Below are 144,179 nucleotides of genomic sequence, written 5' to 3'. Positions count from 1 at the left end.
TCCTGGTGTCTCTGTGTGGCAGGAGCCACATGGAGTGTCATCGGCGAACAAGCTCAACCGAGCTTCGCTGTCCAGAGATTGGAAGCTTCATTCAGTAGGCGTGGCTGATTGAACACGACCCACACTATGGCCCACATGATTTGCAGCCCTCTCCCCTCCTGGGAGGTAGGATAGGTACTATGTGGCTCAGTCTTTATGGTATGGTCAGTGCTCACTTTAAAACTATTGGTGTAGGCAGGGCCCCCACATGAAGTTAGCTCTTTGCGTCACCTGTCAGGTGCCCATCTATGAGCATCCAGCTAATTAGCCCAAAATATTAGGTGTGGTCTGAGGACCCACTGTGAATAATAACACATGTTTATTGGAGTTCTCCAGGAAATTCCAAGGGTGCAAAGATTGACTCCCAAGAGCGGGGACAAAGGCCACATCTCTCATTGAGTATAAAGTTAATTCATCACTACACAGCATTTTGGAACTGGCAGCTTGGTGCCCAGGACAGATAATCTGGGTCCTGTCCCTAACCGTATATACAAGGCCAAAGACCACAAAAACCAAAAAACAAAACAAAACAAAACAAAAACAAAAAAACCAAAAAAAACGAGGTGAGTCTTGGGGAGGTTTTTGTCTTCAAATACCATTAGCACACTTTTATTTGGTTACTCTTATCGTTGGTGACTTAAGCTTCATTGTATAATTTCCTCCCAACAATGTGAAAGGCATATTGACCAGGAAAAATTATATTACCACTTGTACAACTGAGAGAAGACATTTCCAACCACGACCACTAGAGTAGGGCTTAGTCTCCGTATATTACCTGAGCTTTCCCTGGCAATTTATAGTTTGCAAGCAGCTTTACGTACCTTATCCCTTTGATTGTTAGTCATAGTGTAAAAAGAACATAAATAAATAATTCAAAAATTGAGTGACAATTAAGAGAACAAAAAGATTATTCGACTTAATTTAAGAATTAAAGTGTGCTACTCATAGGCAACCAATGGAATGGGAAAAGATAGTTGCAAATGACATATCAGATAAAGGGTTAGTATCCAAAATCTATAAGGAACACACCAAACTCCACACCCAAACAACAAACAATCCAGTGAAGAAATGGGCAGAAGATATGAACAGACACTTCTCCAGAGAGGACATCCAGATGGCCAACAGACTCATGAAACGATGCTCAACATCCCTCCTCATCAGGGAAATACACACCAAAACCACACTGAGATACCACCTCACACCAGTCAGAGTGGGTAAAATGAGCAAATCAGAGGACTCTAGATGCTGGTGAGGATGTGGAGAAACGGGCACCCTCCTACACTATTGGTGGGAATGTAAACGGGTGCAGCCCCTCTGGAAAATAGTGTGGAGGTTCCCTAAAAATTAACACTAGAACTCCCCTAGGACCCAGCAATAGCACTGCTAGGAATTTACCCAAGGGATACAGAAATGCTGAAGCATAGGATCACATGTACCCCAATGTTCATAGCAGCACCCTCAACAATAGCCAAAACATGGAAAGAGCCTAAGTGTCCATCAACGGACGAATGGATCAAGAAGATGTGGTTTATCTATACCATGGAATACTCCATGGCAATGAGAAACAATGAAATCTGGCCATGTGTAGCAACATGGATGGACCTTGAGGGTGTTATGCTGAGCGAAATAAGTCAGGCAGAGAAGGACAAATATCATATGTTTGCACTTATAGGAGGATTAGGATGTACTTAACTGAGGACTGTGGGGGAGAAGAAGGGGGGAAATGGTGGGGGAAAGGGAGAGAGGCAAACCATGAGAGACTTGAATGCTGAGAAACAAACTGAGGACTGATGGATGTGGAGGGGAGGGGGGAAGATGGGCATGGAGGAGGGCAATTTTGGGGATTAGCACTGGGTGTTATATGGAAACCAACTTGACAATAAACTACTAAAAAAAATAAAACAGTGTAATTCCCCTACAAAAAAAAAAAAAGAATTAAAGTGTGCTACAATTCGTTTTTCTAGTGCCCAGAAGCATCATTTACATAAGAACTGATATGCTAATTGAGATGCACTTAGGAACTCTGTGAGGTGACAGTGTTTTGTTAATGTAGTTAACGTTTTACGAATTTGAAAGTTCAAATTTTGATACACAATAGTTTTTTAAGAGGTTTTTTTTTTTTCTGAAACCAAGCTTATGTTAGTGTGACATGAAAAAATTAAGATAAAGCCAATAATTACTTTTCTTCCCAGAAAGGAGGTGTTTGCCGTTTAAGTAGGATATTTGTTCCCTTTCCCCCTAAATAGGTAGAAATCCTATGATGTGGCTTTTTGAGAACATGTGAAAGTTCTTTACACTCAACATTATACCGGTCTACCTGCCAGTGATTTTCAGATGCGGAAAGTTATGTCTTCACCATTTGTACTTTAAAATTTCTATATTTAAACCTTTCACAAATTCATACTGTCCAAACTGAGAAAGCTTAGCTACAATGATGACATTTTTCTAAGCCTTTTAAAGAATGGTTCCAGATACTTTATTAAAAACAACAACCACAACTAACTGGGGTGTTTGGCTGGCTCTGTCGGTAGAGCATGCGACTCTTGATTTACAGGGTCATGAGTTGGAGCCTCATTTTGGATATGGAGATTACTTAAAACAAAACAAAACAATCTCTCCCCCACCCTTGCCATACTAAAGAATTCTGGTGCATGATAACAGATTGGGCTCAGGCCAAACCTTATTCCATACCTTCCAAACCCTAGAAATAAGAGAAAATAAATAAGCTGGTAAGTCCTGTTTTTTTTTTTTGAGGGGGGGGTGGTGGCAGTTGGAAACCAAAAAAAAAAAAAACATGGGATGCTTCTAAAAGATGGAAAGCAGAGAAGTTTAGATTTTAATTTTTTTTTAAGTTTATTTGAGAGACAGCGTGCACAACCGGGGGAGGGGCGGGGGGGGAGCAGGCTCAGCGCTGTCAGCACAGAGCCCTATGCAGGGCTCTCTCTCACAACCGTGAGATTATGATCTGAGCTGAAATCAAGAGTTGGATGCTTAACCCACTGAGCCACCCAGGCATCCCAAGAAGTTCAAATTTTAAGTCCTAGCTGGAAATGTAAGAGTAGTTGCTATAAAAGAACTTTTATAAATTAATAGCTATATTCCATTGTATCATTTAGGGAAGTAGAAAACCAGAACCAGTAAGGTGTGTGTATATGCATATATCTATATACATATATATAATATATATATATAGCATAAGTAAGTACGTACATATGTATTCATATCGTGTAAGTGGATATATATTCCCATATATATATATGGGAAGTGAGAAAACCAATTCCCTAAACAAATCTTTTTGTACACAGAAATATATATAGGAATATGTTTATAATACATATTGTGGAATGTGTATATCATATATATTGTGTGCATAATATAGGGATATTATATATAAGAATTGTATAAGGATATATAAATATTATATAAGGATATATATTGTATAGGTATATAGTACATATAAAGTTATATATAATATATCAAATATATGTATAAATAATTGTGGGAGCTAGGGATTATATAGGGATATATATAGGGATATACATGTATATTCTTATATAATTGTGAGAGCTTGTTAAGCAGTTTCTGTGAAGCTATTGTCTCTGCATTTTCTTACTTTTAATTTTTTTAAATTTTAAGTAGGCTCCATGCCCAGTGTGAGGCTTGAACTCACCACCCCAAGATCAGGAGTCACATGCTCTACTGACTGAGCCAGCCAAGTGTCCTTGGGTCTATTTTTATTAACAAATTTCTTTTCCTGGATATGAGTTACCATATTCTGCTTTTTTTTTTTTTTTTTTGGCATATCTAGTAGTTTTTATTGGATGACGGAAATGATGAATATTATGTTGTTGGGTGTCTGGATTTTTATAAAAACTTCTTTTAAAGAGTGTTGAATTTTGTTATGACTGGAAGACAGGTTATTTATGGATCAGTTTATCCTTTTGATGCTTTCTTTTAAACATTTGTTTATTTGATTTTGAGAGAGCATGAGTGCACAAGCAGGGGAGGGGGAGAGAGAGAGAGAGAGAGAGAGAGAGCGAGCAAGCTGTTGGTTAAGTGTCTGACACAGGGCTTGAACTCACGAACAATGAGATCATGACCTGAGCCGAAGTCAGACACTTAACCAACTGAGCCACCCAGATGCCCCTTGATGCTTTTGCATAAGTGCTGTTAAGGTGGGTCTGCAGTAGCCTTGGCTTTAGCAGTCTGTGGTAACACTTCTGTGGTCTCCACTGAATGCTCCGTGTTTTCAGTATGGTCTCTCCATTCTGGTCTTCTAGTTAGAAAATGAAACATCTCCAGCCTCCTGTGAACTCTGGGCATTTTTCAGCTTACAGCTCCTTTGCAAGGACCTCATAGGGTTTCACACTGCACATGTGCTATGTAGTATTCCACCCCAAAACTAAACAGACTCTTATGCAGGTTTGCACGTCCCTTGAACGTGAACTCCAATCTCAGTGTCTTCAGTTCTGGGAGAACATGGCGGTCTGCCTCGTTCCCCTTATCGTACTGCATGCAGTTTGCAAAACTCCTGGAGTCAGAAGCCAATAGCGATCATCAGTCTTGCCTTATTTGTTTCATTTCTCTCAAGTATCACAGTCAGGACTGTCTAATGATGTCTAAAACTGTTGTTTCAGATATTTTATCCAGCTTCCTAGTCGTTTCCAGTTATTCTGTTATGGTTCCAAGAAGAAATCTTCTACGTTGTCTCGGGATTGTATCATTGAGCCAATGAATCACATGAACAATAAACCGCCTCTGGGCTTTTTAGATGTATGAGCCAATATGTTTCCATTTTATTTTAAAACAGTGTGAGTTGGGTTTTTTTTTGTTGTTGTTGTTACCCACAACCAAAAATTGCATATTAAGTGATATACTACATAAAGACTTAGATTCACTTCCCAAAGTTAAAATATTTTTTAAAGATTCTATTATTTCTCCTACGTGTTTTCCTGAAATTGGTCTTCAGCAATGCGAGCATTGTTCTTATGCGGTTAAGTAGCCTTCTATACACATTTATTGAGATGCATCTATATACATTTCCCTAAAATATAATTCAGCTGCTATGTTACCCACTAAGAGTTTAAAGGCAAAGTTCCTGCTCTCAGGAAGCTAACAGGTCACTAAGGGAAATTTACATGTAAGTAAATAAGGGTAATGCAGTTTGTTGTATATTGAATTATGTCCTCCAACAAGGTACACAGAAGTCCTAATTTCTGATACTCGTGATGTCATTTTGTTTGGGAATAGGATCTTTGCAGAGGTAGTCAAGTTAAAGTAAGGTCATTCTAGATCAGAGTGGGCCCTAATCCATTGCCTGGTATCCTAATAAAAAGGAGGAAATTTGGACACGGATACACAGAAGGGAGAAAGCCTCATGAAGACAGAAGCACAGAGATACACAGGGGAGAAGTCCATGTGAAAATGGAGGTAGAGACTGGAATGAAGCATCTATAAACCAAGAGATGTGAAGGATTACCAGCAATCCCCAGAAGCTAGGAAGGTGCAAAGAAAAGATTTTTCTCCAGAGCTTTCCAGAGAGACCATGGCCTTGCCTACATCTTGCTTTTGGACTTGTGGCCTCCAGAACTGTGAACTAATAAATGTCTCTGTTTCAAGCCGCCCAGTTTGTGATACTTTGTTACAGTAGTCCTAGGAAATTAACACTCCAGTGGAAGTGCCTGGCACTCCCAGAGGGAGGAATGAAACTTCTCCAGAACTCATACCCCTGTGCTCTCACCTCAGTGAGTTGAAGGACCTGTTATGAGGCACTGATCCAGATACTTTGTATCAGTCGGAAGCCAGAGGGGGAAGGAGGGGCAGAAAAATATTTGAAGAAATAACGGCCAACAATTTTCCAGAATAGATGAAAACTATGAATCCACATATTCAAGAATCTCATGTGTCAGTAGCAGAAAACAAAGATTTCTCATGCTCACGAAATTCCTTGTGTTTCTGGGAGACTCTGCAGAGTATCTTTCATCCAGGTGAGGGCTTAGCAGGATCATGCTTGGCTTTGAGTCAATATCACATCATTCTCAGGATCAGAGGCTTAATCATTTCTGCCCAATGCGGGATTTCTCTGAAGTGGAATCTGTGATTCAGAGTCTTGCATTTTTGTGGTAGATTCTACCCTGTTTGCACTGTGATCTCCCGGCTTCCCCCACCCAGTCCTGCTTCCTTCCCTTTTCCTTTGTAACTTTTACTCCACAAGAAAATGTCCACACCCTTAACTCTTGTTACCACAACTGTTTTCCTTTTTTTTAACATTTCTTTTTTTCTTTCTACTTTTAATTTTAGAGAGAGAGGGTATGAGTGGGGGAGAGGGAGAGAGATAGAGATGGAGAGAGAGAACGAGCGAGAGAACCTTACGCAGATTCCACGCTCAGCATCAGGCTCTATGCTAACAGCCCTGGGATCATGACCTGAGCCGAAATTAAGAGTTGGATGCTCAACTGACGGAGCCACCCAGGTGCCCAAGAACGATGCTTTCTGGAGGATGCAACCTGTGATCTTCTCCCTCCCACCTACCAGCATGGGAGGAATTTGGGAATCAGAGTAAAACAAATTGGGAGAGGTAATTTTCCCCCTTGGGCTCACAAACCAATATGACCAGTAAAATGGAGAGCGCATTTTAGTGCAGACAGACCCAGGTAGGAGGCGAATGATCTTTTAGCATAATGAGAGGCATTCTTGCAGATTTCGCAAGCCCAGAAAGAAGCCCAGGATGAGGCTCTTTACCTTGTGGGATCACCAGTACTCCCCCAAACTGGTGCTATGAAGGGATCTTGGTCCGTGAAATCCCAACGGGCTGCTTAATTAAGGATGCTTTCCTGGGACACTTGAGTAACGCTCTTTTGATTTTAAATTTTTGCAAAGGCTGCTTTTACTTCTAGCCCAGTTCGATGTGATTTTAATCTGGGAAAAGAGACACAGCAGTGTTTGAGGGGGGTGTGCTTTTGATCACTTGGTCACTGTCTGAGTTTTTATACTGTCAGGAAGGACAATTCACCAGCCTCGATTTTGCTTCAAGTGAGTTTTGTCTCCCCCTCATCCTCCTGAGATGCAAAGGGAAAAACAGGAAAGATTTTTGTTGACTTGAGAGTTTGGCGTTAGGGGTGCTTACCATTTCAGATAGGGAGAGCCCCCTCTGATGGGTGAGAGATGGGGACAGGTTGGGTTTTGAAATGCATAGGTTTCCAAGGAGCAAAATTGTTCTTCCACTGGTTGGAGCAGAAAAACACTGGCCTTGGTGGTCTCAGTGGCAGTGGTCACCTCAGACTGTCCCATAGTTAGGGAACCTGAACTCTGGCTTAAGGAGCCTGGCTTAAGACTTGTACTTTTGTAAGCTTGGTAGGACATTCCCGGTATGGGCTGCCCAGCTTCCAGTGTGGTAGGAACCACTCCCTAAGGAGAGAGCAAAAAAAATGAAGAAGAGAGGAGGGAAGACTTCAAGGTCACCTAGATATGTGCCCAAATGCCTACATCCCCCACGTTCTCGTAAATTGAGACAACTTAATCAGACTGCATGTTTATGTGTGTTACCATATATGGGAGACAAAGAAATAGAAAATGTATTCTAAAAACTATGCCATGTGATGTGGGCCGCTCAGTTCTTTGGATACGAACCCAACTGAGTGGTAACGGCACGAATAAAGTTGCTTCCTGGAAAGAAAAGCCTTGGTGTCATGAGTCTCTGTGCGAGAATCCTGCAACACAAGTTTCTTCTTCTTCTTCTTCCTCTTCCTTCTCCTCCTCTCTTTCTTCTTTTGGCTTTAATTTTTATTTTATTTTTTTAAAATGTTTATTTATGGGGCGCCTGGGTGGTTCAGTCGGTTGAGCGTCCGACTTCGGCTCAGGTCACGATCTCATGGTTGGTGGGTTCAAGCCCTGTGTGGGGCTCTGTGCTGACAGCTCAGAGCCTGGAGCCTGCTTCGGATTCTGTGTCTCCCTCTCTCTCTGACCCTCCCCTGGCTCGTGCTGTCTCTCTCTCAGAAATAAATTTTTAAAATTTTTTTAAAAATTAAAAGAACTGTTTATTTTTGAGGGACAATGGAGAGAACATGAATAGAGGAAGCACAGAGAGAGTGAAGGACAGAGGATCCAAAGCAGGCTCTACACTCAAAGCAACAAACCCTGCGTGGGGCTTAAAAATCACAAACCGTGAGATTATGACCTGAGCCGAAGAAAGACTCTCAACTGACTGAGCCACCCAGGCGTCCCTATGAGTTTGACTTTAAAAATGACTCCACATGTAAAGGACACCATGCAGTATTTGTTTTCCACCCGTGTGGCTTATTTCACTTAGCATAATACCCTGTAGGTTCATTCGTGATATAGCAAATGGCAGGATTGTTGTCTTTTTTTAAAGGCTGAATAATTTTCCAGCATATGTGCATGTGAGCGTGTGTGTGTGTGTGTGTGTGTCTGTGAGTGTGAGTGTGTGCGTATCACATTTTCTTTATCCTTTCATCTGTCACCAAACATGTAGGTTGTTTCTATACCTTGGCTATTGTGAATAATGCCGCAATAGACATGGGAGCACAAATATCTCTTTGAGATAATGATCTCATTTCCTTTGGATAAAAAACCAGAAGTTTGATTGCAGGATCATATGGTAGTTATATATTTTTAATTTTTTGAGGAACATGCATACTGTTTGTCATAGTAGCTATACCAGTATACATTCTGCCAAATGTACAAGCGTTTCCATTTCTCCGGGTCCTCGCCAGCATATATTATCTTTTGTTTTATTGATAATAGACATCCTAACAGGTGTGAGATGATATCTCATTGTGGTTTTGACTTGCATTTCCCGGATGATTAATGATGTTGAGCACCTTTTTATGTACCTGTTGGTCATTTGTATATCTTCTTTGGAAAAGTGTCTATTTAGGTATTTCGTCAATTTAAAAATTTTTTTATTGAGGTGTATGAATTCCTTGTGTATTTTGGGTATGAGCCCCCCCCTTTTCTTAACGTTTTATTTATTTCTGAGAGAGAGCTTGAGAAGGGGAGGGTCAAAGAGAGAAGGAGACACAGAATCTGAAGCAGGCTCCAGGCTCCGAGCTGTCAGCACAGAGCTCCATGCGGGGCTCGACCCCACGAACTGTGAGATCATGACTTGAGCTGAAGTCAGCCGCCTAGCTGACTGAGCCATCAGGCACCCCTGGATATGAACCCCTTAATGGATATGTGATTTGCGAATATTCACTCCCATTCTGTAGGTTGCTTTTTCAGTTTGTGGATAGTTTCTGTTGCTCTGCAGAAGCTTTTTAATTTGATATAGTTCCACTTCTTTATTTTTGCTTTTGTTACCTTTGCTTTTGTTGTCAAATCCAAAAAAAAAAAAATCATTGCCGAGACTAACATCAAGGAGCTTACTCCCTGTTTTCTTCTGAGAGCTTTAAGTTATGTGTTCAAGTCTTAACTCATTTTGAGTTGATTTTTGCATGTAGTGTAAGGTATATGTAGTTTTCACAAAACTATTTATGAAAGAGATTGTCCTTACCTCATTGTATATTCTGGCAACTTTGTAAAAAACTAATTGACCATATATATGCGTAGGTTTATTTCTGGGCTCTCTATTCTGTTTCATTGATCAATTTGTTTTCATGCTAATACCATACTGTTTTGATTGCTGTAACCTTATAATATCATTTCAAATCAGGAATTGTGATGCCTCCAGCTTTGTTCTTCTTTTCCAAGATTGCTTTGACTATGAGCAGTTCTTTGTAGTTCTGTAAGAATTTTAGGATTTGTTATTCTATTTATGTGAAAAATGCCTTTGGGATTTAAATAAGGATTACATTGAATCTGTGGACTGTGTTGGGCAGTATGGATACTATAACAGTATTGATTTTTCCAGTTCATGGACATGGAACATCTTTCCATTTATTTGTGACTTCTTCAATTTCTTTCACTGATGTTTCATGGGTCTCAGGCAAATGATTATGGAAACGGAATCCAGTAACCTTGCTTTTCAGGCCAAAGTAACAAATGACAACTGATTATCTTAGCAGATATAGATCATTTTCTTGATTTTGGCTTTTAAGATGAGTTTTATCTTGATTGAAGCTACACGAAGGACCACCTTAGAATCTTTGAATCATAACTTGTAGTATTCAGAACTAGTGAGTGATAGAATGTCTGGTGTGATCTGCTATTTTTTATTCTGGTGAACCAATTAGTTAAAATTTTTATAGTCAGGAAACAGAAATTGTAAATATTTCCCATTACAAAAACTGTAATATTCTTTAACAACATTCTTTTGAAAAAGTATAAAGTGTAGCAACTTTTCTAATCACATTAATTAATTCCCAGTTAGTAATGTCAAGCTTAGAATGATAGCTTTGAAATTGGGTTTTATTTATTAAGATGCTCAAAAATGTGAACAGAATCCGAAAGTTCTGCATGAAGTATAGTCTATGGGGTCAACATTAATGGATTTTTAAAAAGCCACTACTGTTTAACTACTGTTACAATTTGAATGCTTAGAGTAACATTGGTTTATGCCTACTTTCTCAAGTGTAAGTACCAGGTAGTATGCTATGACTTCAATGAAAACAAATTGTGTGATAAGTGGATTATATATGGAAATACATTTTCTTTTCTGCAAAGATAGGCATATGTTTACAAGAAATAAGACTAAATTTGAAGTGAAGAATTTACCCTATTTGGAATGGAAGAAAACTAAATCTCTTTATTTTGATGTCATTTTCTTTTTGGAGATTTTCCTTATTTTAATAGATCAGCTCCATAGTGAAAAATTAAATTAGATTAATGTGATAGAGAAAATTGTTGTATTTATGAGTTTGTTTTGTTACTTAATCATTGTGTGAGTTTGGTCTCTGTCTTACATTAAATAAAGACTTCAGAATATATTCCCCCTCTTTAATTTTTTTATTCTTACAGAGGAACCATATTTAAAAGAATCCCTACACCCTTGAAGTCAACTGTTAAAAAAATCATTAGCTCCTTCAAATGCCCTGAAGTTTGAGGTGTAGACAAAATTAAAAATACACTTTAGGTAATGCTGATGGTTTGTAATTACATTTTTTTTTGAATTTACAAAATTTCACTTCTAATGTCATAGATTATACTCTGATTTAAACTAAAAGTTATTTTTTTAATATTTAGTAATTAAGACATTCACTGTAGATATATCTATCCATTATAATTTTTAAAAATACAAACAATGAAGATCTTTCCCCTCTGTTTATTTAAAAACATACTGTAGTTGATTATTACCATCTTCTTTTGCTTATTTTTTTCTGTTGTTTAAGTACTTAGATCAAACTTTAATCTTTTTTTAATGTTTATTTATTTACTTTGAGAGAGAGAGAGAGAGAGAAAGAGTGTGTGTATGTGTGTGTGTGTGTGAGAGAGAGAGAGAGAGAGAGAGAGTAGGGGAGGGGCAGAGAGAGAGGGAGAGAGAGAATCCCAAGCAGGCTCTGCACTGGTAGTGCAGAGCCCGATGTGGGGCTCAAACTCACACACCGAGAATCAAGAGTCAGATGCTTAACCAACTGAGCCACCCATGCACTGCTAACTCTGGTTAAATTGAAGTAAGAATTTTCATTTTTTTAAACCTTGTTTTACTTGTCATTTTTTGAAATAAGTGATGGAAAATAAGATAATCTGGAAATGAGAGACCGATAACTGTCTCCCAAATTAGACACAATTCCCCAATAATGTTTAAAAACTAAACTACCTCTAGAATGATGCTGCCTTGGAACCAGATCCATGTAGGGTGGTCCCGCCCTTCAAATAAGGAGCACCCAGAAGACCCTCCAAGGTCAGGGTGATAGTCACCACCTGCCATTTGAAAAGCTTGATCTCAGACTCTTTTTCTAGCAGTAATCATTTATCACTCATGATCCAACCAAAATGTTTGGCTCATTTTGGTTAAGAAAGCCAAGGCCAGATCCGACCCAGGATCCTGGCCTCCATAATACCATGTGCTATTGGATTACCTTTCCACTCACCAGAACAGGCAAAAAAGAAGAGATCAGAGAACCATTCTTTGTACCACCCACAGTCCCATTTTATTCAGCACAGTTTATTTTGGTTTTTCCCATCTGAGTTGTATTTTAGATTGACCCACTTATTCTCATTTCAAGGATACTTCAACTGCGATCGTTAAACCAGACACAATTGTTTAGCTGTTGCTGCTGCTGCTGCTGCTGCTGCTGCTGCTGCTGCTGCTTCTTCTTCTTCTTCTTCTTCTTCTTCTTCTTCTTCTTCTTCTTCAATAAGCTGAATGTCAGAAGCCAAACCAGGGGAATCTTCATGTCAATCTTCATTTCAAGGGGTTGCTTAGATTACAGTTCCTACTGTTTATCCACAAACATAGGTTCCATATATCATGTACTGAGCTGGCTCATGGTGAAGAGGTCATTCTACAGCATCTTTCACAGAATCAGATGTCATCTCAAAAGGATACATTGTCTCAGACACCTTTAAGCAATCTTTTTCTTCAAGTGGAATGCATCCTATTTCCATTTAAACCTCACAACCTCTAGTAAACAAGCTGGTATCTCCATTGTGCAAATTACAGATACGGAGTTCGGAGTCAAAGGAATACCAAATCAAGACTAAGCGCTAAGTGACTACTACTTCTGGACCCCGTCCGCTAAGTGAGGCTGATTTAAAAGGTCTGGATTCAAGGACACAATGGGTATTGTTTACTTTGAAACTCTGTCAGGCTTTTAAATGATCTTTTTAACAGTGTGGCTGCCTTTCCTGTGAGGGGGGTCTCACTTTCTCAGCGGATGCTCAGCAGTATTACCCTTTTGAATAGCCAACAAGGCTCCCCACTGATTCATGACCATTTGCAGAGCAGTGTCAGTCTCTGGGGTCCTTAATTTTTTTTTTCTCTCCTGGTACAAGAAGGCAAATGCACTGAAACTGTGCCAAGTTTTACTTCAACCATAGCATGAGATAAAGAGGATTTACAGGCAAAGAACTCCATTGAACAGCAGCCAAAAACGCAGATAACTTTGAAATAACACAATGTGGTAGAAGAAACTGCCTTGTGGCAATCTACTTTCGAGAAAAATAGCAACTATTTACAGTACATGTTGGCAAACTGTGTCCGCTTTGGCTCTAGAAAAGGTAGAAGGTTACCATACTGCCTGCGGGGTTTCTTTCATTGCTGGCACTGAGTTGAATGTTACAGACAGAAGTTACATTTTTATTATTTATCTTCAACTGAGTTCAATTGATTTACAAGCATCAGCCATATGACTAATTCCATTTGAATGGAAATGAATTCAAAGAATACATCAGAATAAACATACAATGAAAAATTATCTAAATTATATAAACGTACCCCCTCACTTGAAATAAACTCAGATAAATTTATCTACTTCTAAAGTGGATAAGTAATAGATCACTGCTTTCTTTTACTCAAGGGTTCTTTTCTTCTTCAGTGTAATGTGACTCATCTTCAGATTTCTCTAAATAGTGAACTCTCTTAATGTTCTTAAAGTGTAATTTTCAAAAATCCTTTCCAAAGACACGTTTTGTGGAACGTATCTACTGAATCAAATGAAGTTTCTTGTGCTAGGGCCCTCAGGTTGTTAAAATGGGAGAGTTGACAGTGCTTAATTTTAATTAGCATCTAACACCATAGTACTTACGGTAGTGCATGATGGTAATAGCACCTAAGGAAACTGACTTTTTTTAAGTTCATCCGTTCTTGTGGGGGAGGACAGAGTGGGAAAGGGTCAGAAAGAGAGGGAGAGAGAGACTCCCAAGCAGGCTCTGCACTGTCAGCACGGAGCCCAATGAGGGGCTTGAACCCACAAACCGTGAGGTCATGACCTGAGCCAAAACCGAGAGCGGGTTGTTCAACCTGCACATGTGCCACTCAAGTGCCCCAGGAAACTGATTTTTGAACATATACACTATGAAGGGACAAATGTTTCCTACCCATAGAAATAACGACATAGACTATAACAGGATCCAGGGAAGAAGGATGGTAGGTTGGAGGGGAAGAATAATCCAGATGCAAAAGAAGTGGTGTCTATGATAAGGTAGGACAATCCAGTAGATTTCTCATCTCCTCTAGCCCTAGTTCACGTTCACCCACAATATTCTGAGCAGCTAATCTGCCGCTCAAGTGCCTTAAGACCATGAAGGGAAGACCACTGGTTTAGACGGAGTGGTTATGACTTTCATTATAAACTGTCTAGTAGACACATTTGGTGATCTCTGCATGTGTGAACAATGGCAAATTATTGGACCGGGACTGTTGAACACAAATTCCTATAAATTGAACCCAGAACTTCTGTTGGCCAGCAAGTCTTTACATGAGTGGTTCTCAAGCTTTTCCACATCATGGCACATGAAGAAACGATAATATTTGTAAGTCCCACCGAGATGAACTTGAGTGAATTTGAGGAGTCACTATGGGGCTTTGTGAAGAAATGATTACATTTCCTTTATATTATATACTGATGTAAAGAAAATAAAATTAAAAAGTTGAAATATATTGAATATTGCGTTTGTAAAAAATTTGCAGGTAAAATGGCTTCACACTTTTAAATGAAAAGTTGAGTTTGGTTCTGAGAATGTTTTACACACACACACACACACACACACACACACACACACACCCTGATTTGCAGCTGAAAACTGCTCCATGTAATTTCTGATCCGAACCTTTCATATGCTTCATAGTCACCTTAGTCAGAAATTCTGTTTACAGAAGCAGAGGTGACAAATAGCAGATTATCACTTTTTCTTCAGTGAATGAAAACTGTTTTCTTGCCCTTTATCAGATAAGTTGATCTTTGCTCTTTTATTTTTTTAATGTTTATTTATTTAATTTGAGAGAGAGAGAGGGAGGGAGAGCATGAGCAGGGGAGGGGCAGAGAGAGGGAAAGAGAGAATCCCTGCCCTGTCAGTGCAGAGCCCCATGCAGGGCTCCATCTCATGAACCGTGAGATCATGACCTGAGCAGAAACCAAGAGTTGGCCACTTGACTGGCTGACTGAGCCACCCAGGTGTCCCTGATCTTTGATCTTTTAACATCTTACTTTGAGGGCGCCTGGATTGCTCAGTCAGTTGGGCGTCTGGTTCTTGATTTTGGCTCAGGTCACGAGCTCACGCTTTTGTGGATTCGAGCTCTGTGCTGATGGTACAGAGCCTACTTGGGATTTTCTCTCTCTCCGTCTCCCTCTGTCCCGCCCTTGCTTGCACTGTCTCTGTCTTTCTCAAAATAAATAAACCTTCACAGGTCTAAGAAAGCTACTATTTGTAGCTTTATGACAATATTTCTCTGTATTTGTACAAATCTTCCTTTGTAGGTTTATCATTTTTTAAGAATAAAAGCTTCCTTCTATTTGACACACTCAACACTGAAATGTTTTGCAATAATGAGTGGATTTTGAATATTTTAGAATATTCTAATACTATGTATTTCAAAGTTTTCATGAAGGTTTTCTTCCAGCAAAAAGATAATTGCTCTACTTGTCTTACTACTAATTTTGTGTTCAAATTCTAACAGTTACTAAACATCAGTCATGATTTTTTTTCTTTGAAATCCATCAATATTGACACTGCACATTCATTTATGTCATGGGGTCCTCCCAATCTTGGGTCAAGTTCTTTAAGAAGTTCAAAATATTAGTTAAAACATTAAGAAAAAAATTTTTAATGTTTATTTGTTTTTGAGAGAGAGACAGACAGTTCATGAGCAGGGGAGGGGCAGAGAGAGAAGGAGACACAGAATCTGAAGCAGGCTCCAGGCTCTGAGCTGTCTGCACAGAGCCCGACGTGGGGCTCGAACTCACAGACCGCAGATCATGATCTGAGCTGAAGTCAAACACTTGACTGACTGAGTCACCCAGGCGCCCCTACTTAACACATTTTTAAGCTAACAGACCAACCCTCAAATCTGCAAGGAATCATTTACACCCACAAGGACGCTCACAATTTCAATTCCTCTTTTTAACTCAGAGACTAGAAATTTTGCATTGGTCATCCTCTTGGGTATGAACTGGTAGTATGTTTCTGACCTCAGTTTTTTGCATAAAGCTCTAAACAATTATGACTACAGTGGCTTGAATTCACTATTTTGGGAATTTCATTTAATGTGGAATATAGAACCATGGAAAATCTTTATGCCAATATTTCTCTGTATTTGAAATTGAAACATGAATCCTTTCATTGATGGGGTTTGGGGGACCAACTATTGATGTCCATCCATTAACTTACAATGAAAGCCTCGATACACACATCTAAGTGTTGTACCTAATATATATCATTTGTTTTGATACATAGCACTTTAAATAGCTTATCTCAAGCACTTTGTTTTGGTACCTCTTTGCAGTTTAAATTGTGTTATGCTGAAGCATTTCTCTTTAGGTAGTCTAACTGCATCTATTAACTGGACACACTTTGTAATGCCTGTAGATTCATTGATCATTCTTGATTTCTAGATTAGGGTTGGCTCCATGGCGACTCCTACGTCATAAATGCCTCTATCTGTGGCACTACTCAAAAGTGACATGTTTTCCGTGCCTTTCCCTTGCTTGTCCCAAACACAGACAATTTTAATGAGGCTATTACATTGAATGATTCTATAATTATGTATGTGAGCTGGCTTTGGCTATGAAACTGGGTTAACTCTAACACAAGTGTAACCAATGTCATAAAGCATGTCTTCTTTTTAATAATTCAAGCTTGCAGATGCTTTAAGAAGTTCAAATCGTTTTCTCTTTTAAGATACAAGCTTTGTGGAAGGGAAGTGGCCTGATTTTATTAGACATTGTTGCTTCCCTTGGTAACTTTTCCATGACCAAAAAATAAATAAATAAATAAATAAAAAGAGGCTGAGGATTAAAAGAATTAATGAAGAGCATAAATGTGAAATTGAGATAATCCTCATTAGTCTGCATGAAAGTGATTTAAGCTTCCGATTCTTTGGCTTTCTTGGATGGCCACTTCTGCAGTGTTTTGCCCCCCAATTTGTTGAGATATAATTGACATACAGCATTGCATTAAGTTTAAGGTATACAATGTGTTGTTTTGATACATATACATATTGTAAAATGAATACCACCACAGGGTTGGTTAACATATCCTTCCCTTCACATAATTGCTATTTTATTGTGGTGGTGGTGAGAATATTAAACCTTTACCCTCATAGCAACTTTCAAGTGTACAATACAGTCATTGTTAATGACAGTCACCACGCTTTATCTTAGATCTCTGGAGTTTGTTCATCTTATTGCTGAAGGTCTGTACCCTTTGACCAACATCTCTCCACTTTTCCTGACCCCTCAACCCCACCAACCACCATTCTACTCTGTTTCTATGAGTTCAGTGTTTTTAGATTCCAAATATTAAGTGAGATCATACGGTATTTGTTTCCCTCTGTCTGACTTATTTCACTTAGCATAATGCCCTCGGGGTCCATCCATGTTGTCATAAATGGCAGGATTTCCTTCTTCTTTACAGCCGAATAGTATTCCATTGTATACTGATACACACTTTATCCATTCATCTGTCGATGGACATTTAGTTTGGTTCCACGTCTTGGCTGCTGTGACTAAAGCTTCATGGCACTGTTTTGAAAGTCATTTCATGGGTGAAATCCTTTTGATTATATTTAATAGTTCTGAGGCAGAAAATGACAGGCTTAGAGTTTTAAGTTTTAAGCCATTGGCTGGAGAACCAGAGAGTTCCAATGACTGCCATACAATATCTTATCTTTTGTAACCACAGTCTGGATCAGTAGATTTCTGATTTATATGGGTGCTGAATTCATGGCTTCACCAGGTTTCTAAAAAGATCCAGAAGCAATGACCAATTCAGTAGCAATGAGCAACCCTAGAGCAACTTATAGGCTCTACATTTAATTTTCCACTATGATGAACCTGGGCAGAAAATATTTCCAAGTTACATACATGGATAAATGACTTGTATCCAGAAATATAGAGAACAATGATGAGTCAATAGTGATAAGACAAAAACCCATTAAAAGTAGGACAAATGTTTGAACAGATACTTCACCAAAGAAGTTGTAGAAATGGTTAACAAAAACACAGAATGAACTCATCATTAGTCATGAAGGAAATGCAAATTAAAGCCAGAAGGACGTATCACTATACACCTCATAGAATGGCTAAAATTTATAAATTTTTAAATGTTTATTTATTTTGGAGAGAGAGATAGTATGAGGGTTAGGAGGGGCAGAGAGAGGGAGACACAGAATCCGAAGCAGGCTTCAGGCTCCGAGCAGTCAGCACAGAGCCCAACGCGGGGCTCGAAGTCATGAATTGTGAGATCATGACCTGAGCCGAAGTCGGACAATCAACCGATTGAGACACCTAGGTGCCCAGAATGGCTAAAATGTAAAGGCTTGACAATATCAAGTGTTGTTGACCATAGGAAGCAATTTTATCTCTCACTCATTGGTGGTGAGTATGCAAATACAGTATAGATCCTTTGGAAAAACAGTTTGGCACGTTCTCATAACATCAAGCACACACATGGCATAAGACCCAGAAATTCCACTCTTGGGTATTTTCCCAAGGAAGGAGAAACATATGTTCACACAAAAACCTGTGTATAAATGTTTAGAGCAGATTTATTTATAATAGTCCAAAACTGGAAAGAACCCAAATGTCCATCAACCAGTGACTGGATGTTGCATATCCGTGTAGTGCAATAGTACTCAGCGACGGAAAGAGACAAGCTACCGATACATGTAACACCATGAACAAATCTTAAAAGCTAAATTAAAGAAGCCAGACACGAGAGGTAGCATATTGCATGGTGCAATTGATAAGACATTTTAAAAATACAAAAGTATAGGGAGAGGAAAACAGATCAGGTTTTCCCGGAGAAGAGGGTTAGAGGGAAAGGGCTGACTTCAAAGGGGCCTGGAGGAAATCAGGGATGATGGAAACGCTCTACATCTTCATTGTGGTAACAGTTACACAGCCTTAAACAGTTGCCAAAACTCATCCAGGCATATACGTTAAAGTAAAAAGGATCAAGGCTGGGGGACGGACTGGGCAGGCAAGAGATGGAGTTTGAAAAGTGTGAGGGGAATTCAGGACAAAGAGAGATTTATTTATTTATTTATTTATTATTATTATTATTTTTATTTTTTTACTAAAGTCAATCAAAGAGTATGGCACGAAGATGACATTTGATCTGGGCTTAGTTAAGTGGCAGGGAAAGAATATTCCAGGAGTTACACGAGTTGCACATGACCTGGCAAATAGTAGATGCTTAATAAATATTTGTTGACTAGATGAAATGAGGACGGGACAGTGAGCAAAATCCGGAGGAGAAACATATGGAAAACTTGGGGGTCACAGTACGTTTCGCTGGGGCTTGTGTTGCGGGGGGTGATGGGCTGCACAAATAGGGAATGACCTGACAATTTTGCATACCAAGCGAATGAGTTCAGACTTTATTTTTAGGAAGTGAGCTGAAGTTTGAAGTTTGAAGTTGAAGTTTGAAGGAGAGTGACACATCTAGAGCCAGAATTTCTGGAAGGTTGATCTGCCTCTGGTATGGTCCCTGGTATGGCCCATGAGTAGGAGGGAGAGAGAAACCGAAGTCACCAGAAGCTCAAAATGATGACCTGGACTGGGGTGACCGTAAGGATTAAAGAGAAGGAACAGATTAGGATACAAAATGAAGAGGGTCAGTTGACTTAACTGCCGATCGGGGTGGATGGAGGACGGTGGCGGACAAAGAAGGGAAACTGAGGTCTTAGGCCATTGGGAAGAAAGGCATAAAGAGCAAAGATCGGTGGAAGAGATTTCGAAGGGCCGAGACGAGTTCCGTGAGGACAGACTGGACACCCTTGTGCCTGGAAAGCGGGCCGTGCAGGTCTGCGGCTTAGGGGAGTCTGGGCAGGAAGTGGTGACGTGGAAGTCACCAGCTGAAGCCCGTGTTTGGGAGAAAGCACTAGCATCTCGGAGTCAGCCCGCGGGCTAGAAGCTGAGGCTGTGCCGCCTGCGGATTTACAGTGTCACCTGGCCCGGCCCGCGACAACTAGGAGGAGGAGGATTCCCCTGTCCAGCCCGCCCCAGGGCGCTGGACTCGGGGAGCGGAGGACAATCAAGGCTCGCTCCCGGCGGACGCCTTCTCCGAGGCGGGACGATGAGCCTCCGGGGCAGCGGCGCGGGAGCTTCCGAGCCGAGGCGCGCGCTCCCCGGCGTGCGCAGGCGCGGCCCGGCGTCGCCTAGCAACCAAGAACAACAGCGGCCTTGGAGGCGCGCGCAGGCGGCGGCGGGTGCAGTTCCCCAGGTGTGAGGAGCCGCGGCCCCGCGGGACCCCAGGCAGGTAAAGGCAGGTGTGCGGCTGCGCAGCTACTCCCACGGTTTGGAGAGGCCCAGGGCAGAGGTCCCCGCAGAATTTGGGCGAGGAGAAGGTGCCCAGCGCGTGGGGACATCTGGGCCAACGGACGGAACCAATACCTTCTTAGGGTTTGTCGGTCCCTGCCTTATGCCCGCAGTATCAGCGGGGCGGAGGGGGGGTGGGGAGGGTCAGGGTGGGTTTCATTAGCATCCTGGCCTCCTTCCATTTAACAGGTGACAAAACAGGCCCCTAGAGGGCCGTTACTTGACTCTCAGCAATTCAGGGAGAGAGTCCCCACTTTGTCTAGCCTTCCCCTTTCCTTCAAATTTTTCTAAAATAAGTCTCCTCCTTAGAAACCACTGAAGATCGCACAGGCTGAAAGTTCACAAAGAGGTACAAAGGATCGAAAAGTTTGTGAGGGGAAAAGTGTAGCTCCTTTCTAATAATCGAGGAGATGCACGTTTAAAGCAGATTTGTTTTTGTACTCAATGCCGTGAAGTTCATGCCTTTGCATCCAGTTATTTTACTTTATCTTAAAGAAGCAGCTGAGGATGTGGATGAACATTTTATGTCTAAGGATGTCCATTGCAGCTTTATGCACATTTTCAGGAAATTAGAAACAAATGCTCAACAATAGGGCACTGTCTAGATAAATAGTGGATTTTACAATATTATTTTAAATGACATGATATGCCAATTCATTGGAGATGATTGGAGCAATGAATGGAGACTCAGAGATTTCACGAACTTGTCCATTAGTTTAAGAATATAGGAGGAAAGGAGGGCACTTGTTGGGATGAGCACTGGGTGTGGTATGTAAGCAATGAATCACGGGAATCTACCCCAAAACCAAGAGCACACTGTACATGCGGTACGTTAGTCAATTGAGAATAAATTATATTAAAAAACAAAAGAATATAGTAGGAAAATGGTTCCATGAAAGGGAGTTGAGAAAAGGAGACAGAAATCCTTATAGCATGGTAAAATCATACACACACACACACACACATACTGAAAAAAAGAACTATACTGAAACAGTGCCAATCTCCCTGACTTCATTCCAGAGCGATTTTTTTTATTCCACGTGCCCTTCCTTGTTTTCCACATTTCCTGTAACGAAATGTCTCACCTCTATAAGTGGACAGTAGACACAGACCTATACATTTAAATATGGTTAAAGTGGTAAATTTTATGTTACGTATGTTTTAGCACAATAAGAAACATCTATGGGAAGGGTGGTAAAATAGTCAAAGCAGGTTTGCTTCAAAAAGTCAAAGGGATTTGTTTTCTTTAAAATTTTTTTAAGTATTTATTTATTTTTGAGGGAAAGAGAGACAGAGCCTCGAGCAGGAGAGGGTTCAAAAGAGTGGGAGACACAAAATCCGAAGCAGGCTCCAGGCTCTGAGCTGGCAGCACTATTAACTCACTGAGCCACCCTGGTGCCCCAGGATTTGTTTTCTTAATGTGACATCTCTGGAGTTTTAGAGGCAAACAAATCTTTAAAGGATGAAATGATATAAGATGATGTGGTTGTATCATGTTGATTTTAAGTGAAATGTTTAATTTACAAAGTTAGAAAAAACACCTTACGGTTATCTTTGAGGCTCATTGCCCCTGATCTATGTCAGTTATATATACTGTCTTCCCTGTTAACTACTATACTCAATATGGTAATAAAAACACAAACTAAATGCTTCCTACTTCACGGTATTGCCTGGAGATCAGCTCCATTGCTATTGTCCTGTGTTAAGGCAATTCTAACCTCTGTACTCTTCAATATGCAATTGCTCAAAGCCACTATCCTGAAATGGGGAAAAAATAAGTTCCTGAGTGAAAAGCAGCTGACAGGTATAATTCAGTTCCTTCTTAAACATTATTCATAAGGAGTTCTTTTGTAAATCAAAGGCTGCTCTGTCTTGGATTTCGTTACAAAGCACTATGAAGTTTCTTTTTCCTAGAGATTAATCGTAAGATAGATTTTCATTTGTCCAGAATAGTTTCTGTGCATCTACCTGGAATATCATAAACACCAAATCTAGGGTCTGTGTGCTTTTCCAACACCTATAAAAGAGGTTTGAGTTCTGGAAAAAATATTGCATCTAAAGTCTGAAAAGAAAATTGAAAAAGCAATGTAAATGTTTTTTAATATTAAATTATATTTGAAAACAGTTTTCTCATTTTGCAAGAATTTTGAGGTATACAAACTGATGACTAATTTCAAACGCTTGATTTCAAAACTTTATGTGAGGAAAATCATATTTAATGGAGGATGTGGGTACATTTTAATGTTTTAATATATTGGATATGCTGTGAGGTAGTGCATCAGATGCTCAAAGCTTGCCCAGATGCTCAAAGATATTGAAATTTATGTGACCTGAATTGAGAGATCTGGATGTCTTTCAGAAGCCCCTGGGAGCTTCTATGAACAGGTGTCTTTTTAAAATATGTGATAAATTCTGGTGAGGGTCTCTATTGCCAAGAGTTGCTTTTGTCCCTTGATAGACCATCTGAACTAATCCTCACATTGTAGATTCTTTCCAAAGATTTTTGACTTCTTGGAATTTTCTGGAAACTATACTAATTTCTTTGAGACCTGTTTATACCATCTGAGATTGCCCAAATGCCAAACATAACCTCTCATTGGAGAAAACTCAAGAGATTTCTAGAGTTATTTATTCTAACAGTCATCAACATCTTGGAAAGTCCTCTGTACCCACGTGGAGTTATTGCTCTGTGGTGTATTAACTATCAGTACCAATCCTCTGAATTGTTGTCTGCACAGTTAATGGATATACAAGGGCAGGTGGAAAAAAGTCTTTTAAGCAATAACCCCAGCTTCTCCAGAACACAGCTCTTCAGATTCCCAATTACTTTTTTTTATTGCGCTATGGACTGTGTTAGAGAAAACTTTGGCTGGGAAAATGCCACAAACATTAATTTGAAGTTGGTACATCTCAGGTGTCATTCACAAAGTCATACTCCCAGGCAAAACAGAGTTAATGATTTTTATAAACATTGAACGCCTACTAGGTACCAGATACTGTTGGGATAGATCCGTGCGAGAAAGCAGACAAAAACCCACCCCTTTGTGGCAGAACGTTTTTGCAGATCTCAAAAGTGAGTTGGGTTTTGTCTCCTAAGCCCTCCAGAAGTGAGCTATATGCATGGTAAACTGTTTTGCTGTTATGTAAGTAAAAGTTAGGTCACTGATGTGTTCCCTTCCTTGCAAGCCGGAAGCCAGAACTGATGCCCAACAATCTTAACAATAACTTCCTTAAAAACTGTGAGGTTTGGGGTGCCTGGGTGGCTCAGTCGGTTAGGCGTCTGACTTCAGCTCAGGTCGCGATCTCTCGGTTCGTGGGTTCGAGCCCTGTGTCGGGCTCTGTGCTGACAGCTCAGAGCCTGGAGCCTGCTTCAGATTCTGTGTCTCCCTCTCTCTCTGCCCCTCCCCTGCTCGCTCGCTCACTCTCTCTCTCTCTCTCTCTCTCAGAAATAAATAAAACATTTTTAAAAAATTTAAAAAACCTCAAAACTGTGGAGTTTAACACAGGAATGCAGGTAACGTATTTGTACAATCATTTCTACCTGTATTGCGTCGTCTCCTTTTTAGGTAAAATTTAAACGGGGAAATAAATCGCCTTCTGAGGGCATAGGTAACAGAGATTTGTGCATATAAAATGTACAAATGACACTTTGACTAATTACTGCATCTTTTTCCAGGATGGGAAAAAAGATAAAGAAGGAAGCAGAACCCCCCCCTAAGGATGTGGTAAGTTGCAGATTTGAAGACTAGTAGCACGTGACCAACCAGTTTTAAACGTAAAATGCTCCAACAGTCTGGCACGTTCCAATATATACATGAGTACACAGTGGCAGAAGTCCAAAGTCTGACTAATGATAAGATTAGTTAGAGAAATCTAACATTATATAAACAAACATTTACAACGTTGTCATTACATAATTAGCACAATTAGAGAGTAATTATTAGCTTTTCCAGTATGTGGATGGCATGTTTAGAAGCCTAGTTAATGACCAAATAGTTTTGGTTTGTTCTTTTAAATATTTTAAATTGATATTTGCTGGTCTCTTGTTAATGTTAATCATCCCAAGTGACTTTTTCAAAAATAACTAGGAGTTTATGCTATAGCTGTTAGACACGTATAGAAGGTTGTCTGAAGATGTGGACATCAGAAGGTTCATATTTTCCAGTTCTATAGAGATAAAAGTCTAAGTTCATCATCTTTTCCTGTTCCAAATGTTTGAGTAATACACTGCCTAAAACACAAAAGCCCTCTCTTTTAAAAGAGTTTTTATCTTATTTCTTTAAGGTTTATGAATTGCCAAAAGATTGTGTTAAAAATAAAAAATGAACTTGGACCATTTTCAGTTTAGAAACTTATTTTGAGGGGCACCTGCCTAGCTCAGTCAGTTGAGTGTGTGACTCTGGATCTCGGGGTTGTGAATTCGAGCCCCACGTTGGGTATAGAGATTACTCGAAAATAAAGTCTTAGGGGCGCCTGGGGTGGCTTAGTTGGCTGAGCGTCTGACTTCAGCTCAGGTCATGATTTCACAGTTTGTGGGTTAAAGCCCCACTTTGGGCTCTGTGCTGACAGCCTAGAGCCTGGAGCCTGCTTTGGATTCTGTCTCTCTCTCTCTCTGACCCTCAAAAATAAATAAACACTAAAATAAATATAAATGACTAAATAAAAAGCTTTTAAGAAAAAAAAGAAACTAATTTTGAAACAGACATTTGGTGTAATTTTCTTCAAATAAAATGTGAATGAAGAGAAGTGTTTATCGTCTGTCAATAGACTCACAGGATTTTATAGTTTGAAGGAAGCGGGGCAAGATCTTCCCAACAGCACTGGCGCTTTGTGGTTACAGATGTGAGCCGCGTCCCAGCTCTGCCTCTCATCACCTGGGTTATTTGGCACAGTTGCTAAATATGGCCATGTTATTTCCATTCTTATTTGGAGTTTCTTCATTGTGAATTGTAATGCCCAGCTCATTTTGGTTGGTGTATGAATTCAAATGAACTAGAGCTCATCAAGTTCTTGGTGCCTGGCACATAGTTCACGCTAGTAAGTAAGACCTATTATTGTGGGACTCCTTGAGGCTCTGATACACAGACACATACAGACACACACAGACACACAGACACACACACATTCCTACGTAACTTCTTAATTATGATCCTTCAATATGGCTGGGAACAAAGATTTCAGAAGTACCTGTCTGGGGGCGCCTGGATGGCTCAGTCAGTTAACTGACTCTTGATTTCGGCTCAGGTCATGGTCTCACGGTTCCTGAGATCCAGCCCTGCGTCTGGCTTTACTCTGACAGTGTGGAGCTTGCTTGGGATTCTCCATCTCCCTTTTCCTCTCCACTGCTTGCGTGCATACTCTCTCTCTCTCAACATAAATAAATAAACTTAAGAAGAAGAAGCATAAGCACCTGCCTGCTCAGGTCTAGGAAAATTTTGCAGAGATAGATGGTCATTGTGGTTCATGACACATTTTCATCATTCTGGTTGCTCTCAACGGACATACTTCTTTTTTTTAATGTTCTTTTAAAACTTATTTCTGAGAGAGAGAGAGAGAGAGATCGTGAGAAGGGGAGGGTCAGAGAGAGAGGGAGACACAGAATCTGAAGCAGGCTCCAGGCTCTGAGCTGGCTGTCAGCACAGAGCCTGACGTGGGGCTTGAACCCATGAACCATAAGATCATGACCTGAGCTGAAGTCAGACACTTAACCAACTGAGACACCCAGGCGCCCCTCTATGGATATACTTCTAAGACATCCCAAATTCTTTTATTTTTTTCATTGCATCTCAAGTTTGCATTATCCCTTTTTGCTGTAAAATAGCATTAAAAAAAAGATTTTATTTTTAAGTAATCTCTACACCTGGCATGGGACTTGAACTCACAACCCTGAGATCAGGAGTCACGTGCTCCACTGACTGAGACAGCTGTTTTCCCCAGTCAATAGCATTAGTGACATCTTATTATACTGGAAAGTGGACTAATGAACACAGGACTTGATGACAAACTTTTTCTGATTAAAATAGGAATTAAGGGACTATTAAACAATAGATATATTTGTCTAATACACTCTCTATAATTTTGTAATGTTTTGTTGGCATTGTCCTCTGTATGCCAGTGTTTGGGGGTACAATCAAGGATTTGAGAAACACTTTTAAACCTAGCATTAACAGGGATGCCTGGGTGACTCAGTTGGTTAAGTGTCTGACTTGCGCTCAGATCATGATCTTGCGATTTGTGGGTTCAAGCCCCGCGTCAGGCTCTGTGCAGACAGCTCAGAGCCTGGAGCCTGCTTCACATTCTTTATCTCCTTCTCTCTCTCCTCTTCTCCTGCTCCTGCTGTCTCTCTCTCTCTCTCTCTCTCTCTCTCTCTCAAAAATAAATAAACATTTAAACCTAGCATTAACAGAAAACTAGCTCTTGTTTCCTTAGTTCACAATAGCTTTAGGAACAGCCAAAGTATGTGTAGATCTTTCATCCATTTTGGGATTATTTTTGTGTATGGTGTATTAAAGGGGTCCAGTTTCATGGTTTGCGTGACCATATATGCATGGGTTTATTTCTGGGCACTCTGTTGTGTTCCGTTAATCTCTGTGTCTTATTTCTGTGTTAGTATCACACTGTTTTGATGACTACAGCTTTGTAGTACATCTTGAAATTTGGGATTGTAATTCCTCCAGCTTTGTTCTACTTTCTCAAGACTGCTTTGGCTATTTGGGATATTTTGTGGTTCCATACAAATTTTAGTATTATTCGTTCTAGCTCTGTGACAAATGTTGGTATTTTGATAGAGACTGCAAGTATCCATCCATACATGAATAGTTAGAGAAGATGTGGTATATATACATATATACCAATGAAATATATACATATATATCAATGAGATATACCAATATATACAATGAAATATTACTCAGACATAAAGATAATGTGATCTTGCTGTTTGCAACAATATGGATGGGGGTAGAGGGTATAATGCTATATGAAGTAAGTCAGAGAAAAAGAAATACCCTATGATTTCAGTTAAATGTGAAATTTAAGAGGAAAACCAAATGAACAAATAAAACAAGACATAAGCAACAACAACAACCAGACTTTAAATACAGGGAACAAACTAGTGGTTGCCAGAGGGGAGATAGGTGGGGAAAGAGTGTACTTATAGTGGGGCACCAGGGTGGTCCAGTTGGTTAAGTGTCTGACTTTGCCTTAGGTCATGATCTCACAGTTCATGAGTTCGAGCCCCGCATCAGGGTCTGTGCTGACAGCTCAGAGCCTGGAGCCTGCTTCTGATTCTGTGTCTCCCTCTCTCTCTGCCCCTCCTCCACTCTTTCTCTCTCTCTCAAAAATAAACATTTAAAAAAAGCATGTACTTCATGGATAGGAAGAATAAATATAGTTAAGATGTCATTACTACCTAAAGCACTCTACACATTCAATGCAATTCCAATCAAAATTGCACCAGCATACTTCTCAAAACTAGAACAAACTATCCAAAAATTTGTATGGAACCACAAAAGACCCCGAATAGCCAAAGTAATACTGAAAAATAAAACCAAAACGGGAGGTATCACCATCCCAGACTTTAGCCTCTACTACAAAGCTGTCATCATCAAGACAGTATGGTATTGGCATAAAAACAGACACACGGACCAATGGAACAGAATTGAGAACTCAGAAGTGGACCCAAAAGTATACAGCCAACTGATCTTTGACAAAGCAGGAAAGAATATCCAATGGAAAAAAGACAGCCTTTTTAACAGATGGTGTTGGGAGAACTGGACAGCAACATGCAGAAGAATGAAACTAGATCATTTTCTCACACCATGCACAAAAATAAACTCCAAATGGATAAAGGACCTGAACGTGAGACAGGAAACTATCAACACCCTAGAGGAGAAAGCAGGAAACAACCTCCTTGACCTCCACCGCAGCAACTTCTTACTTGGCACATCCCCAAAAGCAACGGAATCAAGAGCAAAAATAAATGATTGGGACCTCATCAAGATTAAAAGCTTCTGCACAGCCAAGGAAACAACCCAGAAAATTAATAGGCAACCAACGGAATGGGAAAAGATAGTTGCAAATGACATATCAGATAAAGGGTTAATATCCAGAATCTATAAGGAACTCACCAAACTCCACGCCTGAAAAACAAACAACCCAGTGAAGAAATGGGCAGAAGATATGAACAGACACTTCTCCAGAGAGGACATCCAGATGACCAACAGACACATGAAATGATGCTCAGCATCCCTCCTCATCAGGGAAATACAAATCAAAACCACACTGAGATACCACCTCACGCCAGTCAGAGTGGGTAAAATGAGCAAATCAGAGGACTCTAGATGCTGGCGAGGATGTGGAGAAACGGGCACCCTCCTACACTGCTGGTGGGAATGTAAACTGGTACAGCCCCTCTGGAAAACAGTGTGGAGGTTCCTCAGGAAACTAACAGTAGAACTCCCCTATGACCCAGCAACAGCACTGCTAGGAATTTTCCCAAGGGATACAGAAATGCTGAGGCATAGGAGCACATGTACCCCAATGTTCATAGCAGCACTCTCCACAATAGCTAAAACATGGAAAGAGCCTAAGTGTCCATCTTCAGATGAATGGATCAAGAAGATGTGGTTTATCTATACCATGGAATACTACATGGCAATGAGAAAGAATGAAATCTGGCCATGTGCAGCACCATGGATGGACCTTGAGGGTATTATGCTGAGCGAAATAAGTCAGGCAGAGAAGGACAAATATCATATGTTTGCACGTATAGGAGGATTAGGAGGAACTTAACGGAGGAACAAGGGGGAGAAGAAGGGCGGAAATGGTGGGGGAAAGGGAGAGAGGCAAACCATGAGAGACTCTTGAATGCTGACAAAAACTGAGGACTGATGGATGTGGGGGGGAGGGGGGGTGGGCATGGAGGAGGACACTTGTAGGGATGAGCACTGAGTGTTATGTGGAAACTAATTTGACAATAAACTATTTGTAAAAAATAAATAAATAAATAAATAAATAAATAAATCATGTACTTACTTGATGAGTACTGAGAAATGTATAGAATTGTTGAATCATTACATTGTATACCTTAAGCTAGTATAACACCATATGGTTTTTATGCTTTTTAAAAAAGGAGAGTGAGACCAAACAAACAAGAAAGAGGGCGTATATAACAATTACTAATGGTCCTTGACTATTGCCTTTCTTTTTTTTTTTTTTTTAATGTTTTATTTATTTCTAGGAGAGAGAGAGAGAGAGACAGCGTGAGCAGGGGAGGGTCAGAGAGAGAGGGAGTCACAGACTGAAACAGGCTCCAGGCTCTGAGCTGGCAGTCAGCACAGAGCCCCACGCGGGGCTCAAACCCATGAACTGCGAGATCATGACCTAAGCGAAAGTCGGACACTTAACTGACTAAGCCACCCAGGCGCCCCGACTATTGCCTTTCCTCTTACTCCTCCATCTTTTCCTGACTCTAACTGCATGTTAATAAAGCTGATAGATTAGTGTTAAAGTATGTAATCACATTCTATCTTGTGAATTCAAATACTTCAGAACAGTATACCACAGTTTAAACTGTCTGACTTTGATTTGTATCAAGATATACCTCTTCAAAGTCTGTGAAAGGGTTATTGTACAGGTTATAAAAGAAATCCAACTTTAAAAGATGGATATATAACTGCTTATGAAAATTAACTTTCCTGTGTCAGCTAATAACAACCAGCTTCTTATTTCCAACGATTTGTGTTATTAGTCTTTTGCACACTCGTTAAAATGGACAGAAAGAAGAATGTTCAGTTAGATGGTTAAAACAAAAAACTCCCTTTTCTTTTCTTAATCTTCTAATCATCAAAACATACATTTAATATATGCATGTATGGTTGGTTGACCTCCAGTCCTTCTCATGAAGTCGACTACTAGCTAAGAAGATGCTTAGCTGTGGGGAAGATATAGCAATTGAACAACCAATGCAACTATCATCTACTTCCCTGTCCCCCAACATTTCCATGTCTGGCTGAAAGGTTGTTTGTGATGCTTTAACAGAAGGAAAACCTTCCATGGAATGATGTCATAAGACAATTACTGATAGAAGCAACGTTAGTAGGCAATATTTAATAAAAGGCAAGATATTTAGTGACTAAGAATATAGGCTCTGGAGTCATATTGCCAGTGATGGAATCCTCCGTCATCCACCGTTTATGATTGAGGGCAAAGTTTCCAACCTCTGTATACTCCATTGAGAAAGTCATGATATCCACTTCATATCTACTCATAGTGGGGAGGCAAGGTCAGGTAAATATGAGATGCGTACAACAGTGTTTAGTACTAAATAAGAACTTGGTAAAAGTTGTTATTCTTAATGACGTAATGGAGGGTACTGTTTATCATTCTACGAAACTTTAGAAGTTTTACGAATTGTCAAAGGAGACAAATGTCAGCTGTGGAAGACCAGCTGGCCGCTAAAGTCCCTGGTGGCCTGTGGCCCTCATGCTTCTTGGTGAGGTTTTTGACTTTATGAGCATAGAACTTGGATTTCCTTAATATTTCAGAGCCAACTGAGTTTCAGTGGATAAATCCACAGTATCTAAACTCAAAAGGAACTATGACCTGGTTCTGGAATCTCAATAAATATCAAGTTAACTGAACATTTATGTCAATGGCTCAGCACATTTTCTCCGTAGTCAGGTGAAAATGGGGAGCTAAGCTCGGTGAGCATTGAGTCAGAGCATCAGGTGACACATAGCAGGATCTGCTCCCTCACCTGGGTGACCAAACCCAGTTCCTTGGAAGAGTAGGATGTCTCCAGTGACTTGTTTTTTCCAGACGCTCTCATCAGCCTTAGAATGCAGCCCTTAACACTTTGTCACTGACTGCCAAAGCTGCCTGGGCTTGTTTCAGAAAGGAAGCTTCATGGGAATTAATTTTCCTACGTTTCTCCTTCATCACAGATTTTAAAAAGTCATGATTTAATAAGAGTTAGTATAAGTTAATAAACATACAAACCACGTTAAGAGAAAAATCTTGCTTACCTAGAGGCCATTTTAGCTGTATTCATTTTACCCTTTATACTTTTTAGTGGATTTTAACTGATGCCTACATGTTCTCCACTAAAAGTCATGCTAGAGTGACACAGTCTACTTCCGTTTATCGGTCTCTCTTCTCCTGTGTAACTGCCCCCTCCCCCCCAATCTGAGCCCAATGATGTAGTGAATACGTTCCAATAGACACCAAAAAGGCCTTTTATCGGCCCTTCATGGTACCAGGAAAATCACGAAACTATCATGATTTATCTATTTCCACGGCGTCCAACTTTATAACTTTGTATTCTTTTAGGCCAGTGCTAATGTAGTAGTCACGAGTCCCATGTGGTTATTTGAACTTAAATTAATAATGACGAACGTTATAGTACTTGAACTTAACAACTAAAAATCAAACAAATCATTCAGCTTCTCAGACACGTTACACTTCAGGTGCTCAAAGGCCGCGTGTGGCTTGTGACTGCCATGCTGGGCAAATTGTGCTGGAAGATCTTGTGTCCTTAACAGAGATATAAAAGTATCTCTGTAAGTCTATGGCCACTCTAATTGACTGAACTTAAAATTCAAAGTTTAGCCAAAATGCTTCCCCTTTATCTCACCCTTTCTGTAAATCACTTTGGTTCATCATTTATTTTGTGTACAGCGTGAAATTATAATTTCACAACCAGCTTGTTGGTAAGTGGCTGTGAGTTCCTCACAGGAAAGCAGATGGGATATGTAATTACAGCACAGGATTATTTATTTAGTTGTGTGGCATTCTGTTAGAGCTATCATTTTATTCTCAGCACCTTTTTTAATAAAAAATTACTCTAATGCTGTAGGCTCTGTAGGAGACATAGACACCATGCCAAGTTTTCTCCACTCTCTGCCAAATATTGGTCTTTCTCCTCCTTTAACAGCTCTTCCGATTGTAACTCTCACAGTCTGAATCTTCCCTTTAAGCTTCTTGTACTCCATTTTACCTTTGTCTTAATGATGATCGGAAGACAGGTCAAAATTCTGAAGTGTTTTCTCCACCATCGAGGAAAGGTTACAAATATTTACAATAGGTTTGGTTTAAGCATATTTTCATGTACTCCTTTGACAATGGCAGTCATTGTGTGGAGATCGTGACATCAGTATGCTTTAACACGGCATATTTATTCACAGGCTTATAAAATGAGCTTTAAAAATATTGAAATAGCAGAGGACTCTAAAGTGCAAGTTCTAAAGTGGAAGGGAACTTCGTCCTGAGTGGGGGTGGATAGAGAAGACAGCCAGCAGAATGCTAAGGAACTGTTGTGGGCAGTAAAGACCATTTTAGGCTGTGATTCTCAAGGGTGTTGGTGGGGGGGTTTGGTCAGGGAGCCCTATGAGATGGTCACTGTGGACCCTCTCCCCGCAAAAATGCACACCAAAAGTTTTACATACAATTTTAGTGGAAAGATTGATCCCTGAAGCCCATCGATGGCTCCATGAACCTCAGGTTTTAGAATCTTCTTTGCTGACACCAAGAGACAGTACACAGTTAAAGCCCTTTAAGACCCTAAGCATAAAACAGAAGTTTCCAGAGGCACTTTCATGCATTTTTTTAATAAACATTTATTGAGTATTTCCACATCTCAGGTTTATTCTAAGTAATGGAGATAGAGAAATTACACAGTCCTTTGCCTGAAGAAGTTCATTTATTAGACAATATTGAGTGAATGCCATATGCAAGTATCCTTCTACCCCCTGGGCATATACATGCAAACAAAACAAAGTTCAGGCTTCAAGGCCGCTTATATTCTAGTTGAGGGAAAGAGTCAACTAACAAATAATAATATAATTGAGGTAGTAATAAGATCAATGGGGAAAAATAAAGTAGGATATAAAGATGGGGGAGTGACATGGCTACTTTAAATAGAATCCAGGTCAGAGCAAGCTTTCCCAGTGGGGTCATATTTAAGAAAGACCAATGGAATGAGGAAGTATGCTATGCAAATACCTGGGAGAGAGCAAGCTAGCCAGAGAAGAACAACTAAGGCCTTGCTTAGTATGCTTGCGGAATGCCAGGGTTGATGTGACTGGAGATTAGAAAGCACGGAGTAAGAGACAGGTATTACAGGTGGTGGGATGGTAGTGACCGTGGGGGGCCTTTTCCACTCTATTAAGGAAGTTGGATTTTTTCCCTAATGTGCAAAAAGGGGAATCCATGGACAGGTTACAAGTAGAAGATTAGTGACATCTCATTGATTTTTAAAACAAAAAGCATTAAGATCATTTTAGCTACAATGTGAAAGTGGAAACAGGAAGACCAATTTGGAGGCTATTACTGAGGAGCATAAGCTATGCAGCCAGGCCCTGGCAGTAACTATGGAGAAGGCGAGGAGTGGCCTGAGCAGGGAGCCATGTTGAAGGCAGAAATGACAGGATTTGCTGATGGATTGCATGGGGGGTGTGAGAGGGAGAGGAAGTGGGAGATGGTTCCAGGCTTTTGGCTTGAGCAACCGAGTAAATGATGGTAAACATACTGAAGAAGGCCCATAAACCAAAGAAACAATGCAATGTACTAAGTGCCATTATAGAGAAGTTCAGAGGAAAATAGTTGTGAACGAAAACAAAACAGAACAAAACAAAACCCTCAAAGCGACAACCACAACCACAACACGTATTTTTAAGTGAGATTAAAATTACAATCACATTAAAATTTTTAAGTGAGATTGTCAAACCGAATTAAAAAATAAAATAAATAAATAAATAAACTGTAAGCTGTTTATAAGAATTCTTTAAATATGAAGATATAGATAGGTGAAAGGTAAAAATACAGAAAGTATACTGCAAACAATAGTTATAAGAAAGCTGGAGTGCCTATATTAATACTAGATGAATTATATAACAGGGCAAATAATAATATCAGAGAGAAAGAGATCCATATCATCATAATGAAAAGGCTCATTTGTAAGAGGGAAAATGGTCCTAAATGTTATTCACCTAATACCACTTGTTTAAAATAGATGAAGAAAAAAGATATCATTTGCCACAGCATCAGAAACAATGAAATATTCAGAGATAAGTTTAACAAAATAAATGCAGTGCCTATATGCTGAAAACTATAAAACCTTGCCTAGACAAAGTAAGGAAGACCGTAATACATGAAGAGATATACTATGTTGGATACAGATATATTCCTTTTTTTTTTTTTAATGTTTTTATTTATTTCTAGGAGAGAGAGAGAGAGACAGCGTGAGCAGGGGAGGGTCAGAGAGAGTGTGATTCATATTCTGAAATAGTCTCCAGGCTTTGAGCTGGCAGTCAGCACAGAGCCCGACGCGGGGCTCGAACCCACGAACCGTGAGATCATGACCCAAGCGAAAGTCGGATGCTCAACTGACTAAGCCACCCAGGCGCCCCGGATACAGATATATTCCTGGTGGGGACCCAAGGTAGTAAAACTTTGGGAAAAAATTTATATTTTTATAAAGTTAAACTTGCACTACCAGACAAGTCAGAAATTCTACTTCTAGGTATTTACTCAAGAGAAATGAAAACATATGTCTACAAGAAGACTACTATGAAAAAGCCCATTGCAGCTTTAATTCATAATGGTCCCAAATTGAAATAACCCAAAGGTCCATCACTAATTGAATGGATAAACAAATTGTTATACTCATTCGGTGAGATACTACTCATCAGTAAAAAGGAATGAACCAGTGAAATGTGGAACAGTGCAGATGAATCTCATAATCACTCTGCCATGTGAAAGAAACCATACAGAAGGGGTACATATGTAATAATTTCATATTTAAACAGTTGAAGTTAATCTATGGTAAAAGGATGCAGACCAGTAGTTGCCTAGAATAGATATGGGAAAGGGAATCAGCATCAGAGAGGCAGGAGAGAATATTTTGGGGTAATGGAAAGTTCCACATATTGTTTGGAGTGGTTAGTTATAGGTATATATACATTTACTCAAACTCATCAGACTTAAACTCAGGTGCATTTTATTAAATCCAAATTGGCTTTCTGCAAAGTAGACTCAGAAGAAGTAATGGGAATAATCCAATTGTTAGGAAGAAGTTGACTACTCGAGAAAAAAGGGATGATTAATGGTATGATGTAACTGGAAATGTGTAAGTTCTATGAGAATAGGGCACTTGATTATCTTGTTTAGAGTGCTGTTCTGAGTGAATGGCGTTATTAGGTTTGAGTGTTCATTGAATGAGAGAATTAAAAGTGAATGGGATAAAAGTCCAAAGCACACATTAGATACTGGGCTTAGATGGTAGGAGAAATACATTCTCTAAAGTAATAGAAGAATGTATGCAGATATAGGTAGGTTTGAGGCTCTTGTGAAATTATTGATCTTGAGTTTACTGCAATACTAATTTCCCCTATAGTTTAACACTCTCCACGTATGCTTGGATGCTTGGGCACAAATGCAAAGAAAGAAATTTCTAGTGTTTGTTCATATTCTAGAATTGATTTGATGAAAAGACATGAGGATGAAAAAGGTTTATTTAGGGTGTGGCAAGAGTGTTATTAAAACAATAGAGCATATAAGCAGGATAAGAAGTAAAGTGAAAAACTGAGGAAGTGAATGGGCTGGGACCCCAGTGAAGGTGAAGAATAGCTCAGTAGTGGGAGTAGCTGAACAGTGAAGCTGCTATCTTCCACCATTTGCTTGTTGGCTACCAAGAAACCCTCAAAGACTGAACAGTGTGGGCGCTATAGGAATCCTGTCTGTGAGTAAGAAAGAAAAGTTGATGGAGTATCAAGCATCATAGCAGAAGACAAAGCTGAGAGATAGATGAATGTATTGAGTCAGAGTCAGTAGAAGGGACATAAGAGAATTTTAAAAGTAACGACAATCCCTACTATGGCAGCCTGCTCCTGGCCAGGATAAAAGCTAAGAGCCGTGGAAAAGCAAATAAAAAGAATACCACGGATTGGTGAGGAGGGAGAGCAACTGGAACTCTTTATAACTGTGAGAGTGAAAATTGATAAAAGTACTTTAGAAAAGTGTTCAACAGTGTCTATGAAAGGTAAACGTGTGTCTACCCTCTGCCTCATCAAATCCATTCCTGGGTACATGCCCAAGGGAAATAAGGGCATAGATCCATCAAAAGACATGTGCAAGAATATTCATTGCAGCTCTGTTCATGATAGTCTCCAGCTGAAAGATAAGAGCCTAAACTGGTATATTCATAAAATGGAATAATATATAGATATAGGAAGTATGACTTAGTAATATAAAAATGTGACTGAATCTCAGAGACATTGGCTGAGCTAAAAAAGGTGGACACGAAAGAATACATGTTATATGACTGTATTTATACAAAGTTGAAGAGCAGGAAGAACTCATGGATGACTATTTTTTATTTTATTATTAGTAGTAGTATTTACTTATGGATGATTTTGAAAGTCATAGAATGGTTATCCTTCTGGAGGTATTTTTGGAGGGGAAAGGAATGTAAAGGAAATACTCAGAAGTGATAAGAATGTTCTATACCTTAGATCTGAATTAGTATTCTGTATGTATCGCTACACCAAAAAACAGATTTTGACAATCTGACAATCTTAGTTAATGAGATCTATTTGCCCTACTGATGTTTACTTTGACCACTGATGATTTGTTTTTATTGCTGTCATTTTAAGTTTTTGGTTTTTCTTTGCTATATTTTCATGTTGTGTTTCTTTTGTTTTTTCTTCCCTTTTTCTGTATTGAGCAACTTTCTTTTGTAACCTGTTCCTTTTGGTAATTTGGAACTTTTACTATTTATCTGTAGCCTATTGAACACACATATTTAAACCAGTTTTTTATATCAATGAAAAAATAAATAATAACTAGGCAACAACCTAGTTCTCTTTACCAAAATAATCTGGTTTCTGTTACCTGAGCTTTATTGAAAAAAATCTGGAATTTTAATTCCAAATCATTTTTTTCTCATCATGTGTTATCATTGCCTGAGAAATCCTTAAGAATTACATTATGTTTTAAAAAAAATAAAATAAAAAAATTAAAAAAAAGAATTACATTATGTTTCATAACATCATTATCATTCAGTTGAACTATATATTTCATTGTATTTATTGATATACTACTATTGTTTTTATATTTTGTCTTCCCCAATGTTGGCTGCAGCGTTTACAAGGTATTTTCTTTTTTCTTTTTTTTTTAATAGTTCATTGTCAAGTTGGTTTCCATACAACACCCAGTGCTCATCCCCACAAGTGCTCTCCTCCATGCCCATCACCCCCCTTCCCCTCTCCCCCATACCCATCAGTCCTCAGTTTGTTCTCAACATTCAAGAGTCTCTCATGGTAATTTCTTAAATATATAGTTAATATACTTGCTGAGTTTGTGAGTGCCTGATGATTTTCATGCCTCAATCCCCAAATGCTTTCAGAAGTCCTCCCTTAAAATTGCTATGGGTTTCCAGGTCGCTGTGCTCTTCTGATCAGTGTTGGAGCCAGTGTCTTCTCCATTGCCCTCTGCTCTGCTGGAGGCCATCTTGTCTCACTGGCTCACGTCCCTGGAAACCCACAATTACCACAAGCTTGGTGCTTGTGGCAGACTTTTAAGAAGATTTGTCTCCCCGGAAAGGGCCTAAGAGGCTTGAGAACAAACACCGCTGACTTTCGTAACTGTCACAGTTTCTAGTATAGAGTGAGACATACACAAACAGCAGCTTTAATTTGGATGTTAGATAATGCTGTCCCAAAATCCAATAGCCATTTCCCCTGCAAGGGAATTTTTATCCCAGCTGTGCCCTTTTAGGTCACAGCTTACTGCTTCCTTCTCTGTCTTCTTTACCCTTCCAGCCTCACACAATTATACCTCCTTACTCAGAGTTATATGTCTCTCCATTCTCTGCCTAAAACTGAACACCAATTTTTGTTATATCCCCAGACACAATGGGATGTCCATTTAGAAAGGGGCCAACACGAAGAGCCAGCTAAAGCTTTGAAATTCAATTTTTTTGTCTTTGACATAAGCAGAACACCCTCCGTCACTGGTCTCTGGAAATGGAAGAAAAATAGTGTAATAATTTGCTTTCTCCTTGACCAAAGAAAACCCATAGGAGTCATGAATTTGTTATCGTGCATTTTGGCTACCCATGAATTCTCAAGATCTCATACCGGGATCTCTGTCTTCCTAGAGTTCTATACTTTTTCTTTTTATCATTCGACCATTTGCCCTGTTTCAGATTTTATCCAATTTTACACTGTGTTATGTGCAGTTTTCGACTACTTATTAGTTATTTCACATGTGTAATTTCTGCTTTCTCAGAAACAGTAGTGATTAGAAGTCGGTACTGATTCTTGAGACTCAGGGTGTCTAATATATACAGGTACTCAAGGAGTCTTGTGTATTGACTAAGAATTATGCCAATATATGCTATTTAATGACCTTCTAGTATGTGCCAGACAATGTGTTAAGGGCTTTACGCATATGATCTCCAATCCTCTCCTTGATCCATTGAGGAGATAAGCATCATTAGGCCCATTATACAGAAAAGGAAACTGTAATTTTAGCAGCTTAAGTAACTTGTTTGATTCCACATGGCTAAATTGAGAGACTGGATCTGTCAGATTCCAAAATACTTTGCTCTTTCTGCCATTACCCCGGGAATTCCAAAGCCACCAATATCTGCAACCGTATCTCCATCAGTGATGTTGTTTTAAATAAAAACTTTACAATCACTTAGCGGGCGGTGACCACATCGTCTCTGTATGATTATGTTCTCTTTGAGTTTCTAGACACCATTCATTTTTTATGTGATTTTTAAAGCTCATATGTGAACCTGTTATCTTTCTCTCTGCATTTCAGTTTGATCCATTAACGATTGAAAGCAAAAAAGCAGCAACTGTGGTGTTAATGCTTAATTCTCCAGAAGAAGAAATTTTGGCTAAAGCTTGTGAAGCCATTTATAGATTTGCTTTAAAAGGTTTGGCTTTTTCAGTTTATTTTTCTATTTCATTAGTTTCTTAAAATATTTACTACACAATGGGCACTCTCTCCTTAGTCTTTAATTCCTTTCTTGTCAGATGAATTCTTTTAGGCAACCAGAATATCATTTAATGCGTTACCTGAAAGTAATGTGTCTCCTTAAGTGCCTAACTTAATCTCAAAGAGTAATTTAGTCACTGTATAGAATAGTCACATTGAAGGTTTTATTGTAGTTTAAAAGATTGTAAGTCACAGGAGCTGAAAGAGCTCCCAGTGGTCAAAGCTGGAATGATTTGAGCAGCAAAATAAAGTAGTATTGGATTATAACCCAAAGTATAAATAAATATTTATGATCCTATATTAATAAACATAAATAATTGAATAAATAAATAAATGGAAAAGACAAATCTCCCATGCAGAATTCCAAATAATTTATGTACTCAGCCCTCAAAGAGGCAGAATATAACTTTTCACTCTTTAGGTATGAGCTTGGCATAGTGACTTCTTTCCAAACACTACAATATGGGGGTGCCTGGGTGGCCCAGTCAGTTAAGCATCTGGCTTCGACTCAGGTCATTACCTCGCAGCTTGTGGGTTCAAGCCCTACGTCGGGCTCTGTGCTGATAGCTAGCTCAGAGCCTGGAGCTGTCTTCGGATTCTGTGTCTCCCTCTCTTTCTGTCCCTCTTCTGCTCATGCTGTCTCTCTCTCTCTCTCTCTCAAAACTAAATAAAACATAAAAAAAAAATTAAAGACAAACAAACAAACATTACACTATGGAAACAGGAAGAAGGAGAAATTTGACAAACACTCTCTCAGCCAGGTGATCAAAATCAGAATCAACAGTGATAAATCATATTGATAATATGTGACCTTGATATCATGTAATGAAAATGGCACTTCTGTTATTTTTCCCCCAAAACTTATAACCCTCAAATCAGAAAAGTTCCAAGTCAAGGACATTCTTTTTTTTTTTTTTTTAATGTTTATTTTTGAGAGAGAGAGAGACAGAGCACTAGTGGGGGAGGAGCAGAGAAAGGGGGACGCTCAACTGACTGAGCCACCCAGAAGCCTCAGGGACATTCTATAAATATCTACCTAGTATTCCTGAAAATGGTCACAGCTATCAAAAACAAGAAAAGTCTGAGAAACTCTCATAGCCAAGAGGAGATAGGGATATATGATGACTAAATGTCACAGGAGACCTTGGGTAGGATCCTAGAACTGAGAAGGCATATTAAGCTAAAAGTAAGGAGATCTGAATAAACATAGACTTTAATTAATAGTAATGGATTAATGTTAGTTCCTTAATTGTGACAACTGTACCTACTAATGTAAAATGTTAATAGTGGGAAAATGGGTATGGGTTAGGTGGTAACTGTACTATCCTTGCAATTTTTCCATAAAACTAAAACTGTTGTAAAATCAAAAGTTTTTTAAAACACTGTACAAGTTAGATTCTATTGCACAGTTTATTCATAGAGGATTTACAAACACATATGATAATTATACTTTAGTTCATTCCAAGTGGTGATAAAATGTGACTTTTATTATACTTTATAATTTTTTTTTACGTTTATTTACTTATTTTGGGAGGGAGGGTATGTGAGCAAGGGGGAGGGGCAGAGGGAGAAGAGAGAGAATCCCAAGCAGGCTCTGTGCTGTCAGCACAGAACCCAACAGGGAGCTTGATCCCATGAACCATGAGATCATGACCTGAGCCAAAATCATGAGTCTGACACTTAACTGACTGGTATTGAGGATACTTGAAGAGTTTACTGTAACTTTGTCATTAAAAAAAAAAAGAAAGAAAGAAAACATTTTAAACTAAGAAGGGAGGAATTTGATTTTTAAGGAAGTGTTGATTTTTACACATTACTTTTGTCACTTGTATGAGAGAACAACAAATCATTCAATCAGCAAATAGTGAAATACTCTCCTTACTATAATACTCAGTCATTGTGGGGAATCCAGCAAAAAAACCAGAATCATTGCTTCTGGCAAGAATGGTTCGTGAGTAATTGTGTAGAATTCTGGGCCAGATTTCAGGGACCCATTGGATCACAGCTATGGCAGCATGAGTCTCACTCAGCCATATAGAGTCATCAAATGCCATTTCTTTTTATATGACATGAGGTGAAGAAACAGGTAGGGGTGTATTTTGTGCGAAATCAATACAGAAATTATTGTAAGTCTGGTGTTAGATACTAGCAGTATATTCTGTTTTTGTTTTTTAAGAGAAATGATGGGAATTTTCCTCTGGCCATGAAGGAATAAGAGGTCAAATTTACTTTCCTAATTGAAACAAGTAAGAAAACAAAAATAAGTGAAATAACAGTTGGCAAAACACTGAGTATTAGGCAGTGAACGACAGTGACTATTGAGAGACAGGAAATGAAGGAAATAAACTCTCTGATTACCCCAGCTTATTGATTTCAAAGACTATCCAGACCACATCACAGGAAGGGTTAACCTATAGAGAGGCCTGTAGACCCTGAGTTGAGAAGACAGATCTGAAAGTTAAGAAAGACAAAGGAAGCAAGAGTTTTCAGGATGGTGACAGACAGGAAAGAGTTGCATAGAAAGAGGAAGTGGAGGTTGGTAAAGGGTCCAGCTCAAGTGTTCAGCTGACTATTGATCACAATGTACACATATGGGAACTATTTGTAGTCAGACAAAGCACCTAACAGGATCAGAGCTAACAGTGCCTGGTGCTCACACAGAGCCACAAGCAGTGCCTATTCCTATCAGCCAGGCTGGAAAACCACAAGATTCGTGGACAATTGTATGGAATATACAGAAGTCTCTTGCTTTAGTAGTTAGAAATAATTTGTGCTAGATCGAGCTCTGGTCTAGTATTACCTAATAAATATTTAAAAAGCAAGACCCGAAGGGATCAGATTATTTCCAGATCATTGTGTCCTGAAACAAATTTGAAGAATACAAAAATCACCATTGACCAACTAGGTAAAATCCATAGTGCCTGGCATTCAATAAAAAAATTACCAGGTGTGAAAAGAAGCAGGAAAATCCAACCCGTAATGGGAATATAAATCATCAGTATATCAAAACCGACACAATATATGTGTAAATAGAATCTTTGGAAAAGTGCGAGAGGGACAGAAAATGTATTAGAATAAATAATAGCTCCCAATTCCCCCAATTTGATGAAAACTCTAAGCTTCTAGATCCAAGAAGCTCATAAAAGCCCAAGCACAATGAATATGGAGAAAATTACACTAAGACACAACAAAACAAAATTGCTTAAAAAGAGTAATAAAGAGAAAAATCTTAAAAACAACGAGAGGAAAGAACACATTACATTCAGGGAAACAAAAATAAAGATGACAGTAGATTTCTCATCCAAATTAGGGAAGCAAGAAGTCAGTGAAGGAACATCTTTAAAGCACTGAAAGAAAAAGAAAAACTTTAAACCTCGAATTCTATTCCCAGCAAAAATATCCTCCAAAAACATAAGTGAAATAAAGTCTTTTTCAGACATTCAAAAGCTGAAGTAGTTTATTGCAAGCAGGCGCACACTGCTAATTATGGGAAAGTAGGTCCTTCAGGAAGAATAAAGAGGACACCAGGTGGAAATGTGGATAGACACAAAGTAATAAAAATAATAAAGATGGAACACTAGAAATGTTAACAAAGAAAGCTTTTTCTTCTTATTTAAGTCACTTAAAAATCAAATTGGTTATTAAAAAATTTTTAGTAAAACATTTAATAAAATGTTTATTTTATATTTGAGAGAGAGAGAAGGAAACACAGAATCCAAAGCAGGTTCCAGGCTCCAAGCTGTCAGTAGAGCCTGACACAGGACTCAAACTCATCAACCTTGAGATCATGACCTGAGCTGAAGTCAGATGCTTACAGACCGAGCCACCCAGGAGGCTCTCAAATTGGTTATTTTAAACAGAAATAATAATCATACTGTGCAGCCTGAAGCATTTGTATAAATAAGGTATATGACTACAACAGAGCCAAGGTAAAAAGGGGGAAAATGGGAGTGTACTATTGTAAGGTTCCGTACTACATGTGAAGTGGTATATCACCACTTAAAAGTAGACTGTGATAAAGATTTATGCTACAGACCCTAACACAACACTAAAATAACAAAACTCAGAGTAATATCAAATAAGCCAACAAAGGAAATGAAATGGAATCATAAAAATAATATTCAATTCATACAAAGAAGGCAGAAATGAAAAGGAAAACAAAGGATGAGACACAAAAAACAAGTAAGATGGTAGACTTAAACCTAATGCTATCAATGATCAAACTAAATATAAATGTCTGAGTACCTCAGTCAACAGGGTGGCAGTGTTACATTCGATAAAAAGTAGGAGTAGTTAGATACAGACTTCCTCCACCTGGTAAAGGGTATCTATGAAATATCTATGGCCAACTAACACTTAATAGTGAAGGCTAAATGCTTTTCCCCAAGATCAAGAACAAAAGAATGTCTGCTCTTGCCTGTATGGGAAGTTCTTTTTCTTGCAACCAGGCAAGAAAAAGAAACAAAAGGCATCTGGAATGGAAAAAATGAAGCAAAACTATCTTTGATTTATAGAAGATTATGCCATCTTTTATATAGGAAAGTCTATTGAGTCTACAAAGAAGCTACTAGAACTAATAAATTAGCAAAGTTCCAGTATACAAAATGAGTATATAAAACTCAATTGCATTTGTATGTGCTAGCAATGAACAATTGGAAATCAACATGAAATTTAATACTATTTACAATAGCACCAAAAAGTATGAGATCATAGGGTGAATCTGACAAAAGTTGTGAAAAATCTGTACACTGAAAATACAGAGCCTGATGCAGGGCTCAAATTCATGAGCAGTGAGATCATGACCTAAGCCGAAGTCGGACACTTAACCGACTGGGCCACCCAGGTGCCCTGAAAGTCAAAACAATCTTGAAAAAGTAGAGTCTTGAGAACATACACTCCCTGATTTAAGACTATTATAAAGCTACAACAAGTAAGACAGTGTCATTGGCATAAAGATAAACAAATAGATCAAGGAAGCAGGATAAAGAAACCATAAATGGGCCCACATATATATGGACACTTTTTTCAACCACGGTACAAAAGCAATCCAGTAAAAAAAGTCAGTCTTTTTAACAAGTGGTTTTAGAATGAGGTCTCCATACAAAACTTAAAGCTATAAAACTTCTAGAACACAGAGGAGAAAACCTTTCTGACCTTGGGTTAGCCAACAATTTCCTAGATATGACACTAAAACATAGTCCATAAGAGGACAGTTGACTGGATTTTGTCACACCCTGAGCTCACTCACACACCTAACCAAAAAAGACACACAAACAGCAAATAAGTGTGTGAAAAGATGTCATATGTTATCAGGAAATTGTAAATTAAAGCAATAGTGAAATATCCCTACACACCTGTTAGAAGAAGGGCTAAAATTCTAAACACTGGCAGTATTAAGTGCTGGGGAAGATGTGGTGAAGAATGCACTTTCATTCATTGCTGGTGGAAATCCAAAGTAGTACAAGGCACTTTGGAAGACAATTTGCTAATTTCTTAGAAAGCTCAACATAATCTATGCATTTGTCAAAACCATAGAGTTTTGACACCTAGAGTGGTACAACACATACAGTGACTTGTAAGGTAGATTACCACTCTAAGCAAGAGTAACGTATCAATATTGGTTCATCAGTTGTCACAAACGTACCACACTAATAAAACAAACCAAATTTAAAAATACATATGAGCAAGAGATTTAAATAGACACTTGATCAAAGAGATATATGAATGGCAAAAAAGTACCTTTTGCTCAACATCATTAGTCATGATGGAAATACAGATTAAGACCATGATGAGATACTACTTCACACCCACTAGGATTACTCTAGTCAGAAAGGTGGACAAATATTGGCTAGGAGGATGTGGAGAAATTGGAACCCTCATACACGGCTTATGAGGCTGTAAAATGGTACAATCGCTTTGGAAAACAGTTTGGCAGTTTCGCAAAAAGTTAAATGTACATCTACCATATGATCCAGCCAAACTATGGCATATCCATATAATGGAATAGTATTCAGCAATTAAAAGGATGAACTATGGTACAGGCTACAACATGGATTAATCTCAATAAGACTGAGCAAAACCAGACGCCAATAACAAATTCATACTCTATGATTATATGAGCAGAACCAGACAATAACAAATTCATACTCTATGATTATAGACACTTCTGGGAAATGCAACATAATATATAGTAACAGGAAGAAGAGGTCACAAAGTATCAAGAGGAAACTTTTGAGGCTGTTAGATATGTTCTTTCTCTTAATGGTGGTATTTGGTTTCATGGGTGTTCAACACGTGTCAGAATTTATCAAATTGTTCTCTTTAAATATGAACAGTCTATTGTATGTCAATGATTCCTCATAAAGCTACTTAAAAAGAATAAAAATAGATGCAAAGATTGCACAAGCTATTAATTTTGAAAATCCTCTTCTTCTGGCCATAAAATTATAATACATAGCATTGTTGGTAAACTGAGAAGAAATGTATTTTAATGAAGAAAGAATTCAAGTTATATAATAACATTCTCAGAATCAAAGTGTAAAGACAAACTTTTAATTTTTATGGCAACATGACATAAAAAATGTATTTTTATTTAAGCATAAGTATCTTAGAATTTCTATTACAGGTTCACTTGACAAAATGTTTTCATCTAAGAGATTCGTTTCAGAATGTCCTTAAAATGCAAATATGGGAAGATGTGAAGAGAAGTTTGTAATTGTCAACAATGCATATTTCAACATGTTCTTATCAGGCGACAGATGTGACCATTCAGATACAGGGCAATTTCATGAGCTATAGGAAGATAAAGTTTGTGTATTATCAGAATATGGACCTATAACTTAAAATACAAAATACTCTAATTTAATGAGAAAACTGAGGCAAGACAAGGTAAAGTGATTTTATTACAGTCTCAAATTAATTTTGAAAGTGAAATCTGTATTTCCATAGTCCACGGAATTAAAAAGCTGAAGTTAATCAGGACCTAAACAGTGTTCCTGACTTTGTAGAATGATATCCCACTCGTCAAGACATAGATAAACTGCTTCTACAGTTAAGCAAGACCCCGGCATTACGTGGCCTTCTGGGGTTTCTTGCCACAGCTAAGGGGTCCCCGGTCACCCTGGCGGCTCTCCTCTGTGCGTGAACCTCTGTGCCAGCGGCAGACACATCTTGTATGACAGAATAGGTGCCGTGACCCCCTGAACTCACTCCAGCGTCCCGCTTTAACTTGAAGTGGGGTCCGTGTATGTTAATTAAGTCTTGTGATTAATTACGCCAGTCATGACTGGCACCATGCTAGGCACTGAGGATAGGAGAAAATAGAACAGAAAGGGAATCTGTCCTCATGGACAATTAAGTTCTAGGGGAACAGGCAAACACGGTAAGGAGATGGCTAAACGGTATGAAGAAAATAGACCGGGGGAAGAGGAAGAAGGGCTTGGATGTAGTGGTAACATTAGCGAGGGTGGGCAGGGGAGACCCGTCTGAGCAGGTGCAGTGTGAGCTAAGAACTGAATGACAAGAGGAAGCCAGCTCTTCAGATAAACAGCAGAGCAGATGTCCAGGAAACCTGCGCTCCAAAGTTTATTCCAAGACAAATATATGTGGAAGCGAAGAGGAATGTGAAAGGCAAACAGCAAATAAGAAATTAAAATGGCACAAGGGAGGGGCGCCTGGGTGGCTCAGTCGGTTGAGCATCCGACTTCGGCTTGGGTCACGATCTCACGGTTTGTGAGTTCGAGCCCCGCGTCGGGCTCTGTGCCGACAGCTCAGAGCCTGGAGCCTGCTTCGGATTTTGTGTCTCATTCTCTTTCTGCTCTTCCCTCACTTGTGCTCTGTCTCTCTTGGTCTCTCAAAAATAAATAAGCGTAAAAAAAAATGTAAATGGCACGAGGCAGAGTTTTGATGAGATTGATGATATCTATGCATATATTTATTTTACGTGTGATATCAGGGGAAGAAAACAAAGCTACACTCCTTGAACTTGGAGCTGTGGAACCTTTAACCAAACTGCTCACCCATGAAGACAAAACTGTAAGAAGAAATGCCACCATGATATTTGGAATCCTGGCTTCTAATAGTAAGTATCAACTCTCAGAAATAATTTCATAACCTCACGTAATGTGTTATCCTTTTTTAACAATTTCATTTTAAGGGGTTTGTTTTTCATTTTATTTGAACTGACTTTAATGTTAACAAAAAGTTAAATAAATATAATACAACAGATTATGAGTTCATATTTTAACAACATACTTTTGTTATTTATTTATTTTAATGTTTATTTATTTTTGAGTGGGGGGAGGGGCAGAGAGCAGGAGACAAAGGATCTGAAGCAGGATTTTCACTGAAAGCATAGACTCTGGTGCAGGGCTCACACTCATGAACTGCAAGGTCATGAGCTGAGCCAAAGTCGTATGTTTAACCGATGGAGCCACTGAGGAGCCCCAAGATATTTTTAAAATATAAAAATATGTGCAAATATATCCATGCAAACCAGAGTTGGTGATGTGGTAGGTTGGAGTCTAACAAGTTGAAGGGCACTCATTGTTTCTTAAAATTAAAATCGTTTTTTTTCTTGAGTTAGTATAATTATATTTGTCTGCCTATATGTAAGCTACACTTCATATGTATTTCATGGTGAAAGTAACCCAGGGTGAAGAGGTTTGATACATTTATTTTTTTGAAACTGCAAAATGTATTTTGCCAAAAATAATTTTAGACATGGAATTATTTCTTAAATCAAACCTGTTAGTTGCTTGAATATTTTCATATGTTTAATATGGTGGAATAATAGTAGTAGTTAAAATATGCTATTATGTCTGTTAGAGTATCAGATTGACCAAAACTATGTCAATAAACGCAGTCCCCGACTAATGAGCCGAATGCAGTTTTCATTTGAAAGTCATTTTCATGTTACAATGGTAGGTTTCTGAGTCAGCCGGTGAAGGCCTTGTAACTTTATAATAAAACAGGACATCCTTGGTGGAGACTGAACGAACTCTAACCAGAAACCCAGGCAGCTAGCGATAAACATGTCTGTCTCTCTCATAGCCCGCGGCTAAAATGATCATACTTCCCCCCCCCAAAACACAAGCTCAGTTTCCTCCATCAACTTCCTGACTCCCCCCTCACTTTCCTGAACCCTGTGTGAGGCAGGGCGGGGGAGGGGGATGGGGGGGGGCCTCCTTATTCCACGGTGGTGTCCAGCAGGGACTGTGGCAATAGCATCAGAGACAGGAAGACGGGAAGCGACGGGGAGGGAGAGTTCTAGGTGGTACCTCTGCCCTTACAGACAACGCGCCGAGGCTGCATGGACAGCACCCGGGTGTCGGGCAGCCGACGCGACTCCACCTGGGCTGTTAGTGGAAGGGGACCTGGCGGCAGCTGCAGGAGCTCCAACGGTGGCTCCTCCCTAGGACAGGGGCTCTGGGAGTATTTCTTAATTTTTTTTTAAATGTTTTATTTATTTCTAGGCGAGAGAGAGAGACGGCGTGAGCAGGGGAGGGTCAGAGAGAGAGGGAGACACAGACTCTGAAACAGGCTCCAGGCTCTGAGCTGGCAGTCAGCACAGAGCCCGACGCGGGGCTCGAACCCACGAACCGCGAGATCATGACCTAAGCGAAAGTCGGACCCTCAACCGACTAAGCCACCCAGGCGCCCCTCTGGGAGTATTTCTGACCGTTGTGGGGAGTCGATGCTCCACCACCCCAAATTTTGATAACATCAGTCAACACTCACACAGCATTTAACAACGTGCTGGGAGCTGTTCTCTTTCCTCAATGCTGTTTGCGTGTTCAGTCATTTAATGTGCTTGGTACTACTGTCGTTCCCTTTACATACGAGGCCACTGAGGTACAGAGAGAAGTAAACCAAGGCAGTAGTCGTTTGTATTGTGGGGCCTTCGCGAATTTATCTCAGGGGCTCTCTGTATACTAATTCCGCCATGTTGAACGAGCCGCGTTGAATAGTATTTATAACCAAAACAGGGAACACTCAAATGTTTCTGATGTTTTATTCTGTTTACACACGACAGAATTTGAGAGCCGCTGGTGCTTTGTAATACCTCTTATGCAACTCCTCGCTTTAAAAATAGAAAAGAGCTTGGAAAGGATTAGGTTCCTTGTGCCGTCATGCGGGTGGTTAATAGAAGAAATCAGATCAGTGCTAGAATTAGAACTTTACCCTCTGGCTCATGGCTGTAGTGGACTTCTGTTCATCCCATATTCTCTCATCTTAACATCAGTGCACATGCTAACTCGGCTTCTCCTTCTACGGGATTTTTGGGGAGAAAGCGTGTCCTTTGGAAAGGAAAGTTATAATTTTCTGCTTAGACTTCTGCTTTCTGACTTATTATCTAGGTTCCTAGGACTTTTGTTCTTCATTTCTATTATCCATTTTATTTAGCATTTCCATCTTCCAATACATGAGGAGCTTATACTCTGCGAAGCCCTCCAAATTGTTTGCAACATTTTCCTGAGCAGGGTTTGTGTATTGAATTTCATGCATTTCCAAAAAAAGAGTCTGTGACCCTAAAATATTGGGAATTGCGGTTGCATTTAAGTGCGAAGCATGGCAGCTCTCAGACCTGCTGAGCCCCCCTCCGCGAGCCGGCTGGCTGGGGGGCGGCCAGTGCGGGGGTGCCGTCTGCCACCATGAAACCTAACAATGGAAAGTTTTGCTGTTCTGGCTGTTTCTAGCGAGCACTTGGCCCTTAGGTATGACGAAGGAACTCCCAAGAGCTTTCTTTTCATTCCATGAATTGGGTAAAAAAAAAAATCAAGCCATTATTGGAATTAACTCATTTTGTATCTGAACTATCTGATGACATGGATAAAACGCTTGGTGTCCCCAACGGCTTGCGGAGCTCCTTCCTGTCTTCTCAGCGCGGCCAATACATTAATAGCTACTGCTTCACGTTGCAGACACGTCCAAGGTAACTGCACTAGTCTTTTACTCTAAATGAAAAGGCGTGTTTCCAGACTCATGTGCAAACAAACGCACCTCTGGTGCCCCCATGGCTAAATCATCTTTAGACTGTTTTAAAATAACTGCTTTTTCTTCAGAGATTTGTATCTTCACAAGGCTTTCATGTCCTCAGTGCTTTCACTCTGTTCAGAGTGGGTGAACCCATACGATGTTCCAACAGATTGCCTGGTGCTGAAAGGATTGCAATGGGAGCGAACCAATTCTTGACTTTTCTTCTTTTTCATTTTTCTAAAGTGATTGAGTTATGAGGCTATGCTAATCCTGGGTCATTCAAAACAAGCACTTTTTTTTAAATTTTAAATTTATTTTTGAGAGAGAGATAGAGACAGTGTGAACAGGGGAGGGTCGGGAGAGAGGGAGACACAGAATCTGAAGGAGGCTCCAGGCTCTGAACTCACTATCAGCACAGAGCCTGACACGGGACTTGAACCCATGAAGCTGAGATCATGACCTGAGCCGAAGCCGGAAGCTTAACCGACTGAGGCACCCATGCGCTCCTCAAAACAAGCATTTAAGGGGCGCCTGGGTGGCTTAGTCGGTTAAGCGTCCAACTTTCGCTTAGGTCATGATCTCGTGGTTCGTGGGTTCGAGCCCCTCGTTTGGCTCTGTGCTGACTGCCAGCTCAGAGCCTGGAGCCTATTTCAGAGTCTGTGACTCCCTCTCTCTCTCTGACCCTCCCCTGCTCACGCTGTCTCTTCTCTCTCTCTCCTAGAAATAAATAAAAATATTAAAAAAAAAACCAAGCATTTAAATGACTTTGTTAAACCTTTTCATCAAAATGGAGCTGCTGTCTCCTTTCGCGCAACCCCCACACCCCCACTTTTGTTTGATGAGTCTGACGAGGCCACTTAACAGAGACTCATTTAATCAAGTCCACTAAAGAGAGAGTTCATCGTGATCCTTGAAGCCCAAATTTTACATTACTTATGGCAGTCTGAAGAGCTTGCCGTCTTACGACAATGTTCACGTAAAAGAATATGTAAGGTCAAAAATAAATTGGGTGGTTAATATTATGCAACCAAAAAGTGTAAATAAGAATGGAATTACAACAGATTGCATGGGGGCACCTGGGTGGCTCAGTTGGTTAAACCGCTGACTTCGGATCAGGTCATGATCTCACAGTTTGTCAGTTTGAGCCCTGCATCAGGTTCTGTGCTGACAGCTTGGAGCCTGGAGCCTGCTTCAGACTCTGTGTCTCCCTCTCTCTCTGCCCCTCCCCTGCTCTTTCTCTCTCAAAAATAAATAAAAACATTATAAAAAATGTTTTGAAAAAAAAAACCAGATTGTATGAAGGTACTCCAGGAAGTGAAGGTGTTGGCAGTTCTGAAAAACCTAAAGTTGTATGTGTCATAATGTGTAGCTAAAACATATTTAAAATGAATTTTTAAAATTTACTTATTTAGTTTAAGAGAGAGAGAGGGCAAAAGTGGGGAAGGAGCAGAGAGGAGAGACAGAATCCCAAGCAGGCTCGATGCCATTAGCACAGAGCCTGATGCGGGGCTTGAACTCACAAACCGTGAGATCATGACCTGAGCCAAGATCAGGAGTCAGATGCCTAAATGGACTGTGCCACCCGGGCACCCCCAGCTCGTACATATTTATATGGACCAACCACAAGGTAGAATTTCTATTCAGTTGCCATATATGAGAGTGTTCTCCATTGAGAAAGAAGGGGACAGAGATCTATATTGTTTTTAAAGTGTTGAAAATAGCCACTTATCCATTATTTTTGCCGATTTAACCTCAAGAATAGAAAGATTTTTTAGGGACAATTTGGTATCTAATGGCTAAACTCATATCTAGAAAGGACCTTCATGGCACAGCATTTTCTGATGAAAAATGTTGAGTTGTTAGGGCAGAAAAATAGGGACAGCAAGGTGGCCCCCGCCTGTGGGAGCAGGTCTTTCCTGCAGAGAAACAAGAGAAGCAGAGAGTTGCTCCTGCAGAGAAGCAAGAGGGGCCAGTGTTGACTGTAAAATAATGTCCTCTTTGGGATGCTACACTTTCCAGAAGCTCTACTATTCTTTTGTACTTCAAGCGTATTCACGTACGCATAGCTGACTGTAAGTTTGCTGGCCCTCTTTAACCATTTTGAACAGAGACCGAGCAGAACTTTTGACAGGTTAAAGAGCAGCCGCTTCCCTGAATCCCACAGGAAAAGGTGTTCAATAAAAGTCAAGTATACCCAGCGGTTAACGAGGAAAAATCCATCCAGCAACCATCTGCCGCAAAGTGAAATTTTCCAAAATCCTAGTAATGCACATTTTGGCTTGCAGACAAAGATAACTGACCAAGAAGAACCGTTACAAAAGCTAAATTAGTACCTTATTTCTTATGCCTTAGAAAATGGGGGTTAAGTTTGGCAGGGCAGAAGTAGGGGCATGCCTGCCCGGCCCTAATTAGGCTCCCATGATTAATACAAAGATGAACTTAAAAAAAAACAATATACTTATCCTTAATCATTTTTGGCATCTCTGATAATCAAATGGAATGCACACGAGATATATTAATCGAAAAGGCTGAGGATAATTCTTACTTGCATTCTGCACAAGGGTTATTACAATCAAAATTTAAAAATGCTGTTCCCAACAAACAACACAAAAAAGAATTTCTACTATATAGTAAACAAATGTAGGGCACAGTAACTCGGCTTTACTGATTAGTGTTCTAGGTACACTTTACACTTTTCTGGTTATCTTTCCTAGTGTTTTTGGAAGGTATATAGTTCAGTGATCAAGGAGAGAGGCTAGAATTTGTCTAGGTCAGACAGACAAGGACTAAGGATTACCTAGTCTCACTGACTTGCTGATTTTGAGCCTCAGGTTCTTTATTTGTAAATTTAGGTAATAATAAAGCCTATATCATAAGGGGCTATTTAAACAACATCGCCATTATTGTTATTATTATTACTACTACTTTAATGTTTATTTTTTAGAGAGAGAGAGAGCATGAGTGGGGGAGGAGCAGAGAGAGGGAGACAGAATCTGAAGCAGGCTCCAGGCTCTGAGCTGTCAGCACAAAGCCTCACACGGAGCTCGAACTCACAAACCGTGAGGTCACGACCCGAGCCCAAGTCGGACACGTACTCGACTGAGCCACCCAGGCACCCCAGCATTGCCATTATTGTTAATAATGATAAACATTAATATTCTGTTTCTTCTTTTGTAGATGATGTTAAAAAACTGTTAAGGGAGCTAGATGTCATGAATTCCATCATCGCTCAGCTTGCTCCAGAAGGTAATTTTGCATCCCACATCTGTTTCAAAAATGGGACTGGGTTTATTTTTCACATTTGATGAGACTACTCATCGGAATAGCTTATGTAATATCAATTACGAATTGTCATTAATCTCTCTCAAACCAAGATGTGCTCTAACCAAAGTTCAGATTTGCGAAGCTTTGCTTTTTAAAACGCGTTTTAAAGTAATGGTTGAAATAGCCAAATCATGGAAAGAGCCTAAATGTCCATCAACTGATGAATGGATCAAGAAGATGTGATTTATCTATACAATGGAATACTACATGGCAATGAGAAAGAATGAAATCTGGCCATGTGTAGCAACATGGATGGATCTTGAGGGTGTTATGCTGAGTGAAATAAGTCAGGCAGAGAAGGACAGATACCACGTGTTTTCACTCTTATGTGGACCAGGAGAAACTTAACAGAGGACCATGAAGGAGAAGAAGGGGAAAAATAGTTGGGGAGAGGGAGGGAGGCAAACCACAAGAGACTCTTGAATGCTTGGAACAAACTGAGGGCCGATGGGGGTGGGAGAGAGGGCAAGAGGGGAGATGGGCATGGAGGAGGGCACTTGTTGGGATGAGCTCTGGGTGTTATATGGAAACCAACTTGACAATAAAGTATAAAAGAAAAAAAATGAAAAATAAAATAAGGTAAAGGTTGAGTATGCCTTTCGCATACTTGTGTTGTTTATCTTTGATGTGCAGAAGAAGTAGTCATTCATGAGTTCGCCAGTCTTTGCCTGGCAAACATGTCTGCAGAGTACACCAGCAAAGTGCAAATATTTGAGAATGGCGGGTTAGAGCCACTCATCAGACTGCTGGCCAGCCCAGACCCTGACGTGAAGAAGAACTCTATTGAGTGCATTTACAACTTGGTCCAGGTAAGGGTGATTTCTAAAAGTGTGTTTTGACCAAAGCTATTTATAGAATTTATTTGCCCATTAAAACGGGCAAGGTTTTAAAACGAAAAGGTTTTAAAAACTCATGTTTTGAGTCACTTTTTTTTTTTTTTTTTTGGTACTACTTAGGAATTATCATTTGGGGAAAAAAGAATGGAAGTTGTGCGTAGATACCTTTCAATTTTCATATTTTATAAGTAATTGTCTTCCATGAAAGGGCATTTTATTTTTTAAGTTTTAAATTTTAATTCCAGTACAGTTAACATACATATTATACCAGTTTCAGGTGTACGATATAGTGATTGAACAATTGTACACCTTATTCAGTGCTCATGGTGAAAAATGTACTCTTTAATATCCAGCAGCTTTTTCCCCCATCCCCCACCTACCTCCCTTCTGGTTACCATCTTTGTTCTCTATAGTTAAAGAGTCTGTTTCTTGGTTTCTCTCTCTCTCTCTTTTTCCTTTGTTCATTTGTTTTGTTTCTTAAATTCTACATATATATGAATGATATCATATGGTATTTGTATTTGAGTGACTTGCTTAGCGTTATGCTCTAGTTCTATCCACGTTGTTGTTGCAAATGGCAAGATTTCATTCTTTTTTTTACTGAATAATATTTCATTATATGTATCTCCACATCTTTATCCACTCACCTGTTGATGGATTCTTAGACTGCCTCCATAATTTGGTTATTATAAATAATGCTGCAATTAACATATGAATGCATGTATCCCTTTGAATTACTGTTTTTGTATTTTGGGGGTAAATACCCAGTAGTATGATTACTAGATCAGAGAGTAATTCTATTTTTAACTTTTTGAAGAGCCACTGTACTCTCTTCCACAGTGGCTGCACCAGTTTGCATTCCCACCAGTAGTGCACGAAGGTTCTTTTTTCTCCACATCTTTGCTGACACCTGTGTGTTGTGTGTGAGGTGATATCTCATTATAGTTTTGATTTGCATTTCCTTGATGGTGAGTGACGTTGAGCATCTTTTCACGTGTCTGTCGGCCATCCAGATGTCTTCTTTGGAGAAGTGTCTGTTTATATCTTCTACTCATGTTTAATTGGATTATTTACTTTTTGAGTGTTGAGTTGTATAAGTTCTTTATATACTGAATTTTGGATACTAACCCTTTACTGGATATGTCATTTGCAAATATCCTCTCCTATTCCAAAGTTTACCTTTTAGTTTTGTTCACTGTTTCCTTCGCTGTGTATAAGCTTTTTATTTGGATGTGTGGTCTCAATAGTTTATTTTTGCTTTTGTTTCCTTTGCCTCGGGAGCCATATCTAGAAAGGTGTTGCTATGGCCAATGCCAGAGAACTAAATTGCCTGTGCTCTCTTCAAAGAGTTTCATGGCTTCATGTCTCACAGTTAGGTCCTTAACCCATTTTTAGTTTATTTTCATGTATGGTGTAAGAAAGTGGTCCAGTTTCATTCTTTTGCATGTTACTGTCGAGTTTTTCCAACATCATTTATTGAAGGGAATGTCTCTCCCATTGCATGTTTTTGCATCCTTCACCAAAGATGAATTGTCTATATAATTGTGGGTTTATTTCTGGGTTTTCTGTTCTGTTCCATTGATCTGTGTGTCTATTGCTGTGTCAGCCACCATCCTATTTTATCACTACAGCTTTTTATATAACTTGAAGCCTGGAATTGTGGTGCCTCCAATTTTGTTTCTCTTTAACAAGATTGCTTTGGCTATTTGGGGTCTTATGTGGTTCCATACAAATTGTAGGATTGTTTGCTCCAGAATGTTGTTGGCATTTTGATAAGGATTACATTAAACGTATAGATTGCTTTGGGTCGTATAGGTATTTTAATGATATTTGTTCTTCTGGTACATGAGCATGGGATATCTTTCCATTTCTTTGTGTTGCCTTCGATTTCTTTCATCAATGTTTTATAGTTTTCAGAGTACAGGTCTATGAAAGGTCATTTTAGAAGTGTATTTAAATCTTGAAAGAATAAAATGGATTGCAAATTAAGGCAGGATGATACTAGATAAATGTATTTTTTCTTGAAACAGGAAATCTAATGCATTGAACTAGGTTTGACCCACACAGTTACCTATTGACCTAACCTTCATGATCTAAGCACATTAGATGCAATATATGCCCTAATCAGTATACCAAGATTTTGGATTAGCCTTATTTATTGGTGAGGACCTAGTGAGTTGAGTATGCTGAACAGAACTCATTGTTCATCATTGCAAGATGCTTGGCCACTGGACCTTTTTCCTTTGTTATGGAAAGAAACGGGCTCTTCTGCCTGTGCTGGCCTGTGTCCCCGCTCCTCCCGCAGCCCCCAAGGCACTCCCACACACCCACAGCCAGGTCAGCTGACACTTTGAACAGCCTTCTCTGCTTCATTTCCTGCTCAGGTTCCTGAACAATTCCCATACACATTTGATAAACTGTAAATCAACTGAAAATACAAAAATCCCATTTGAAATAGCTAGCAGTAGAGTATAAGAGAGTGAAGTGAAGATCAAGGAGGGTTCATTGAGAGGTGGAGTATCTAGACGAATTATGTAGAAAAAGAGAGACAAATGGGCTCATGCCTGAAAGCAGTAAGCGCATACCTACATTTCTGGCTTTAGAAGTCATGGCCCCTGGGCTGGGCACTCCCTGGCCTCTACGCTGGCTCCTCCCTGCTCCACTATTCCCCTTCTCTCATCCCACAGGCCTAAATAACCCCGTCAGTGTGTTACTGTCTTTCATCCCAAGACTCCTCATAGCTCTTATTTCCCTATATTTTTTTTAATCAAAGAGAAATGAAAAGACTTGCCTTCACTATTCTTCACAACAGAAGTACTGGTTAATAGCAGTGTTTAATTTCCTCTGACCGCCATAACAAAGTACCCCAGACTGGGCGGCTTAAAACAACAGGAGCTTCTCACAGTGCTGGAGGCTGGAGGTCCAACCTCGAGGTGTCAGCGGGGCCCTGCCCCGATGGCCACTCTGAGAAGCATCCTCCCTGACCTCTTCCTAGCTTCTGGTGGTGGCCGTCGATCCCTGGTGGTCCCTGGCGTGCAGCTGCTTATCATTGCAATCCCTCCCTCTGTTGTGCCTCCTCTTCTTTTAAAGACCCCAGTCCTATAAGGACACCATGAAGCACCTAACCTGCTCTACTATGACATTATCTTAATTGATGACATCTGTAATGACACTGTTTCCAAATAAGGTCCCGTTTTGAGATACCGAGGGTTAGGACTTCAACATATATTTTTGGGGAGAAGAGGAAACAATTCAACCCATAGCAAACAGCTTTCCACAGTTTTTATGTCGCTAGGAAGCATCCATTGAAGGGTAGATAGAGAAAAGCTCTCTGTTAATGGGACCTTTCCACCTTAATACTATGTGACATTTATGATGTTTTGATTTTAAGTGTCATGATTAGCAGTCAGAGTTTGGGGGCTTTTCGTGACCTTTTGCTTGTTTTTCTCCATTGCTCACCCCACCCTGCCCTCTCCCCACCACTCACATACACAGAATAACACACAACGTAGAGCAACTCATCCAGACTCTAATGACCCCTTGATAGTATAAATGTCTTAAATAAAGACTATGTGTCCGAACTAAACCTGATAGAAATTTGCGTGCACGGGGCCGGCCAGCAGCACTGTGTGCGTGTAAGCCTTTCATAAATGATCCATTTGGATGAAGATAATAAGGAATAGATGCCATTGTTTCATTTTATCAAGTACTATTTGAAACAGAGTATAGTCAAGAGCATTTGATCACGCACAGATTTATTATTGTAGTGCTGTTTGTAATGAAAGGCCTTTGCTGGATAATCAAGAAACAATAGATACTGCAAAAGTCATAGATGACCTCTACTTGCTGTTATTCACAGTGTTTGCTTAGTTAAAATGAATATTGAGGTGTTGTCACCTGAGGGTTTTTCTTACTTTTTGTGTGAGTTACTTTGAAAGGGAATCTGGAATAAAAGATGGCAAATTGAGAACTTATAATGTCCTTTGTTAGAACGTAGTTTCTCCATGACTATTTTTGCTTTACAATTTTCTTATTTGATCATTTGTTTCTCATGGCAGGATTTTCAGTGTCGAACTACACTTCAGGAACTAAATGTGGTCCCCCCCATATTAGATCTCTTAAAGTCAGAATATCCAATCATTCAGTTGTTGGCTCTCAAAACCTTAGGTGTTATTACGAATGACAAGGGGGCTCGAGCGATGCTGAGAGACAATCAAGGAGTGGACCACCTTATTAAAATCCTAGAAACGAAGGTATTTGAAACTTCCATTCAACTTTCTATGAGGAAATGTATCTCTCTTACATGTTGCTCTAAAATATGAATCTAGAATGTTTTCAAAAATGAAATTTTATTATATTTAAGCATAGTTTTAAGTAAAACGGACTAATTTGTTTATTGCTACACCGTTTATCAGCACGATTAAATCAGATGAATGATAGAGGCCATTATGAAAGACTTCTTTTGAGGGGCACCTGGGTGGCCCATCGGTTAAGCGTCTGACTCCTGACTTTGCCTCAGGTCATGATCTCATGGTTTGTGAGTTCAAGCCCCGCATCGGGCTCCGTGCTGACAGTGTGGAGCCTGCTTGGGATCTGTCTCCCTCTCTCTCTGCCCCTCCCCTCCTTGCTCTCTCTTTCTCTCTCTCTCTCTCAAAATAAATAAAAATTGAAAAAATAAAATAATTTTATTCTTCTGGTTTAGAAATTTAAGATTTTTAAATTCTTGTTTAGGATCTTCTTCATGATTTCTGGAAATACCTAGAAGTAGTCTTTAGGCTTTATTAGACATAGTTTTCTCCAGGATAAAGCAAGAAGAGTTATTTACTCTCCATGTGGAGAGTCACCTGCTTTACTCAGCCTACTGATTTAAATATTCTTTTCATTTGAAGAAATACCTTCATGGAAACATCTAGAATAATTTTTGACCAAATATCTAGATACCGTGGCCTAGCCATGAAAACTTAATCATCACAACTCAACTTGGTACCCATACATATCTCCTTAAATCATACTTAATCTCAAAATCAAGGCAATAGCAAGGTCCTTGCATGCCTAGCATGATGTAACTATCCTGTGTTCAACCAAAATATACTAACCGTTTCCCCCGAAGAGGATGCAGTGTCCTCAGGTGATATTTACTCCTCCCCTTGACATCCTGTAACTTAAATACTATGATTTAAAATTAATAATAAATACTAATTTATAAAGTCAGTGCATCTTGTGTTACCTGAGGGGATAAGAGAGGGAAAAAACCCAAAGATATTTCATACATACACACACGCACACTTATTTTATAACAAAATAAGGAAGAAAGACTCATGGCGGTTACAACCCTCTTGTCTATAAGTGGCCACCTGGTGGTAGTTGGTATTTCTAACTGTCTTCCTCCAATACCCACACCACATTCCCTTTGCCTTCAGCAAGCACTTCAGCTGGATGTGGTTCTTTATCTGGTAGGGCGATCCATATCTTCATGCCTGAGGCTCTGGACCATTTGGTAGTCCTGCCTGCTGCCTGCGTGGGTTCTTGTAGTTTTCCATTGACCTTATTCCCAGAGCGTGGTAATACAAAGAGATACCCTAAGGACTTCCTGTATTCCAGATATTCTCTTCTTTACCTCTATGGTGTGGAGTACAGTCCCATTTCCCACCGGTGATTGGGATCAGTCACCCCAGCAGCGCAGGAACTTCCTTCATTGCCTGCTTATTTAGAGGCATGGGGAGGCCAAAGTGGCTGGGTGGTGGCTTTAATTTCTAGTTCAGTGGAATCATTGCTGTCCCTCTTGGTGGAATCATTCTCCCCTTTGGAACTAAGAGCTCTAGGCCAACAGAGCATAAGTCCTGAGAGACAGCAAGCAAAAATATGGCTAGTGGGCCACTAGCGGTAACGATGACTGCTACCACGCACATTTCCACCCCTTGACTCCTGGGCCCACCATCACTGGCTAGGGGAGATACAGCACCGTATATTGGACGCTGATTCAGAATGTATATAAAGTGGAGAACCTTGCCCAGGCCCTGCAAAGTATTGCCACTTCGCTGGCACTGTAACTAGGTCTTCAAAAGCCCATTCTGTCAAGCTAGCTGCTTCAGGATGGTGGGACATGAGCATGGGCCCACTGTCACCCTTCATTTGCTGTGAAGAGACCTCCTTGACCAGAAGCATTGCTGTGTTGGATCCCATGATGGTGGAGGCCAGAGGGTCACAAATGTACAACACTTCCCTCTACCAGGTGGAGATTTTAAGGAATATACTTCCCTTCAGCTCCTGTCTGCTTTTTCAAAGAATATTTTCTTCAGGTTTTAAAATTGTTGTCAGTAGGAGGTTGTATGAGCAACTTCACTTGGCTACTATTACTGCAAGTGTCTTATATCTGTGAAAAAATTATCTTTTATCTGTGAGACATTTTGGAGTAGGGGAAGCAAGAAAAGATGGGGCAAATTGTGAGGGGGAGTGATGTTATGATAATATACAGAACTGTTTCTTCGGGCACCTGTCACAACAATGTTAACAACCTTATGTTCTGACTGACCTTTGTCTTGTAGCAAAATTTGGGATTTGATTTTACTTTCAGTACAATTTTCTGATGTTGTATTTGCTTTTATTATTAGGAATTGAATGACCTTCATATAGAAGCACTTTCCGTGATAGCCAATTGCCTTGAAGATATGGATACTTTGATACTGATTCAGCAGACGGGGGGTCTTAAGAAGCTCCTGTCCTTTGCAGAAAATTCTACAATTCCTGATATTCAGAAGAATGCAGCAAAAGCAATTACTAAAGCAGCTTATGATCGTATGTCTCATTTTATATAAACTAAGCACACATGCTTTCTCTTGTATTCTTGATTTTGATTAGTACTAACAATCATTAGAATATTTGTCTTATTTTTAGAGGGTTTTTTTTTTTTTTTTTTTTTTTTTTGAGAGAGACAGGGTAAGCAGGGGAGGGTCAGAGAGAGAAGGAGACACAGAATCTGAAACAGTCTCCAGGCTCTGAGCTAGCTGTCAGCACAGAGCCCGACGCAAGGCTTGAACCCATGAACCGTGAGATCATGACTTGAGCCAAAGTTGGACACCCAACGTACTGAGCCACCCAGGTGCCTCTGTCTGCTTTTAATTAATTTTTAAAGCTTATTTCTTTTGAGAGAGAGAGAGCGCGTGCATGTGTGCTTGTGTGGATGCATGCGTGTGGAGAAGCAGAGAGAGAGGGAGAGAAAGAATCTCAAGGAGGCTCTGCGCTGTCAGCACAGAACCCGACACAGGGCTTAATCTCATGGACTAGATCATGACCTGAGCCGAAATCAAGAGTCGGACACTTAACCAGCTGAGTCAACCAGGCGCCCCAGCATTTGTCTGCTTTTAAATGAACATTTGAGAATAGTGCCATAGCTACTAGTTAAGGTCAAAATTCCTCTCAATGACAATTAATAAGTAGAGATTGCTCTGTCAGGGATATAATTAACTCAATATGGTTTAATTATGGATCTATCTTTTTTTTTTAAGCAATTCGTTCCTAAATTAAGCCTTTCTTTCCCTTGATTTTGAAACTTTGCAGAATCCATGCATTGTGATACTGAAAAATGTTGTTTCAACATATCCTCATTTGGAATGAGATCTGTACAGTAATTTCAACTTCAGCTGGAGATAGGCAGTACCATGTGATATAGCTGGGAAGAATAATATGCTCGTACTATATACAAAATACCATTTTCATTTCAGTGGCAAGCTATGTTGACATAAATCTGTAAAATATGAGAGATTAATTACATCACAAGCCCTGACGATGAAATTATAGTTTTAATTTATGTATATTTGGAGTATTTTATTTAATAAAAGATGTGATTTTATTTCCCTCCTTCCACACCACTCCTCTTGTAAATGATGACAGTTTTGACTAGTTTAAGTGATTTATTTCTAAACATATACACTCGCATCTGTATATTTGTGTCTATGTGTATATTACGGGGAATACTTCCTTTTCAATCCATACCGAGTTCTTCAAGGCAGAGTTTTACAGCAGTAAGCTGAATGTCACCGTCTGGTACATAGTTAACATAGAGAGGACTTGTGAGTTACATTGTAAATGCCAAATCTAGACAGGCTGTAAAATTAAGGCTTTTAATATTGGCAAAAGTTGCTGACTCAGTATTCTGTCAAATGGAATTTAGACCTTCTCGGGTCTGGTCAGTTCTGTTTCCACCTATCCCAGGCCTTGTTATCTGCTTCAGACCAAGAGAGAGTGCAATGGCAAGAGACGGACAATATCGAAGCTAAAACTTTTGCACCTTCTCTTTTGCGTGGCTGGACCATTTACAGATGGTCACAGCCCCTCTTGGGATAGTGAGTTTCATGAATTTATTACTCATCATGTGACGTAGCCGTGGGAAGAGCACTGGATGGAGAGTCCCTGGTGGTCCAGCTCGACCACTCATCCCACTACCGGCAAGGCAATGATTAGGTTGTGCCGATGAGTGAACCACAGCCTCTCTGGACTTATTTATTAGTTCATTTACTAATAATTTATTGAGCCCCCCACTTTGTGTCAATAAATCCAGAAGAGGCAAGGAAACAGGTGATCACACTGTGCTTGATGGCGGAGGGACAGGATCACCCGGGAGGGCCACTGAAAGTCAGGTCGGGTCAGATAGGTCTTCCTGACATAGGTAATTTACAAGCTAGGACCTAAAGTAAATAATAGATGTCGGCTGGGCGAAGATGGCCCCAGTGGGATGGGGAAGGGTCACCAGTGCTCTAAGGGGAAGGAACAGTGTATAAAGGCCAGAGGAGGGACAGAGCATGGTAAATTCTAGAACTGAAAGTTTTCAGAATGGCTAGTGAATAGAAATGCAGCAGGAAAGTGAAGGCTGTAGAAGTAATGAGGAGCCAGATGCTAATGGGCTCTCTAAGCCAAGTTAAGGACTTTGGACCATATTTTGATGGCAACAGAGAACCATCAAAGTGGCTTAAAGAGGTGAGGGGCCACTGCAGATGTTCACTTGGAAAAGAAAGAGCACTCTTGCTGCAAAGTGGAGGTGAGATTAAAAGTGGGCTGGATCAGACCCAGAAAGGCCAGGAAGGGGACCGCTGCGGGAATCTAGGTGGAAGGTGAAAGTATCCTGAAACAGACATTTGCCAGGAAAACCCCCAGAACAGTGCTAGGCACATTGGGAGGGTCCATAAGTGTTTGTTGAATGACTACATGGGTTAAAGAAGGAAGACCGTGGTGTCAAAGATAAGGCCAGGTTTCTGGCTAGGACAGCTGGGAGTAGAATGTACCCTTCACAGAAATGGGGAACTCAAGAAGAGGAGCTGTTTTTCATTAAAGGAAAGGAAATGAGTTCTATTCTTAAAAAAAAAAAAAAAAAAACTGTAGTAAGATACACATAATGTTAAATGTAGCATCTTAACCATTTTTAAGCTCAGTGGTACTAAGTACATTCACACTGTTGTACTGTCATCACCACCATCCATCTCCAGAGCTCTTTCCGTCTTGCAGAACAGACCCCCTGCACCTATGAAACAAGAACTCCCCATTTCTCCCTCTCTGCCCTCCCCGACAGCCACCAGCCTTTCTCTCTATGATTTTGACTATTCAAAGTACTGATATAAGTGGGACCGAGAAATATTTGTCCTTTGTGACTGGCTTCTTTCACTTTGCATGATTTATCCTCAGTTCACCCGTGTTGTGGCATGCATCAGACCTTCCTTCCCTCTTAAGGCTCCATAGCATTCCGTTGTATGTATATATCACGTTTTGTTGATCTGTTCATCTGTTAATGGACACTTGGGTTGCTTCTAATTTTTGGCTATTGTGAATGGTGCTAGGAACATACATATACAAATAGCTCTTCAAGTCCCGGCTTTCAGTTCTTTTGGGTATATACTCGTGACTGGAATTGCTGGATCATATGGTAATTGTGTGTTAAATATACCGAGGAACTGCGTACTGTTTTCCACAGCAGCTGCACCATTTTACATGCCCATCAACAGGGCACAAGGGTTCCAATTCTCCACATCCTCACCTATAATTGCTATTTTATTTATTTACTTACTTATTTAGTTAGTTAGTTATTTAGTTAGTTAGTTAGTAGCCATACCAATGTGTGTGAGCTGTGTCTCATTGTGTTTTGATTTGTATTTCTCTAATGATTAGTAATATTGAGCTTTTTATCCATGTGCTTATTGGCTCTTTGTTTATCCTCTTTGGAGAAAGGTCTATTTAAATCCTTTACCCAGTTTTTTTTTTTTTTTTTTTAAATCAGGTTGTTATTGAGTCATAGGAGTTCTTTATATATTCTGGATACTAACTCCTTATCAGATGTGTGATTTGCAAATACTCTCTCCCATTCCGTGGGTTGCCTTTTCATACTATTGATTGTGTCCTTTGATGCACCGTTTTTAATTCTGATGGAGTTCAATTTATCTAGTTTTCCTTTTGTTTCCTGTGCTGTTGATGTTATATCCAAAAAATCATTAACAAATCCAATGTCATGAAAAGTTACCCCTATATGTTTTCTTCTAAGAATTTTATAGTTTTATCTCTTACATTTAGGTCTGTGATCCATTTTTGAGTTGTTTTTGTATATGGTGTAAGGGAGGGTCCAGCTTCATTCTTTTGCATGTGGAAATCCAGTTTTCCTAACACCATTTGTTGAAATCCATTCTTTATTTGTAATACAAAGAAACTCAACCAGACAGTCTTCAAATCCCATCTGGCACTTGATGTTTTATGAATCTACTTCCTTATGTTCATTCTAAAATGACTCCATCCCAGTTCCAAATTGTGTCTCCTCACTATTTTAGAATCAAATGACTAAATCTGTATTTATTTCATCTATGACATTTGTGATTTTTTTTATGTTTCCTTTAACCATTATTTTTCCAGCCTGAAGGATCTTTATTTAGTCTTTTCCCATTCATCATGTCCTTATGCTATCTTGTAATCATTCTCTTACTTTTCCTGGACTTTCTCTCATTCATGATCCCCTCTTTCATGCGGGGTGATGTATATTATGAGCAGCATTTTAAAAACATGCACCATCATTTTATGTAATATACAGATTTGGTTATCTTATGATTATTTTCAACTTCAGTTTTATGAAGCAAGTATTTTAATCAGCATTTTGACCATATCGGCACACTGGGCCAACACTTGAGTGAAAGACCTTCAGTGAACCCCAGATCCCATTTCTCCAGCAGGACCCAGAGTTCAACGTCTTCCATTTTAAATTTAACATTTTTCAATTTGTGGTTAAAAAATGCAAATTTTGCTGTGAAAATAATATTGCCTTGTCACTGAGGCTAAGTATATGATCAACATGTGCGAGTCTTCTTTGAAATCTTGAAAAGGTATGCTCCTTGCTTACTACTTAGCAAATATTTATTGTATGCATGCTATATGCAAGGCACCAATCTAGAAGAGAAAGGTAAACAATGAATAAAATAAGCGAATAAATATTTGTTGAATAGACAAAAAGGTGTATTTCCAGGGGAATGTCGAGTTTGATATTTACCTTTTAGTTCAGCTTTATAAATTGTATCATACAATTTTTGTCATCTTTATTTTTTTTATCTATTCTTTCATCTATCACAGAAGAAGAGCAGCATGTTAGAAATTTCTCACTATTTCTGTTGCTTTTTTTCTTGTAATTTTATTTTAACTAACTTCACTTTGTTTAACATTGTTTCATATCCAGTCTTGATGTTTTAAAAAATCCCACTTACTGATTTTTAGCTTTAGGTTCTAATTTGATATCAAGATTGACATTTATCATCAAATATGGTCTTGGCAGAAACTAGCTCTTTAAACTCCACATGGTTTAAATAAAAAGACAAATGAAGGGACTACTTTCAGAAGTACATTTAGGGTTAAGGGAACAGACAAGGGATAGTGAGGTCCCCACAGATCCTAATATTGTAAAACCATCACTCATTAGATCCAAAGGCAAAGGATGAACCATTGTTAGATTTCTTTTTGCAACTATTGTATTTGTTTGATCTTCTTTCTGATACTGTGTTTTCTGCTGTTCATTTTCTATGTTGTCTCCTTTGTTTTCTTCTTTTTTTTGTTATATAGATTAAAGAAAATTTTAAATGACTTTTTTAAAGATCGAGTTGCTATAGTTATTTAAGATATTTAAATTTTTTGCTTTCCTAACTCTTCCCTCTCCTGATGTTTGTAAATTTCATAGGGGGTTATAGATTCTCCTCTCTAAACGTCTACATCATGTGGGGACACCTGGGTGGCTCGGTCAGTTGAGCATCTGACTCTTAATTTCAGCTCAGGTCATGATCCCAGGGTTGTGAGATCGAGTTCCGCATCAGGCTGAGTGTGGAGCCTGCTTAAGATTCTCTCTCTCTCTCTCTCTCTCTCTCTCTCTCTGCCTCTCTCTCCCGTGCATTCTCTCTTTCTCTAAAAACAACAAAAATAAATAAATAAATAAATAAAATTCTCTTTTTTATGAATCACTTTGCCATTACACTCAATTTTATCACATTTACCATTATTTACATATGGAATCCACTTCAACGTACATTGTAAATTTCTCATAAGAAAACATACCCATTCTTAAGATTTTATTTTGGATTCATTTCTCAACCCGAATATATTTTTTCAGTTAAAAAATGTATTCAGGAACAGTCAAGAGTGGTGTATTTTTTGGGACCTTCACTGTAACTGTTTGTTGCCTTCAAACACGTAGGACAGTTTGGCTGGGTTCAGAACTCTTACATCATAGCATTTTCTCTAATTTTCTACAAACCTTGTTTTTGTAACATGTGAATCTAAGGGCAGTCTGATTTCCATTCTCCTTTATATGCAATGTTTTCTTCTTGCATTTGTGTAAAATCCTTTATCCTATAAGTTAAAAAAAATTGTCAAAATGTGTCTGACACACATATCCACACTCACTCTCTCTCTGCCTGAAACGTAAGAAAGTCTGGTGATCTACTGTATCATGTTTTGGGGGTTTTGTTTGTTTGTTTGTTTTCTAACTTAGGAAACTTTTTTTTCTATTATACTTTTGGTTATTGCCTTTGTTTTATTTAATATTTTCCCCAGGGACATTTATTATTTTAGCACGGCTCTGTTCTCTTTCTTCCATACCTATTATACACTCATAATTTTGGTTTTTCATGTTTTGATGTTTTCTTCACCATAGAACGAGGAGACCTCATTATAATAAACAGACGAGACTGGCAGGATGCCCTTTGCCTATCTACCCCACCTGTTGAGATGGCGGTAGAATCGAATCCTTTAGCTGAGTTTTGGATGATGAGGAGGCTTACCCCCTAATGTGGCATTCCAATGCTGATGTGCTGTTTTCTCCTGGTCCCACTGGTTACGTAGGAGAAACCTGATACAAATTTAGAACATTCTGAGGAGACCTTAATTGTTCATTGACCAGCAGTAGTTTATAGAAATGTATTTCTTCCTGACTTGTCCCTGACCAAGCACCTCCCCCACCCTTTTTTCCCTTTTCTTCTCAATCAACTTCCTGGAAAGACTAGTTAATTTTAAGTAACGCCACCTCTTCATCTCATCTCCACCCCTCGACCAAGCACATGTGACTTCAACTTCTCCCATTCTGCCAAAACAGTCCTCATAGGAGTTGACATCGACTTCCCAACTCCTAAATGTTATAGCCACACCATTTACCTGATTATCTCTTCTGTTTGTTATTTGTTTACCTCCTTATGCTGTTTACTTAGCCAGATCGACAATAACCACCCCCTCTTCCCTGCCTCACTTCTATACTGTGCCTTCTTTTCAAACCCTACCTGTGTTTCTTGTCTACCCCTTCTTGTGCCAAATGTTGCCTGCCTTGACTTCTCTCTACCAGACCCAGACAGATCTAGGGTGCTTTATTTTACATTAATCAGTGACAATGAGAAACTCTAAAAACTTAATACAGATTAACAAATTTCTCTCTTAATATTTCCAGATTGGAAGTAAACAATCACGAAGTCTCAAAATAATTTTCCACAGTTAGAAAAATCCCAGAAGAGAGCACAGGCAATAATTTCTCTGACATCAGCCCTAGCCACATGTTTCTAGATATGTCTCCTGAGGCAAGGGAAACAAAAGCAAAAATAAGCTATTGGGACTACATCAAAATGAAAAGCTTCTGCACAGCAAAGGGAACAATCAACACGACTAAAAGATAACCTACTGAATGAGAGAAGATATTTGCACAGTTCAAAAACTCCACTTATTTATAAGTAGGTTTTAACAAATATTGTTCCTTATCCTATTATTAAGAATAACGTAACCTTCAGATTCATGTATGACTCTCTTACATTTTTTCTTTAAAAAATTTTTTTAATGTTTTTATTTATTTCTGAGAGAGAGAGAGAGACAGCGTGAGCAGGAGAGAGCCAGAGAGAGAGGGAGACACAGAATCTGAAACAGACTCCAGGCTCTGAGCTAGCCGTCAGTACAGAGCCTGACGCGGGGCTCGAACCCACAAACCACGAGATTGTGACCTGAGCCGAAGTCAGATGCTTTAACCGACTGAGCCACCCAGGCACCCCTCTTACTTTTCATCATCAAAAATTTTTTGCAGGTTAGGGAATGCATTGTCATTGCATGTCAAAAACACAGTTGAAACACACAAACACATAATGCATCTTCTTTAAAAAAATTTTTTAAGGTTTATTTATTTTTGAGAGAGAGAGAGAGAGAGTGGGAGCAGGGGAGGGGCAGAGAAAGGAAGACACAGAATCCAAAGCAGGCTCCAGGATCTGAGCTGTCAGCACAGAGCCAGACACGGGGCTCAAACCCACAAACCGTGAGCCTAAATCCAATGTGCCTATACTACACATTCTTCAAGTTTTGTTTGTTGAGTACTTTTTACCATGTGTCCCCGTCCCCTGTCCCCACCATAGAAAGCCCAGATGCGTCTGTTTTTGACCTCAGACCAGGAGTAGGAAGGTGTTAATTACCACGTTGCCATGAGGTTTATGAACTGGCATTAACATCTCAGCAGGAGCAAAGGTGGTGCAATAGAAACTTCCGAGAGCGGGCGAAGAAAAGCATCATTACGTGCAGATTTATTTCCAGTTACAAAGCCTCACGCTTTTTATTTTAGTGATACTGCACGGACGTTATTTTTAAAGGACGTTACTCTATTTGTAGCATAATCACCTTGCCATCTTTATTATCTGTGTAATTAAAACATAAATACTTTACTTCTTGGTGTAGCAGTTCAATGAAGGTACTTGGTTAATATGTTAATTCATCTTTTAAATCTATTATAGCCACACCGCAGTCAGCACTTTTGAGGTTTGGTGAACACAGCTGGATTTTGAGAACACTCCCAGCAGGGTTGAGAAACTAATTGCCCAGGGTGTTTAGATTATTTTTTTTTAAAAAAAATCTTTCCAATAATCGCATATATACTGCTTTTTGAATGCAACAACCACACACTCCAAAGTTAATCTTTACAAATTAATTCTTCTGGCCGACTTTCCTGGTAGAATTTACGCTCAGAGTGTTCTGTTTAGTAAAGTTGATTTAGAGCTATCGGGGAAATCTTAATTATAAATCGAAGCATTTTAGGTCAAAGACTCTACAAGAGTTTCAGATCTATTTTATTCAGGGGATACTCATCAGGACTCCATATATTTGAAAACCTTTCAGAAGCCACAAACTTGAGATTTAAGTATTAATCTCACCATTTAAAAAAAATAAAACAGTCTCGACCTGCCTGAATTCCCATTTTAAATGAAAGGAGCAAGGGATTAAAATGATAGGATTACAGGACATGGTGCATAATTGGTTTAAGACGAATGAAGAGTGTTAGTGATGTAGCCAGCGCGGTTATGACCAGGTTGCAGTGTATGGAATGAACAAAGGCCAAAATGATTGCAAAGATGGCGACATCTGAGTGTGTTTCCTCTTTTGCGAGAAGGGGGGCGATTTGAAAAAAACTCACGATTAAAAGAAGAGAGAAATCCTATATTAGCTTTAAAGTGGAAAAGCAGGTACGATAATTTCTGAGAATAGTCCTAGAAACACAAGTGGATTATAATATATGTAAATGATGAATCAGTTCCACATCCTAAGAACATATCTCACATGTTCTTCTATTTTAATCATATACATTGACTTCAAAGGGTAATAGAAAGTCAAACCTATGATGAAGCTGTTTGAAGGACTGTAAACAAATTAGCAAAGAATGGTTTATAAACTGGTTCTTTTCAAACTAGTCTCTGGTACCTCTTATAGCATTAAAATTGAGTTTGGTTTACTGTATCTTTTCTTCTAGTACATGCCTTTAATAAAGAGTGGGGTGCCTGGGTGGCTCAGTCGGTTGAGCGTGTGACTCTTGATTTCGGCTCGGGTCCCAGTCTCACGGTTTGTGAGATCAAGCCCTGCATCGGGCTCTGCCCTGATAGCACTGAGATTCTCTCTTAAGATTCTCTCTCTCTCTCTCCCTCTGCCCTTCTACCCCACTTGTGTGCACAATCTCTTTCAAAATAAGAAAATTAAAATAATAAAAATTAAAATAAAAAAATAGCTATAGAACATAAAACAAAAAAATGAGGTTTTAATGTTCTAATTTAGTTTAATGCAGAGCTTGCTTACTATAGTAATGAGGTTGTCATTTATTACAAAACAAATGAAAGGAAATCAAGAGAAAAACATTAGGGAACAAAAGGAACATTACAAATACTTTGACTTTTAATTAAGTGTTTTATAATGGGATGAATAGGCTATGTTCTTAGAGTCATAATTTTATTTGTTTTCAAATAAAGAAAACGATGCTAATGTATGTTTAGATTATACCAATGGTAATTTAGCAATTAAATATTTATTGTAATTTTTGCTACAACAGCATGTATTATAACTTGATAAAAAATGATTATGATTTTTTTTTGATGTAAGATTATAAATCCCAAAGACTTAGGATCATACTCCATTACTCACTTTTACTTTTTCCTCTTCTCTCCTTTTCTCTTGAGCATCTAGCACACAGGTTTGTATGTCTTAGGCATTCTTCAAATATTGAGTTTTGTATTTAAAATAAACATCAAATAAACAGGGTTGTGTCCCTTTTTAAAAAGTTTTTATTTACTTTGAGAGAAAGAGAGAGCTGGGGAGGGGCAGAGTGAGAGGGAGAGAGAGAACCCCAAGCAGGGTCCACACTACCAGCCTAGAGCCCAGTGCGGGCTCGAACTCACGACTGGGAGATCATGACCTGAGCCCAAATCTAGAGTCAGACACTTAACCAACTGAGCCCCTCAGGTCCCCCAAACAGGGTTTTGTCCTTAGTGAGAAGACAGCATGTGTGGACGCAGCCCCATGACTGGTGTCAAATAAGTTCTCGCTAGATCTGAAACTGGCCTCTTTCTTATTGTAGAATTTTCTTTGCCGTGGTACAGATATCTTACAAGGGAAGACAAAAATAAATTCCAATATTCATAAATTACTTTGCATAGTCACTGTGTTCTAAAGGTTCAATGGGTGTATATTTTATTTAGTGTAGTGGCTTTGTGACTGAGGCTAAGAAATAGTTTGGTTTAGATGAGGAAGTAGTTCCCTGTGCACAGTTTTGATGGCAAAATCCTGATTTTTTTTTTTCCCTTTTGATTTACAAAAGCTGAAATTAGAAAACTTTTTCACGAACAAGAGGTTGAAAAATGCCTGGTGGCCCTTTTGGGTTCTGAAAACGATGGAACTAAAATTGCTGCTTCCCAGGCTATTTCGGCAATGTGTGAGAATTCAGGCAGCAAGGAATTTTTCAATAACCAGGGTAAGCAAACCAGAAGAAACGATCTGGAACATTTTTAGGCCCCCAACTGTAGGTGCTGGATGTTCACAAGACCACATCTTTCCCTTTCCTTTTCTGCAGGGATTCCGCAGTTAATCCTGCTACTCAAGGGTGACAATGAAGAAGTGAGAGAAGCTGCCTCCCTCGCCCTGGCCAATCTAACCACGTGCAATACCGCCAACGCCAAGTACGTAAGGAGAAACTTGTTTGGGGGTATCTAACAGCCCAAGGTGTTCTAATTGTACTACTTTGGCTTTCAAGGCAGTTTATGTATTATTTCAGATGTTCTCTCTTGGGTACCGCAGGCACCCTTATGAAAGTAAGAGTCATCTGATAGCTCTGATTTTCAAAGATATTACAAAATCTTGACAGTTCTGGGCTGATTGGAAAAATGTGTGAGCCATTTGATTCAGCTAACAGTCTAACTTTTGTGGAAGATTCTGGAAGAAATGAAACTGGATGGTGCTAGAAATATTAAAGGCAACTTTGCCTAAACATTGGATAAATCTAGAAAAAAATTAAAAGCTCCATTTTATTTATTTTTTAAAGTTTATTTATTTTTGAGAGAGAGAAAAAGAGCACAAGTGTGGGAGGGGCAGACAGAGAGAGAGAGAGAGAGAGAGAGAGAGAGGGAAACACAGAATCCAAATCTAAAGCAGGCTCCAAGCTCTGAGCTGTCAGCACGGAGCCCGACTCCAGGCTAGAACTAAGGAGCTGTTGAGATGATGAGCTGAGCTGAAGTCGGGCGCTTGACCAACTGAGCCACCCAGGCACCACTAAAAGATCCATTGTAAAGGGACATAAATATTAGGTAAATCTAGAAACATTTTAAAGAGTCAGTTGAAAACAATATATTTTTGGGGCGCCTGGGTGGCTCAGTCGGTTAAGTATCTGAGTTCAGCTCAGGTCATGATCTCACGTTCGTGGGTTCGAGCCCTGCATCATGCTCTGTACTGACAGCTCAGAGCCTGGAGCCTGCTTCGGATTCTGTGTCTCCCTCTCTCTCTGCCCTTCCCCCACTCGTGCTCTGTGTCTATCTCAATAAAAAACATAAAAAAATTTTAAAAAGTTTTTTTTTTAAAGAAAACAATAGATTTTTATGGGTAAATACTATGAGGAAAGATTGGAAAAGGAATGCCCTGTATATTCCAAGCCCTGTGGTATGTGATCTATATTCATTCTAAACTTTAATTATCAAGATAACCTGTCAGCAAATGAGGAAACCAAGGCTCTGCAAGGTTACCTATTTTTCCTGGGTCCACATATTTATTAAAGTGGCTGAGCTGAAAATGAAATCCAGGACTGCTGGCCTCCCGAATCTGTGTTCTTGCCTCTACAGAAGATCGCCTTCTGAAAGATCTAGAAGATCGTGAGAATTTCTTGAAGGCAACTTTCATAAATAAAATAATTATTTACCCTCCCTATATCTTATTTGGTATGTTTGTTAGTCAGGATTCTCTAGAGAATTAGAACCAAGAGGATGTAATCTACATATACGAGGACATTTATTATAGGAACCGGCTTATGTGATTATGGCAGCCAAGAAGCTTTATGATCTGCTGTCTGTAAACCGGGGAACCAGGAAAGATGATGGTGTAATTTAGTGGGAATATGAAAGCCTGGCCAGTGTCCCAGGGCAGGAAAAGACGAATGTTCCAGCTTCTGCAGACAGCAAGTCACCCTTCCACCTTTTCATTCGATTTGGATTCTGAACGGATTAGATGATGCCCATCCACGTTGGTGAGGGCCACCTTTACTCAGTCTACTGATTCAAATGCTAACCTCTTCCAGAAACAGCCTCACAGATGCACTCAAAAATAACATTTTACCAGCTATCTGAGGATTGTTTAGCCCAGTCGAGTTGACACATAAAATCCACCATCACAATATGTCAGTTATTAACCTTTGTGTATTTTTGTTTTGCAGCATTGTGGCTAAAATTACTCTTTTCTAACTTGAAAAACATCTTCCTCTACCTCCATTGTATACTTAATCTATTTCTTACCCTTTTTACCCTTTCTTTCCCTTTGTCTACTCCCACACAAATATTTTATGAGACCTTAATGGAATGACTAAAAACCTAACAATGCCCGATTAAAATACAGCCCAAATGGGTAAGCATCAGAACAAAATTGTATTCCTTTAATAGTTACAGTCTTTGACATAGTAATTTCCTAAATTCAGGGTCATCATTATCTATGTGAAAGTACACAAATTTCTAGAATAGCGAGTCATAATAAGTAGCAATTTGAAAATCACATATTTAGGGACCGTTGCAGGATAGTGATGCCGGTGAAAAGTCTTACCAGTGACACTAAAATACTTCTATCTCGGGTGCATTTAGATTTATATATTATCTAAAATACTTTAATAGGCCTCCAGAGTGTATAGATGTCTTAGTTTGATGTGAGTTTGCCTGGCTTATGTAATTTCACAGTTTTATATAAAATCATAGAAAATTAGGATGTTAAATAGCTTCTGAAAGAGGCTCCTTCCGATTTTCTCTTGCAATTCAATCATCTATTACACAGAATTCTGTCATCCCACTCTCTGGTTCCTTGGTGTCAACATAGCAAGGTCAATTAAGACCAAATGATGCCACACATCTCTTTAGTTTTGTAATTGATTTTTATTTCTATACATTTTTAATGGCAGTTATTTCTTTAGCCTATTATATACTGTCCATTCTGATCACTTTTTTTTCAATATGTGTTTGGTTTGGGAAATGGATGTGAATGAAAATGCTTGTCTCTTGAGATATCTCTCATGAATACAGATATCTGTCTCTCTTGAGACCTATATACTTTTTCTCTGGGCTTTTTGAGCTAAAAGATACTGAAAATGAATGTTTTTGAGGAGGAAATGGAGTCAGATTTAACATACTTATGCCAAATGCTGAAGACTGGAGTTGGCAAAGACTCTGCAGTCAACCAAAAGGAATGAAGACAAATAGGCCACCTTGCCCATCCTTCTAGCGAGCCTCCTAGGGCGTTAATTCGAACCCCAAGAGACGAGACAACAGGCATGATTGATTATTTTGAATCTAAAGTGTTTTCTACTCAGATTGCCTTTAAAAACATATTAGCTTAAAGTCTGCATTGTGAGTATTTCTAGCATCAGGTTTTAGCAGCAGGGCCTCTGCTCACCTTTCCTAGCTGTGGCGGGGGAGGGGAAGGGCATGGGGGAAGGGAGAGGCGGGAGGGGGGAGTCCTGAGCTGTGGCTCTGTGGCTGGGGTGGCAGGATTGTAGGGTAGAAAGAATGTTGCTTTTCTGCCACACCTAAGTAGTGGGAGAAGGCAAATAATGCCTTCCATTATTTGGAAGGTGCACTGGGTAACTGTTTGGATGCCTGATCATCGCTAGTCTGATTCAAAAGGGAAATTTGCAATTAAGCATTGTTTGTTATAAGACAACCTCTTCTCTGACATTCATATCTCACTGTGTCTAAAGTGGATTTCTAATTTTTTAAAAGTTTTTTTATTATGTATGTTTGTTTATTTTGAGAGGGAGTAGGGGAGGGGCAGAGAGAGAGAATCTCAAGCAGGCTGCCAGTGCAGAGCCCAATGTTGGGCTCAAACTCACAAACTGTGAGATTGAGAGTCACATGCTCAACCGACTGTGCCACCCAGGCACCCTGGAGTTCTAATTCTTAGAAGTTAGAGTACCTTCTAGAGTTAGAGGCCTCTTTCATGCACTGAGTAATCTCTGGTGTGTTACGATTACATGTAATGCTGGCATAATTTCCTTTTTGTACCAATGGATTTTTGACTGGGGGAAAGTGGATGTACAAAAAAATACCATGGAAAGTGAGAGAACAGTGGAAAAACAGAAGGTCTCACAGCAACCAATGCCCATCACTTAGAACAGAAAGTGATCGCTGGTTTTGCTGTGGTTTGACATAATTTAGATCACAGAAGCAACAGTGGACTCTCAGCTCTAAGAGTTTCTATTCATACTTTTGCTTCTTTATTATCTGTAGGGTAAAGTTCTCTTAAAGTGGATACAAATATGACGAGGCCATGAACACAAATAAAATTAACCATTTGAGGAGCCCCTGGGTGGCTCAGCTGTTGAGTGGCTGACTTCGGCTCATCCTGATCTTGTGGTTGGTGAATTCAAGGCCCCTGTTGGGCTCTGTGCTGACAATGCAGAAACTTCTTTTGACCCTCTGTCTTCTGTACACACAGTCTCTCTCTCCCAAAAATAAACAGACATCTAAAAAAATATCAGTTTGAAGGCAGAGGGAAAAAAGGACAGGAACAGCCAGATTAACTGTTTTATTTAACGTTTATTTATTTTGAGAGAGAGAGAGAGAGAGGGCGCGAGCACGAGCACAGAACAGGGGAGGGGCGGAGAGAGAGGGAAAGGGAGAGAGTCGGAAACAGGCTCCGTTAGGGCCAGCACAGAGCCCAGAGCCCAATGTGGGGCTCATTCTCAAGATATGTGAAATCATGACCTGAGCCGAACCCAGGAGTCGGCTCTTAACCGACAGAGCCACCCAGGCGTCCCTAGCCAGATTTGCTTATTTAAATTGATAGAAGGAGAAAGAAAAGTAAAATGATTTTTGAATGAATAAATCAAACGTGAGAAGGCTGAGATAACCTTCGTAGGAAGAAATAGCTGAACACAGAAACCAAAGAGCAAGTGAATTTTATATGAAACTGTAACCCATTAAGTCACTCTGGACACTTACCCTTTCTTCATTCACTGCCAATTCTCAATCTGTAACACTGCTTGGAGAGGAGAAAGCAGTTGGGTTTTGATAGAAGAAATAAATACAATCTCAGTGAAATTTCATGTGATACTCACCTTGTGTTCTTCTGTCCAATTATTCACATCAAAGTTGGACATTATTTATGCGAATACTGAGAAAATTATTCTTGGTGACATTCTTCTGAGGGGCAGATTCCACATATTACAAGACTATTTTAAGCTGTTAATTTATAACATCACTGCCATCTGTTGGATCTGATCAGAATTAGAGTTTTTGAGTTATCCAAAGACTAAAAAGGTTTAATGTTTTTCATTTTCCTTTCCAACACTAAGTGAATTTCAGCTATTAGTAAACTAGGAAAAGATTAGAGAATAATATTGGTTGTTGACAGGAGAGCTTTCAAAAGATGCAGTTATTTTATGAAATAAGACAATGAAAAAAATAAAAATACAAAAAGTAGGGGTGTTTGGGCGCCTTGATTGTTTAAACATTCAGCTGTGGCTCAGATCATGATCCCACAGTTCATGGGTTTGAGCCCTGCATGGGCCTCTCTGCTGTCAGCCCAGAGCCCACTTAGGATCCTCTGTCCCTCTCTGTCTCTGTCCCTCCCTGCTTGTACTCTCTCAAAAAATAAAAGCATCTAAAAGATTTGAAAAGTAATAACACAATTAATACCCATCAGTAAGTAAGTAATAACTGGTTTTGCTGTAGAAAATACATAATCAAGTCTCCATTTTTTATGCACAGATCATCCTAACTTCATGCTTATTCCATGTCACCTCCAGGAAGAACTGGGTGATTTAAGCTTAAGAGACCTTCTTATCTTCATTTCTTTGTTGTTCTAAGTTCTAAGAGACTTAGAGACCTTAAGCTTAGAGACCTTCTTATCTTCATTTCTTTGTTGTTGTTTTTTTTACATTTTTTGTGCCCCTTCTTGGGGTTTCCATGATAGCCATGACTTAAATGAGAATGACAGAACATACAGTGGTTACCCCCACCCCCACCCCCAAAAAGTGATTGATTACTGGGCCACTGCGGGCCTCCATGACATGAGAGACAAAGAGCTCTTCTGTAGGGACCGTTCTACTGTGTGACCTGTAAGTGAGGAATATACCCCACAGGGACCCCAGAAAGAGGCAGTGCCCCCAAATTGTATGGATGTATGTTTGAGTAGTTTGGGAACTTTTGAATGCTCTTTCTTACCTACGGAGGATAATCCGTCATTTTGTATTAGTCTTCATAACTAGAAATAAAGCATTGACTGAATAGTTTTAACGCTTAGCAGAATTACTTGTGGAGAATTACCATGCCTAGAAAAGCCATGCAATGTGTATCAAAACCATTTAAAAGGTATGTCATGTACAGACCTTAATACAGAACTTCAGGAAAAGGACTTCATTTATTCACAGTGACCCGACTCCCTGTCAGTCATTCGGCATTGGCATTACCGGGGAAGCCCGGCCCTAAGTGATTTTTTTTCTTGGAGTGTTAAATTTCTCTGGAGTATGTATGGAAAGCACTTTTCAAAGCTTTTTTTCCCCCTCATTCCCACCCCATTAAAGAGTTAGGAGACAGTAATATATATTTATTACATATCCCTTTATTTGTAGACTCAAGTATAGACTAAGACTGTTTCTTAGAATTGCCTAATTGTGGATGCGAGGCTGTTGTGCACAGAATGATGACAGTCGTTTTGAAGGAGAATAAAACCGTCTCTCTTAAAAGTCAGCAAAACACCACCAAGTTCACATCCATCTCAGCTCCTCCAAGGAAAAGGTGGGATGTACGGCTTTGAGATGGCTTGAGTTGTGTCATCTCGCCCTTTGAAATGTCAACGTCTGTTCTAGAGCATACTTTTTGGCCAAATACACACAGATTCACTTAGAAGACGTAATCTAACATGTTATTTAATAACTTCGTTATTAAAGAAACATCGACTGTAGAATGAATCCACTGTGATTTTACAAAATTAAAACGCAGTCTCATGAAAAATGCAAACTCGTGTTATCGACTAAATGTATTGGTTAGACTCAAGAATGCTGCAAGTTGTACAGTTATTGTCTTTATTGCGTGAAGGTTTTTCACTGTGATAGGTTTCCAGGGCTCCGGTTTCCCTCTGAACTGTTAAGGGAACTGTGACTTTATACTGACCCCTAGTGGTACTTAAGGAGGAAGTTGGGGGAGGGGCAAAAAATTGGCAATGGAAAGATTCCCTGTATTTTAGTGAAAGGCACATTAATTTAATTTGAAACACTCTCTGGTGTGTCTAAAATAATAGCTTAAAACATTATTAAAATATTGTGATCCGGCAAGCGCTTCATTGTGTTGCTTTTGAAGAGAGAATATTCTACTGCTAAATGTGTGTTAATGCTTACGTTTGTCTTTGGTCCTTTTCAAGGTGCAGCTGTTTAAAAATGTTCGGCCACATCCATCGTTGTGGTGGCTGAATATCTGCTGTGTATATAACCATATAGGATTAATATCCGTTCATCTCATTGTTGCTGTAATTAGAGTTGATTTTTTGCTCTTGACTGTGTATCATGGAAAAGATTATTTTGTTTTAAAATTCCTGTTAGTGTCACTTTGTTGTAAGATGCTGCCTCCTTTGAATTAGAATGCTCAAAATATGAGCGACCTACAAGATAAATAAGCTAGTTTCATAACCTTTTAGGAAATTCAGTTTTGGGTATAAGGATGTTTTAAACTTTTGTATTCAGGTTGATATCTCAGAGAGCTTAAAGTGTTATTTACCATTTTAAAAGGCTTCTGAAGTCAATAGATAAAATAAATGGGAAGAGTCTTTGCGGTAAACTTAACATTTCTTTTTTTTTAAATTTATTTATTTATATTGAGAGAGAGAACATGAGCGGAGAAGAGACAGAAAGAGAGAGGGAGAAAAGAATCCCAAAGCAGGCTCCACACTGACAGCGCAGAGCCCAATGCAGGGCTTGATCTCACAAACCGTGAGATCATGAGCTGAGCTGAACCCAAGAGTCGGACACTTAACCGACTGAACCACCCAAGTACCCCTTAAAATTTATTTCCATCCAAGTTTGCTGAATGGATACTTTTCATTTCTACCTTGATTCCTTCTTTCCCTGATGGAACATTATTATAACACAGGCTATATAGTAGCTTGGAAAAATAATACTAGATTTGAAGAGAGATATAGAATGAAAAGTTGGATTTTGCAATAAACCAAGTTGATCCTATACCGCCATTTTGTGTTAGTAGTTGTCTAGTCAACTTTCACAGTTTAAACTTTATTGGCTGCTAATTTTGTCAAGCTATGTGAGTCCCATGAAGTGATCAATTAGAAAATTATCTATACTGCTTTATTACGCAGAGAGCAGATGCTGACATTTGCATAACCTTATTTTAAAGTTGCTCGTATGTCTTTCCAGATTAATCCCCAACATTACTGATTTTCATAGAAAATTATCAAATTATTGTGTGATTTTTTTTTCTCTCGCCCTCTCTTTGAATTTGAAGCAGTAGTTAAAACCTGCATAGATTCCATTTTTGCTCATCCTTGACATTTTATATGAATCATTTTCTCCATGGTCCAAGAAATCGAGACAGAATATATGGAAATCTCTACACTGGGGCTCACTGAATAGGAGCAGATGATGGCGGCGGTGGTGGCGGTTGGCATGAGTGGGCCAGGCATTGAGCGAGGTTCCCGAAATGGAATATATGATTCAATCCTCAAAGCAGTGCCGTGAGGCAGGGATAATCCTTAGGTCCAGGTTGCAGAGGAGGAAACAGGGGCATGGTCTTTGCTCAGGGTCATGGAGGTGGGGTCAACCTACACCAGGGCAGGCTGCTCTGTACATCCCTAGGGAGCTTGCAGCAGTGGAAACTTCTAGTCTCCACTCCTGTAACTGCTCTTTCCCTCTGCTTCCTGCTCAGTATCTGAGCCTGAACTTCTCCATATCTTCACTGAAATGTTTTTTTTTTTGCTTGCCTGATCTCTTTGAATTCTTCCAGACTGGAACGACCAGGGCTCCTTGAACTCTAGTAGGGCGCTTTGCAGGCATGGGTTTTCATTCTCTCCTTTCCTTCCTCCCTTCCTTCCTCTTCTCCCAGTTTCCTTTCCCTGTTACCCCTTCTCTTCTTCCTCCTCCTCCCCCTCCTTCTGTAAAGGGAATAAGGAAAAGGGGAAAAAATATATCCAATGGTTAGTAAGAATTTCCCTCTATGCTACATGTTAAAATGGCCCACCTCATTTCTCGTTCCCTGAGGAATGATGAAATGAACCAGGTTGATCTTGGCTTTTTTTTTTCCCCTGGAAAAAACCACCATACTTTTTAAAAGCTTTAGAGATGGACGATCGTAAAAGGTTTATAGACTGAAAGTCAGACCATCATAGTTTTAATCCTGTGTTGATTGATTGACTTGCCTGGTGAGCAAGTCTTCGTCTCTCTAAATTTTATCTCTCTTAACTATAAAACAAAGGAAAATGAGCCTAGATCATCTACTATATTTTGGGCATGTGAATAATTATCCTCTGTCTAGTGTCACAGGGAGTCTGGAATACAGCTTCCACTGGGAACTAGATGGATCACTCGTGACCACTTTTATTGTTCTATCTCAAAGATGAAGGAAGTTATTACTTATGAATTTAGGTTTCTATTGTAATTCTCTCACTGGTACTGGAATGTTCTTCATGTCTAGACTCTGTTCGTGGCCACAGGGATACCATAGGGAACACCACAAAGATTCCAGGAAACCGCTGTCATGAAACTTACATGTCGGGTGGGAGACAGACCAGATACGAGTAACTTTAAGAAGGTAATTTCAGAAGTGATAACAGCATCAATTAAATAAAACAGCACAATGTCAGAGAGAGGGGCACACGCGACACTTGGGTTGTGAAAGGGGTCAAGAGAATGACATAAAGCTCGTCAAAGACAGTCTCTCTGGAAGAAGGTGACATTAGAGCTGATGAGAATGAGGCAGCCCCGGCAAGTGCTGTCACACAAAAGCACGCAGCGTCCTTAGGATTTAGTTAAGAAAATCAACAACACGGTACCTCTAATTACTTCAGGATCGCGTCCCTTGTCATGTATACAGATATGTGTATAGACTGATTTCCAGGCTAAACAGAAACATTCGGTTGTTGCAAAAGCCATTTATTACGAACGTTCGAACACCTTGACCATTATTTCTATTTTATCAGGAGCCAAGTCAGCCACGTAAAATAAAGACAGTCACTCTTCCCTCATGGCAGTTAGTTAATTGTTGGTAGCCATTCCAGCTTTTGAAACAGAAGGCGCCGTGTGTGGAAGTGGAGGATTGTGATTGGACAGATAGGTCAATAAGGATTTCATGTCACTCGTAAGAAAATTACACTGGATATCCCTAGACTTTGATTGACTGCCTCATAATTGGTAACAAAAACCTGCATGCTGTTCACGAAGGTGCTGGGTCAGCCCGCACTAGGTCCTTTGAAACTAGCCATTCTCTCGTTGGAAACCTTGATGTCATAGCAACTGGAGCAGAAAAGCACACTCCGAAAGTCTCAAAATTATGCTACTGAGATACATCAATATGATAGAAACAATTTGATTTCGCCTCCTTTAAAAACATTTTTTTTTTTTTGCCTTTTTCCTATTTTGCTACAGGATGTAAATCTTCATGCATTTGTTTTTGTGGCTGGGTTTTATTCTGATAATGATATGTTGCTTCAAAACCCTTCATTTTGAGCATTTGCCTCCAATTAATTGTGATTCTCTCCCTTGCTGCCGATAAGCTTATTTAAATAATATTTCTTTGAAAGGAGAGACTACTCTTGGCTACTTTTGTCAATCCTGGAGTTCAGCCAGAGCTGGGGGCACGTACCTCGTTCCCCCTCAACTGTGGGGCGGCTGCGGGGGTCATAGTTATTTTAGATGCACTCAGAAATTGATCAACTTCACGAACACGCTCGGCTTCTTGGATCATTACTTTTGTTGAAAAATTCGCTGGAAGGAGAGTCAGGAATCCTGTTCACAGAATTCCAGATCTGGCTGTGATAACCGGAAGACCCGTTTATCATAATGGCCAGCATCCCTTCCCCGCGCACCTGTACAGACCCACTGGGAGCCCGAGAGGCTCAGCCCGCCAGCCCCCAGCTGGCTGCCAATGCACCTCCTGACCACTTGCAGTGTGTCTGCTGCCAATATGTCTTCCTTGGTGTGACAAACCTCGCAGAGACATATGAAAAGTCATGCTGGTGAGGACGGTTGTAATCACTGTTAACAAACAAGGTTCTGATTGCCAATATTACCATCTGTTCCATCGGGTTCCACATATTACCCTGTATGTGGGCTCTGTTAAACAGATTTCTGTACTGCCCAAGGTCACCCTTGATTCATATAACCAGCCTTTGCAGACGGGCTAAATGTGAACCTCCAAACTGCAGCAAGGGTTTCCTGAGAAGTCCCAAATGGCATCATCTAATGACCTGACCCTAGTAAACAGGGCCAGCAATGTCTGCAAAGACAAAACGTAGCCATCCTTTGGTATAGGGAATGGATATATCCTTAAGAGGTTGTCTAAAGTGTAAGATGTCATTTTTTAAAAAAATGTTTTATTTATTTTTGAGAGAGACATAGAGACAGCATGAGCAGGGGAAGGGTCAGACAGAGAGGGAGACACAGAATCTGAAGACAGGCTCCAGGCTCTGAGCTTGCTGTCAGCACAGAGCCTGATGTGGGGCTCAAACCCACGACCTGTGAGACCATGACCTGAGCTGAAGCGGGATGCTTAGCTGACTGAGCCACCCAGGTGCTCCTGTAAGATGTCATTTGTTAAACTCCACATAAGAATTACTTCACTAAAGTAATTGGGGGCGGGGAGGGCAGCTGTAGGTGATACAAATGGAGACCTCAATTCTGTCGCGTCCTTTGCCTTCTTGAGAACTTAAAGCTGAGCTGGGCATTTTTCCCTCACTCTCTTGTGCGACTCCTACTGAGGTTTTCTTCATTGCTCCCCTTGAATTGAGTCAAGTCAACTTAGACATATTGATCTCCTCAGCCTGGGAGATAGAAACAAGACTCAAACACTGCCTCTAAGAAGTGGGTGCCAGGTGTAGACATAGGGGAGTGAATAACAAAGGGAGGCAGAGACGGACAAGAACGACTCTGTGTGGAAGGGACAGCTGAGTAGGCTTTGAAGGGTGAACTGCAGCCCCCAGGCAGAGGTGTGGAGGGGTAGGGACCGGCCTTTTTGGGGCAGAGAAAACATGAGTGCAAAGACACACAGACATGAGATAGCATAGTATTTTCAGGGAGCCATAAATAGATGCTTATTGGTGCGGAGTCGTACTTTTCTTTAGCAATGTTCTTAATGCCCTTGCCCGTAAGTGCTTTTTCATCGCGGGGCCCCAGGATTTAAACGAAAAACTCTGCGCTAAGCTCATTCCCTCAACAAGCTTCTATAAAATAGTATTTCAAGATTGTTAGTCCTGTGTGGCCATTTATGCCAAAACATCATTTTTTAAAAATGTATGTATGCTTAGCAAACAAATGATCTTGAGCCTATGTGGAAAGGAGCCCTGATCTAATTGGGGGTTATGCTTCCCAGAGGAAGAGGCATTTGTGCTGCACTTGGCAAGGCAGATAGGAATTTTCCGGGGGAAGAGTTTGTCAGGAAGTCAGGACGGCGTTCTGGAACACCAGCTGGGGAGACAGAGCCCGGTGGCGGTGGTGGCGTGCTGTGGGTGGCCAGAGAGGTCCAGAGCACAGAGCCACGGGAAGAGGTGAGAGGCCCCCTGCAGCCGTGGGGGAGGCACGGTGGCTCCTGCAAGGGCCTTGGAGCCCAAGTGAGAAATTTAGGGCTCCATCCCGAGCAACGGGAAACCAGTTAAAAGAAGTAGGGGCGAAATCTGATTGTATGTATTATATTTACATATCACTGTATATATAATTATTACAATTTGATTCTGATTCTATGTATTCTATATATCACTATATATAATTATAATAATCTGATTCTTTATTTTTTAATGTTTATTCATTTTTTAGACAGCACGAGTGGGGGAGGGGCAGAAAGAAAGGGGCGCAGAGGATTCGAAGCAGGCTCAGTGCTGATAGCAGTGATCCCATGGGGCTCGAACCCAGGAACTGTGAGATCATGACCTGAGTCAAAGTCGGTCGCTCAGCTGACCAAGCCACCCAGGTGCCCTGGATTATTATTTTAAAACATCACTTTACCTGTAAATTGGAGAAAGGATTGGAGGGGGAGAGGAGAGACCGGTTAGAAGAGAGGAGGTGGATTCAATTGGAGGGACGGAGCTGGAGAAAAGAGAGAGGTTCGAGAAATATGAGGGAGGAAACTAGTCAGGACTTGGTAATAAATTGGATACACATGATGTGTCGAACTTCACTTCTATTTACATATATCAAATGACATAAACAGATGTTTTCATACATTCCCATTTTTGGGTTTTAGTTATTTTTTTTAATGTATATTTTAAACTCTTACTTGATGAAATTCCAACTGATAGAGGTTAATGATAGTAAGAATCAAAATATTTTCGGATTATCATGACGACATATGGCCCCATAATTCTGGATTTTGTAACAAAGCAGTTTGACTTCCGTCCTGTTCATTTGGAGAATACTACAGACTATCTAGGAAACTGAAATGTGTTTTTAAGATATGACAGGCTTCAGCTTGTGTACAAATTAGACACAGCAAAAAATAAAACAGAATGTCTTGGGTCTGAATCACAGAATTAATGCCATTCTTTTTTTTTTTTTTAAAGTATAAATTCTGTGCTCTATTCCTATAAATGAAATTAAGGATTTTTTTTTTCAGGTAAGAATAATAAGCTTGTTTTTTTTTTCACCATAATAATTTAATCTCAGTTATGCTTTTTACACTTGCACAGAGTGCAGACGGCACATTATAGGCAGGTAGTTCCTCCCGCTGCACGCCTACGATTTGTTTTTCGGTGCTGGCAGTTATATTCTATTTAGTAAAAGCTCTATTCCACTGTGTACCAGAATCTTCGGTTTCTTAAACAGCTTGGATTTTATGTACTTCTCTTTACTGGCTCATAAAGACTACAGAAAAGAGCAGAAGGTAGAGATATAAAGGAACCAAGGCAAAATATGCCTTTGTCCAGGAGAGGAAGAAGCCACAATGAAACACAAAAGCTGTGGGCAGAGGCACATCTGATGAGAATTCCTGCATCTCATAGCCCGTGGTTTTTTTTGTTTTTGTTTTTTTAATAAGAGAAATCGAAATGATGGAGTGTGATCCTACGTATTTACTTAAATTTTCCAGAAAACCCCTGATACATACAAAAGACAAAGCCCTTGAGAATCAACAGGGATGTGTTTACCTAAAATACTGGTACTTTCTGTCACAGTTGCCGCCGTTGAAATGCCTCCACTGTCTGCTCCTCCATTATTCTCCGGGATGTTTTAAAAGGCGATTCCCATCAAAGGAAAAAAATCACTACGTGACAAAGGAATTGTGCATTCTCACCAAGGCATAGTTTGCAATGATTAAAAACTACAGAGTGTTTAGGCTGAAGGGACTGATCGCATTAAGTGCCTGGAAAACAAGTCAGAGAAACAAATTGAGTTTTGAACAGGTTTACGTCTATAATGATTAGAAAATAGGCATAGTTTCAAATGCTTGCTGGCATTTTTAAAAACTCAATATTTCAACTCTAAGTAAAAATAGGAGAAGTTTTCTGATAAACGATTAGAGCCCTCAAAGTTTTCCTGATTCATAAAATCAAACGACTACCATTTGATTAATAGTGGAGAGAGAATTAAAAGTAAAAGTAAGATTTTTAATCTTATTTTAATCTCCTGGGAAGGGAAAGCAAATGCTGGCCCTCGAGCAATACCATAGTGAGATGCAGGCCCTTCCTACCAGTATTTTTATATAAACACATTTTGGTTACCTGTCATCCAACCAAATTATAAAGGGATGCCTTCCCAAAAAAAGAAGGGGAGACACCACAGGAAGGATTAAATATGTACCGAGGACTAGAGTATGGGTACGAATGGAACCAGACTCTGACTTTGCCTTTGTATAAATATGGTGTGTTTCCTGGACAGATTTATTCATACCAGGGGTGGGAGGTGCTTTGAGGGTTAGTACCAGCCGGCCCGGCATTCTCCGGAGCCTCAGTTCCCGAGTTACTGTCAGATCAGTCCACCTCCGAGCGGGTCTGTGTGACAAACACAGCTTCTTTTCTCCTCAGTGAGATTTCATTCACATTCTGTACTCTCTTGGGCAATTGTGATGACTTCTATTCTTTTTAAAAAAAATTTTTTTTATACTTATTTTTTGGTGGAGAGAGGAAGAGCAAGCTGGGGAGGGGCAGAGAGAGAGAGAGAGGTGGGGGGGATCCACCCTGTCAGCACAGAGCCTGATGCAGGGCTCGAACTCACGAACTGTGAGATCATGACCTGAGCCAAAACCAAGAGTGGGACGCTTTACTGACTGAGCCACGCAGGTGCCCAGATAACTTCTATCCTTGAGGTTTCACTTCTCCTTCACAATCAGCAAATTTAAGTGACCACCAAATCAAATTTAATTCATCAGAATACAGGGTGATGGGCTGAATCATATAGCCTCACTTTTTTTTTTTCTCCACTTTTGGTTCTTAATATGCTCCTAAGTGAAAAAAAAATGTGTCAAATATAAACCTGAAAGAGATGTTCATATTATTGGAGTCTCAGGTATATTTTTGTTGCCTTGATTCCCTCTATTTCCATAATGATGTAAATGGATTTTTCACAAGAATTTGGGGTCTTCCTTTGAAACTAGGATGCTCTGTATGTCTTATTGTTTGGAACATCTCTCATCTGAAGCAATTCCAAATATTAAGGAGCATAATTAAATCATTTTCCACTGTTAAAATGATTTCTTTTTTTATTTTCACTACTTTGTGAGCTTTTTAATTAGGAAGCAAGAACTATAGAAAAGATTGCATTCTTAAAAGGAGGTATAGGCTTATTACTTGTGAGACTATTAATATCTTTATGGATGACTGTGGACTTTTTATAGCAGAAATAGGAAATTTACCAACTGATTATGCCTACATGACTAACAGTAGCTAGTAGTTATCATGTCAGCAGTATGACTTTGATCTTTGATGTTTAATTTGTAAAAGCAACATTCACCTCCAAAATGTTTTGCTGGCTCCCAATGTGTTAACCTCTGCCCACAATTAGCAGCCTCATTTAAAAAGGGGGAAGATGAGCACCCCCACTCCACACTCATTCCTACTATTTTAAAACGTTGCTTTATAGTTTATTTTTGAGACAGAGAGAGACAGAGCACGAGTGGGGTAGGGGTAGAGAAAGAAGGAGACACAGAATCTGAAGCAGGCTCCAGGCACTGAGCTGTCAGCACAGAGCTGGACCGGGGGACTTTAACCCCTGAACCGTGAGATCATGACCTGAGCTGAAGTCGGATGCTCAACCAACTGAGCCACGAGGCACCCCTCATTTTACTATTTAAAGACTTTGCAGGGTGCATGCGTGACTCAGTAGGTTGAGCATCCCACTTTGGCTCAGGTCATGATCTTGGGCTTTGTCAGTTCGAGCCCCAGGTCCGGCTCTGTGCTGACAGCTCAGAGCCTGGAGCCTGCTTCAGATTCTGTGTGTGTCTCTCTCTCTGCCCCTTGACCACTCACACTCTGTATCTCTCTCTCTCTCAAAGATCGATGAACATTTAAAAAATTAAAAATTAAAAGCTTTGTTTTCCTACTGGATGGGAATATCTTGATCGACGTTCCCTGAATAGAATTTCCTGATCTTACAAGTATCACTGAATTAAAAAATTAACATTTGGAGGAGGTTTTCTAAGAAGTAGGTATGCATTTTTCTATCATGCTGTAAAAGTAGGAAAAGGGTTATTTAAATTCTTTCTTAACTGGCATCTTCCCAGACTCCATTTAAATCCCCAGCACCCCAATTCCGGGTTCATCGCAGCATAAATTCGTTTCTTTCTAAGACTGTATTTATGTAGCCATTTGTGGAATGAGTTCAGTTGTACACGCCAAAGACGATGTCTTGAACTCGGACGAATGACATTCGCTTCCATTCCCCCAGCGCTGTTGCTGAAGCCGACGGTGTCGACCCTTTAATAAACATCCTGTCCAGCACACGAGACGGCGCGGTCGCCAACGCTGCTACGGTGCTGGCGAACTTGGCAATGCAGGAGCCGCTGCGCGTGAACATCCAGAACCACGACGTCGTGCGCGCCCTCATCGGGCCCCTGCGCTCCGCGAACACCGTGGTGCAGAGCAAGGCGGCGCTCACCGTTGCGGCAACTGCGTGCGATGTGGAGGCCCGGACCGAGGTGAGAGCTTTACTAACCTTCATTCCCTCCCGCTTCCGGTCCCTACCGATCGGTGGATGCTTCTGAAACATTTTCAAGTGTTTGAACCTACCCGTCGTTTAGGTCCTTCAACACTGGCCCCGCAACACGTCAGCCATGGACTCTGGGTGATAATAACGTGTCTGTGTTACGTTCACTACTTGTAACAAATGTACCGATCCGGCGGGGGACTTGATAATGGGAAATCGGCACGTGTGGGGGCGGGGAGTAAAGGAAATCCCTGTCCCGCGGCTCGATTTTGCAGTGAACCTGAAATTACTCTGCAACAAATGAAATCCATGAAGTCAGGGCCATACTTTGGAGAATCAATTGGCACCATCTAGCAAAGGAGAGCACAACCTATAATCTGGCAGTCTCTCCAAGTTATACCTAAGCCAGTCTCTTGCCTCTGTGCCCCAGGAGGCATTGTGTATAACGTCTAACAACTGGACACACACCAATTGTCCAGTTTTTAAGAGAATGGGTGAATCAGTTTGTGGTATATTCACAAAATGGAATTTCACACCAGTGAACATGAATGAACTATGGTTACAGACAGCAGCAGGGATGAATCTCAAGGATAATGCTGAGCAAAACCAAATTGCAGAAGAATACATACTTTGGATTCCATTTCCGTACATTTGGAAATATGCAAACCTAAGCAATACATTGTTTAGATAAACAGACACATAAAGTAAAACTATAAAAACAAGCTAGAGAATGATTAACCCCAAATTCAAGAAATCCTCTTGGGGGATCAAGGGAGTGGATGTACTTGAGAGGAGCAAACAGGGGTTCAAGGTCATTTAAATGTGTCATTTCTTAAGCTGAGTGTTAGACACTCTGATGCTTTATGTCATACATATGGATTCCACACTCTCGTGTTTTTTATATGTTTCAGAGTTTTAAAACCTAGAATTTCATTTTTTACAAGTGTATCATGTCTATTTTTCTCTTGCTTTTCCCATATTTACTTGTCACGTGGCACTCATCAAAACAGCGTAAGACTCCGTTCCTCTCCCGCCAGTATAAATAGCAACAGCTAACACTTACTATGAAGTGAGTGCTATGCTCAACACTTGACAAGCATTTAAGCCTCCCTCGTGATGGGCTGGTTTGTAACCCCCATTTTACAGATGTGGAAAACAAGGCTTAAAGACATAGTGTGCTCAAAGCAGAGTGGGTAAGTTGGAAGATCAGGGATGCCATCTAGAGCCTGAGGTGCTGCGCTGTGCTCTCTGCTCAGACAACTAACAACTATTTTCTCATCGGCCGCTTAGGTATCTATTCTATCCTGCTTCTTTGTTCCCGTCGATTCGGTTCATTTGTTTTCATCCATTAAGGCACTAAGATTCCTAAATATTTATTCTACATTTACTATGGGCCAGAGACTATGCTAGGCTTCGGCAACAGAAGGATAAAAGCATTTTGGTCTCACCTCCACGCGGTCTGCAGAATAGTCCATCCATTTCCTGGAATACCGCCGATCAGACTACTGCTCTCTCCACCACCCACCACCGCCCCTGCCTCCACCCCCCCCCCCACCTCCTGCTTCTCACACTGCCTCCAGACCGATCTTTCAAATATGTGACCCTCATTGCCTCAGTGCAAGTCCCTGGTCTGTGCACTGCTCCCTGCCCCGGGGGAAAAGTTCAGCTGCTTCATGTGATCGGCAATGGCTCTTACTGACCTGCACCTACCCACCTGCGCCTCATGCCATCTCAGCCGTCCTGTCTGCTCAAACTTGGCAGTGCCCTCTGCTATTGCTCCCGTTATACCCTGTGCATGCTTCCCTTGTCTGTTTCTCATATATGGTTCCTGTGTGAAAGACTATAAGCTCCTCGAGGCTATAGGGAAGGGAACTGAAGAGTTTTTCTTCCTGTGTCCATGTCAATAATATATATCTATATATCTGACACAGTGCATGCTTTATAAGCAGTTGTTGAATGAATGAGTAAATGAATGTAGGAATTCATAGATGAACGAGATCTTTGCCAAAAGAACACATGGACTTAGACCATCATGTATTAAACTCAGAAATAAAGATGTTCTGAAATTTGGCTTGCAAGAGATGCTTCAGGTAAACTTTTCTAAGCTGCGCATGTTGCACGTGCGAAAGTATAATCTCTGAGAAGAAACGATCACTGGACCCTGACCTAAAATGACTGAATCAAGTAGATCTTATCCCACAAGAGCTCTCATCTTCAGATACTGCACATAGAAACTGATAGAATATTCTTTTTTGTGGCCTTTAGGCTCAGATAATACAATATTGCATATCAGACAGTAGATAAGAGCTTTGTCAAATCTTTTTTTATTTCCTGATTGGAATAATTTTATACAAGAGTAATACCCTTTGTCACCTGAATTTCTTTTAGTAATATGATTAATGTAGTTCTGCCCAAGTTTCTTCTATTCTTTTTGGCCCTTTTTTAGTCCTTGGAAAGTTGAAGAGAAGATGCTGTGCAGTGATAATAAAAATTGGTCTTTTTCTAGGGAATTGCTACAGTGTTGGTTTGGCCACACTGATGATCTGATGGGAGTCGGCTCCTCCTGCCCAGCTGTAGGGACTGTATTAGTTTCCTCTTGCTGCTGTAACAAAATACCACAATGTAGTGGCCTAGTAGTAGTAATATAAATCTACTATCTTATAGTTTAGGAGATAAGAAGCTGAAAACAGGTTTCAAGGGCTAAAACCAAGATGTTAGCAGAGGTATGTTCCTTTGGGAGAGTTTGGGGGGAAATCTGTTTCCCGGCCCTTTCTAGTATTTACCACCCACCTCCATCCCTTGGCTATTGCCCCTTCCTCCACCTTCAAAGGGTATTACTCCAATCTCTGCTTCTACACACCTCCTTTCTCGTCTCCAGGCACCCTTCTCTTCATCTTATAAGGACCCTTGTAATTAAATTGGGCCCACCTGTTTATCCAAGGCAATCTCCCCATCTCAAAATTGTTAGCTTATCACATCTGCAAATTCCCTTCCAGGGAAAAGGACACCTTTGGGTGACCATCATTCTGCCTACCCCAGCGCCAAACGAACATTCAGGTTGATGAACAGAATGAGTGAAGGTAGAACAGGAGATGATAGGCTCTCCGCCCAGTCTCCAGCCCACCTGAATCAGGACGACTGTTCTCGATTATTTCACTGTGGCCTCCTCTTGACCTTGAACATAAACCTGGGCTCCTGTCTATGAGGAGGCCCCACCCCAGATGTGAAAATACCAGTTACGCACAGATCCCAAAATGCTCTCACATCATTAACACCTTTTAACCACCAAGTGAGGAATTTTTAAAAAATGAATGTTTATATTGTGTACTCCCAACGTGTAACTTTCAGTTTCTACTTTTAGTTAAGAAATTCAGGGGGCCTGGAGCCGCTGGTCGAGCTCCTGCGCTCGAAGAACGAAGAAGTAAGAAGGCACGCCAGCTGGGCCGTGATGGTGTGCGCCAACGACGAGCTCATGGCTGTTGAATTATGCAAGCTTGGGTGAGTGGAGCTGCCCAGGGTTTCTGGCTCAGAGGAGGAGCAGAGGATGAGAGAGCACACTCTTCAGGCCCAAGGAAGGTCAGGCAGAGGCCACACACCTGCTCGCAGGCAGCAGGGCCCTGGGGAGCTGGGCCAGGCACAGGGACCTTTCCGCTAGAAGGGACCGCCCAGTCGGAGCAGGGACATCTGGGCTCCTCCCACCTGGAGATGCCCCTCCCCACCACCACGAAGCCATCTTCACTGTCTCTCTGTCCACGTTTCATCCTGATCAACACCTTTCACTTCACTCTGCAATTGTGAAACAACAACTCTGCCTCTCTACTTTTTACCTTTTCCCGTTTTTGTTTTTACGTTTATTTCTTTATTTTGAGAAAGTGGGAGAGAGAGGATCCCAAGCCGGCTCCTCACTATCAGTGTGGTGCCTGACGCTGGCCTTGAACTCACCAACCTGTGAGATCATGACTTAAGACCAAACCAAGAATCCCTTTCTTGGTGAACTGAGCTGCCCAGGTGCTCCTGTCTCTCCACTTTGGAAGCTAAAATAAAATGCGTGAGCCGTGACTACGTCTCCTTTTTCTCCCTCCTTCATCCAGACCTTTCTTTCAGAATTCCGCATTTAACCAGCCTCACCAAAGCAGTTCTTGCATCAATAGCACACGAGCCACTTGCCTTATAAGGTTCCGCTGATAGGTTTGCCCTACTTCTACCCATCTTTATTTTTATTTTTTATTTTTGAAAAAAAATTATTTTTACATAGTATCTACATCCAATGTGGGGGTCAAACTTACAATCCTGAGATCAAGAATCACTCACGGACTGGGGCACCTGGGTGGCTCAGTTAGTTGGGTGTCCGACTTCGGCTCAGGTCATGATCTCACGGTTTGTGAGTTTGAGCCCCACATCAGGCTCTGTGCTGACAGCTAGCTCAGAGCCTGGAGCCTGTTTCGGATTCTGTGTCTTCCTCTCTCTCTCTGACCCTCCCTTGCTCTTGCTCTCTCTCTCTCAGAAATAAATTAAAAACATTAAAAAAAAGAAAAAAAGGATCACCCACGGGCTGAGCCAGCCAGGTTCCCCCTTACCATCTTCGTTTTCATATATATTGCCTGGTTAGCGAAAAGTGGGGAGTCCAATACTAGTTTTGCTTTAAATAAATACCTCTTTTCTCTTTCAAAGTATCCTTTTCAACTGTTTGAATATAAGGCACACATGGCATATATATTCTCAAAAAGGACTGATTCATCTTCCTAATTCTGTATTACTTTATCTAAAAGGGCAAGATGTTGGGGCACCTGAGTGGCTCAGTTGGTTAAGTGTCAGACTTCAGCTCAGGTCATGATGTCATGGTCCACAGGTTCGAGACCCACAGAAGGCTCTGTGTTGGCAGCGCAAAGCCTGTAGCCTGCTTCAGATTCTGTGTCTCCCTCTCTCTCTGCCCTTCCCCCACCCGTGCTTGGTCTCTCGTAAAAGTGAATAAACATTAGTAAGTAAATAAATAAAAGGGTGAGATGTCTTTAACTTTCCCATCTCAATTCTTCACTCAGGGTCTTAACTACATATATAAATGGGAATTTAACATCAGATTGCTTGTTTAAAGCAAATAATGCTTTTTTTTTCTTTTATTGACAGGGCTTTAGATATCCTTGAAGAAGTTAATCTATCAGTAAGTCGGAAAAATAAATTCAGTGAGATGGCTTATAACAAATTGCTCAACAATAACCTATCTCTGAAATATAGCGTGACTGGCTATTTGTCTTCGAGTAACATAATTAGTGATGGATTCTATGATTACGGTCGGGTAAGTGACAGCACTAATTTGTATTTTCGTATGAGCAATCATTTCTGTAGTCACGATGCCGTTACATTGCAATTTTATAACCACCTAGCAGAATGTATATTTTTATAGACAGAAACCTGGGAATCAGAGCTTTACTCTTAACTGGCTATAAGATTTTGCATTTATGTACAGTTTTACCTAGAATCTGCTTGTCTGTTATGGAATCAGCTAGCTAATGCTACTCTCTCTCAAGTTTCAGAGAAAGTATAAAAGAAGAAGCACTTTGTGTTTGTGGTTTTTATTATTTCCAGGGCTCAGCTTAGCAATAATGATAGAAATATAAGTGTTTTTGTTTTATTTATTTATTTATTTTAACACTTATTCATTTTTGAGAGACTTAGAGAGACAGAGTGTGAATGGGGGATGGGCAGAGAGAGGGAGACAGAATCCGAAGCAGGCTCTGGGCTCCCAGCTGTCAGCACAGAGCCCGAGGTGGGGTTCAAACTCAGAGACTGCGAGACCATGACCTGAGCCGAAGTCCGACGCTTAACCGACTGAGCCGCTCAGGCGCCCTTTATTTTATTAATCATAATCTAATTGAAATTAACCAAATTATAATACCAGATTTTAAAATGTAATATAGAAAAACGCTATTGAAGCTGCATTTCTGATTATGATTTTAAAAACAATATACAGTGTAATTCAGTGTTGATGTCAAGAGAAATGGGAAGCTGAAAATCAGAATCTTGAGGACTTTTTGGCATTGCTGCTTAAGTTAGCATTTTCCTTTCTTCTGGAAACCAAAAGCAATAAGGGGAACAGGGGAAATTTAAAAAAGAAATTTTAACGTTTATTTATTTTTGAGAAAGAGACAGAGTGTGAGCGAGGGAGGGGCAGAGAGAGAGGGAGCCACAGAAACTGAATCAGGCTCCAGGCTCCGAGCTGTCAGAAGTCAGTACAGAACCCGATGCGGAGCTTGAACCCACAAACTGCAAGATCATGACCTGAGTTGAAGTCGGACGTTTAACCTTAACCGACTGAGCCACCCAGGCTCCTCAAGCAGGGGAAGTTTTTTAAATCTACAAATGCCATTTAAGCAAACCTAGGAAACAGAGATGATCCATGGACTCCAAAAAAAAAACAAACAACAAAAAACAAAAACACGTAAGGTGGCACCGAGGTGGCTCAGTCAGTTGAGCGTCGGACTGTCGATTTCCTCAGGTCACGCATGGTGGGATTGAGCCCCGCGTCAGGCTCCACACAGAGTGTGGAACCTGCTTGGATTCTCTCTCTCTCCCCCTGCCCTCCTCCCTTGCCCATGTGCTCTCACAGTCTCTCTTTCTCTCTAAAATTTAAAAAAAAAAAAGGAGTTACTGAAATTCCCTGAGATCAAGCCCACGGGGTGCAGGAGAAAGAATGAAAAGGGGCACGAATTAAGCGCAGAGAGAGACAAGGGAGCTTGTGGTGGCCGGTCTCAGAAAGTGCCCTCAGAACTCTACACGGCCTCAGGTGACGGGAGCGCTCACGGGCGCACAAGCCGAATGCTCTGTTTGCCGGGCGGGTGCAGAAAGAGGGCCTGGGTGAGCAAGGCTCGCAGCAGAAGCCTTCTCGGCTCAACTTGGTTCAAAAGGGCAGAGCAGACAGGGCCATGAAAGAACCACATAGCTGCACCATATTTGCAGGAAACACTCTATCGTGCGAACATTTTTAAAATTTTATTTTAATTTATTAAAAAACTTTTTAAAAGTTTATTTATTTATTTTGAGGCAAGGGGGGACAAGCAGAGGAGGAGCACAGAGAAGGAGGGAGAGAATCCCATCAGCACAGAGCCTGATGTGGGGCTTGAACTCAGGAACCATGAGTTCACAACCTGAACAGACATCAAGAGTCAGTTGTATTTCATTTCATTTCATTTCATTTTATATTTTATTTAATTTTTAATTTTTTTAAGTTCATTTGAGAGAAAGCACAAGCAGGCTAAAGGCAGAGAGAGAGGGGAGAGAGAGAGAGAATCCCTAGCAGGCTCCATGCTGCCTTCGCAGAGCCAGACACAGGGCTTGAACTCATGAACCATGAGATCATAACCTGAGCTGAAACCAAGCATCGGATGCTCAACCAACCAAGCCACTCAGGCACCCCTAATTTTAAAGTAATCTCTACACTGTGGGGCTCTAACTCATGACCCTGAGATAAAGAGTCACATGCTTTACTGGCTGAGCCAGCCAGGCGCCCCTAAGAGACGTTTTGAATAATGAAAAATGGCCAGCCTTAAACTTGACTCCTGATTTCCCTGGCTGCCACCGCCACCATGCCCATCATAACACACACACACACACACACACACACACACACACCACTGAGAAACCACTGCTCCGATAAAGCCCATCTCATTCAGTGAATCATAATTCAAAAAGAACTGGCACAACATTATTAGCACAAAGATGCATTGAGAAAAATGAGGAAAAGGGCAGAAAAACCAACAAAGAACACTTATCAGGAAAATGTTGCCATGAAACAGATAAAAGTGTGACAAAATGTATCTGCTCACGAGTTTTAAAAAAAACTTAATGAAACAGTATTTTTTATCAAGGAGAATTCTCTGATTCATTCATTCAGGAAATATTTTCTCATATTGTAGGTTGGGTGAGGTCAGTGAATAAGAGAGACATAGACCTCTACTTCCATAGAGGAAACAGACAGTAAGCCGGCAGCATGACAAATAAATAAATTATATACCATGATCAAAATGAGCAGAGCTTTGGGGGGAAAATAGAGCAGACACAAGATAAAGGGGCTTTCTAGTGCTGGGGGTTACTGGGGTTGGTATTTGTGATTTTAGAAATGGTGGTCGGGTAAGCCTCATAGGGAAGGTCATATGTGAGCAAAGACTAGAAGGTGAGGGATTTAGCCATGGAGATGGCTTGGGAAAGAGCTTTCCAGGCAGAGGAATCGGCTTGGACAGAAGCCATAAGGTATAAACAGGCTTGGCATATTTAAGAAATAGCCAAGGTCAGTTATAGCTGGAGCTGAGTGAACCAAGGGGCAGAATAGTAAGAACTAAATCAGAGAGATACAGAGAGACCAGATCAAGTGAGTCGTGTAGACCATTAGAAGGGTTTTGGCTTTTACTTTGAATGAAGTGGGAAAACTTGGCAGACAGAGTTCTGGGCAGAAAAATGACATGATCTGTCTGATTATTATTTTTTTGTTTAATGTTTTTGTTTGAGACAGAGAGAGAGAGACAGAGTGTGAGCAGGGGAGGGGCAGAGAGAGAGTGAGACAAAGAATCTGAAGCAAGTTCCAGGCTCTGAGCTGTCAGCACAAAGCCCAATGCCAGGCTCTAACTCATGAACTGCAAGCTCATGACCTGAGCTGAGGTTGGACACTTAACCAAATGAGCCACCCAGGTGCCCCATGATCTGAGTTTTAAAGGATCCTGAAAAGTGTCTTGGGTGAGAGAGGGATATAACTATAATATGATTGGAAAAAGACCTCAGAAGATGGTATGGTCTAACCTGCTGGTAAAATTGCTGATATAGGACTTGGTGTAGCCTATTTTTAGATATCTTCACAACATTTTTAGTCATCTCTTTCATAATTCGTTACTCTGACAGACAACAAATTCTCCCTCATGTATACAGAGCGATTTGCAAACTCAGCTACTTTCAGGGGCCAAACAGATAATTATGGTGTGAAACAGCTGAGTATAAAGCAGAGGGGTTGTGGGGAACTGGAGGACTAGACCCTACCCAAAGGCAAGATGTCTAGAAGTTCAGGTTCCTATGTCTAACTATGTCTATGTGTGTGTAAAATTATGGACTTCAACCAGTTGGGAACATCAGTATTCATTTAAAACATATACAACCCATGCGGATATTACTTTTTAGTTCTTAAATTATCTACAGATAAATCCTGGCACCAAACTTTTGCCTTTGAAGGATCTCTGCTTACAAGAACCCAGTGATCAGCGTGCTGTGCTCTTAGTTAACAGTAAATCTTCTGATGTGTGAGTCTCTTGGTGGGAGGGGCAGGAGGTAGGGGGGCGGGGGGGGGGATACAGGGAAGCACACAATGGTTTTTGTTTGCTCATCATCACATGACTATATCAAGATTCCCAGGACAGCATCTTTTTGTCCCCTGTATTTAACGCCTCCCTGAAAATAGACACCGGTCCGTAAACTCGTAGCCTGACATAGTAAAGACCATGAAATCACCACCAATGTGGTTTTCCCATTGACTCCCCATTACCACTCAATTCCAGATGTGTTACTGTAGTCAGTGCTTATTACCCTCCTGGTAACATGAAGTTAATTGAAGGAAGTATAAATAGATCGGAGCACACCAAAACCAATCGTGTTCACCGGGATCCAGAACTGTATGCGGGACTCTAAGTGCTGCCCAGGGCTTTTTAAAAATATAAAATAAGAAATTAATAGTAAAGCTAAAGATGAAAGCTTCAGAATTTTAAAAAATGTTCATATATATGTGACCATTATATACATATATATATATATGACCAAATATATATCTATATATTTTACGGAGCACATTTTATAAAAATATTTCCTGTTCCAGTTCATGAAAAACTTTATAATATGCTTTGTCTTACTTTTATGCATTTATTATGTCACTTTTAAAATCAGCTCCAAATATGATTCCCACCCCCCCAAAAATCTGTCTTTTGTAGGACAGATCCAATATTGACAAGTCAAGTATTTTAACTCGTGTGTAATTTCAAATATGTAAAATTTTAGTTCTCCACCTCCATCTACAGAAGATAAATCATCAGATGTTGGTTATGGACGGAGTATTTCTTCTTCATCTTCTTTAAGAAGAGCAAGCAAAGAAAAGAGCAAGTAAGAAAATTATATTTTGTCTGGACTTAAAGAATCCTACCCTTAATGTGGAAGTAAAAAAAAAAAAAAAAGATTAGATTTTAGATTTTGGTAACATAGTTTTTAAAAAAATTTTTTTTTGATGTTTATTAATTTTGAGAGAGAGAGAGATAGAGAGGATGCAGGGGAGGGGCAGAGAGGGAGACCGAGAATCCCAAGGAGGCTGTACACAGTCAGCGCAGAGCCAGATGCGGGACTTGAACTCATGAACTGTGAGATTATGCCCTGAGCCGAAATCAAGAGTCGGATGCTTAACTGACTGAGCTGCCCAGGCGCCCCTCGGAATTGCTGTTTTAAATTGGCATGGAGAACAGACACTTCTCCAAAGAGGACATCCAGATGGCCAACAGACACATGAAATGATGCTCAGCATCCCTCCTCATCAGGGAAATACAAATCAAAACCACACTGAGATACCACCTCACGCCAGTCAGAGTGGCTAAAATGAGCAAATCAGAGAACTCTAGATGTTGGCGAGGATGTGGAGAAACGGGCACCCTCCTGCACTGTTGGTGGGAATGTAAACTGGTACAGCCCCTCTGGAAAACAGTGTGGAGGTTCCTCAGGAAACTAACACTAGAACTCCCCTATGACCCAGCAATAGCACTGCTAGGAATTTCCCCAAGGGATACAGAAATGCTGAGGCATAGGAGCACATGTACCCCAATGTTCATAGCAGCACTCTCCACAATAGCTAAAACATGGAAAGAGCCTAAGTGTCCATCAACAGATGAATGGATCAAGAAGATGTGGTTTATCTATACCATGGAATACTACTTGGCAATGAGAAACAATGAAATCTGGCCATGTGTAGCAACATGGATGGACCTTGAGGGTGTTATGCTGAGCGAAATAAGTCAGGCAGAGAAGGACAAATATCATATGTTTGCACGTCTGGAGGATTAGGAGGAACTTAACTGAGGAACAAGGGGGAGAAGAAGGGGGGAAATGGTGGGGGAAAGGGAGAGAGGCAAACCATGAGAGACTCTTGAATGCTGACAAAAACTGAGGACGGGGGGGGGGGGGGGGGGGGGGGGGAGGGGCATGGAGGAGGGCACTTGTGGGGATGAGCACTGAGTGCTGTGTGGAAACTAATTTGACAATAAACTATTTGTAAAAAAAAAAAAAATTGTCATGGAAAACATCTCTGGAAAAAGCAGCCAGCGAGACTGGCTTTCCATCCTGTGTGCTGTGAACGTGCACTGAGCCCTTGACCCCAGAGCATAGTGGCTGTGAGCAGCTTTGTTTTATTATCTGTGGATGGAAGAATGCCTGGTGCCCTGTCTCACGATGGGAGAGGAATCAAGGTGTGTCGTGGCAATGAACTTATGCCTCCTAATTTATGCCATGCCTTGCAAATGTAATACTTTATTAATTTTCATATGATTGAAATCGATGCGTTTTTTTCATACAATAAGAAAAAATAGTTATCATTTTAGTACCGGCTTTGGATCTCCCACAGAAGAGAAATCCGAGCCTCCTTCTGGACGAAACACTGCTGTTAGCAAAGGCACCACTAAAGAAAAAGGATCAAGGTAGGCAATGTGTTATTGTGTTCTCTTCCTAATTATAATCATGTCAGGGGAATGGGGGGGGGGGTTTAAATGAGGAAGCTTTGCCCCTGGAATTAGCGTGTTGGACGAAGCGAGGCTCAGGAGCTGTAATTAAAAAGTAACTTCATTTTTGTCCCTGGCAACCTCTTTAAAACTTCACCAGAGGCGATTTCTTCTTCTGCCTCTGGGTGAGAACTCACGTGACTTTGATCAGATATGGTCTCACAGGCACTTTAATTCAAAACCGGCAACAGGAATAGTAGCCACACCGAGTCATTTACTAAGTCCAGCCCGGTGTAGAGATCGACATAAAATGAACCCGGGGCCCTCCCTCATGGCTGCCTTTGTGGGTGGCGAGCCACACACGATGGAGTGTGGTTCTCGCCTCCTCTCTCTCTGTCTCTGTCTCTCTGTCTCTCTCTCTCTGCCTTATGCTTCCACATCCCCTCCCCATCCAGCTCACCCAAAGAAACCTCTGACCCTTCAGGAAGCAGCGAGAGGGGGGAGAGGGAAATAGGACCACGTTTCGACTTGATGGAACAATTACAGTGTGGTTTCATGCCTTTTGAGGCCTGGCATGTTTTAACCATGCTTCCTATACATTTACGTATTTTTAAACATATTATTTCTCTAATGAGCACTTTCCTGGATTCCTCAAAAACCCACACGGACCAATGCCACACTCCATGACCCTTTCATTATTGTTGACTTAAGCCCTTAAGAACCATTGTGGTATCGGAGGCCATCTGGCACATATGTCCAGCATCCGTTTTCTGATCGGGGACTGCCTGCCCCCCACCCCGAAAGGTCCCCCAAGGTGCAGACAGTGGCTTGCTGTCTTCCTCGGACCTCAGAGCTGTTCATTTTCCGTTTCTGACTTCGTTCTCTGTCAATGGCTTATTATTCTAATCTCTGCTTCTCATCTGCTCCTATCTAGGCCTGATACTTTTTGCCCTCCCCTCTCCTCCCCTTCCTTCCTCCCCCTGCCCTCCCCTCCTTTCCTCCCCTCCCTTCTCTTCCTGTCTTTCCTTTCCTCCTTAGGCTTCTCAGCCTCACCTCTACTGCACAAAGAGCTCCTTGAGAATAAGAACGTAGGCTGATTTAAGTCATTTCTCTTTTCATCCCCAGTCTTTAGCCAAGTGCTTGGCTGGCAAAATAGGCCTTCATGCTTATTCAAGAGAACAGAAATCTGAACTTTTACAGGAAAAGGTTATATTTGACAAGGCCCACCCATATAAGCTGTGTGTCTTGATCATATTGTTGCCTTCTCTTTGCCTGCGTCCCCTCATCAGTAAAATGGGCGTAACATAGGGTGTTGTGAGGATTAAATAAATCAGTACGTGAACAGTCCATGGAGCAATGTCTGGCACGAAGTAAACACTCAGCAAATATTAGTATTGTTGTACAAAATAGCTACAAGGAGCCAAAATCTACTCAACCCTTGCAGGGATGTAGAGGAAGGTCCAGAGTCCGATGTGGGAAACACAACCATCCCCAAAAGCACAGGAGCTGGGTTGAAGTCCATCATTGTAGGCTCTCTCTGCCTTTCTCCCTCTCTTTCTCTCTCTCCCTCTCTCCGCGTGCGTGGCATCTTATTTACAGATCATTTGTTAGCCTCCTTCACTTTCTTTTGATTACTGCCTCACCCACAACCATAGCATATGTGACTTGGACTTGCCATGGGACAGATCTGGCTCCAATTCCAAGCAAACTTTCAGTTCTGAATGAAGCCCGACAACTGTCAAGTGCATATTTGTAAGAGACCATCTTCTCTTCAGTGGCCAGACAAAGCGTTGGCTGGCTTTGAGGCAGGTGTCTCCCTTTGGTCTACCCAGCCATGGCCCTGGGGAAGAATCAGCCTTCTGCCCCCTTGATAAGAGGAGGGTAGGCACTTGTCTGATGAGTGACGGTCACGCATATATTGTACACATCATCATCAATCAACGTGGACGTTTCCCTCTGGTGTCTCTGTTACCAAGTCAGCTTTAATCTTTGCCAATTCTGCTACTTTTGGCTCTGTTTCACTCTCTTGTTTTTCCTCCAGCTCCATCTGGTTCTTAATTCTAAAGCTTTTGTGGGGAGAATGGGCAGTGTTTCTGGGTTGAAAGTCATTTTACGTACTTGTCAATCTCAAAATGCTGATTCTCAGACAGCCATGGATTTGTCATCGCAATATTTAATAGCAAGACTTCTCTGTATTATTTGGAAACACTCATATCTTTATTTCATCCATGTCTCCTCGTTCTATGGGGACATCCCCTCTACTCTGGCCCCTTTTGCTATCTCCTCACCTACCCTTACATATTGACATTCTCCAGGAATCTTCATTGGCGCCCTTTCTTACTCTCCATAGTCTTAGCTACTGTTGACATTTACATGCCCCTCTCCTGAGCCCTGCCTTCTCTATCCTGCTGCCTTGTAAACAACGTGTTCCAAACGAAACTCACTGTTTCCCCCAACTCCCAAACCTCCTTCCCCTCCTCTGTTCCCAGTGCTGATGAATTTTCCATCTTCCCATGCAGTTGCTCAAGCCTTGGGACCATTTTCAAGTCCTTCTTCTCCTTTCTCCCCTTCCCTGAAGGAGTCTCAGCCCTATGTGCTAGATGTCTTCAATGCCTCTTAAGTCATTGTTTCCCTTCATTTTCACCTTTACCTCCCCTCTTCAGGCCTTTGCATTATATCTCAGCATGCTAACCTCCTTATTGTAAGGACCTCCTGCATTTTGTTTAGCCCTCCATAAATCTATCCTCCGTGCTACCGCCCAGAGCTAACTGCCCAAAGGGAAAGGCTGATCGTATTACTCTGCCGCAAACAACCATATCCCATCATCCTCCAGAGGAAGTCCAAACAGCGATTGTGTATGCATGGCCAAGTCCTACTCTTTTTTCATCCTCTCTGTATATTTTGTTTTTGCAAGGCCTTCCCTGGTCAGCACAGGTCAGGTATATCTCTTTGGGTCCCCTCCTTCGTGAATTCAAATAATCTCTTATCTATAACCTGAACTCATTGGTGTCTGATTTATTTGTTGTTCTTACTAAGCAATGGACTACCCGAGACCTGGGACCAAGCTTTTTTCATCTTTATAGTCATAGAGCCTAGAATGAGATCAGGCACATTGGGGACAGCAAAGATACGTTTATAGATTAAATATTCACAAGTTATTTCAAATATTGAAGGCTGATGGTTGAAAGGAATAGCGGTTTGACTCCCTGGCAGTATGCCCCGGGAGAATAAGTATAAACAAATGGGGGTAATTATTTCTTCTCACACCATTTACAGTCTCCTCCCTGTCTCCGCATATCCTTGCCTGTTACTCCCCACTGAAAGATAAGCCCTGGTGTGCTCCTGACATTCAAACAGGCTATTAGCATAAATGAGAACATACATTCTGGATTCAGCCAACACTGGCCCTTGGTTTTCTCTTCTCTAAAATGGAAGTGATGGTTCCCACCTTGTAGAGGTGCTGGAAGAGTATGCGAAACAGTGTTTGTCAAGTGCCTAAACCATTGCCTGACATACTTAAGTGATCGATATACGTCCAGTCCCTTTCCCCTCCTTATTCCTGGGTCCACTGGGGAGATAGGTTGGTCATAGTCGTGTTGCCCTGTTGTCTATCTTTTCGTAAGCCTGTCTTGTCTCGTTCCTATTAGAACTTTGGATCCCTGAAGATAGAGTAAAACATTTCAACTCTACTCATCTGATAATGTCATAGAGAATGTGTAATGTTAACAAACAGTTACTGAGAGATACTGACAAAGAATGACGAGGCATCTAGAACCACAAAGTGGCTAAAGTCTTGAAAGGAAGAGAAGGGACAGCAAGTAACCAAATCTGTTATGTGTGAGGTGGCCCAACACAGACAGGGAAAGTATGATTTCTCTCTTTCTCCTCATGAATATTGTCACCATATACCATGTAAATTAAAATCCTTAAGCAACAGGCTCTCACAGGGTGACCAGCAACTATATTATTTTTCTGTGTGAAGGGTTCAGCTGTTCTCTCCTTCAAGGCAAAACACTCATAGGAGAGGTGATTAGTTTTGCCTTTATCCAGCCGCCATCTTGATGCTTTCCTAGGCTTCACTGAAGCCGACAAACGCAATATGCCTTCTAGAGCTTTTCTTTATAAAGACCATTCCCCTTACAATAAACACTCACTATACCTACTTGTAAATGTATCCTAAGCTCTAACTGTAGCGTATTTTTGTATTCAGACCAGGTTTCATAAATATTTAAGCTGATTGTATATGAGTTTATTATACACACTTAAAAGTTTATTGCTTTCCCGTCTTTATTTTGTTTCCTTCCAGTCTGTTCATCTCTGGAGTCTTTTAGAAATTTACAACATATACTTAAGCATTTCTGCTGCTCAGTCTTGATCCTTATCATAACGACTTCCTAAAACATTTTTATTTTTTAAAGAATTTCCCTCAACTGCTTTTTTTTAACCTTAGTTGAGCCGTTTTTTCCCCTTCCTCCCAAATCTTGACTAACTTTCAGAAATAGATATTGTTTCTTAATCACATTTAACATCTTAATCACGTTTAAATACCTTCTCATCTTCTGGTCTTGAATTTTTTCATTCATTCAGCAAAATCTTATTGTACAAACACTTACTGTATCAGGAGTTGTTCCCGTGTTAGAGATATAGCAGTGAACAAAAACCTTTTTTATCACAGAACTTACATCCTACGTCGGACACTGACAAATAAAATCAGCTACACACACCCACACCCACACATGCATACTTCGAAACCTGGTATACATTGTGTGTCCACCCTATATAACACTCTCTTCTCATCTTTATGGAATAGACTGGGTGGAACAAGATGCCCAACTGGGATAGATTTCTGGAACATCCTGAGTTTCTTATTTTTATCCCTCATGTGGAATTTTACCAAATACTACCTCGTATTGTGATCATTTTTCATATATGAAAATCTTCCTGCCTAAATTGAAATGCCATGTGGGCCAAATTCAGGACTTCCATTTCTCCCACCAGCCTTGCTTTATAATTTATATGTCTAAATAGTTGATGGAGTCAAAAAAGAGCGAGCGATTAAACTTTGAAAACTTCAATACACAATTTGGAGCCAGACAAATATCTCTTTCTATGTAGCTATCTACCTTCTCATCCACCTGTGAACACAGAAAATATCCTTATTGTTTTGGATTTCCACAGTTAATCTCCATTTTCTGAGGTAGTTTTGCTAAAGTCTCGGTAAGAAAGGTAAAAGTTCTGCTACCTTTAATCTCAAATTGATGTTCTTTCTAAGGATGAATTTTACGAGAGTTAATTTTGTACTTTCTGAACACTTGTTTCCATATTGATTTAGAAATGAAATTCATTTGGGGCGCCTGGGTCGTTCAGTCAGTTAAGCGTCCGACATCAGCTCAGGTCATGATCTCACGGTTCTTGGGTTCGAGCCCCGTGTCGGGCTTGTGGCTGTCAGCCTGTCAGCGCAGAGCCTGGAGCCTGCTTCAGATTCTGTGTCTCCCTCTCTCTCTGCCCCTCCCCTGTTCACGTTCTGTCTCTAAAAAATAAATAAATGTTAAGAAAAAAGAAAGAAAGAAAATCCATTTAAGTATTGAAGCTTTTATTAACACAACCAGGCAGGCTTCATGGGAAAAAGGTCCAAATAAAGTACTTCTATTTATAGCAGCAGGAACTATAGTTCAGGAGCTCCAGTAAATTATCCCTTTTTAATCACTCAATAGGATTGCCCTCCACGATGTGCTTAGTCCTGCGTGCTGGCTGTCATCTGCTACGTGCCAAATGATTCCTCTCTTGCACCGCAGCACACTCAGAAATACACCTGCTTTGTGTTATAGGTGCTCTGAGTCAAGCTGTCCAATCTTATAAAGCTACCCTGTAACTTTAGGAGCAGGTAAATCTAAATACACTTTTGGCCATTCTAATTGACCTTTGTAGTGGTAGCTCCCAATGTACTAAAATCTTACTGTGTGTGTGAACATATTCTGTTTATTTGTCTTACAAAAAAATGAAAGTGTTTAAAATTTTTTTAATGTTATTTATTTTTGAGAGAGAGGGAGCGTGAGCAGGGGAGGGGCAGAGAGAGAGAGGGAGATACAGAATCCGAAGCAGGCTCCAGGCTCTGAGCTGTCAGCACAGAGCCCAAAGTGGGGCTTGAACCCACAAACCGTGAGATCATGACCTGAGCCGAACTCGGACGCTTCACCAACTGAGCCACCCAGGCACCCCAAGAAAAGTGTTTAGATGATAGAACTGGAAATATTAATTTTTGCTTAGAGATTTTATCATAATATATGGAGAGTGCATAATACACACTTAGGCTCGACTTAGCTGCAGTAAATAAAGTATTGAAATCGAAAATCCAAAACATTGAGTTTTTATTATGATGATAGAGTTTTGTGTAATTCTCTAAAAGCCATTAATAAGATTACGTTTTGTATTTCTTCCTCAAAATGAATTAAAGAGATAACTCACATGGCCTTTGGTTGATCCCCCCACCCCCCTTTCACCCTTCGAGAAATACTTAAGGATAATTCCTGCCTCTAATTTATTGCTAGTGGAACAAAATGTTCAATAGTTGCAAGTACATAGTTTAGGAGATTCACCTGCCCGGGACCCATTTTCTTGGCTATGGGATGGGTGTATATGTATATGTATGTGTATACACACACACACACACACACACACACACACACACACAATTATGGCTAAGATTTATTATAGTAAAAGATACAACGCAGGAATAGCAGGAAAAAAGTAGACTTAAGCAAAAACTATAGAAGTCACACAGCGATTTCCTCATCCCCCCCACCCCCATTCTGTTAGCATAACACGGGATGCAATTGTCTCCTGAGGTAGCCCTGTCCAAGGAAGCACACCTGACTCATGAGATCCAGAATTCATAAAGGTTCAAGCTCTAGTTTCCTATCGGGAAATCCCAGTTTGAATGACAGTACATTTCTCTTGGGCCAGAAGGAAGTAGCACAATTTTTCAACTGCTAAAAGAATCCACCTCGTGTCCTCTCTGGTGAAACTACCCTTTAACAAGGAAGAGGGGGAAGTAAAGGCATTTCCAAGTGAAGGAACACAAAGAATTATATTGAAAAACTGGTTAACATTCCTGCAGGACAATAAACGGTAACCTCTGGCAATATCTTTTCCATTAACAGAAAGAATTTGCATCTCTGCTAAACATGTTAGCTAGCAAATTCTCTAAGGTTGAAACTATTAATTAAGAGTATATTTTAATTAAGCAGTATCTTTACTGTTTATTAAGTACATTTCAGGTTTCTTAAGTGCAGAATTAAGTACATTTCTCTAGATTAACTTTAGGTAAGTTTTCACCCCTGCATGGCATGGAAATTCGGTGCTATCCTTATTTTGTTTTGCTTTTTTCCACGTTTTGGGTAATTTTTCTTTTTTTAAAAATTTTTTAATGTTTATTTATCTTTGAGAGAGAGAGAGAGAAACACTGTGAACAGGAGAGGGGGAGAGAGAGAGAGAGGGAGACACAGAATCCGAAGCAGGCTCCAGGCTCTGAGCTGTCAGCACAGAGTCCTACGTGGGGCTCAAACTCACAGACCGTGAGATCATGACCTGAGCCGGAGTTGGATGCTTAACTGACTGAGCCACCCAGGTGCCCCTGAACATTTATTCCTAATCACCTTCTCTTTTGTCTTCATTTACTATAGAGGGTAGAAAAGAAAATACTAAAATTTCCTTATTTCCTTATTTTCTTAAAAATAGTGATCCAAACTCTTTTTACAGAAGGTCTCAGCTGAAGCAAGAGATGATGTAAGACTGGCTTAGCCTCCCTGAGGAAGCAGCCTATCTTTCCCCCAATTCAATAAATGCTTATTACGTACCTACTGTGCACCAAACATCTTGCTAAGCAATTATACAGCAGACCAATGTATCATTTTCATAATATGGACCAATTAGGCAGTGTTACCCTGAAAGTTAATTTCTCCTACATAATATAGAGACTGTAAAACTCTATCATTGTCATCGAAAATTTGAAAACTACGTATGCTATGGTCATTGAGCTATAAAATAATCCATTTCTGTGGGGTTCCTTAGATTACTCAGAGCACAGTTAGTGCTGTTCATTTTGTGACTTTGATTGCTGCTGTTTACTCTCAAAGGAAAGTCCGAGGGAAAAAAGAAGAGGAAAAGGTGAAGGAGGAAGAAGAAGCTTCAACATTACCAAAATTGATGGGAGAAGGAAGCCCTGAAAAAGAATGGTACCCTCCCTTCGATCCTGACTTCTGTGTTTACGTGTATGAAGTGACCAAATCCATATTTCCCATAACCAATATTAAGGAACAGATTGAGGTCCTTGCAAAGTAAGTTAGTTGTCTCTATATATTCATACGCATTTTCAGTTTCTGAGAATTTTTTTTAGCCAGCTTTCAAGTAACTCCATCACAATAACTGCACCCCACCTCGGACTCTGAAGCAGAAACACAATGAATTGAAAAAATGCTCAATTTCTGTTTTCGGTCATATTTCCACCAAGAATTGAAGCCAGGAGCTGGAAATTGCTTAAAGAAAAATGCTTTCGCTTTTGTCATTTTCTCCAGCTAAACCACTGAAGGCATCCTTCAATGCGATCCTAAGGAATGAATCGAAAGTGTGAAAATTAAATTACTCCGTAGGTAGATGGGGTGCACACAATTTAAAGGAATCGTATTGTGAGTTATTTGTAGCCTCACAAATTATGTTCTAATACAAACAACCATCACGGATTTTTATGTCCCACATCTGATATTTTGCACTGCACATCGCTCTGCAGGGGGGATGTGAGCATCCTAAGGGGTGGCAGTTTGGGCAGGCTCGACACTGTGTGTATGCCAGTGGCGCCTTCTTTTTCTTTTTAAAAAGTTTTTTTTTTTTTTGATGTTTATTTACTTTTGAGAGAGACAGAGCATGAGCCGGGAAGGGGCAGAGATCAAGGGAGACACAAAATCTGAAGCAGGCTCCAGGCTCGGAGCCATCAACACAGAGCCCGATGGGGGGCTCCAACTCTTGAACCGTGAGATCATGACCTGAGCTGAAGTCAGATGCTTAACCAAGCGAGCCAGCCAGGCGCCCCTGACGCTGCCTTCTTAATTGGGGCATTTAATGTGAGTCCACACAGCGAAATATGAGAACTTGACGCGGGAGCTGTGAGGGTTAGGAATCACTGCAAGCAGAGGGTGGCCTCCGCGGCAGGCACCAACAAGCAGTGAGGTGAGCCACTGGATCCTGCAACAGCTGGAGCCTCCGCGGGTGCTTGTATCCTCTCCAAGTTCAAGTGCATTGCACTCATCCGACCTGGATGTGACAACTGCAAGAATCACAGCCGCCAGATCATTGACTTCTCATCAGCCCGACCTGGAAGAGAACTTTTTTGGCTGCTGAGGGTTTTCTGGTGTCCTTGAAAAGTGATGACTCGAGCAGAACTCTGATTTAGCTCATGTCAGCATTTGCCAAGTGTCTTCATGCTTTCTTCCTATCAGGAATACTTTTCATCATTCCCAAAAATTGTGGGTTTTTTTTTTTTTTTTAAACCTGAGCCTGCACCAAGACGGAGATGCTGAGACTTGCCCCCGAGCTGTTGGCTCCCAGCGCCCTTCACAGTACGGACGCCTGGCTGGGACGTGTGACAGCTTTCTCTCCAGCACTTGCTCCTGGTTTTCACCCATGTTCTTCCTTGCTTGGTTCCACGTACAGCAAGAGGAAAGTCTTCCTTAAAATGTGCAATTCTGCCTCTTCTCCTAGATGTTGTAGCCTTGGTTGACAGAGGATTTTTGTAGGTGTGTTTACTGACCTCTTCAGGGAGAGACTCAAATGAAGCTCCACAGGCATATCTGTTCCGCCTCGTCACCCAACTTATTTTCCTTCTGCTCTCTTCCTCTCACTTTAATGCTATATAAATGCCATCTTTCTCTAAATAAAAAATATCAAAAAATATATATTTTATTTTCTTATGTTGAGAGAGAGAGAGCCTGAGCAGCGCAGGGGTAGAGAGAGAAGGAGAGAGAGAGAATCCCAAGCAGGCTCCGCACAGTCAGTGCACAGAGCCTGATGCGGGGCTCAAAACCATGAACTGAGGGACCATGACCTGACCAGAAAACCAAGAGTCAGACGCTTAACTGACAGAGCCACCCAAAATAATAAAATGTCAAAGGAAAAAATTATAAAACTTGAAAATATTTGGGAATCTAATGGAAAAGTTCCCAATATGTTCATATTAACTCTGAGTTCAAATTCCTTAAAAGAAGGACCGTGTATGTTAGTACAATGCCTTCAGAGGGATTCAGATGGAAACATTTGTGAATTTTTTTCAAGGGCAAGATAAAGTTTGAAAACTGTGTTGATAGAAATTTAGTGTGACTGGGGCGCCTGGGTGGCTTAGTCGGTTAGGCGTCCGACTTTCGCTTGGGTCATGGTCTCGCGGTTCGTGGGCTCGAGCCCCGCGTCGGGCTCTGTGCTGACTGCCTGCTCAGAGCCTGGAGCCTGTTTCAGAGTCTGTGTCTCCCTCTCTCTCTGACCCTCCCCTGTTCACGCTGTCTCTCTCTATCCTAGAAATAAAAAAAAAAAAGAAATTTAGTGTGATATCGATTTATTTCTTCTTATAAATACTGGGAAGATTAGCATTCATTTCTTCCTTTATGCTGAATAAAATTGTTAGAGTTTCACGATGCTCAACGTCCTTCCTCATCAGGGAAATACAAATCAAAACCACACTGAGATACTACCTCTCGCCGGTCAGAGTGGCTAAAATGAACAAATCAGGAGACTACAGATGCTGGCGAGGATGTGGAAAAACAGGCCCCCTCCTACACTGTTGGTGGGAATGTAAACAGGTGCAGCCCCTCTGGAAAACAGTGTGGAGGTTCCTCAAAAAATTAACACTAGAACTCCCCTAGGACCCAGCAATAACACTGCTAGGAATTTACCCAAAGGATATAGGAGTGCTGATGCATAGGGGCACATGGACCCCAATGTTCATAGCAGCACCCTCAACAATAGACAAAACATGGAAAGAGCCTAAGTGTCCATCAACAGATGAATGGATCAAGAAGATGTGGTTTATCTATACCATGGAATACTACATGGCAATGAGAAAGAATGAAATCTGGCCATGTGTAGCAACATGGATGGAACTCAAGGGTGTCATGCCAAGTGAAATAAGTCAGGCAGAGAAGGATAGATACCATATGTTTCTACTCATATGTGGAATAAGAGAAACTTAAGAGAGGACCATGGGGGAGGGGAAGGGGAAAAATAGTTAAGGAGAGGGAGGGAGGCAAATCATAAGAGATTCTTAAATACTGAGAACAAACTAAGGGTTGAAGTGAGTGGGGGAGAGGGGAAAGTGGGTGATGTGCATGGAGGAGGGCACTTGTTGGGATGAGCACTGGGTGTTATATGGAAACCAACTTTACAATAAACTTTATTTAAAAAAATAGAAATTGTTTCGGTTTATATATGGCAGTTTGAATATAGTAAGCATAATGTTAACCCACTTATAGTAAGTTTAAAAAGTCAAGCAAATAAAGTCAGAGGAAATACAGTTTTTACACACGCAATTATACATCTAGTTACATTCAAAGCATCCAAAATGAGATATTAAACTTGATTGACTGATTTGATCTCAATGTAATTGGCACAGGTATGTGGCAGAGAAAATGGGTGGTAAAATTTCAAAGGAGAAACTACATGATTTCAGCTGGGAACTTCATATAAGTGAACTAAAATTTCAACTTAAATCCAATGTTGTACCCATTGGACAGATCAAAAAAGGAATCTTCTACCATCGAGCTTTGCTTTTCAAGGTATTTAAGATATTTTGTCTCATTTGCCTTTAGGTTAAAATGTTTATCTTTCTCATAATGCTGTGAGCCACTTGCTAACGCTGAACTGTTTAATATTAATAATATTAATCCTGTCATTTAGATTTACTTATTTTTGAGACGTATATATGTGTACACACACACACACACACACACACGTATTTGGTTGCCAGACTACTGGAACCATATTCATTCAACATTTATCATACACCTACTATAGGTCAAGGGCTCTTCTAACATCTGAGAATATGGAGGTAGTAAAGCGACAACCCCTGGGGCGCCTGGGTAGCTCAGACGGTTAAGTACCGACTTCGGCTCAGGTCATGATCTCGCCGTCCATGAGTTCAAGCCCTGCGTCAGGCTCTGTGCTGACAGCTTGGAGCCTGAAACCTGCCTCAGATTCTGTGTCTCCCTCTCTCTCCACTCCTCCCCCACTGGCATTCTGTCTCTCTCTGTCTCTCAAAAATAAATAAACATTAAAAAATAGTGAAAGCCCCTGCATACACATGAGAGCTACACATATGGGTTCTCGGGTAATGTCAGGGCAAGTGTCAGGGGAGGAAGCGATATGTAGCCTGAGAATTAGAGGCTACCTAGGATTTTATCAGGTAAAGAAGGAAGACAAGAACATTCTAAACAAAGCAAACATTTTATACAGGATAAAAGGAATGAAAGTCCGTGGTCCGCTTGAGGAATGTAACATAGTTTGGAAAAAGAAAAGAAGACGGGTCAGATGAAGCCAATGGATCAGGTCATAAAGCACCATGTCAGTTTGCACTTAACCCTAAAATCTGTGAGTGGCCACTGAAAGTTGTTAACGGGAGAGCAGTTACATGATTATAAAGTTTATTTATTTTTAGAGAGAGTGAGCATTGGGGGAGGGGTAGAAAGAACGGGAGAGGAAGAATCCCAAGCAGGCTTTGCTCCATCAGCATAGAGCCCGACTCAGGGCTTGAACCCACAAACTGCGAGATCGTGAGCCAATCCAAAACCAAGAGAAAGTGGGACGCTTAACCAACTGAGCCCCCGTGGTGCTCCCCAATCTTCTTTATTTTCTTGGATTTCTTGCTCTGTCAAATTCTTCTCTTCTGTCTTAGATCTTTCTCTCTCTGTTTCTCTTTTAAAATCTAAACTTAAGTCTACAAAATTTAAAGAGGAAATATAAATCTTTTCTCATAATAGCTACAACTACTCTTGTAGCTCCTATTATCATGACCAGCATCGTTTTGAGCTAGGGGCCAGACACTTGATTAATGCAATGGTGAAGAGTCTCAAAAATACCAAATGTTGAAATTACTATCCTTGTTTGAAAGCCAAGAAAACTGAACTCAAGGAGAGAGGGGGGTTACCCAAGGTCAACCAGAGGCACAGCTCAAATATGAACCCATGCCTATCTGAGTCAAACCTACCATATTGCTTCTCTCTAGATAATTCTCATTCCTGGTCAAAATTCAGGGTCATCTTAGTACCGTGTCCCTTTTTGGCTCATCTCATTCTTCTTCAGGCCACTGCAGTCTTACCTTCGGTCCCTCTCAGTAAGGACCCTAGGAATCTATTGTCTGTCTTAATTGATATGTCAAAGAATTTGTCATTCATCCTTCTTATTCCTTGACACCACTCTTCTTTAGTAACTTTTGTCCTCTCTTTCCACCTCATCTAGATCTCCTTTGGTGACCTCTTTCCTCCAACGCTCTTTTAAACATTGGGGTCCCTCAAGGTTCCAATACAGACTCTTCTCCCTTGTCACTTTATGTACCTCATATGGTGAGGTCATGCTCTCACATGGCCTGAAATACTAACTAAATGCCTCAGGTGTTCAGATTCTTCCCTCTGTCCCACAGACCCCTCCTGATTCCACACCCATGTGACTGTTTACCCTCCATCTTGGCTGTGCCTGAGTGTCTCAGAGGGACTGTATTAGTGTGCTCATCTGCTCTACCAAAATACCAAACATGGCGTGGCTTAACCAACAAACAGTTATTTCTCACATTTGTAGAGGCCCAGAAGTCTAAGATCGAGGTTGAACAGAGCCAGCGTCTGGTGAGGACCCTCTTCCTGGCTTGCAGTGGCCATTTTCTTCCTGTGCCCTCACAGGATGGATGGACAGGGAGCTCTGGTCTCTTCCTCCTCCTACAATCTCGCAGTGAGGGCTCCATTTTCATGACTTGTTTACTTAAGGAGCCACCTTCCACTACCATCCTGGTGGGGATCAAGGCTCCACATAAGAGTTGGGATGGAGGAGACACAACCATTCAGTCTGTAGAATTCTGCCAAACCGGACCCCTTACCCTCACACCTTGGTTGAGTCATGCAGTTCATTACCCTGATCTTACCCATCACTGACATCCTGACCACCAATATGCTCTAATGAAATCTCTTACCCTGTACCCGCCCTAAGTCGTACACTCCTCTGAATACTCTTCATCTCCCCCATTTTCTTCCAGCTTCTTGCCTCCTTTTTGGTTTTGCTTTTCCCCTTAGTAGCCTAGATAAATCACCCATAGACCTTATAATTTGCTCACTAACTTCCCTCATTTTCTTGACCCCATCCTTCCTCTCCCCTGCCTTGCCAGCCCACCCTGGGCCAGTCTGATTGCTTGCCATTTCCACTATGATACTCAGGCTGTGGAATAGGACAGGGGGGGAATGCCACAGCCGGCTCGGGGGTGCCCAGCTCAGGTGGACATTTGTGTGGCCTGGCCACTCATTTCCATCTCCTGGTCACAGGCTTCTCTCTTTTTCCTCAGCAGCTGCAACCCACTTCTGTCTTTCCTCCTACTAACACTTTTCATCTCTACCTCTTCCTCTAAGCAGACAGCCTTGTTTTCCACTTCACAAAGAAACTCAAGACTTGCCCATGAGAACTCATTCAATTCAGTTGAAGGCAGTATCACCCTAAGGTTAGGAACTTAGACTCTGGAGACAGATCCCCTGCCTTCCACATTAGGTCACCACTTATTGTGACCTTCCTTGGGAAAATTATCTGATCTTGGTTTTAGTTGCCATAAAATGGGAAATGCAATAGTATCTATTTCACAGGATTATTGTGATGATCTAGAGGGCCTTGACATGGAAGTAAGAGATCAATAAATTTATTTTGGAAATCATGTTTATTTTGGACTCTCTACCCCACTAGACAATGAGTATAAGATGATTCTAGTACCAATTCCATCAGGAGAGGGGTGGCGGGGATTGGGGTGGGCAGTTTCTACACATTCAAGTAATCCTTCGAGCTCAGCTAGGTCAATTCAACTCAGTTCTGACACCACCTGTCTGGAAATGGTGTCAGATCCCACAGGTTAAGGGCTCAGTCCTACAAGATTGTCCCCTCCTGGCTATACACACTTCAGCCACCAATCACAAGCCCAGGTTGTCATCTGTGTTTCTGACCACCAGATTGGCGCTTCCCATGGACACCCCCCCCACCCCCCACCCAGGGTTGATTCATTTGTTAGAGCGGCTCCCAGACTCGGACACATTTTACTGACTACATCAGCTATTAATTAGAAAAGGATATAAGTCAAGAACAGCCAGATGGAAGAGATGCATAAAGAAATGTGTGGGGAAAAGGCTTGGAGTTTCCATGCCCCTCCAGGCACACCACTCTCCCCTAATCTCTGTGTGTTCACTCACCCGGCAACTCTCCAAAACCTCTCCTTTCGGGTTTTTATGGAGGCTTTATTACATAGTTGTGATTGATGAAATCATTGGCCATTGGTGATTGATTCGACCTGCAACTCCCTCTCCTCCCCAGAGGTCAGGAGGCGGGACTGAAAGTTCTAACCCTCCAGTCACAAGATTGGTTCTCTGGCCAAACCGTCCCCATCCTTGGGTGTGGTCCAAAAGTCACCTCATTAATGTAAGAAACAACACTTCGGTGGCTCTCATCACTTAGCAAATTCCAAGGGTTTAGGAGTTCTGAGGAGTTCAGTAAAGGATGAAGACCAAATATATATTTCATGTTATAAATGACAATGCCACAGAGCGCCATATGTTTGGATACTGTTGTTTTATAGTTGACTGTGTACCAGGTAGGCATAGCTTTGATAGAATGTAAGACCCTAAAAATGACAACCATGTTTTAATCATCTTGGTCCACCCAAGACTACCTGGTGCGGTCATGACACAGTAAGTTATCAGGACGTTACATGAATATATAAATAGGTGATTAAAACAACACGGTTCCTGCCTCCTCGTGCGAGTAGCATTTGTTGAGCACCTACTCTGTGTGGCATGCACAGCCCTAAGCACTTGACACGTATTAATCCACTTCACCTTTATAACCTGCTAAGAAGGAGATTCTCCTATTGTTATCCTAACTTCCCAGATAAAGAAATGGAAGCACAGAGAGGCTGAGCCCTTTGTTTGCGGTGACAGCAGCCGGTAAGTGGCTGAGCCAAAATTCAAGCTCAGGCGAGTCTGAGCCAGCTCTCTCCATCCACCATGATGTGGCAAAGAAGTTTCCAGATTATTATTTTTGAATGTTTATTTATTTATTTTGAAAGAGACAGAGAGAGACCGAGAGTATGAGCAGGGGAGGGGCAGAGATAGAGGAGACACAGAATTGGGAGCAGGCTCCAGGCTCTGAGCTGTCAGCACAGGGTCCAATGCCGGGCTGGAACCCAGGAACCGTGAGATCATGACCTGATCAAGAGTCGGACACTTAATCGACTGAGCCACTCAGGTGCCCCAGTTTCCAGATTATTATTATTATTTTTTAAATGTTTTATTTATTTCTAGGAAAGAGAGAGAGAGACAGCGTGAGCAGGGGAGGGTCAGAGAGAGAGGGAGTCACAGACTGAAACAGGCTCCAGGCTCTGAGCTGGCAGTCAGCACAGAGTCCGACGCGGGGCTCGAACCCACGAACCGCGAGATCATGACCTAAGTGAAAGTCGGACGCTTAACCAACTAAGCCACCCAGGCGCCCCTCCAGATTATTATTATTATTATTAGATGTTTGTTTATTTTTGAGAGAGAGAGAGACAGAGTGAGAGTGGGGGCGGGGCAGAGGGAGAGGGAGACACAGAATCCAAAGCAGGCTCCCGGCTCTGAGCTGTCAGCACAGATCTCCATGCGGGGCTTGAACCCACGAACCATGAGATCGTGACCTGCACCGAAGTTGGACGCTCAACTGACCGAGCCACCCAGGCGCCCCCAGGTTATTTTAAAGGTACTTTGTAAATAACCTCAAAACCAGGACCAACTGAAAGAGACCACTTCCAAGGAACATAACACAACTCAGAGGAAGTGACGGGCAGGCAGCCCAAGCAGGACCGCCCCCCCCCCCCCAAACCGGCACCTCCTGCTCCCGGCACCATCTCCATCACACAGAATACATCGGCAAGAAATAGGTCCCCGCCAATTTGATCCCTCCTTTCAATCCCACTGCATCTCACACCCCCAGAGCAACCTAGAAGCATGGGAAGATTGATAGATGCACTAGTGCCGAAAGCCCGCGGAATAGCTTTTCTCCAATGACGTTATCAATCTTGCGCGGATACAATGCCGTGTAACTGCCTGAAAAATGTCACTTCCCAGCAGGACCTACACAGAGATTTTTGAGTTTACTGGATCTTGCGGAACAAGGGAACTTATCACATTTTATTGGCTCCTATCACAATATTCCACATTTTTTTCCCAGCCTCCTTTCTAAGCACTTCTTTGCAAGAGTTGTAGATTTCACCTTCACCGAGATGGGTCTTACAGCTCAGGATTTTTTTTCCCCTACCCCTCTCCCTCCTCACTTTTGGTCCATCTTTGGATGTTTTCTCCCACAGGCTCTGGCTGATAAAATTGGCATCGGCTGCTCGCTGGTTCGTGGGGAGTACTGCAGAGCTTGGAATGAAGTTAAGTTGATGAACGAAACTCCTAAGGGACTGATTGGGGTGCTCCCACCTCCTGAGGTCTACATAGTTGACCTCATGTTCCATCCAGGGGGGCTGATGAAGTTAAGAAGTAGAGAGGCAGATCTTTACAGATACCTCTGAACTAGCAAGTGGCCAAGCAGGGGTGCACACGAGAAGTTCATTACATACGCTTTCTGTGAAGTTCACCAATTGATTTTATTTCTTTAATTAAAGCATTAGAAATGTTCTCTCTGTGTAGAAATGAGGACACTTGGATTAAACTTGGTTGTGTTTCTAATTTCAGTCTCTTGGCAAGAGCTCAGTCTGATTAGATCATCTTATGCTCGCTGTCCCTCACGTAAAGTTTATTATTGTCAAAATTAATCCACTGCACTGTTTCCTAAAGAGCCTCTCTGCCCTTTGGGAATCACGTGTTAAAGCACCCAGCTGCCATTCCCAGGACGATACCGCGGCCTTGTGACTGTCATTCTTCGTGCCCAGAATGCTTTGGGAGCCCTTGGCTAAATAAATTCAATGGTATTTAATGTCTCCAGCCACCTAGTCTCACTTTTGTGAAGTAAGACTATTGATACTTTGAATATTTATAGATTGATTTTAGTATTACAAATTCTCTTCTAAAATTTTTTGTTCATTTTTTTAGAGTTTATTATTAAGAACATCATTTAATATACTTCACTGAACTAAACATCTTTCTAAAAACCTGTTCCCATAAACTGTGTTTGTCTTTTGTCCTGTCTTTATTTACTTGAAACTATACCTCCAGTTAAAAACAATTCTGATTTCCTTTTACACGTTTTAATGCTGGGTCAGGAAAATAGTATTTTAAACTTATCTAGCTTAAAAATGCTTTTTTGGAAAATTTTAAATATACAAATAGAGTAAATATTTGTCAGAAATTGTGTTTTCAGTATTGAGAACAAAATGGGTAACAGATACACATTTCAAATGATAAATACAAACTAGTAATGTGATGACTCTCATAAAGTATGTATATCCTAGTCTGGCTTTAAGTCTAAAGTTTATTGTAATCGTTTTACTCAAAGGTTTTAAAAGTCAGCTTGATTTCAGAAATTAAGGCTGAAATGATTCTGTATGAACCGATGTGTAACTTCAAAGAATTTGTATTTCCTTATTTCAAAATAAAGCTCTTTATATCAAATGGTGTGGTAATTATATTTATCATGCACTTTCATGAACTGGAGCATAGATTATAGGATGCAACCCATCTAAGCATTTTCAAGTCTGTTTTGATCCAGAACACATTTAAAGTGGATTACAGAGATATAGAAGATGTAACAAGATAAAAATAAATGAAAAACAGGCGTAAATGTTGGAAAGAAAGTTCAACAGGGCCAGGAATAAGCTTAGAATTCAAATGCATCCATGAAAATCCCATGCATTTGTTAGCAGTGGGTGAAAATTTGACGCTAAGCTCTCTAGCAGACGATGCAGAGGGAAATGCTATCAGTTACATGATTTATAATAGGGTCCTCTCGCTAAAAGCACAAAGCAGTTTCTCAGGAGGAACAAAGGCCAGGAAAATTCCTCTTTGGGAGCTTCATACAGATGACAAATGTAATATAGAAAATAACATCTTTGAAAAACAACCTCCTAGGAAATTCTGAAAAGGGTTTTCGGAGGCGATGGCCTAACATCAAAATGGAAGGAGGCAGAAGTTCCATTCAGAGTCACTGTGCCGTGGTCCAGGTAGATGTTACATTTTCCAGCCTGGTACCGGCCAAGGGTGACCCCCTCTCCCCCTTTTTTCATCTTTGAAACATTTGTGTATAATGTCTCTCTCATCTACACTCTAGGTAATTACCGAACAGGAATGAGTTTAAATCACATTTTCAGACAGTTCTTTGAAGTGTATCTATTTTGTGTTGCCACAAGACAATATGTTCCCAATAGCAACACAAATCATAAAATACTTAGAAATTGATTTAATGGGAAACAGGAAAAACGATAAAATTTTAATGAGATCCGAATTAGTGAAGATGCACACCATTTTCCTTGATGGAAACCCAGCAATATACAGATTTTAATGCTCCCCATATTAATATATACGTTTAGTATCTCATTTAGAATCCCAACACATTTTCCTTTCTGGAAACTAACAAATAGTAAACTTTATCTGGAAGAATGAATGCGTATGCATGCCAATAATATTTGAGAGTAAAAAAAAAATGGAGAAGGATTGGTTCCATCATATATCAGGACATATATTAAAAAGCAGTAATAAATTAGTATGGTATGGGCATTAAAATAGAAAAATATTAAGAGTACAGATATATATATACACACATATGTATGTATATATAGATACATATAAATCCATATATGTGGATTTAGTATTGATAAAAATCACCTTTATATATATATTATATATATATTAAGATTACAGATATATATATACACATATATGTATGTATATATACATATAAATCCATATATATGGCTTTAGTATTGATAAAAATCACTTTTCTGCCAGGAACAGGGCACAATGATAGCCTATTCAGTAAATAACAATGGGAATAATTTTCCAAATGGGAGATCCTTTCTATGATGACAGATAAACGAGAAGCCATAGAGGAAAATATCTGACAAGTTTGGCTCTGTAAATCTTTCAAATTCCTGTTCAGAAACATACAGCATCAGCAAAAATATTTCTGTTCAGCAAAATAAAATGTAAGCAAAATCATAGGCAGGAAGAAAAAGATTTGCACATATGTATCAGATGCCATATCAATCTCCTTAACAAACAAAGAGTTTCTATAAACCAATGAGCAAAAGGTAATCTACTTGGAGAATACTAAAAGACAATGGTGTTTAAATCGGACTTCGATACAGTGGTAATAAACAATCTCCAGATCTCAGTAGCCTTTTATCACATTACATGTCAAACACAGATCAGTAGAGGAGGCTCTGCTTCACACAGTTACCCAAGGACCCAAGGTGACAGAAGCCCCCCTACTTTATAGCAGTACAATCTGGCATACATGACTTTCTAAGCTACTGCAGTGGGGGCAGAAAGTGCTAAGTATCTCCTTTGGGAATTAGGTGCTTTGGGCTGATATAACATGTTATTCGGTCAGAACTAGACCCAGGAAATATGGGGCAATAGCCGAAACCAAGGGGATCTGAGTTGGAATACTATTCTGTCATTTAAACACTGTGATTACCCCGGCAGCTGCTGTGGTTGTGAGGTTTCAAAACAATTTATATAAAGTAGCGTGTTGTTAGAATCAAATGCTACCATTTCTTTTCTGAAGGTGAAACCATTTCATTAAAATTAATATCTAACTTTTGAAAGCAGCCATTAATTAAGTAGAGAAATGGACAGTTAAATGGAATCCTTTCCCCAGGCTTCCCCCCGAACTTTTGAGCGGGTATCGTAAGTGAGGACTCAAGTCTACAGTACACTTTTACTAAGTACACATCAGATTTCAAATGCACTAATTCCTTGTCAAAGAAGCACCATTGTCACTCATGAAAAATACTTTTCCAGATGCTCAAAATAATATGTAAAGTCAAATGGATACTAACCTTTTCTTTTTACTGACACAGAATTCTTTAAATATAGTAACTTATTTCTCAACAAGATATTACTGTGGTATTCCTCTGCCAAAGGAGTAATCTGGTGACATGATGCATCAGGAGATGGTGCATTTTCCTTTAGAACTCTTCATTTTAAATAAAAAAAAATTTAATGTTTTTATTTATTTTTGAGAGAGAGAGCATGACCAGAGCAGGGGCAGAGAGAAAGGGAGACACAGAATCTAAAGCAGGCTCCAGGCTCTGAGCCGTCAGCACAGAGCCCAACGTGGGGCTTGAACTCACAGACCATGAGATCATGACCTGAGCTGAAATCGGACGCTTAACCGACTGAGCACCCAGATGCCCCTCTAGAACTCTTCAAAGAAAGGCTGTAATACATGTATTAGTGGTGGTAGTTGCTTTTTTTTTTTTCCCCTAACTCAGCACTAATAAGGGTAGGATAAACTGGCTCTATGGAAATTACATGGAAAATATCACTGTTTGGGGTATAATCTTAAAGCAATACAATAGTAACAAATCACTTGTCTACAATTTAGTGTTTAAAAGCCCTATTCTTTGAGGTGCCTGGGTGGCTCAGTTGGTTAAGCATCTGACTTTGGCTCCGGTCACCATCTCATCGTCTATGGGTTTAAGCCCCACATTGGGGTCTGTGCTGACTGCTCAGAGCCTGGATCCTGCTTTGGATTCTGTCTCCCTCACTCTCTGCCCCTCCCCTGCTCATGCTCTGTCTCTGTATCTGAAAAATAAAAAAATTTTTTTAAGTTGAAAATAAATAAAAGTACTATTCTTTTCCTGAATATTTTTATATAGATAACTAGTAAAAGCTTTGCTTAGGCTTCTACTCTTAAAGCCATGAATATAATTATTTCAATAACAAAAGTGAACTTGACTTCAAAAGACAAAGTATGAGATGGGAATATATTAATATAATGAATTCAAATAAGGCTCTTGCAGAACTCAGGCAGTACAGGAGACCTTTAGGATCTGCCAATAAACAACCCACAAATAACAATTTTTAAGAGTCTCATGCTCTACCGACTGAGCTAGCCGGGCAATTAAATAACAATTTTAAAAATATTAAGTATTATTGGAAAGGGTAAAGAAATTCTACTGTGATTTTACTAATGAATTCCACAGGCCCTTATTACGGAGAAGCACTATAATAGCAGTGGTAAAGGCCCAGATTTTAGAGTCAGAGCTGAAATTAAGTTGTGTGTCTATCTTTTTCTACCAGTGTGACCTGGACAAAATCACTCAACCTCTTTGTTCCTCAGTTTACCCTTCTGGAAAATGGGAAGACACAATAACAAATATTTGCATATCATTTCCTATGTGTCCGAGGCTATTAGTATAGACTTTCCACTGATCGTATGATGTATAAGTAGTATTATCCATGTTTAGCAAGAAACAAAACCGAGGCTCAGAGAAGTTAAGTAACTTATCCAAAAACCACTTGGCTAGAAGTAGCAAAGTTTTAAATTTGAACCTAATTTGTTTCCAGAGGCTATGCTCCCAATAGTATATGCCTAATAATCCTGCTGTGAAGATGAAATAAGACCATCATGCAAATGACAGATGTGTGTGTGTGAGTAGGGGCAGGAAGGGGTGTGTACACGCCCGTGTGTGCGCGTGTGTGCATGTGTGTGTGTGTTTATAGCACTTTTTTTTTTTTTAATGTTTGTTTGTTTTGGAGAGAGAGCAAGCATGAGTAGCAGAGGGGCAGAGAGAGAGGGAGACACAGAATCCAAAGCAGAATCCAGGCTCTGAGCTGTCAGCACAGAGCCTGACGCAGGGGCGTGAAAACCACAAGCCGTGAGATCATGACCTGAGCTGAAGTCGGATGCTTAACCGACTGAGCCACCCAGATGTCCCTCTAGCTTTTTTTTCTATGCTCACACAATATTCTGTTCATATCTCTTCCTTTAGCACATTTTGAGGGAATTCTTTATTCTACACGTATCTTTCTCGTTCTTTAGATCAGAGGTCACCAAGTGTTTTCTATAAAGGGCCAAACATAAGTATTTTAGGCTTTGCAGGCCATGGGAGTGTCTGTTGCAACCACTCAGTTCTGCAGTTGTATCACAAAAACACTCATAGATAATACCTACACAATACAAATTTATTTGCTAAAACAACTTGTGGGCTGGATTTGGCTCCTGGGCCAGTTGGTCAACCCTTACTTCCAGTGATGTGCACTTCGAGGGTATAGATGTGGAAACGGTTGTAGTCTACCTCACTGAGTCTCTGAGCACCTGGCTAAAAATTTAGGGGAGGCTCTCACACAGACATTTTATCTTTTTTGGTTTCGTTAGGCTCTAATATGGACCTACTTGATATTAATCCATTGGATCCCAAAGCAGATGCCCTATTTTTCTATAAGGATGAGGACAAATTTGGCCTGTCTAGAAAAGACATTTTCCTTATTTCCTAAGTGTGAAGGGTCTGAGGTGTTACTCCAGGGGCAAGCTACCTGTCACAGTTTCTTGGTTGCTGGCATCAGACATGAGACTCCTGGGTCAAAGACAAAAGACTTTGTTACTTCCCGCACAGCAAGCAGCGTGAGCCAAGCACAGTGTGTCAGTTCTCCTTGCTCCCCAGTCACATGGGGCCGATCTGGATAGACCCAGAGCTGGATGCCTGCAAGTGTAATGGATTGTGCTTCAGGAGAGGGGCCTTGCTCCTACAGAACCCAGTCTTTTACCATGGGCAGTAAGCATAGCTACCCTTTCACCAGAGGGAGACACTATCCCTTATCTTCCCAGGCTGTGTGCCAACATCCTTGAAAAGAGAGTCAAGGCAGAACAAAGGCAGTCAGGAAGCCTCTGTTTGTAAAACATGAAGTAACAAAGGAGAGTCATGAATTCTCTCCCAGGAGCTTGATCAATTCTTATAGTATAAAAGGCTTTATAGAATTTTTTATCTATAAAATAGAGATAATCGACATGTGGTTATGGAAACCTAGCCATTATCTCAATAGTTATATATATGAATGGCTTTTTAATTTTTTAAGTTTGTCTGTTTTTTTTAATTTTTTTAATGTTTATTTGGTGAGAGAGAGAGAGAGAGACAGAGCACTAGTGGGGGAGGGGCAGAGAGAGAGGGAGACACAGAATTTGAAACAGGTGCCAGGTTCTGAGCTAGCTGTCAGCACAGAGCCCGACATGGGGCTCGAACCCACAAACTGTGAGATCATGGCCTGAGCCGAAGTCAGACACTTAACTGGCTTAGCCACCCAGGTGCCCCTGTTTGTTTTGAGAGAGAGAGAGAGAGAGAGAGAGAGACACACACACACACACACACACAGTATGAGTGGGGGAGGGGCAGAGAGAAGAAGAGAGAGAGAATCCCACACAGCCTCCTTGCTGTCTGTACAGAGCCCAATGCAGGGCTCAAACTCACAAACCATGAGATCATGACCTGAGCTGAAACCAAGAGTCGGACACTTAACTGACTGAGCCACCCAGGTGCCCCTTTGGAAATATTTTTATAATACTTTATATAAATACAGGTTGATTATATATATGTAACTATTTACCAGTTCAATGACTTATATACCACCTCAGTGACTCGTGAGTCCAATTTTCTTTCTCACAAAAGGAGTGTTGGTGAGAAAGTATGGTAAGTTACCCTCAGGATCATCCCCCTAACCTTGTCTTCAAGTTCAAATTCAGATAAGCCTCATTTTCTCCACTGAGCTTCCTCAGATGCCTTTTGCTCTTCTGATGACATCTTTCTTTCTTTTTTTTTTTTTTTTAACATTTTATTTATTTTGGAGAGACAGAGACAGCATGAGCGAGGGAAGGGAAGAGAGAGGGAGACAGAATCTGAAGCAGGCTCCAGGGTCTGTCAGCACAGAGCCCAACACAGGGCTCGAACCCACCAACAGTGAGATCATGACTTGAGCAGAAGTTAGACGCTTAACCGACTGAGCCACCCAGGCGCCCCAGATGACTTCTATAACCCGATCTTTGGCACTCACTTTGGCTTTTCCCCATATACTTACTGCCTGGCACAATCATTTTCCTAATGAGCATAAACATCAGTTTTCAGAGCAACAGAGAAACTTGGAAGCAGAGAAACTTGGGTTTGAGCCCTCCTTCTATCATTCTTAACCATGGGATGTCGAGCAAATGTTTTGGTTTTCTTGTCTTTAAACATGAGGATGTAATAAGGGTGCCTGGGTTAAGCGTCGGACTCTTGGTTTGGGCCCGGGTCACGATCTCAGTTTCCTGAGTTCGAGTTCGGACCAGGCTCTGTGCTGACAGTGCTGCAGAGACTACTTGGGATTCTCTCTCTCTTTCTCTCTCTCTCTCTGTCCTTCCCCTGCTCGTATGCTCTATTTCTCTGTCTCAAAATAACTAAACTTAAAAAGTTTTTTTTTTAATGAGGGTGTAATAATAGTAATGATCTCCTAAGGTTGCTCTGAGGAGTAAATAATAAGCTAGTGCCTGTAACTTGCACTGTACAGTGCTAAACACGGTAAGCAGATAACTGTTAGCTATTACACTTTGATCTCCCCCCGAAGAAACAGAAGCTTATTTTGCGTCTGGCAAACACCTTACCGGTAGATTCACTAGCACAAAATAACTTGAGCGATATTTGTTGACCCTCCTGATGCCTTATGCGAACTGGCTTTAAAAACTAAAATGTGGGGACGCCTGTGTGGCTCAGTCAGTTAAGCGTCCGACTTCGGCTCAGGTCATGATCTCACGGTTCATAGGTTTGAGCCCTGCATCCGGCTCTGTGCTGACAGCTCAGAGCCTGGAGTCTGCTTCAGATTCTGTCTCCCTCTCTCTCTGACCCTCCCCTGCTCGCTCGCTCTCTCTCAGAAATAAATAAAAACATTAAAGAAAACTAAAATGGGATTTTCACGAGTTTTCATTTTCATCTGGATACTTTTGAATGTAGCAGGGTGGTCAAGAAAGGTACTCCCATTTCCGGGTAAACTTCCTGTTCCCTCTCGGTGTAGAGGAGATGGTGACTGCACAGCGGCTTTTGAATGCGTGCAACAGGAAGGGAAATTTCAGAAACTCTCGTTGTCTTTGGAGCCGATGCCTGACGCCAGCCTCACCGTGCGTGTGTCCCCTCCCTCCTCTCCAACACCGTGCCAACCCCCAGGATGTGCCCCGTTGTGGCTGCTTCATTAGGAAAGAACAGAGCATGGCTTCCATGGTTTAACGATTTTGCGTTTCTGCTTGCCCCACCTTGTCTGTGTTTGAGCGATCCATCTTGCTCATTTACCTTCTAAAGTACTATTTGCCTAGTGCAGACTGCGCAGGTCCTTGTTAACTTGCTAACAGCGCATAAAGCTCCAGATTGGCTAAGATCTTTCCATCATCGGAGACCTGCAAAGGAGCAGGCCCTTGTTCTGACACGTCCCTGGTACTCAGCATCTGCGCGGGGTCTATTTCAGTCACGAGTGCCTGGGTCTGACCTCAGGGTGATGAGCTGAGAGCCATCAATTTCCTTTTCCAGCTCAGGGGTATCAGCCCCCAAATCCTGCAGACAGTCTGACTCTGATTATCTTGAGAAAGTCCCAGTTTGTTTTACACCAACAACAGCTGGCATACAAATGGAATCAAGCACTTTTAAGTAGTCATTAATCATACTGATGAGAACAGCTGAACCAAACAGTGTTCTCTCTAAGTACTTACATATCTGACATACAAATCAAGTGATAGTCCAATTCGTTATTTATAGGTTCCTTTCTTTGAAAAATCTTAATGTCTATCTTTCTGTTTGGATATTCCATAGTCTTTTTTAGGGGAAAAAAAAACTTTGAAAAACCCAGATGAATGCATTTATATTTATATTATCAAGCCATTTACCTGCTAAATCACTTTGTGATTTTGTTTATTTGCTTTCCAGAAAAAAAATCTTTAATCTCTTTTAACTTTATTAATACATGTAAGAGAGAAATGCAGACAGAGAGATACATATGATAGACGCTTACAGAATGGAAACCTTGACTTCTGTCCCTCACATGCAATTAGTTATTCCTTTAAGAATTAGGATGAGAGACAGAACGTTGTTGAATGAGATGAGATTTTCCTTATTCTGTTTGAATTTTCTCTAGCTAGGTAAGACAAAAAGAAAATAAAAAATAAAAAGGGAGCTCAGAATTGCCAGAGAGGGACATCAGTGCTCCACTCAGAAGTAATAATGTGGAACCCACCTTAGCTGGCTTTAAGGATTAGCGCAAAATTTAGCAACAGGAAAGCCCTGTCCGTGGCTGGGAGCCATGATTGTTAGCTACATAGACATCACTGGTGAGTTAAAAACATTTATGAGACAACTCAAACGCTCCCTTCTCGCTCATGTTCTTTACCAAATGAGTGCCCTGGGACTCCGGATTGCTCTGTAGCACCATTCAGAGAATACGCTCACAGATAGGAAATCCCATAGAAAGCAAATAGAGAAATGAGGAAGGCTTTGGTATATCTCTTAAATACTGGCCATCCGATTCCTTTTAGGCTTAATTTGGGGTTCAGCATTACCTGATTGCCATAGTCCCAAAGGCCTGGGCTAGATGGGGGATGATGTTCCCTAGGAACCTAGTCAGAACCATAAAGTAAATCACTCCAGGGAAGAAACCCAATCTTGCCATCAGCCTGTCGTTGGCAGAGCCTCGGAGCCTGAGAGAGGAGGCTCAGAGAGCAGCCTCCCCCGGACGTGTTCTGTTATCATTTTTCATGTACAGTTGGCATCTCTGTCAAAGATGCCATGTAGAAAGAACACAGAAACCCACAAAGGTCAGCTATGAACTAGAAATTTCCATAGAGAAGGTCAGAGTGGGTCTTTAGCCAGCGTTCCAAAGTCTTCCTTCAGCTCAGGTTTCAATGTCAAAGGTTAAGTGTGGATATTAAGACATTAATCCAAGCAGAGATTTGCAAGTTACCAGTCTTCAAAGTTAAAAAAAAAAAAAAAAAAAAAAAAAAAAAAAAAAAATTTTTTATTGTTAAGCAGGCTCTCCAGTTAACATGGGGCTTGGACNGAACTAGAAATTTCCATAGAGAAGGTCAGAGTGGGTCTTTAGCCAGCGTTCCAAAGTCTTCCTTCAGCTCAGGTTTCAATGTCAAAGGTTAAGTGTGGATAAAAAAAAAAAAAAACAAAAAAAAAAAAAAAAAAAAAAAAAAAAGAACAGAACTTTTTATTGTTAAGCAGGCTCTCCAGTTAACATGGGGCTTGGACTCCCGCCCCCCGGAGGTCATGAGTTGCAAGCTCCGCTGACAGAACCAGCCACGCTCCCCTAAACTTTTTTTTTGTTAGTGACAGGATTCATTTCTATACAAAGACAATTTTCAAAAAAAACATATGAAATAAATTGTCTAAGAAAGTTGACGCCCCTGTTGCACCGAATGTTGTGGTGGTTAAGATGCCATCGGCTTTCATATTTTGTTATTCCCTCTTTGTTGTTTGCGGAAGACAAGGTTCACGCACTACTCCAAAACATGGCAGCTTGGCATACTGAAAAGTTTTGGCTGAAGGGATTTGAGTAATGACAGGTGCAGGAAGGTCTCCCTGACCTCCCCTTTGTCCCCCAAAACAGGTCATGAGCCCCTCACATGAGAGGTGCCTTCTTTATACCCAGAGGAAAGGAACATCCTCATCCCCAAAGGCTGAAGGGCTCTGAGAGGACTTTAAACGAAGAGGACTTGATAAGTTTTCCCCAAGTTTACTACAACTAGCTCCGTTTGTTTATTGATTTTGAGAGAGAGAGAGAGAGAGCAAGAGCAAGCCAGGGGTAGAGAGAGGGAGAAAGAGAATTCCAAGCAGGCTCTGTGCTGACAGTATAGAGCCCAACATGGAGCTTGATCTCATGAATGGTGAGATCATGACCTGAGCTCAAATCAGGAGTTGGCCACCCAACCAACTAAGTCACCCAGGCACCCTCCTTGTCTTTTTTTAGATTCATGCCATTGAGACACTTAATCACTAAAATGCTTGGACCTTGAGAATATTTAGATGATGGGCTCCCATTGGGCACCAGTACCGTTGGTATGCTATTTTAATTCTTGGGACTTGGTATGTGGTTTCCACAGGGAATATTTGTACCCTCCCTTTTCGAGCAATAGAATCACTCACTCCCCCGTCTCCTAATTATGGATGTAAATTGTGAGCACATTGTAATTAGCATAATGCCTGGAAAGGTATCTCATTATAATTTTTTAAAGTTTTATGCACAGCTGTAAGCAAAATTCGAAATGACCATCGTGGGAGACGTGTGTCGTGGTGTTGGCTGATATCATGGCCATCAGGTTCATTGCGTAGCTCTGCTACTCACTAAGTGAGCAGTCTTGGGCAGGTGACTCTGGCTCTCAGGTTCTTTGCCCAGAAAATGACAATGACAATAGTCTCTTCTCATCAGGTTGTTGTGAGATTCGAACAGATGAATACACACAAAGCTGTTGAAACCGATGCCGGGCACAGAGAATGAACCCAGTGAACGTCTGCTCTCCTCAGCCCATTCGCGCCATGCCTGGGGACCCAGATTTTCGAACCTAATACACATAAAGGGGAATCTGCGAAGTGAAATTGAGCAGCCTCCTCCCATCCGGTGCGGGCCCTGCTGGACGGAAAGAGAACCGTGGTGCAAATCCCTCCCTGACCAAACCAGAAATCCCCTCTCTCCACCCTGGGGCTTGCAGGGGTGAGCTGGGGCAGGACAGCTACTCCCTCCCACTTCTGCATCTAAAAAAACAAGACTAGAAAATCTACCCGAATGGTTTCTGACAGCCCTAGGAGTATGATAAAAGGCTTCTTTTTTCTTAAAAGAAAAATCACTTTTAATCACTCAGTGTCAGGAGCCGGGGACTTTCTGTTGTGAAATAACTCCAGCTCCGGCTTCCTTTGCTCCCCCTGCAGAGCGGGGGTGGGAGGAGGTGAGGGTGTTTGGGCAGAGCCCTTGAAACTCAAGGGCAAGGGAGGGCCCGGAAGGTCCAGTGTTTCCTGATCTCCAGGGCTCCAGACGACAGCTGGGCTTTCCAGGAATTCAGTCCTGCAAAGCAGGGAGGGAGACACAGAATCCAAAGCAGGCTACAGGCTCCCAGCTGTCGGCACAGAGCCTGGCGCGAGGCTCAAACCCACAAACTGCGAGATCACCACCTGATCTGGGGTCAACCGCTTAACCAACTGAGCCACCCAGGTGCCCCAGGCTCTGCATTTTAAAGATATAAAAATCTTGAAGCCGAATGAGTGACTCCTTAATCGTAGAATTTCAGGTAGCAGTGAATGTACTCCAATGCATTACTTTGTTCTTGAGAAATATGTGCTCCTTATAGGTGATATGTAAAATATAGCAAAGAAGTTTTCTATCAAGGAGAGTATTGTGTTTTAATAGATTTCTTTCCAGCCTATTAATCTGTACTTTTTAAAAACCTTAATGACCTACTGAATATGCAGATTTTGTTCCTATCCAGCATAGATCACAGTTATTGAGGAAGGATACTGGGGGAGAAAGGCTGGAGCTAGAGGGATCCTCTTGGCTTTCAGAAGCCATGCTACAGTCAGCAGCTCCCTGCCCTGGACACACGCCATCATCCCTCCCCTTGTTCAAGGGAAAGCCCAGCAATGAGCAAAGTGGGGAGAAAAGAACTTGGCCATGGTACGTTTCCTACCTCCTCTTCCTGTGCTTTGAGCCGCTGGCCCTTTCTCAAAGGCCTTGGCTTTGTGGAATAGCAGCCACAACCCGTGACAAGCTGGGTGATAAATAGGATATTGATGGGCAATTACCTGACACCAAAGAGCTCCATAAATCAACGTGCTAGAAGCTGGTACCACAGTCAAGGGCAGCTCTCAGGGAATGCAGGCCCCACAGCCCTGCGAGGTGAGGATGGGGAGCAGAGGCTGGGCCCTTTGGAGCACCTTTCAGAGAATGGAGATCTCCTAAACGGGGAGCAGATGCGCCCCTCCCCCGGGTCCTTCCATGCCACGGCTGCCAGGGTCAGGATTCTGGGGCCTCAGGAGGGGATCCACCCCAAATGAGCCTGAGTTCTTGCTTTGGTGCCTTCCTGCTACAGTCAGCCCTTCCCCTGCACAGGGATCTTCCCCTGCACAGGGAGTTTAAAAATAATTAGGGGGCACTGGGTGGCTCAGTCGGTTAAGTGTCCAATTTCAGCTCACCTCACCATCTCACAGTTCGTGGGTTCGAGTCCTGCATCCGGCTCTGTGCTGATAACTCAGAGCCTGGAGCCTGCTTCGGATTCTGTGTCTCCCTACCTCTCTGCCCCTCCCCAGCTCGCCCTCTGTCTCTCTCTCTCTCTCTCTCTCTCAAAAATAAACATTAAAAAAAATTTTAATTAGTGTTTCAGGATTCTGAATGTAATACGGTCTCGTTGTTCAAAGTCGCTCAAAGGTTAGGCAAATATATAAAGAAGCAACTGTCACTCACAGTGCCATGACCAGGGTTAACTAACCTCTGTTAACATTTTGTCCCCTTACAGGCTTACAAAAAATGATATGCCCTTAATCCTGGATGTTAAAAGGTGGTGCATTTTCATCCTCTGCCCCCATCACCGCCCATTCAAAGACAAAGCTCCCCGCCCCTCTCCACCACCAAGGTCCCCATTCATCTTTCCCTCATTTAAAAGGCGGGGAGCTCAAATATCAGGCAATCACTGTTTTGCCAAAAGACGGTCCCGGAAGCTTCAAGCTGCACTGATGTCTGACCTGCTAAGTCCTCCCTTCTCAGTCTTATTCCAGATACTACAAGATGTGTCATCCCATCTACAAAATATCCACCCTGGCAGGGAGAATATTTTATGAAAGAAGAAAGAAAGAAAGAAAGAAAGAAAGAAAGAAAGAAAGAAAGAAAGAAAGAAAGAAAGAAAGAAAGAAAGAAGGAAGGAAGGAAGGAAGGAAGGAAGGAAGGAAGGAAGGAAGGAAGGAAGGAAGGAAGGAAGGAAGGAAGGAAGGAAATGAAAAACTGGGAAATCTGGTCTTAAAGATACACATTTTAGGCGCTCCAGGCAGAGCCGTTTGCCGGGGAGAATGACGAGCCGCCCTCCTGAATGTCACCGGGGAAAATCTTTACAGACTTGTCTCCAGTGGGGCTCCTTCCTGGGAGCAAAAGAAGATCGAACAAAGGCTTTATTCCCTCCCTCTTACGGGAGTCATTCTTAGAAATAATAAATGAAGTCAGATTGAGAGACTTAATAAAATCCTCTAATACAGTTATTTTGCGGTTAATGGCTGAAGCTTTCTTTAAATCCCCTTTGCAACAACATTTTAAATCCATAAAAAGCAGGAATTGCTTAAAATGAACCTTCCTTGATTACTCAGCTTTCAGCCAGTATGTGCAGACCAGTACAGGGCACGGATATTTTTAACTTGCTGTGGGGATATATCGCATTTCTCATAAGGTTCCTTATCAATTACAGCCTACGTGGAATTCACCCGTTGTGTTCGCAGTCACATAAGCGTGTCTAAATGAAAAACACACCTTCTGGGGCCCTCTAACAAAATCAATCCCTCAGCAGGAGAGTGAAAGCTTGTCTGGATCTTGCATTGAAATGCACATTTGCATGCTAATTACCCAGAAAGCCCCTCAAATTCACCGAGGTGTTATGGAAATGCGAATTCTAGGAGCCCAGGAACGGAGGACAGTTTTGATGGAAACAACTGGAACGCAATTTTTGCTTAAAGTCATTTCTAGAATCTACTGGAGCTGGATCCAAATGAACCAGAGAACGGCCTCTTGAAGTTGGTTTGACCGTGAGCAGCGAACAGCTCACTTTTGTTTCTATGCCATTTGTTTCTATGCCATTAAAGGGACGCCTTTTCACTCAGGTCCCAAAGTCCTGTGTCTGAAGAGGAGAAAGCACAAACAGCAAAACTCACAGACCGCTGCAAAGAAGCACTCGGTCCCAGCTCCAAAAGTTCTGTTCAACGGCTAAAAATATATATTGTTTTCAAATAGGGTGATAATTGACAAGAATTATTCTCTGATTGAATACAATGAAGCTGCATCTATTCAGCAAAATCAATCTGCGAATACAATTTGAACACTGCTTTCTTCCACTGGAAACGACAAAGTGTTCATACATAGAAATGAAAAGCAAACAGCTTTTGGGCTCTCTTAATTTTCCCCATTCTCTCTATATTTGAGGGGAGTGGAAAACCTTTTCCCTTCTCCCTTTTCGGAGTTTTGCCTTTTTTTTTTTTTTTTTCCTGTTTTCCTTCTGGAAGGGTTTGAAACCCCAGAGAACGCAGAAGGGAAGGGGGCATTTTTTCTTAGTCTTAACTCTTGTTAGTCTTGGTGGTGTTTTATGCTCTGACTTAGTTTTCTCCGTGTGCCAACGTCTCTGTCAAATGTTCTCTGACACACCGGTGGCATCAGTGGTCCTGTGTGCCTCCGGACAGTGTTCTCACATTCACCAAAAACCCCTGCCTGCCTCCTCATCCTCACTGAGCCCAGACCAACCTTACAAGTTGAATGGAATGCACAGGCTACCCGCGTTGTAGTCTCTCCCAAAACTATTTGCACTTTTAAATCACGAATTAAAATAGTGGATTAGGACCCCAAAGACGTGTTCTACAGACAAAATCACTGAACTCTCAGAACCAGGGATCCTAAGTGGTGTGTGGGGATGGAGCGGTAACAAAGAGGGCAGGGTATAGAAGCATGCAGTGTAGACAATGTGATATGTGTCTACACCGCGATATTTACTTAGCACGTTCTGAACACCGGTCAATAGGACACAGGGTCATGGAAACCTTTTTTTCGATACAGAATGATGGGATTATGAGAAATCCAAGAAATATTCTAGCAGTTATCTCTCCATGGTAAACATAGTGCAATGGCCGCAAGTTTCACAGAAGCGGTTGACTCAGATGCAGTTTCTCCCATATTATTTAATCCAAGATACCAACATCCCCCACAGATATGAGTGTCAACCACACTTGCGATCTGAGGACTGTCTCCCTAACCAAAATGCAGCCTGTCCTTCCTCTATATTGTCCCCCCCCCCCATCGTTCAATTCATTTATAAAACAGCTATGAAGGACCTGTTATCCAATAATCATACTAAAAATTCACCTACAAAGTGTTCCACTGTCCTAGAAAATAGATTATTTGCTCCCACTGACAAAGACTCTTTCCTTGACCAAACTTTAGACAGGATCCTCCACTCCTTCTTTTAAGCAGGTCTCATCTTTAGACCTGGTCTTTGACCTGACTCGTCCAGTTGGATCAAAAATCCTGCTGAGTCAGTTTGGTAAGAATTCCCCCATCCTTGATATCTTGCCTCCATTGAGAATCTGTCAAATGGGTTTAGCAAGAATCCCTTGTTAAAAACAAGACGACAGATTCAAAATGGAGTTGCTTGTACTAAGACTCACGTCATTAAACCAAGACTTAACCACAGTTGCGGCTCTCCTAGAAATGGAATCAGACCAATCAGGAATTTCCTCACCAGCACCAGTTGTGTGGTCTGCCTAAGAGACCCTTGTCATCCCGTGTAGGGAAAGTGACCTTGCAATAACGCACCTGCTTCTTTGCCTAGTACAACTTCCATGTTTCCGCTTCCTTCTGCCTATAAGAGTCTTTCATTTTGTACAACTCCTAGAGCTTGTTTCTCTCTGCTAGATGGGATGCTCTGTGATTCATGAACCATTGCGTTAAGCCAGTAAGATCTTTAAAATCTATGCAGTTGAATTTTGCTTTTTACCACCCCCTACCCTTGATGTCTCTTCTTAGAGATTTGCCATCCATTGACACCCCCCCCCCCATTCTGTTCCTTGGCTATAAATCTCTAGCTGTCTTTCCTGTATTTGGAATTCAGCCTGATTTTCTCTCCCCTACAGCAAGAGCCTTGACACCTTGCAATCATTCCAAATAAACTTTTCCTATCCTTTTAACAAATGTCAGGATGATTTTTTCCCTAGCACCCCCAATAGCCAACTACTGAAAGCAACCAAAGCATCCCAGGGAAAATGAGTATTTCAAATCTACAGTTAACAAAACAGAAGCCACTGTCCTAGTTAGACACAACAATGACAATAGAAATTTAAAGCTTGAAGAATTGCTAGAGACCATTTTATTCAACCTTCTTATTTCCCAGGGGAAAACTAAGACTCAAAGGAGACAAGTGATTTGTTTAAGGTTTTTAAGAAGCTCCTGGCAATGCTGGTCCCAAGTACAGGTCTCCACACTCCTAGGGAAGTTGTCTTTCATTCCTGAGGGAGGTGTGAAACCGGGCCAACTGACTCCTCAGGAACAAAGAAAATGTCTTCTTTCCTGTGGTCTCCCCCAGAGCCCATCTGTACGCCCCAGTCCCCTCCCTCAGAAGTCAGCCCAGCCCTGAGTGCCCAGGGAGTGTGGAATGCATGGTGGGTGAGGAGGTGAGCGCCCGCCCCAACTGCAAGGGTGAGTCTCTGGTCTAAGCTCGCAGAGGACCTGGGTCCCCGCCGGTGAGATGAATAAGGCTGGACCAGGTCTTTCTGGTTTATGGAGCACTGTCACATGGGAGTCCAGAGGACAGTCACAGAGATCTGGGAGGCATGCCCATTGGCACCTATGCTCCATCCAGGGGCTTGTCTCCTGACCTGTTTTCCCATAACCCTCCGGGGTGTCCGTCCAGGATCATAAAGGAATCTAGAGGCAGTGCCTGACTCCAAACCACTTGGTCTTCCCTCCATTCCATGCTGCTCCCCGCCACTCTGGGCGATTGCTGAGGTCTCATATGACTGGAGACAGAAGGTAGAGGGTAAAGGGCAGGCAAAGGAAGAGGAGAGGAAGAAACAGAAGTCAAGTCTATGGCTTTGTGCATGCACATACCTTTCTAAATCTTTTTACTACGATGATTCATGATAAACCCTCCTTATTCCCTCATGGGTACAGTTAAAAAAATAATTTATAGGGGAGCCTGGGTGGCTTAGTCGGTTAAGTGTCCAACTTTTGCTTAGGTCATGATCTCGTGGTACGTGGGTTCGAGCCCTGCATCGGGCTCTGTGCTGACTGCCAGCTCAGAGCCTGGAGCCTGTTTCCGTCTGTGACTCCCTCTCTCTCTGACCCTCCTCTGCTCATGCTGTCTCTCTCTCCTAGAAATAAATAAAACATTAAAAAAAATAATTTATAGTGGTCATTGTTAGACTCCCAAGACTGTGTCCACACTGTAGATTTCCCCAAGGGGTTCAAATAATCCAGATATCAGGATAGACTCCTGGCCTTGAGCAGCATCCTAGTGACCGGCCCCCTCCTCGGCAGAACCCCCTGGGGACTGTCCCGTCCTGGGGCCCCTCCCTCCTCTTGGCAACTTCATGGGTGTTCTCCCACTGTCTGGCTGAGCCAGAAACTGGCTGATGGGAGGGCACTCTCCCGACATGGGAAGAGAGAGCGATTTCTCCCTGCCTGGAGTGTGTAAAACATGAACAGCGTAGCTTAGAGCAGCTCTTCAATCATCTATATTTCCCTTTTTTACGATGCCATTGCAAATTAGCTATTTTTTTGCATTTGTAATTAGAGGCTAGAACAGATGGGGAGGCCGTAGTTCAGGGAGATCAATTTGCAGCCATGCAGAGGCTGCTCAGTACCCCTCTCTGTAAGTCATCCAAATACCCCACCCACACCGGGAAGCCCAGGTGCCAGGACCCGGGCCTCGTTCACCACCCCCACCTCCAACAATCTCTTTCCCATTTGGGGAGACTCCCACTTGCCAGTTGAAGCTTCTTCCCAATTATCGAGGGGAAGGAAGCATCAAAAGTAGGAACGACAGGGGCGTCTGGGTGGTTCAGTTGGTTAAGCATTCAACTTTGGCTCAGGCCATGAGCTCACGGTTCGTGGGTTTGAGCCCCACATTGGACTCTGTGCTGACAGCTCGGAGCCTGGAGCCTGCTTCAGATTCTGTCTCCCTCTCTCTCTGCTCTTCCCCCACTCGTGCTCTGTCTCTGTCTTTCTCTCTCTCAAAAATAAATAAACATTTTTAAAAACAAAAGAATAGATTTGGGGCTCCTGGGTGGTTAAGCGTCTGACTTCAGGTCAGGTCATGATCTCACGGTTCACAGGTTTGAGCCCCTCTGAGCTGTCAGCACAGAGCCTGGAGCCTGCTTCCGATTCTGTGTCTCCCTCTCTCTCTGCCCCTCCCCTGCTCCCACTCTGTCTCTCTCTCCAAAATAAACATTAAAAAAGTATTTTGTAAAAAGTAGAACTTACATTTCCCACAAATCCCTTCAGCCCTCAAGTGTATTTGGAACACACAGCAAGAACTCTACTCATGGCCTGTGAACCCTGGGCATCAGTTCGAAAGTCACAAAACTAGTTTTCAAACTAGAGCTGATCATTAGAAGCACTATAGAGAAGTAAGGGTTGCTGCTAATCACCAAACCTCATTTTGCCTGGAAAGCTATTTCTGAAGGAATAACCAGCAAATGAGTCTTGAGTTCTGAGTATGGTGTCTGCCACATGCTCAAAAATACCTGGGGAGGGGCGCCTGGGTGGCTCAGTCTAGTAGGCGTCTGACTTCAGCTCAGGTCATGATCTCACGGTTCGTGGGTTCGAGCCCCGCGTCGGGCTCTGTGCTGACAGCTCGGAGCCTGGAGCCTGCTTCGGATTCTGTGTCCCCCTCTCTGTCTGTCCCTCTCCCCCTTGCACTCTGTCTCTCTCTGTCTAAAAAATAAATACACTTTGAAAAAAAATTTTTTAATAAATACATAAAAATAAAAATACCTGGGGAAGGGTGCTTGACTGGGAAAATAAAATACATAGGAGTCAAAAGGTAATTTTGTTGTATGGAGTAATTTTGTTGTATGAGGCTCTTCCTGGAGAATTCAATCAAACCTGGGAATCTTCCACGTCAGGCTGAGCCCCTGGGCCCCTTGGGCAGCCGAGCTGGGACAGAGGCGATGGCACACTGCCCGCCCCCTTCCCAGGAAGCTCCAGCTCTTGTGACCCACAGCCGGACTGCGTGACCGGGAAATCTCTTCTTTCCCAGAACTTCCCCTCTGCCCTGAGAGTACATCCAGCTGCAACCATGAGGTTGGAGGGCCTCAGAAAATGAAAGGTAAACTCGCCAAAAAGCCCAGCTCCTTTTACAACCCCCAGGAAGAGGTTTACGCTGGGGGTATTGGGTAGCGGCCGGGGGCCCCACGAACATGTCGCTACTGCCACAAATCACCCCGTCGCATTCTTAGATGACACTGGCCAAATAAACTGTGGGATGGCGAGGTGCTGCCTTTCACTGAAATGTAAAACGAGGTGGGGAAACTGGATATAGGACGCGGGCATGAGAATCAGGAACGGATCTGAAGTCTGCTTGGAGTCCTGCTTCTGTTCTCTCTGCCGTGAAAATACAGTGTTGGTTACAGAGCCCATGGATAATACCTCACGGCCCTCCCTTACAATTGTTCCTGTCCCACTTGACCCAGGCTGCAAAGAGCTGCTGACAGCCGACAGCTGAAGGGAGACGTTTTAACTGGGCCTGGCCAGCACATGGCTGGGTGCTGGGGTCTTAGATGCTTCTGGCATTTTAGACGCTCTTTGTAAACGAAAACCTTACATTTGATACTGTTTGGAGAAAACAACATCATGAAGAATGAGTTTCTAAGAAGGAATAAACCACACTTGGGAATGGCTTTAAACTTCGTAAGAGCGCTCACCACAATACCCAGAGTGGCAAGGGGAAAACTTGAGATTTGCCACTTGTCCCATGATCAAGGGGGGAGGGGGTGACTCAGATGACATCCGGGTGGTCGATTGTCTGCAGAGCCCCTGGGTCTGTGAGATCTCTCGTGGAGAATGGCAGGCATCTGGCCTGTCTTTCAAGGAGGGTGGGGTGGGGGGCTGGGGAGTGGGACATTAAGCTGTCACCGTGGTCACAACCATTGGTGTCTCAGCACTAATTCCATGCGTTCTCTGGCTCCTCTGTTCCAAGCCCATCGCTCTGTCAGCCATCGAGCCCTTCAGTCCCTCTTGCTGGAGCATGCAGTGGGTTTTAGATTGCCCACTAGCTCTATAAAGACTGAGCAAAGCCTTGGGCACCTGGGTGGCTCAGTTGGTTGAGCGTCCGACTTTGGCTCAGGTCAGGATCTCACAGCTCTTGAGTTCCAGCCCCGCATCAGGCTCTGTGCTGACAGCTCAGAGCCTGGAGCCTGCTTCGGATTCTGTGTCTCCCTCTCTCTCTCTGCCCCTCCCCTGCTTGCTCTCTGTCTCTCAAAATAAAATAAAGACATAAAATTTTTTTTGAAAAAGGAAGACCTCAAATGATAATAGTATGAACAGAAATCACGATCTTCTGAGATTGGACATGTACCAGGTTAGATGTGATCTCTGTCTCCAGAATTGTCTGATTATTTAAGATTAAACATAACAATACACAATAGATATTAAAGCAAAGGGAGCATACGATTTACTAAGGAATATAAAGGATGCCAAGAAATCATCTTAAGTGGTAAGCATAATACCATTTTGAATACTTACATTCCAGGTACTGTTCAAAGTATGAGTCATGTACATGACTCATTTAATTATCTCTAGAATCCTTTGAAGAGACTATTATTATTTTCCTTTTAGAGATGAAACCTGAGGCTGGAAATTTGTAGAACTTGCCCGCATCCAGGGTTACTTGGATAATGAATGGGGGGGGAGGGGGTCCTTGACTCCATCTAGAAATATGTGGTCAAGAGTCACTCACTTTCCCCTCCAGGTCTTATCTGAGCCTTGAGGTCTCCTAGGAATTTTTAAATTGCTACAATTTAAGGTTACTATTTTAGTGCCTGGAAGGCACAACGTCTGGGAGATACAGTCTTTCTAGGAGGCTAGACCAGTATACAAAAATATTCACAGTGGTTCTCTCTTAGGTAGTGGGATTTCAGGCGATTTTTGTTTTTACTTTTCTTTGTGCTTTACTGTATCAAATAATATTACATTTACATTGAGTAGAAATTGACACCTTTTCTCATTGATTTTTTTTATTATTTTGGAAAGTAGTTATTTTTCATAAAAATTTGTTACTTATGAGCATGGAGTGGGTTTATTGCTGTTTTTTTTAATGTACTAATAGACATTTAACTTTCTTGCTTTTAATTTCTTTTTAAAAATTTTTAACGGGTTTTTATTTTATATTTTTATTTTTCAGAGACAGAGTGTGAGTGGGAAAGGGGCAGAGAGAGAGGGAGACACAGAATCCAAAGCAGGCTCCAGGCTCGGAGCTGTCAGCACAGAGCCTAAAACGGGACTTGAACTCAAGAACTGTGAGATCATGACCTGAGCCAAAGTCAGATGCTTAGCCTACAGATCCACCCAGGTGCCCCCAGTTTTAAGTTCTAATACAGCAAATCATAATAGACATATCCTACAGAAACAATACTCTTCGGCATCCTTAATAACTAGAACGTAGGGGCACCTGGGTGGCTCAGTCAGTTGAGCGTCCGACTGGGGCTCAGGTCCTGACCTCATGGTTGGTGAGTTCAAACCCCACGTTGGGCTCGCTGCTATCAGTGCAGAGCCCACCTCGGATCCTTTGTCTGCTTCTTTCTCTGCCCCTCCCCTGCTTGCACGCTCCCAAAAATAAATAAATATTTTTAAAACATTAGAATATAAAGGGGCCCTAAACCCGGAGGATTTGAGAAGGGTGCTGTAAAGGACATCACGGGATTTGCAGGTGGGGATTCTGAATCCACTTCTGTCACTTCACTGAATTTGATTTCAGGAACGATACCTAAGTGCGCAGAAGTCAGACTGTATGGGATCCCATGCGGCTTCACTGCGTGCTGGTGGTGTGACCTTGGCCGAGTCGTTTTACTTTGGTGAACTCGGATGACCTGAATACTAATCCATCAGGTTGCTGTGAGGATTGCCGGGCATGGTCCCTTCTAGGACCCGTTTACAGGTTTACACCCGTTCCCAGAGCGCAGCAGGAGCCGGGTCAACGCCAGCAACCATTTAAAGTCTGAAACCCTTTTCAAAACAGGAAGTCACGACGTATGCTGCTAAAAGGCTGGCGGCCACTGCAGGACCTCACCTCCAGCTCCCACCCCGGAGGCCCTGAACGCAACGTGGATGCTTGTCTTTTTCCAGAAAGAGGGTGTGAGGAAGACACGTGACTCTAATGCAAGCGGAAAATCACGAGGGTGCGGTGGACCCCGGGGGTCTGGGGGGACCTGAGAGGCCCAGACCGCCAGGCCCTCAGGAGGCCCACAACCTTCTGGGCCCGGAGACTTCGTGCTCCCCCATGTCGCAATGCCCTTGAAGCTCGCCAGTCCCCCAAAACTCAGCCTCGCCTCCCTTCCCCTGCTTTCTCCTCCCCTCCCCCTCCCCTTCCTCCTCTGCCTCCCGCTTCTCCTCCTCCTCTCATTTTCTAGCTCACCAGTTACCGCTCTCTTCTCCCTGATCCCCCTCCTCCCCCTCCCATCCGCGGGCTGGCAGTGCTCTTCTCCGTCAAACCCATTAAGCGACAGATGACGGCCTTCCAGGAACAGTTCCAGAGCCTCTGGGAGTCGGAGGCATCCCAGCCCCAGGGCTGGCAGCCTGCCTTCCGTTTGCAGAGAGGGGAGCCATTCCGAGGCGCTGGGCGCCCCCTCGTGGGCCCGTCATTATGCTAACCCGGCAGCCACCATACTCTTTTTACCCCGAGGAAAACTCGCCTCTTCCCTGGGGGTTAAGAAGGCTGAGAGAATAATGATTCTGCTCTATAACTACCGCAAACCCACGGAAACCTTCGCTGCCCCCTCACTCTCCAAAACAGTTTCCTAAGAAGGGACACAGGGTGAAAAAGACGGTTGTGAAGCCAAGAGCCGCTGCACTTTACAACAGCCTTGAATTTATCCAGAGGCCCTAGAAGACTCCAACACACAGGGGAGCGAAACACAGTGGCGTAAGGAGTGGTGCAGGGATGCGACTAGAAGAGCCACGGGCCGCAGAGATGTGGGTCCGGCAGCGGCCGAGTTCAGAACATTTCTCTATTCTGAGCACAACACACTCCCTTCAAAGAACCACACTGTGCCAGGCTATACGACCACCCTGGGGGGGGGGGGGGAAGGGAGGAATCCTAAAGGACTCCCACCCACAGATTCTGCTTTCTCCATTGCCCAAGACCCCATTCTCATTTTTTTAAAGTTTATTTATTTTGAAAGAGAGAGAGTGCGCACGCACAGGCAGGAGAGGGGCAGAGAAAGAGGGAGACAGAATCCTAAGCAGGCTCCACCCTCAGCGCAGAGCCCCATGCAGGGCTCAATCCCACCAGCCCTGTGTGAGATCCTGACCTGAGCCAAAGTCAAGAGTCAGGCCCTTAAGCAACTGAGCCACTCAGGCGCCGCCCCCCCCCCCATTCTCTCTCTTTTTTTAAATTTTAATGTTTTATTTATTTCTGAGAGAGACAGAGCATGAACATGGGAGGGTCAGAGAGAGGGAGATACAGAATCTGAAACAGGCTCCAGGCTCTGAGCTGTCAGCACAGAGCCCGACATGGGGCTTGAACCCACGAACTGTGAGATCATGACCTGAGACGAAGTCAGACGCTTAACTGACTGAGCCACCCAGGTGCCCCACCCTATTCTCTTTAAATGGCAGATTGTTCCGATCGAAAATCACTCCTGTACAGGTAGCCCAGGATCAAAGCAGATTGCTCTAACTTGTAACTTGAAAAAAATTTTTTAAATGTTTATTCATTTTTGAGACAGGGACAGTGAGTGGGGAAGGGGCAGAGAGAGAGGGGAACACAGAATCCATAGCAGGCTCCAGGTTCCGAGCTGTCAGCACAGAGTCCGATGCAGGGCTGGAATCCATGAACCATGAGATCACGACCTGAGCTGAAGTCGGACGCTCAACAGATTGAGCCACCCAGGCTCCCGTAACGTGTAACTTTTCAAGTCAAATTGTCATAACCCGGGACC

The 144,179-nt window shown here is 41.3% G+C and overlaps 1 protein-coding gene across 7 annotated transcripts; it reads left to right on the top strand.

The window, feature by feature from the left end:
• Positions 1 to 24,114: 24,114 nt before the first annotated feature.
• ARMC3 (armadillo repeat containing 3) lies at positions 24,115 to 119,324 on the top strand. 7 transcript variants are annotated; one of them, XM_039233017.1, is made up of 18 exons: positions 24,115 to 24,139; positions 39,243 to 39,360; positions 47,377 to 47,502; positions 53,577 to 53,645; positions 54,357 to 54,532; positions 58,618 to 58,812; positions 61,171 to 61,354; positions 72,165 to 72,317; positions 72,417 to 72,522; positions 89,118 to 89,367; positions 92,737 to 92,873; positions 94,500 to 94,533; positions 98,586 to 98,653; positions 99,402 to 99,503; positions 100,970 to 101,077; positions 109,234 to 109,434; positions 112,749 to 112,911; positions 118,707 to 119,324. In XM_039233017.1, the coding sequence occupies exons 2-18, from the start codon at positions 39,291 to 39,293 to the stop codon at positions 118,914 to 118,916; spliced, it is 2,352 nt and encodes a 783-aa protein (XP_039088948.1). In that variant the 5' UTR covers positions 24,115 to 24,139; positions 39,243 to 39,290; the 3' UTR covers positions 118,917 to 119,324. The 7 variants fall into 7 exon arrangements, with proteins under 7 accessions (XP_039088948.1, XP_039088947.1, XP_039088946.1 ...); XM_039233016.1 differs by having other exon boundaries at positions 98,553 to 98,653; XM_039233015.1 differs by having other exon boundaries at positions 94,500 to 94,668.
• Positions 119,325 to 144,179: the final 24,855 nt, after the last annotated feature.

The sequence above is a fragment of the Hyaena hyaena genome, unplaced genomic scaffold, assembly GCF_003009895.1.
Source record: "Hyaena hyaena isolate Hyena2069 unplaced genomic scaffold, ASM300989v1 scaffold_72, whole genome shotgun sequence".
NCBI classification, from domain to species: domain Eukaryota; kingdom Metazoa; phylum Chordata; class Mammalia; order Carnivora; family Hyaenidae; genus Hyaena; species Hyaena hyaena.
The sequence above is the reverse complement of the archived record's forward strand: the minus strand, read 5'-3'. Positions and strand labels throughout refer to the sequence as shown.

Excerpts from the sequence above, each read along its gene's own strand:
- ARMC3 (XM_039233012.1), top strand. The coding sequence starts at position 39,291 with ATGCTTAATTCTCCAGAAGAAGAAATTTTGGCTAAAGCTTGTGAAGCC. Across the intron at positions 58,813-61,170 it reads TTAAAATCCTAGAAACGAAG|GAATTGAATGACCTTCATAT; the intron begins GTATTTGAAACT and ends TTTTATTATTAG. Across the intron at positions 92,874-94,499 it reads GTTGAATTATGCAAGCTTGG|GGCTTTAGATATCCTTGAAG; the intron begins GTGAGTGGAGCT and ends TTTTATTGACAG.